This window comes from Thermobia domestica, chromosome 18 (genome assembly GCF_964235325.1).
Source record: "Thermobia domestica chromosome 18, izTheDome1.hap1.1, whole genome shotgun sequence".
Lineage (NCBI taxonomy): Eukaryota > Metazoa > Arthropoda > Insecta > Zygentoma > Lepismatidae > Thermobia > Thermobia domestica.
The window spans coordinates 143,861,992-143,984,458 of record NC_137471.1 but is presented as its reverse complement, the minus strand read 5'-3'; the positions used below and the strand labels follow the sequence as shown (position 1 = coordinate 143,984,458).

Genomic DNA, 122,467 nt, shown 5'->3' with positions numbered 1-122,467 from the left:
CTCAGTGTTAGAGCGCTTACCTTTGGTGAAGGAGATTCACTGTTCGAAGCTAAGCCAAGAAAGTTTGATGTGGACAATATGGTGTCCATGGTATTTCTGCAGCTACTCCCGTTTCCTTCCACAATTTCATTCTACCAGTTCTTCCATCGTCATTCACTTGCCTTAGTCGTCGTCTCCCTTAGCCTAAAGGACATAATTATGTTACATTAAACTGGAAGATTTCATTTCATTTCTATGACTCACCTACGTCATAACCCTCTTGTAGATATGTATCTCTGGTTTAGAGAACCTGTTACATAGATCTGAAGTCATTTAGTTGTATTTTATAATATTGTTAGAAATTTTAATTCACTTATTTTTAATAACTAATTTATATAGAATTGAGCCTGCACTAAATAAATTGCTTCTTTATGTCAATATTTAGAAGTAGTTAGAGAAATATAAATTAATAAATACTTTTTCTTTTTTAAGGACAAAAGATCGGAAAGAACCCGTACTAATTTTAGGTCAATTATGGCAAACATACTTAACATTTAGCTCGATTTCCTAAAGGGTTAAAACAAGAGATGCAAATTTTAAACTTAAACCACACACACTACTGTGTTGGGCCAGGGAGTAAACATTTGGAACCTAATTTTCATGTTCTTCGGCATTAATCTGATTTCATTATCTAAGTAATTAAAGTAGAAATTCCTTATTCGTAATCTGTGAAAAGCGTATCTGTTTAATCACTAGTTTAATTCGGAGGACTGTGTCTCATTTGAATTAATATTGGAAAACTATTTTTTCTGCCTATAGTTTTTCTCTTCTCCTTCATAGGTAAAATGTTGTTTAGTAGTATTGCTATATACAAGGTGGCCCAAAAGTAGGTATACAGTCCTGTACTGATCAGGTCAATGCATTTTATATAATTTCTTATTGTTATCCATAGTTTCTTTATTATTTGTTCTTAATGTCTTTTTACTTATATCTTAAGCTCGGAACAGCCGAAGCAAACAAACTTATGTGCTAGAATATTATACAACTTAATTAATACAGGGGAGTTTACCTACATTTGAGCCATTATGTACTAAACTGAAATTCTAAACTAATTAAGCAACTATAATAGTCTACATCTCGAGGTAGACCTCCCCTTGGAATTGGGTTATTAATTCGTCTCTAGAAATCATCATGTAACACAAACGCGTGAAGTGAAACTGAACATAATGAGCTAAATTATTGTCAAATTTTCTCACTGTTTTTTCTTTTATTTTCTTTCTTAAATCACATTTGAGCGAAAACGAGTATGAGGAGGGACATAATGTAAATGGAAAACAATGAATCTAACATCCCATCTTCTGCATTTAAACGAAACAAATTTGGTACGTTTTAACCATTTTCATAGCTCCCTATACCAAAGAAGTTATTCAAAATACTTAATTTAGTGTTATAATGTAATATATAGTTTTAATCGTCTGATTGGAAGATACTTATTAGCCATAGTAATCTGAATGTACAGAATAGAACGCGTGAATAGTTTCCATAAAAATATACAGTATTTACTTTTCGCGGCATTAATATCACCATGTTATTCTGAAAGAGCTTATAGTGCACTTTCAGATATATAGTGCACTTCTCATGTAGTTAGATGTTGAAGAGGGAGAGGCTAATCAAAGTATTGTATTGAATGAAAAGGATGATAGAGAGCTCGGTCTGTTGCTAGTGGTCCGAATTTGATCCTAGGCAGTGATATACAATTATAGTATGCGTGGTTATTTTCTGGATTCTTACATTTCACTTTTATTCATAATTTCTGAGAGTGAAAGGTATTAACTCTGAGACAGAAACGTAAAACATTTTCTCATATTTCAAAGAAAACTTGTAAGTAAATTTCTTCACATGAAATAATGGAGTGTCTTTTTAAGATTATAAACTGTACCATCAAAATGTCCTTTATTCACGAAATTTTGAAATTCCAGGGACGTATTTACATGTTACAATTTTATTGGACGATTCTTTCAAGTCACAATTGTGTGTATATTAGCAATTAGTGTGGCAAGTTTATGCGCAACCATGATTGAACAACAGTTTGGTAGCGTAAATATTTATGAATTAGACGATACCATGAATATATAGGAAAATGCAACTAGTGTCACGTATACTTTTGGTACTAAATCTTGTTACAAAACTGTTGCAAAGTAGTATTATTACACGTGTGTGTCTCGTCAGTCATAAAGTATTGAACCATAAATACCAGATATCTGACTCACCACCCTACACCTGTCTAATCAGACAACTTTCCCCTTATCCCAGTAAGCGAAGGGCGAAAGGTTACTTATATCCAGGGTCGGACTTAAGAGTTTTGGAACAGATTATCGGGACATAATTCGTTATTTGACATCCGAATATTATCCGTTATCCGAATATTATATATCATCTGGACATTTTCCTTTATCCGGATATTATTCTTTATCCATTATCCGAATATTATCTGTCATCCGAATATTGTCCGTAATTCGGATATTATCCGTTATCCGGATATTATCCGTTATCCTTCATCCGGATATTATCCGTTATCCGGATATTATCCGTTATCCGGATATTATCCGTCATCCGGATATTATCCGTTATCCGTCATCCGGATATTATCCGTTATCCGTCATCCGGTTATTATCCGTTATCCGGATATTATCCGATATCCGTCATCCGGATATCCATTACCCGGATATTATCCGTTATCCGGATTATCCGTTTCCACACAAACGGATACCGGATAATTTCTTATCCGGATATCCGTTATCCGGATATTTTGGCCATCCCTATTAAGAACTGGTAGAATGAAATTGTGGAAGGAAACGGGAGTAGCTGCACAAATACCATGGACACCATATTGTCCACATTAAACTTTCTTGGCGGAGCTTCGAACAGTGAATCTCCTTCACCAAAGGTAAGCGCTCTACCACTGAGCCACCGTGCCCCCCCCCCACGTGGCTCATTGGAATTTTATGCTAGAGGGAGGAGGAGAAAAAATCATTGATAAAAACTTTAAAAAAAAAAAAACAATATTAACCAACTTCAACAAAGCACTAAAAAGATAATAATAATAATGATCATAATAATAATAATAATAATAATAATAATAATAATAATAATAATAATAATAATAATAATAATAATAATAAAGCAATTAACAGCATAAAATAAGTATTTATCTTCATGTATTAAAAAATGAAGTCTGTGCTGTCTCAAACAAAATAACACCAAATCTAAAATTTCCTATAATACAGGGTTGCAAATAACCATTTGCCCGCGAGTGGTTCTTCGGTGCGGCCTAATTATCAATATCACTACTAAAATAACAGAGGTAAATAAATGATTTCTATTGTGCAATGTAAGGTAGTAGCTTTTTAGTTGGGCTAGTAAAATTTTGTGCTTATTTCCATCCCTGCTATAATATAAATGCAAAAAAGATAAAACAGAAGAAAGAAATAAACAAAAAGAAAAGAGATAGAAATTTTCAAGGGGAAACGAAAACTCTCACAGATATTAATTCATTGCATCAGCTACTTCTGAGCTGGTTAGAGCGAAAGTACTATATCTAAGGAAAAATTCCCCTGTCACATAAATTATTCATAGTAGCTTGTTTCGGTCGGAAATCGGACTTCGAGCTGACACGTTTGAGAAGAAAGATAGTTATCTTGAAGTGCCATGTGAAGTTCGAAAATTCGGTTGGTACTTACACTAATTTTCCAAAAACATAAGCTCCCATTGGGAATCGAAACTGGGTCTCCCATGCCAAACTCGCATACTCAGCTCTTAGAAGTTACCTATTGTTGTTGTAGGTATTCTTTGAATACAGTATAATAAACAATGACTTGTTTTAGTTTTCCTTGATTTTCTTTACCAACAGCACAGAGAAGCCATCGTATTAAGGTATAACTGTTGGAAATAATATGCATATACGCGTCCCGATTTCAGATTAAAAAGCAGAACTAAGAGAAAATAGAAGACTGCCCCGACTATATTGGGACATTTGGTAGCCTTAAGGTTGCATTATAGTTGAAACTGTGTTACGTCAATGTCTTATGTGGCTTCAGCAGCGAAAATATACGTTAGGCCTGAATATTGAAAAGCTCTGCAACTATGAGCAATCTCGAACCAAGAGATGTAACGGTATTATCAACCGGGCAGTCGGATTAACCAAGGATTATATCGCACTACAAGTGCAAAACTCTAACGAAGTAAGCGAAAAATTATCTATTATTATTATTATTATTATTATTATTATTATTATTATTATTATTATTATTATTATTATTATTATTATTATTATTATTATTATTATTGATTTTTCACTTATAATCAGTTTGTCAATTGACGCAGGTGATCTTAGGGACTGTCCCCTTGACAAAAAATTGCATCTCCTTGGAGAACTAAATTTTAATCTTTGGCAGGAATTACTTCTCCACTTTCAAGTGTTTTTTATTTTTTTTTTAATGATCATGAATATAGAAACATAAAAACAACTTTCACTTTGTCTAGCCAAATTAAAAAAAAAATCATTTTAGCTGTTTGTGAAACATCTCACTTCTGAACCTTCTTGTAATCATTAGAATCATACATTTTTGTTTCTTGAAATATGTACCTCTTTATGTAGAAAATACATTATTTTGCCATGAGCAAACTAGAAAGCCTTGAAGAAGGTGGAAAGAAAAAATAAATTGAAATATTTAAGTTTTACGTCACACGATTATGGCAGCTACGTTAAGGAGACGGTGATGAAAAGAAATGAATGCAATGGTGGAATGAAAAAGTAGGAGAACCCCGAGAGAACCCACGCACACGGTGTTTGTCTAGTACAAACCTCACTTGACGCTAGCTGGAATCGAATCAAGGGCCACATGCACCACAGGTGAACGCTCTACAACTGAGCCACCGTGGTTGTGGGAGGTGAAAAGGTCACCAAATGTTTAAATCTGCAATTCCTTTTAAAAAAATGTATGCCGTGTCTATCACAATATTCACTCAAACGCATGATGACCTAGTTTCACCTAGAAAGCGTCTGCATATTTGTAATAGTACTGACAATAATAATAATAATAATAATAATAATAATAATAATAATAATAATAATAATAATAATAATAATAATAATAATAATAATAAAAAGTAGATCCTATAGTTATTGTGTGCTGTGATGGCTAGGTATGTATACAGATTAAATTCATCCTTTCTGGAGAGAATTATTACCTCACGCACTGCTTATAATCGCTGACAACATGAAAATAAATTATCAAAAAAGAGAAAAAGAAAGAGGAAAAGTGTTTAAATTAAGGAATGTGGGAATCGTTCTTACAGGAGTCAACTATAAGAAAAGACTGGTAATTTTTAACCATAATAGACTTACGGATAATTGTAAAGGAATAATATCATTAGCAACGAAGTATCATATAATGCCCTCTAGCCAAGTGGTTAACTTGCGTGCGCATGGTTCCCTATTCGATTCTAGATTATATCCTCAGATTTTTCGGTGCAACCCTAGCATCGTGAAACAGTTGGAGAAAAATGAAATATTTGAGTTTTACGTCTCACGGTTATGCCGGCTAGGCTAAAGGAGACGGTGAAGATGAGAAATGAGTGAAATGGTGGAATGAAGGAAGCGGGAGGAAACGGGAGAACCCCGAGAAAACCCACGAGCACGGTCTTTGTCCACCACAAAGTCCGTACGGCGCGAACTGGGATCGAACCAGGGACCCCAAGCAACGGTCTACCACTGAACCACCGCACTCCCTAAGTGAAACAATTGGATATATATATGCTTCCACACATCTATGCCAATATGGATGTATATTTCATTTTCAACTGTTCATTGCTTTAATAAATCATAGGTCGTGAAATTTCAAGGCATTAATAGCTCCAATATTGTCAATTCAAAAATACAGTATTATTCATATTTCATTTTTGTTTATTTTTTTTTTGTTTTACTTATTATTTACAGTCTTTCTTTAGGACCTGTTACGTGTATTAAAATATTAATTGTGTGTATAGCAGAATACCTGGGCAACGAAGCTTTAGGTACTGATTAACAGCATACGTTGTATCGCTTATTATAATTCTTAATTTATCCCTTTGGTTTCGTGTTTAATTTCTCTTCGTGATTTTTTCCTTTTCTTTTTTTCCTTAAGAAGATTGTCGTTCTGGCATTCGCCCGAAAAGAAAAGGTTTTTCTCATTGATACAAAGTCAATTATGGGTGGTGAATGAAAATAGATATACTATCTAGCATGCCATATCACTCAATACTACACTACAGTTCCGTATCTAATGTACTGTAAATATTGTACAAGTCCCTACTTAGGCACTGCACAATTGGGTTTCAAGATAAGCAATGAGATACAAAAATATCAATATTACCTTCTCGCTAGTCTAGTGGTTAGTTCACTCGCCTTTGATGAGCTTGGTTGTGGATTCAATTTGCTATGGTTGAACATTGAACGCATTACGTTGATTTGAATTCCTGTAGGTTCACATCATACGGTATCAGCACTTGAAAGAGACGCTTGTTTTTTTCAATACTAAACTCAATTTTCTCTTAGTCTTTAATAAGGCTTTAGGCAGTAAAGTTGTGCTCTCATTTCGTTACTTGACAGAAGATAGTTTTGTTTCATCTCCTGAACCTGTTTGAGCACCTGGAGTAGTATATACGGTACATGTATTATCTTACCACTTTCCGTCGGAGGCTATTGAATTAATTTTTAACCATGTCCACGCTTCACTAGAAACCATGGCCATGAGCACAAAATAATTAAATTGTAAATAGTTCTGTGTAGCTATATTTGATTTACTGTGGCCTATAAGTCTACACGCATTGTGTTGTGTGTTTATCAGGATACAGTTTCATAAGTACTTTTTAAAATCGATTTATAGATATTATATGCATAAATGCTTCATATACATCTATATACAGTGAAACCTGTCTATGTTGGTCACCATCGGTTCCATCGAAAAGTGGCCAACTTACAAAAAACAAGCCTGATTGGTGTATTTTTAGAACAGGACTTCTAGTATTACTTGATTGTAAAATTTTAATAAGCAGTGGCACGACAGCTACTTATAAATTATGTAAATAGAGTAATCATAAAAATGTACAGTACTAGAAAATATTACTATAGTATGTTTAATATATGTGCATACCTTTCTCTACCTTTGATACATTGGATTATACGAATTGAAAACAAAATAATACAAACAACAATGAAATAGAATCGTATGTACGCAGTTTATTGAAATTGATATTATAGCACACTGAGTTATTCAGACTGAAAACAAGAAAAGCTAAGTTATAAATTGAGAAATTCATATGCAATTTATATGACTTCTTTTCAGTTGTTACTGAATGGTAGTTCATTCTAGACATATTTGCTTTATTCTTTTTGGCAGATATGCACATTCTAATATTGTAGTAATGAGCTAGAAGTGTTTCCCTCGGATCGAAAGAGGGAATTCATATCTGAGAAACTCCACTATCTTTTGACAAGCCAACAGGTACCAACAGTTGACAATATAGATGGTTAATTTTAACCTTGAGAATTTTCCGGCATTACTAAATCTCCCCACTGATGAGAGGAGCTGAGAGCTAATGGTTTTACCAAAACAGACAGGGTAAACAAATACGTAGAACCATTTCCTGAATTCCTGTACGTGATTTTTCTTAATCACATCTTCGTTCACCACCCCTTTATCAGGGTCGTCTTCTGGCCATTGACCTCCGAGAGCAAATCGCGCGAGTCCTTGCTTCTTTTCTCCAGTTACAAATACAGAACATCTGCCTCTCATATGGGAATTCGAAAGAGTTAAGAAAAATAACAAAACTGTATTTTGCGTGGCCAAGATACGAAGGTAAATTTATCATTATCATCATAGGATAAACATTGCTTCAGTGTGGCCAACTTCCAAGATAGACAGGTGGCCAACTTATAGAGTAGTAAGTAACAAATATCTTATGGGAAAATGCAGGTTCAAGACGAACTAGGCCAAGATAAGCATTTGGCCAACTTAGAGAGGTGTTCAAGTTGACAGGTTTCACTGTACATGAATTACTCGCTAATAGAAGGATGTAATTTACAATTAAGTAATATAGGCGATAGCTATTGGGACTGAATTCTAGGTTTCTGCCTCGATGGTAACCCGTAACTATGACTACAATAAACTTTTGAACATTACAACAAACCCAATTATTTAAATAAAAATAGGCTTCATCGCATAAAAATAAATAAATACGGATATTCTCCAGACTATAGGCTACGTTATAGACTTAATATTAAACTAAATTAAAATGCAATGTTATTAACCACAAACGCCCCTTGTGCCACCAGTGACCCACTTTATTTTTCACTATGTTACATTGGCTATATCATTCATTTAGCCAAAAGCCCGTTGTTCCACTTCAGGCACACTACCCGTTCTCTTGTTGTACGAATTTCGTTCAGTTTTCTTCTCAGGTTTTCGATGTAACACGGTATTGTTCAATGCAGTTGCTAACGAACAAAACTGGTCTTGGGCGTTTGTGGGTTAAATATCCTGTGCTTCTTTTTGTCATTTCCATACAATGATTGACACTTCCTCTTTGAAAGAAAGAAAAATAAACTTTATACTAAAGATAGAGTTTGGCTCAAAATATTGCTAGAAGCTTCAGGCACGTAGCCAAGGGAGGGTCCGGGGGTCCGGACCCCTCCCTTCGAGACCAAAAATAAAAAAAATAAAGAAGGATAAAACAAAATGAAATGACAGAAATAAGAATCAGCGTTAAAAATTAAAAAGAAAACTACAGGAAGCTTTTGCTTACTCTTTCTTATGAGGAGATTTGTATTACTTGCAATATGGTGGCGAGGTAAGCGAGGTATTCTGGAAGAGTCATAGAATTTGAAATTTCATGAAAAGTTATGGAATTCTCAGAATTCCTGCTACTAGTCAGGGAGATTTCAAGCTTTCGAAAGCATAAGTGCCGTTGTGTAATAGCGTGGACATTTTTAATCATAAGTTTTTGAAATCGCATCCTTGCAGTATCAAACATGTTATTTCAAGGACAATTTTCTGTTGCTCCTTTAACCTGTCATTTGGAACCGACAGTAGCTGACGGAATAATAAAAACAAAAAAAAACAAACAAAAAAAAAACAAAAAATATGTTGAAAGAAAGTTCTGTTAGCATTTGATTCAACAGAGAAAGGAACGCATATATTGTAAAACTAGTTGAATATACACATGCTTCACACAGGGGTTGTATTTGGAAGTCAACGCCTGTGGGAGTATCACCATTGATCTCAACGACCGCGAAAACTATGGATTTGATATTAATATCTGTCATTTTGGGCCATTTTTTTTTACATGTTTGGGTATTCACCCCCCGCTGACTCCCGGCCCGCATACTTGCAAGTTATCGCTAATGGAAATGTCACCATTGATTTCAGCGACCGCGAAAATATGAATTCGACACTAATAGTTAAAGTGGTAGAGCGTTGGCTTCGCATTCGGGAGGTCGTGGCTTCCAATCCCGCTGCCTACCATCCTGACTGAGGTTTTCCAGGGTTTCCCTCAGTCCTACCAGGCAAATGCCGGCATGGCACATACTAACCAAGCCCTGGCCGATACCTTCCCAAATGCTTTCCATTGTTAATGTTGTTGATATTCAATGTAAAATGGCCTCTGAGCTGTATCTGGTGATTGTTAAATAAATAAGTAAATAAATATCGGTCATTTTCTGCTACTTTTACATGTCCTGGTAAACACTCCCCTAAGACCCCCCCCCTGGTTTGAAATTCGACAGAAACGTTTAACTCTGGTCTGGAGCCTGGACCAAGGTAATCGTGACTAAGATTTGGTAACTCTCGGTCAATTTGTATGGTTCCCAAGCCAGTTCCGGTAAACGCCCCCCTGAGACCCCGCTGTTTCGAAATTAAAAAAAAAAAAAAAACGCTTCGTCTTAATCTGGGGCCTGGGCCAAGGCACTCCTTACCAAAATTTGGTAACTCTCGGTCCACTCGTCTGGTCCCCAGGCCGCACACAGACAGACACACAGACAAATACACAAACAAACTCTTTATTTTATTTACATTAGAAGATAGTTTACAAGGCAGTATTCAGTATGTACTTTTTATAATAATTGAGGTCATAACGAAAGGAAAATTGTTATATTTGAATAAACAGGAGAAGGACGTAAATATTCCAAAAGCTTTTTCAATACTTTTTTTTATTGTTTTGCTCGGAATTTCTTCATAGTTTCTTATTGAAAAACTTGTCAACATATCCTAATTTTATTGTCCTAACAAACCAATATATGTTGATACTAACGTAGTTTACATTGATCGAGGTACTGGGCTTTCAGAATTTCATGTCACTCCCCTCTCCCCCCAGCATTACGAAATCCTGGCTAAATGAACCAAGATATGCTCCAGTAAAATAGTTTAGAGTGATCAACCCCCTTTTGTGATGACCACAGTATTTCATGTTACGGACTCCCCCCCTTCACGAAACCTGGCTACGTGCCTGCAATATTGTCAGTAGCTACGTCTTCGACTAATATACAAGTACAGCATTATTTTCGTATTTTTTTCAACAGTTAACCAATTTAAAACCGTATTATAATTCAAAGTACTTATCATATTTCTATCGTAAACAAGAATATGTAGTTAACTTCTTAAATACTTCGTTCCGCAGGAACCCGTTCAGCGCGTGCAACAAGCAAAAACATGTTTGGCATCTCACAAATGAAAAAAGGAAAAAAAAAAAAAAAAAAAAAAAAAAAAAGCAGCACAGCAGTGCCTTGTCGCAGTCAGAGCTGAGAACATATTTTCGGTAGTCACTTACGCCAATAGACCTACAAGCGGTGTACAAGAGTTATACAGTTACAATATACGTTGTGCCACAGTAGCGCTACAGGCGGAATGTGCACGAACTACAAATGAATATGTTTGTTACAATTATCAGTCACCGTTGCAAACTTGTTAAATTTTACACATCCTTTTTTCTCCCACTTTTTGACCTTGACAAGCAGAAATACCAGGCTTTCCGAGTTCACAAGCATAAACCGAGTTCTGTGTGTGTACAGAATACGTTTTCAGTTCTTTGAAAGACTATGCGCGCGAAGAACAAGGGTGATGATCGGACAACTATAAGGCAGCCAGAAACACCCGGTTGCAATTTTAAATATAGAGCCTAGACAATGCCGTGAGGATTATATATATATATATATATATATATATATATATATATATATATATATATATATATATATATAAAATACGTATTTACGTTTGCATGGGCGCCCTTTTGGTGAACTCTTCCACCGTCCTTGTTGCTATCCCAGCACGGGCCTGTTGTTTAATGCATCATATAAGATATGAATAATTTAATTACGAGTCGATAATTTAATTTAATCACGATATCGTCAGGTATAGGAAAACGTTCATCAAATTGCAGAGAAGATGCTAGTGTCACTCTAGAATAAGTAATTTTTCACAGACAAATAAAGAAGAGAGAGGTAATTATGTTTGCCTCACTGGATTTCTGCAGCGAACATAATACTATATAAAATATGTAGGCCCTACCTTTGTGGCAGCTGTGGATCGGTGGTAGAGCGTTCACCTCTCGTGCTTGGGGTGACGGGTTTGATCCCAGCGCCCGTCAAGTGAAATTTGTGATGGACCAACACCGTGCCCGTGGGTTTCATCGGGGTTCTCCCGTTTCCTCCCACTTTCTTCATTCCACCATTTCATTCATTTCTCATCATCACCGTTCAAAGATTTCATTTCAGTTCAAAATATGTACAACGTTATTCAGAGTCGTTCTGATGCGTGATTAGAATCAAAGTAAAGAATTCGACTAACATATGTTTCCTGCAGTTGTCAAGCTTTTAGTATGACGTTAATGATACATAAAATTTCTTTTGAATAAGGCCCGTAATTTTTGTTAGCGCTTAACAATTTTTCAGGTAAAGAGTTGGCAATCCTTTTGATCAGTAAACACTTGGAACTACTGGCAACACTTTATATTCGTGCAGTGTTGCCAGACCTACTGATTTTGCAGGAGATCTCCTGCTTTTTCTACGTTCTACTGATCTACTGTGAAAGAAAATGAAAAGTGAACAATCTCGTGCTTTTCCCTTCGAGAAGTTACAGAAATATATTATTAATATTGAATTTTCATTTTTTTTCTTAGATAAAAAGAGGAAATTTCTCTATGTCCATACATAAAACTCTGTAGTGCAAATAGTTATAGAGTTTTGATGTATATAATATGAATACAAGGATACAACTGTACATCTTCTATATGCATGATGGTTGGCGATCATGTGTAAGATTTACGATTAAGTATTTTGTTTAGATTGGGACTTGGGTTGGAAACAGGGTAAAAGTGAGGGGTATGCTGGGGGACGTCGTTACCCCTCTTCTAAAAATATCTATAGCGTCCCCCCTTCCTAAAAAATTACAGTAAATAAACATAGGCAAGGAGGACGGCCTACGGCGTATCATGCGTCATTCTACTATTTCAGAACCACTTTTACCCCTGGTTGGAAGAGTAGCTTAGATCACTTCTCCACGATCGTCAGCTCTTATTTTGAAGTAATTAAAATTCAAATTTATGTTTTGTATGTATTGTTTCATTTTGAAATTAAAGTAACAATGAATTGTGGACCTCTTGTTTTGACCGCTGTCCACTTAATAATGGCAATTTTTGGTCCCCTTGTATTTACACTAAAATGCCGCAACTTTATGTGTCTACTGCTTGCTCCTGTGTTTTATGTTCGACTCTTCTGCTTTTCCAACTGATCGGTCTGGCAACACTGTAGGCATGTTGCGTCGAGGTAGTAACTTTTCTTCAGTGTTGCCAACGGCAGCGGTTTCCCGCTAAATCTAGTGGTTTTACGATCGTGTCTAGCGGTGAAAATTGGCTGGCAGCGGAGCAGCGGGAAACCTAGCTTTTTTAAGAAATATTTTCAACGTATTTCAAAACATGCTACTTTTTGATATAATGTATTACTGTTGTATTTTTCTTATCTAGGTATTGAACGAGTGTATTGCAGGTGCTTGCAAATTATCTGTGTATTATAGAATTGGATTGTGGGAATGTTGCTCTCGGGACGTAGTATGTGGCAACGTTGTCTTTTTTCGAAATCAACGGGACAATCCCGTTTAATCGACTCGTATGTTCATCCCTTTCGTTCATTCACTGGATATGATCGTTCCGAATTAAGCATTCGAGACTGCCTAATTTTGTTCGAATATGGACTCTGTTCCCGCTACCACTTCCCGTCAATTAATAGTTGTTAGTTGATAGTTCTGTGGTCGGTCGTTTCTTTTTTCGGTTTATGCGGACTTGTGATACTTTTAGTGTTTCTTCGCTATAATTACCATTGTGTAGTGTAACAATGGGACGAACAAAAGCAGGTTATTCTCAAAAATTTAGAAAAGATTGGCTAATTGATTCAAACTTGAAAAGACTGGCTGTTGGAAGTTGAGGAAGATCGTACGGTAGCTCGGTGCAAATACTGCAAGTGCAATTTGAAAGCAAAATTTTGTGATCTTATAGCACATAGAAAAACTAAAAAACACGTAAGTGCACCTGAACCTTTTAGTTCAAATAGACAAAAAAAAATCCCGGTGACAAACGTTTCTTTTGACACTGCTCGAGTCGAGGCAGGGTTGGTTTATTTACCTCGTGTCATTGTTCTATTAGAAGCATTGACCATCTTAGTGATTTGTGCAAACGCTATTTCCAAGTGAAAGAGGTACACTTACATCGTAGTAAGTGTAGTGCTATGATCAAGAATATTTTATCTCCATACTTTAAGGAGAACCTTCGGAAAGACATTGGTGACAGTGACTATAGCATTCTTCTTGATGAATCAACGTATCATTTACTATTCCGATGCACGTTCTACTGTCGTGTCTACTTATTTAGGAATGTGCAAGTTACAATCGGCTGATGCTAATTCAATTGTGAAGGTACTAAAAGTAGCTTTGAAAGATTTTGAGCTTGATTTGAAGAAACTACGCGGTTTAGGGACTGATAACGCTAATGTCATGGTGGGAGTTAACAATGGTGTGTAACAAATTGTAAAAAAAGAAAACAATTATCTCGTGTTAGTTTGTTATGTTTGTCATTCTGTGCAACTAGCTGTGTCCACGGCGGTCTTCGAATCACTCCCGAGGAATTTGGAATTTATGATTTCCGAAACTTATAATTGGTTTGATCGATCACCTATCCGGCAACAGATGTACACAGAATTGTATAGAGCTATAAATGAAGGGTCTAATCCACTTAAAATTGTACAGGTGTCCCATACTAGGTGGTTATCAATAGAGATAACAGTGAAATGGATTCTTGCGCAATGGCTGGAGTTAAAAACGCATTTTCAAATTGGGCGGAACAGTGAAAAGTGCTACACATCTGAATTGCTTTTCCAAATGTACAGTGATCCGAATAATGAAGTGTATTTTTTTATTTCTGAATTTTATCTTAGCAGAAACCCAACACGTAAATCAATCTTTTCAATCGAACTGTGTTGACTCAAGTAAGCTACTGCAAGACCTTGTCTTGCTTATTGAAGGACTGGCAAAAAGAATAGTTGTACCAAATTGTCCAGTTAATTTGTTAACTGAGAATATTAAAAACTATGTGAGTTCCAAACCTTATCTGGGTTATGATGTTGAGAAAAGAATAGAACAACTAAAAACGGCTGGTGAGCTTACGATTGAAAATGAAAGCACAATTAGGGAAAGATGTACGAACTTTATTGTTAAGCTGATATCACAGCTTCAACAGCGTTTACCTGCAAATGTTGAAATATTGAAAAATATTTCAATGTTCGCACCAGAAAACTGTTTGAAGGTGTAAAAGGATCCGATTATTCTTTTGGCGGAACTCATGGGCTTTCCTAAGGAAACCATAACAAAAATTGACTTTCAATGGCAAAAACTCACGCTAGTTGAGTGGAAAAGAACAGAAAATTCTACAGCGTTTTGGAGTGAAGTTCAAAAATATAAGGATGCAGCAGGAGAAAACCCTTTTCGTGAACTTTCTAATCTCTCTTGTGTCTCCTTGTTTTACCATGGTCAAATGCAGAAATAGAGAGAGCTTTTAGCCAGCTCAATCTCATGAAGACGAAACTTAGAAATCGAATGGAAAGAGAGATGGTTGACGCTATTCTTACTACTCGTACAGGGTTTAGACGACTCGGGAATTGCTGCCATGATTTCGATTTACCTATTTCCATATTACAAAACATTCATACTATGACAAGAGCAACGTTCTCCAATGTATAAGTTGAAGAAAACGAATCGGAGGATGAATTAGCTCCATTAATGAATTAGCTCCATTAATGAATTAGCGGTAAGTACTTCTGTGCTTTAATATTTTAGTGCATAGATTGGGATTAATTAAAAGCTTTTTCAGATGTAGCGGAATTTTTAGCTATATTTGTAGATCGCGATATTTTTTTGGTGGAATTCTGGCGGTTTCGGTTTTCAATTTAGAGGGATTTTGTGCAAACTCGTTGGCAACACTGCTTTTCTTGTCCTATACTTTTGCAATCTATACTTAGTATTTTATTATGTAAAACGCTTTTATTGACTTGTTATACCCTTTACACTTAATAACTGCCCAATAAACTTTTTTACCTGGAGCAAAAACTGGTGAAGAAGGAGAAAGCTCTATAGGATGAAAGACCCTTTGGCATGTATACTGCGTACGTATTTGGTATCGTTCCTACTCATTCTTATCTGCGATATACAAGTAGTTTTATGTGTCATAATAGTTTCTAATTATCTCTTACAACAATAGAATGTTGTAAAGTTTTTCACTCTGTAATGTACCAATATGCTCACGTAATTTTTGAATACTTCGTCCTATTTATCAGGAACACCTTTTTGTAATCGACTGAATTTTATACGAAGTAATACAGCAGTATTTTAGGTTTACAAGAGTAGATTTACTGATATAAAATCTATACAAGTGCTTTATGATGGATAAAATAAGTGAGTGCATATTAAATATGACTCTGTTCGGTGTCATTTTCAACGGCGGTGTATTAATGCATAGTGCACAAAAGCTGTATTTTATGTTTATATGTTGAGCTTTACTAGTATGAAACCATGACAAGTGCTTTCGAAACTCGTATCTTTGCAAAACCCACGTCTTATCACTATTCTCGCTTACACGTATACCCACCATTTCTGATGCGCTTCCTCTCTTCAGATGCACTGCGCGAAGGCTCACCACTTTCGCCCTGCACTGGCTCGGTTAGATAGCATTGGTGCTTTTTATTGGCCACCTAACGCAAGCTGGTTTGTGTTCTTATGCCATATATCTAGAACCCGTAACAATTAGAAAATAAATTGTAAATTTTTAACAATTACTTGTGGTTGCGCCCTTGAATTTTATTTATGCGAAGTAAATATTTTCATGTCACCTAGTGCTAATCTTTTAATGGACAATAAGAAGGTAATTAGTGAAATAACTATACTTTTTCAACAGTTACTTCGACTGGTGCTCAGAAAGAAAACCTTCAGAAATTTACTTCCTGATTGTTGCTAAAAGGTTTCCGCTTGCCACATGAAAATATCTCACGAGGCATAGATGAAATTTAAGACCACCTAAAGTAATTCTTGAAAATTCACAATTCTTTCACGACTTGCGTATAAATATGGCTTTCGGATGTGTGGCATGAAAGCTACAGTGATAGAAACCTAAACTAATCTTAGCTAAACTAGGTACCACATAAAAAGCGAAAGCTATCTAACCGAGTCAGGGCAGGGCGAAAAGAGAATACGGTGATGGTGAGTATACTTGTAAACAGGAATAGTAGAAAGAGGTGAGATTTTGCAATGATACAAGTTTAATAGCACTTCCGTGGTTTGATAATACTAACGCTCCATTTCTAAACATAAAATACATTTTCTATACACTATGCAGAAATATACCGTAGGTGGAAAATTGCATCTAATAATGTTATCTTTCGTATGTGCTCACTTATTTTATCGGTTGTAAAGCACTTGTAATACTTTTACACTAGTAAGCGTTCACTTGTATTTCTAAAATACGCTTGTACAATTTTGTATTTAATTATATCGCCTGCAACAATATGTTCTTTTTAAACATGTCTTTTCGTCCAAAGTAATGAGTTTCTACTGTAAATCTTTCAAAATGTGGTGCGCCAAAACTACATTAGCACTATTTATTTGAAATTAAGTAAAATATTATAAATTAAGTAAGTATAAATTAACTTACAAGCTGTCCCCCATTTTTATATATTCTGTCGTAAATAACGTTTGGTTTAATCAAGCTCTTCTAACTACCAACAGCGCGGAAGAATAATTGTCTCGGAAAACTTAGTAGGCATGTAGGTTCACGTATATCATAGTAAACCCGTAAGTACTCGCGCGGGATCCAATAACTTCCAAATTGATATTATTTTTTTACAATAATTTTTTTAAATAATAATAATGCATTGTACCATAACCCTGGACATGTTTTTAAAAAATTTGTTGCAATTAGACTTTTTATTCCTTTTGAGACCTTTTGTTATATTTCTTCATCTGGGCTGTTTTTTACAGTAAAACACTCAGTATTTTTTTTTTAGAAAAAAATAATTACATTTATGGAAAAATACTTGTTATTACTTTAATAATTTCAAGGGCTATCTTGTACTTCTTTTAGAAGTTGAATAAGTGCCACACTCTTCGTCTAGCTGGCTAAAAAATGCCGTTATCTCTGTTTTGTCCGTTGGTTTGCAGTCTCTTTTTCTTTTATAGACATCACGTATTTTAGCTATGAAAACATTAGTATTAGTCGTGAGTATATCTACAATTGGATCACTTATGGAAAGTTCAAAACACTCTTTTGGAGCTTTTGCTTGCTTTGCTGTGTTCACCGATCCCGGAAGTTGTCTTACAAGATTTACATTTCTTGGACGAATATTATTTACAGGACGAGTTTTCTTCCACCGTGTAAGTTTGTCAAGAAATTCATTTCTATTTCTGCAACTTAATACTATGTCTCCTCCGCCTTCTATTTCTGCAACTTAAGGCTATGTCTCCTCCGCCAAGCCCTTTAACAACAGCTTCAATTGTTGCATCCACGGTGGTACGAAAATTGTCATAACTATTTGATGAGACTCGCCTCCGGGTCAATATTCATTTCATTCACTATATTTTCAGTCACAATATCGCTAGCATTTAATTCCTCCTCCATTTGCATTTGTTTTGGCCCTTCATAGTTTGCAGTAGAATTATAGTTCTCATTAGTATGTGGGATTTCACTGTTTGTAGTAGATTTATCGTTCTCATTATCAGAAGCTTCACTTACACTTGCAACATAGTCCGATTCTTTGTCCTCGTCATCTAACTCAGAATTTGTATCATGATCAGAAGTACTTACATAGTCCTCTTCATCATTATCTAAATCAGATACTTCAACTTCAAATTCTTCATCACTCAAGTTATCAAAAAGATATTGCCTGATTCTACCTGCCCTTTGCTCTTCTGACTCCATTTTATATCGCTTAAATATTAACTAAAATATCCAAACGTTAGATTTAATCACAGTTAGATTTAAACGTTAGATTTTTCATGAAAATTAAACACATGTTAAAAGTGGTGTGAAAATAATACGGTTTTACTCGCGCGGGGATCTGCCTGCACCCCAAATGTATTGAAAACAGTTACATTAATAGTCGCGCTGGGTCTAGCTCGACCTCAGTTGTTGCTACATATTGACGTGACAGCTACCTCACGTGGCCATTTGAAGGTACTGACCCGCTCATCAGTTTAGCCAACCTACTCTGACTAGCAACACAAAATTTACATGCTTGGGGGTCTGTGAATACTTAAGCATTGATCAACTTAAAAAAACATTTTCTTCAAGTTCTCGTACTTTAAGTCACTGCGTAAGGCAATTTGGAAAGTTGTTATTGGCTAATCTTCCGTTAATGGCGACGCTGGATCACACACACATGAACCTATTTTCACCTTGATCCATGCACTAATAATTACACACACATTTATATTATGCCTGCAAACTCTTGAGCCCTGGAAATGATTACATTTTATTCTGTTATGTGCAATTCTTTTTTTCTTATCCTCCCTTGGTAATTAAGTCGAACCTTCTTGCATTAAAATTTATTTTCGAATGTCATTTCATAATTCGTGTAAATGAATTGTAGTGCTTCTTAAAGTTCTGAAACTGTGAATTGCTTACACGGACATAGAGTTTTGATTGAGAATTATTCCAATATTCTGCATTTCAAGCGATGCCACCTTCAGTACGGTAGGAGTTTACAGAATTTTCATTTATGGAATATTACAACTGTATTAGGTGCATAAATGTATATATATATATTACAATTATTTGTAGTATGTTCTTGCATTACAGTTATATATTTTAGAAAGTGCGAAAGCTACGCAAAGAAAATGTGGTATTTTCTCATGTCTATTATTCAAAATCAAGTATGCCTGAATGGAACAGAGATAATGTTAGGCCTCACTTGGAAATGGAAGTAATTTCTAAGTATATTTATTCTACCATTCTCCTTATTAAAACTCCAACATTGTATTTGTAATATATTTTTAACTTTACCTATGCATATTATAGTTTTGTTTTAACTTATCGTGTTTCGTACGGAGGTATTGGGAGATGGTAATAATGAAATGCATCGGTATATATCGGGCGACGAGTCCTCCTGGTGATCCGTATCCCACTCAAACTCGACTTTCGTGTAAAGTAAGTATAATTTTAGGTTTGATTTTTCAAATATTAATATTTGTAGCATTATGAATGTTTATAATCAAGGAAAGGATTCTGAAACACCCTATATATATATATATCCAATTCGATCATACTGCGGTGAAGGCAATTTTAGATTTGGTATGTAATTTCGGCATGGAAAGTCAATCAATGGAACTATTTTTGCGTCCTTGCTTTCTGAATTTCTACTAGCTGTTGACTTCGGTAATGATATTTATTAAGTTGCACTTAGCGTTCCAAGTCTTAGGTGGAACCGGATTTTCTTCCAGATGTTCAATTTTTTCTTTTGCATGTTGTAGAATATGTAATCAATACATCATTTAAATAGAATATTTTATAGAATATGTAAAAATAGCCTTACTAATATTCACAAATACCTTAATTAATATGGCTGCTGGTCGCTGGCATTCGATCTTCGATTTGTGTACATTTTTGCAATTGGTGAACCAATTTTTCATGTCTTAGTTGTTCTTAAACGGATTGTATACGAAAACGAAAAGTAGTTAAATATTTGGATATACTTAACGTTTTGACTGTAGTAGATTACTTTAAAAAACGCATCATTGCCTGACGTACATGACTGAAATCCATATTCAGAATCTACGTTTTTTGTTGTGTCCTTCGTCGTTTCTAAGTCTTATCAGCCGGTGGGACTTCCGTAGGTAGCTTATGTAATGCATAAACACACACACACACACACACACATATATATATATATATATATATATATATAATTTAATAGAGAGAGATACAGATATATAGAGTGTTAATAAACTAAACCGACAAGCTGAAACAAATAGATGATTCTTCACAACAAAACAAGAAGGAAAGTTCATATGCACATGTTGGCAGTGCATAGTTTCAGAGCTAATGCTGTGAAATAGTGGGAAAATGAACTTTAGGGTCGAATACCTCCAAAACTCTTAGCCATTGAGCTGAGGCGTCGTGTTATTGTCTTAGACTTGTAATGTACTCTATCCACTACTTTTTTTCTTTTCTTTTTTCAGGAAACTGCAATTTGATCTCAAATCCTTATTGCAACAATTTCTCCAAAATCCCCAAATATTACTAGTGCCTGTCTCCATTAGCACACAAGTCATGATTGTGGGTCATTAAACTGCAGACGTAATGATTTTGTTTAATTTTATACACTACATTCAGTCCTTGCGGTGGTTTTGCACCCACGCACAACATATGAACAATCCTTCACCACCTTGATTCTATTCAAAATATCGATGATCTGTCAAAGACTTCTTGTTACTTGGTGGGCATTGTTCCATATGTTATGAATGAGACCCAATCTTCCTAACGGAATATGCGGGACCCCCATTTTGTTGGGGGACTCCTTTGCGCCGCCACTGAACGGATCACAATCATGCATTTTTGGATAGAGCAAGTTACGAGTCTAACATGGACGCATGCAAATCGTGACAGCTAGATATTTATAAAATTTATGTTCTGACTAATTGTTGATCGCTAATAATCGCGGTGATAATCACTTGGTGAGGAAATGCTTTGTTTACCCACTATATAATATATATACCAAGCGGTGACCTGGTGAGGCTGTGCCGAGTTATACCCCAAAACCGCCGTAAAAAGGCAGAAAATGAAAAAAAAATGTTTAGGTAACGTAATAGCTACGGGAGGGGACACGTAACCAAGAATACAGCAGTAGTCATACAAGCACGGTTGCCATCCCAACACAAACTTATAGTTTTCAAATAGAACTTAAATCATTTTATGCCATTGAAGCAATTGGCAGAGAACGTGAAAGAAATAATTAAAAAGTGGGTTATCAATGTTGCCAAGTAAGAGAGATAGCTCTAAAGTAGAGAAATTATACGGTTCGTAAAATGAAACGAATAATTGTAGAAAAATGAGACTGTATAAGGAACAAATATACAGTAGGGAGTAGACCACAGCATTCACAGTATCCAGTGACTAACGGCTTGAACGCGTTATATCAATTGTGCGGCTAGAACGAGAATCGCATGTATTTTGCAATACTATCTATGGCTTATCTCATGCATGTATTTGTGGATTATGTTAAAATATGTTGCGTCAGTATATCACTTGTCACTTTAATGCGTTTGTTTGTGTTGTGTTTTGCTCACGTTTTGTATACCCTCGTCTTGCACCTGGCCCATTCCATCTCCATTCAGGCAGGAGGGGCCAGGTGACCATCTCCGATTTTTTTGAAAAAGTATCTTTGGTAGTCCTGTTGGAGATATTAAACCTGCAAAGAGGATTTTCCCAGAAAAAAAATTGTCTTCGAGTTATGGGCTAACGAAATTCGGACGAAAATCACTATTTATAATACAAAAGTGAAAGAGCATAATCTTGAATGACACGTAGTTCAGTAACTACTTGTGATAATTGGATGATTCTTTTTCTATTTAAAAGTGCTCAGATTACATTTGAGGTTCTGATATAAAAAGCACGTGTTACAGTCCAACAAGAGTATTTTGTAAACACCGGAAAACTTAGTAAAAAAGTAAAATGCAAGAATTTTGACATTTATTTTTCGTATGAAAGAATTAGAGAATAACCGTATTATTGTGACACAATATCATACTTCTTCTTGGATCCCTATAGATAATTTTGTTTCCCATCTACGATGGCACATGGGAAAGAAAATGTGAGTGAAAGTATGATAAAACGTAATTTTTGCCTGAAATTTAGGCGGATTTTCTCCATAAGGCCATTCTTTAAAAATCTGAAAACCTGCCCGAACGATCTTTCACTGTTCCCTATGCGAATTATGCAAACAGAAATAGAGATATTTGTGTATTAAATTTTTCGTAAATTTTTAAAATATTGTGTTGCACGGCGGCCGAGTATGCAACCACGCATAGTATTCCGCAACATGTACCTAGGTATGATGCAAGTGTTTTGCAGTGCATCAAACGCTCTGGAATAGCTCCCATTTGGCATTTAGACTGCATTGGAGATACACTGCATTGTGTGAAGTGTTGTATGTCAACGATATTACCCATTGCGCATGTCAATGCATCGTCTTGTTCGTGTTTCACAATAGATATACTATCTAATGTATATAGAAGTTAGTTAGCATTGCAAGTATGTTTTCACAATATAGCACCAAGAGAGTTAAGTGCAGTGATTATCTAAAAAGACACAATAAAATAATACCGTCTCCTTTAGCCTAACCGTCATAACCGTGGGACCTAAAACTCAAAATTTCATTTCTTTTCACAATAAAATAATATACAAAAGTAACACGAAAAATTTTACTGTTGTTGGTGATCTTGCAGAGTCATTACAAAATTATTTCGGATCACAAGTACAAGTAAACAGTGCTGATAACTTGTGCAAAAACTGTTTTATTTATTACAAGGCTCAGATCGAGAAACCAGCTGCTTCGGTTGAACCAAATAGTGCCAATATTATTACAGATCAAATGACTGCAGATGACGATTCACTGACTTCAGATCCAATCTACGTTCCAAGTAGTGCAGTGATTGGTACTTTAAATAGTAGCATAAGTGTACTTGATACGCAAGTGTCGCCCGTGAAAAAAACCATGGCAAGTGAAGGAAGAAAGAAGAGTCACGTACGTAAAACGAAAGTCAGAACTAGAAAATGTGTTTTCGACGGCAGTGTCTGGAAAATTACAAAATGCTTTAGGTGTGAGTGTACCGTGTTCCTCAGGAAGTTCGTCCGAGAGTTCAATAATTGTGAAATGTGGTTTTCCAACATCACTTGTGCAGTAGAGAAATCGCCCTATCGTGAAAGAGTACGACTTCTCAGTATCGTGCCTGAAACCTTTAGTAAACGCATGATCGTCGAACGCATCCCATCTGCGACAAAGTATCTAATAGATAAGTCACGCAAAGTGAAAAAAGAAAAGGGTATGTGGGCAACGCCAGATCCGTACCAAGGACACGCTTTACCGACCGCTTACCTCGAGACTGCGTTGTCATATTACGTAGATGATAGTAAAGACTGTTGTAGACAAAGTTCGAATCAAAAAGATGTTTCTGTATATGAAAACGGTGAAAAAGTAAAAAGAGTTAAACGTTTTATGACCCGCTCCATTAAAGAAGCCTTCAGATCGATGAATGAAGGTAATCCCGATATAAAGATATCTATTTCTAAATTTTACTCTTTACGTCCCAAGTGGGTTAAATGTCAGCCGGTGAAACAAACATGCACATGTTTTATTGTACCAATATAAATCTCATATGTACATTCCTGAGCAATCTTACTGAACGAAATATAGTAGATACAGATCTTGTGTCTCTGTGGCGATCCTACTGAAAATTGTTGGTTGCAAGAATGTGAGAATTGCCCAGGACTAAATGCAATTTCGGAACAAAGTTTAGAGAGACACGATACTGATGAAATCACGTATATACTATGGGATAGCGGAGATCTTGTGAAACAAACTGGAAACCTAAATAGATTTTTAAAGCATGTAAAGTACTGGATTTCAAAAAGAATAACTCATAGCTATATTGCAAAAATCCAGCGAGAAAGCATAGCGGAAATAAAAAGATCTACACTTTTTGAAACATCCTTTGTATTGCATTTCGATTTTGCCGAGAACTGGTCTGTTGTTTTACCAGATGAAATCCAAAGTTATTATTGGCACAATTCACAGATAGCTATATTTACGTGTGTAGTGTACTTCAATTGCAACACAAAAAGTTATGCGGTAGTGAGCAATGACTTGCAACATGATAGTGCCCATGCACTTTGTGCAATCAAACTGATACATCAAGATGTTAATGAAATCACCGACTCATGCAATGATTTGCTCATAATTTATATTTCAGATGGCGCGGCTTCTCATTTTAAAAACAGACTCCAGCTGTATGAGTTTGAAAAACATTTCCAAGACGATTCAATCAAGAAAAGATGGATCTTCTTGGCAACGGGACACGGAAAAAGTGCTTGTGATGGTATAGGTGGGCACTGCAAACATTACGCAACAACGTTAATTCTTCGAAATGACCGGATAAGAGCTATAAGGAATGCAGTATCGTTTGTCAACACCGTTTCGGAACTTATCAAAGGCACAGGACTCTTATTATTAAGTGCACGTACTATTCAAGACTTCAGAAATCAAAAATCACAAGAGTGGGCCAATGTTAAACCTGTGATTGGTATTCAGTCTAGTCATTTTTGGCAGGTCGACAGTACAGGCACATTCATGGCAAGAAGCATGAAACATGTACTTGAAAAAATACAAGTAGCTAACAGTTCCAAAAGAATATATTATACTATGAATGACCTTCAAATTGGAGATTTTGTTGCTTGCGTCTATGATAAGCAGTGGTGGGTGGGTCAAGTAGTTTCAGTTTCACAGGAATTTCGCGATATTACAGTGTCTTTTCTGATTCCTCGTAGACCAGCAACTTCCTTTAAATGACCAGCTGAAAACGATGAGTGTAACGTTAATTTGAAAGATGTTCTTCTAAAACTCACTCCGCCGTTTCCTACTTGTGCCTCAGCACGATATCACAAATTCTTTTCCAAAGAAGTGATGCTGGTACAAGACCTCTTTTCTTCAACATGACTTCCAGAGAGAGAAGCCAGAATGTAATAATTAACTATGCTATTGATTAATTCTTCATGTTATTTATACATATCACAAAATTGTTTAAATCGACCACTTTTTGTAACATGTTAAATTCCATAAATATATATTCTAGTGTACATTTATGTAAGAATATTGCATCATTGCACGTTTCGATTTACTTCTTCAAACGATGAAAATTAAAAAAGAAAAAGAACTACCACGCCAAGCGTGGTTGCATACCCGACCTCTGTGCAACACAATATTTTAAAAATTTGCGAAAAATTTAATACGTAAATATCTCCATTTCTGTTTGCATAATTCACATAGGGAACAATGAAAGATCGTTCAGGCAGATTTACAGATTTTCTAAGAATGGCCTTTTGGAGAAAATCCGTCCTAATTTCAGGCGAAAATGACGTTTTATCATGCTTTCACTCACGTTTTCTCACCCATGTGCCATTGTAGATGGGAAACAAAATTATCTATAGGGATCCCAGAAGGAGTATTATACTGTATCACAATAATACGGTTATTCTCTCATTCTTTCATATGGAAAATAAATGTCAAATTTCTTGCATTTTACTTTTTTACTAAGTTTTCCTGTGTTTACAAAATACTCTTGTTGGACTGTAATTCGAGCTTTTTATATCAGAACAACAAATATAATCTGAGCACTTCTAAATAAAAAAAGAATCATCCAATAATCACAAGTAGATATGAATTACGTGTCTTTCAAGATTTGCTCATCCAGTTTCTTATTAAAAATAGTGATTTTCGTCCGAATTTCATTAGCCCATAACTCGAAGACAATTTTTTTTCTGGGAAAAACCTCTTTGCAGGTTTCATATCTCCAACAGGGTTACCAAATATATATTTTTTTTTTCAAAAAAATCAGAGATGGTCACCTAGTTAATTTTGCATATACCTGCCTGAATTGAGATGGAACGGGCCACCTATCCCAATGTCATTAATCTTTTCGAATCTATTCTGACGTACTTTCTTGTCACAGATTTCTTACCTTTGGTGGTAAAGCTGTTCTGTATTCTTTTCAGGCAAAACGCCGTCTTCTCTTTGGTTTGGAGGCATGCAGGGTTTTATGCAGTGTTCCCAGCCCGAAACAGTTCGTTTTATTGATCTCGGTAACGGTTCGAAATATCGATTGCACAGAAACAGCGTTGAAATTGCTGCGCTACAAGAAGACTTGGTGTTCACACTTCCGCATTATGTCATTTGAAACTTCTTGTTTATACGCCTACTCTAACATCTGCCCTTTTTGGGGCCTGAATCCTCTATCAAGCCTATTAGTCACTGGATGCCGTGCATACTCTAGTTTACTCCATACTGTACATTTGTTCCTTTTGCAGTCTCGTTGTTGTTGCACATTTGCTTATTTTTCTGTACGGACCGCTTAATTTCTCAACTTTAGAGCCCCATATCTCCCTTATTTGGCAATACTGATAACGCGCCTTTTTACTTTTATCACTTTGTATGCCATTTGTTTTAATTCCATAAAATTTTATATGCTCTATTTGAAAACTATAACTTCGTGTGTGACAATGCTTGTGATTGCTTGTGTGACACTAATGCCGTATTCTTGGTCACGTGTACCACTTTCGTAGGTATTAGGTTACCTGCATACATTTTTCTTTTTCTGTCGTTTTCCGGCGTTCTCGGGGTATAACAAGGCACAACTTCAAGGCATGAATTATACATAGCGTGTAAACAAGGCATTTTCACGCGGAATGATTATTACCATGATGATTAAAGGTCCACAATTTGTCAGGTTACCAATTTTCATAAATATCTAGCTGTTATGGTTCGTATATGTCCCTTGTAAGACAATAACATGCCGCCTTAGCTCAATGGCTAATAGTTTTTAAGGCATTTGCCCCCCAAAGATCATTTTCCCACGGTTTTATACAGCCCTAGCTCTGAAACTATATACTTCCGAGCACAGGTCCGTATGAAATTTTCTTATTTTGATATGAGAAATTAGCTGTTTCAGGTTGTCGATCTAGTTCATTGACACCCTATATACATATAGTGTGTTTGTTTTTATATAACAATTCCAAGAAATATATTCTTACATTTTCTTTTTTTAAGCTGCTTTCTGACACAAAATTTCCATCAAATAGGAATAGCTGCTTTCTTATTTCCTAATTTAATTTCAACACAGTTCACCGGTGCTTATGCATTTTTAAATTTCTTTCTTTGATGATAGACCAAGTATGAGTTTGCCTAACCTGTGTACCACTACATCTTCAACTCCTTGAGCCAAAAGGCATATGCCTTGGAAATTCCTGTATGTTCAGTATATTTGTCTTCTCTTGGTTCTACCTTAATAAAGAATCGAAATAGCAAACCTATAAGGCTTGTTGTTTTGAATTGGACGACCCAAACCTTTTCTGCTGTATGATGCAATCACGAAGTGGTATGCGTTCTGAATTAATATGCAAAAAAAATCTGACATTTGTGTATACGAACAAGGAACGATCTTCCAAAAAAAAAAGTTGTCTTAACATACAGTCATAAATCCGATTGATCTTCAGAGAGATTTGGCTAAATGGTGTTAGACACAAAGTTTGATGTTATTCATTGTTCACGTGTTCAGACATTTATATATATATATATATATATATATATATATAGCGATCGGCTACTTCATAGTAAAGCCCTTTATATTTCTGCTCTTACCTACAATGTAGTCACAGATATTTCGTGACCGGAAAACCAAGATAATTTCTGTCGGATGCTGGTCCTCGAGAAAAGAGTAAACAGGAGAAACCTTAGATCTGTGGCTGTATTGACACGATTGGTACGACTCAAATGTGATTGGTTTCTTCTGCTTCTCATATTCACACATTCTGAGTGAAGCATGACTCGCTTTTTATAGAAATGAAATCCAATGTAGAACCTAGAATTACGGTTTTTCTGGGATGAAAATTTATATTATTATGAAGCAAAACATCAATAGGAAAACATTGTACTTTACAATTAGGCAAAAGTTGATATGTATCTTCTAACTTCTTTTTGCAAACATTTAGTAAACAAATGCATATTCTTGAGCAACATTTTAAATTGATTTTCTATTGAAGTGCTACTCTGAAATCAAACATGGAAACCAAGGGACAAATATACAAAAGTTACTCTCTTAAAAATCACTCAAATAGTAATAAGTAGAGAATAATCGATTGCCATGTAGTTAGATTTAAAGCGAATAACACTGACAGTGATAAGTAAAATCGGTCTTTATAGTTGCGGAACTTCATAGATACTCTAATGCTTTCTCTTTGATAAATGATTTTCTAAAGCATTCTCTGTACAAGAGTTCGATTCATGATAAGCGTATCATTTAGTCTACGTTAGACAGTTGGTTCACTTCTTGTGGTTGAAAATGAATTTTCGATTACATTACTTGCTTCAGAAGCGATTGAAGTTAAAAGCATACCTGTTTCAATATATCTTTAAAATATTAAAATATAACTATTTAGAAAGTTATTAATGTTATAAACAAACGAGAAACAGGTGGCTTTCCTTCCAGTCTTACTTAATATATGGGTCTGTTTCGGATTACATTCTTAAGTACGTATGTTAATTACTATGTAACCAAACGATTTTACATCGGTATCGGACTGAGAGCACTGTGATTCAGAAGTAGACTGCCTGTCTGCGGTAGAGGTTTGCCTGATCTTTTTGCCCGCCAACGTGAGTTTGTGTGTTTTTTTCCGTATTTTGCAGTATCCTCTCACATTTTCGTTCCATTAATTATTTCAAAATGTTATTCTACTAACTAATCCGTCCTCTTTAGCGTAAAAGTGAGTATCTTTGGTTAAAACAAAATTTTCATTTTATATTCAAGTGTTTGTTCTATCAGTTGTTTTTCAGTTCTTGAATGGCTTCAGTCCTTCGCGTGTGAAGTATTTCAAATTATGTAATTATGAGACATATTCTTGATATGTGAGTAAATAATTGTAGTTTCGACTACAATATTTGTATAAAATATGACAATTTAAAGAATGCTTATGTAGTAAAACATCTCAGAAGACTCAAAACCGAGAAATAATTTCCGACGGGAAAAATGATTGCGAAGCTGTTTTCAACAACATCGGCTATGCGACTTCCCTGCTGTAGAACTCTAGATCCGCTGCTTGGTCTTGGTCTAATATTTTTGGTGGAACGTTATTCTATTTCCAAGGCAACACAATTATTCACGAGTTGTCTCTTAATTTGGTATGTGCGGAAATATGACGAGTTAAGGCACCTAAAAATTTTGAGGTTGTTATATCACGTCCAACATACTGCTTAGGTTAACACATTCAAATTTCCAACTTTTTTTTTTTTGGTTCATTCCGGCTTACGAGAAAATCTCAATACTTAATTTAGTAATAAATTTTTCATCGTACCATACTTCGTTTCGTTCCTGTGTATATACTATTAAAGAATTTGATCTTTTAATTCTTCTCAACTTACGTATTTTCACAACATATCTCCGGAAATTTCTAGTTTTGTTAATACAACCTGCTCTATGGCCTATGAGTTTTTTTAAATATGTTTTCGTCGCAATATTGAGTGAAATAATCCTTCTGTGATTTCTTTAACAACTGTGATGTATCCAATATCGAATTTCTATAGCTAGTCTTTCAATTTCTGCTTTTAATTTTATTTTTATATATGTTCAAGAGTTAAAATTCTTATTGTTTAAAAAATTTCCGTACTCTATCTCAACCCCAAACCCCATGATAAGTATTAGACAATCACTGTTAAATATTGAATATTTGATACAGGCTATTTTACGTGAAACCAACTTTACTGGCAGTATTATTAAGCAGAAACAACCAGAACCTTAAGCATGTAGATGTTAAATGTCTTCTGGCGATGTATAGAAATATGTTGTTCTCGCTATTTATCTTCAAATAAGTACAAATCTTAATAGGTATTATTCTACAGTAAACCCTCGTTAACACGAATTCCAAGGGACTGAAAAATCAGGAGTTCGTGTTAAAAAAATTCGTGTTAACCGGGGACCCAAATTTTATTATTTGAATACATTTTCTCCATACATACGCACTACAATATACATACTACACATACCACTACAGTATATTATGTATGTCATAGAAAACACTAGAGATGGTATCGAGACGAAAGTGAGTAGTCTCGGTCTCGTCTCGGTTCCAAATTCGAGACGAGACCAAGACTATTCTCCGTCGTGGTACCATCCACAGAATTGTATCGAGACGAGACAGAGTTTTGGTCTCGTCTCGATTTTGAAAAGCACGGTTCGGTCTCAAATTCGAGTTAAAATCGAGATCGAGACTAGTTTCCGTCTCGGTACCATCCTCTGAAAAGTGAAAACACTACAGTAAGGTTATTATTTTCTCTTCGAAAATAAAAAAAAAAGAAGTTTCCACGCAGAAAATCCAGGTCAAGTTATAAAATTGACAACTCCGCTAGCAGGTTGGGTACCGCTAGTAACGGAACGGTATTTATAACTCCTGTCACCAGTTTGGAGTTACAAGGGAGAGAAGAGGTTTTGTCTCGAGCTGTCGCCAGCAGCTCGTCTTCCAAGCACCTGCATGTTCAGCGTTTGACGGAGGATAGAATCAACACCTCATAAGGGAGGAAAGATACCTGTTTCTGATTTTTCTCTTATTTACAAGACAATTTTCGTTTGTATAAATACTGTACGGCAAAAACTGATCTGGAGTAAAATCTGAAATAAGAAAAATGATCTTTAAAAAAAAGAAGGATTGAAAGTTCGTGTTAAATGAAAACCTTTACTGACTCAAGGGACAAAAAATTAGTTCGTAATTCGTGCTAACCGAAATTCGTGTTAACCGATAAAACTTCCTATAAGATAACATACAGCGATGCCAGGACCGAAATTTTGTTCGCCCTAACCGAGTGTTCGGCTTAAGCGAGTTCGTGTTAACGAGGTTATACTGTATTAAGTTAATAATATTTAAATATATATATGCTTATTCCGTAAGACAACTAATTGTGTATATTTTACCTTCAATTCATGATTCCGTTTTCTTTACATAGCATAGTATAGAAACACATGTATTAATCTTTTTTTTAGGTTTTTGAAGGGAAAGTAACGGTTTTTTCTGGAAACATCACATGACTTATACCCATCTACTAATTACGCAGTTTAAGATCATTGGATACATTGTGATCAAGTAATTGGGACAAATATTATGATGGAAAACGAACATAAAATTAAATGTGAATTAACTTCTTTGTTATCTGAAGTTGCCAACGAAGCTGAGAAGAACAAATCTCCTGATGAAAATCCAGGTGAAGAAAATTGTGTGAAATTCGGAAATAATGAAGAAACTAATTTCATTGTAATCCGGAAAGAGAATCTGATATTACCTGAATGTGCTACATCTTCCAGGACGACAGAACTATTTTCTGAGATCACACAACTAATTTCTGAAATAAAGTCGGAGTCTGAAATCAAAGATAATGATATAGATTTAAATGTTGTCGTCGATGAAGGGAAAATGGAAAGTTTAAGCACATCTGTAAAATTACCTTACTGTTTATTAGGTAACGTTGCAGAACATGGAGAAGATGAACCTGAACTTCAGAGGTAACATTTTTCTTCTTTAGTACTCTTTATGTTCTAGACCATTATCTAATAAACTGTTTTTTTCCGAAGAACTTCCTATAAAGGAGGTATTTCGGATGCAAGGCAGTACAGTCCACAATTTCCAAATTCAGGTTTTAGTAACTCAGAATACACTGGCTGTAGTGGGAGTAAATATACATTAATAATATTTATGTAGCACGTAAATATAAAGTCTGTATAGAAGCGCAGCTGCAGGTATAGAATGACATAATAGAATTATTTGTGTACCGATAACATTTTTTCCATTGCTTCTCATAATTATTAGTTCAACATTTAATAGAGGCGTGTGTTGCTTGTATATACGTTCGAGTCACGATGATCAACAAGTACTAATATTAAAATAACCATAGAAAGCCTCCGAAATAGCATAAATCGAAAATAATAAGAGTGAAATTGTAAAATAAAATTTTTAATATATAAAAGCTGGTCTTGAAAAATCTAAAGCAGTAAACAGGAAAAGAGGAATTAGCGAAACAGAGCAGCAAAAAAAAAAAAAAAAAAAAAAAAGTACCTTCAAATAGAAATGATAATTAAGTATAATAAGATATCTGATATCTTTAAATTGATGCTCGCAGGGCACTGATTATCTCAATCACAGGAACAAATATGAAATTGCATGAATGCCAAAAGTGTTTCCCGTAAACACTGGCTTATGGTAGGACGTACTAGTAAACGTTCTATATTTGTGAATATTGTGGGCATTCTACAATGAAGTGTCGCGTACTAAGGGGCAGGAAACAGTTTTCGTAATGTTGTGGAAATTGCCATATGTAATGGATTCTCATAAAAGTATTCTGCACGAGAAGTTGTTCCCTTAAGGGAAAAGGTTACAGAACTTTTAATTCTGTAATTGTGTATTTCGTATCTAGTGTAATTTAGACAATATTTACTACATATATAGAGCTTTTATTACAATATATATTATCTAGTACCTACTATAATATGTTATCTATTATTTAATATTATCTACTTTGTTTAGGATTTCTAATTCCCAATATTTATTCCAGTGCTCCCATGCATTTGAGTAATAATTATTTTCTCGTGCGAAACACGATAATTAACGATACATTTTGGCACATCTAATTTTGTTCTTTAAGTGATAAAAATCCTACCTCATGTTACAGGTCTTAATTCTAATTTAGGTGTTACGTTTGTATTGTATGAATGCACGTGCGTTGTATTCGAAGCACGGGTCAGTGCTTAAAAGTAAAACGTTTTGTTTTCTCCTCTCCTTTTATAATTCGATTTACATGTTGACAAAATTTTAACTGTCCACGGAAAGTGATTCAAAGATCCTTCATAATTCCTATTTCCTTTGTTTCTACATGATTAACTTCATATCTGGTACCAAAGTACCGGGATTGTCTTTTGTTCGCGTACATCATACATTTTGTTTCCTTATAGTTTTAGTGTTATTTTCGCATTTACTATATTTATAGCCGTCTTGTAGCAGGTAGTTTTCGTACAATGTAATCGCTATTCTAAAGAATTCAATGTTAGTGGTGTACAGATTGCAGTGCCTACTTTTACTTTTATCAAATTCATTTATAAACATAGAAATTATGAGGGAGTTCTATGAGCTACGCTTGTGGTGTATAACATTTTCTACATAATTCGCATTAGACTATCCCGATTGGAGTTACATATATTATATTTTAAAAATATCCTATGTATCAGCGAATGTAGAAGGAAGAGAGAGTTAATATTTTATAAGTTAGTAATACGATGATTGTGGTGTCTGTGACTTTTTGAACTTTCGAAATATACTGTCTTTATAGAGTTGGTGAAGTGTCCCTTAGCGCCCCTTATGAGATAAAATCGATTTTAGATACCGAGAATTCGTAAGTTTACTCATGGTGCTTGTCAGTAGAACGGTCAACAATTTGCTATCCGCCAGTTTCAACGTTGATAAAAATGTTGAAATTGAAAGAGGTTCATGTGATATATGAAACGGCTAGAATTTTAGGAGGGAACCAACTGTATAATCAGATTTTACAAAAGTGTAGTATCTTTGTGGTTATAATCACACAAAATTATCTCTATATGCAGGATCTCTTGCAGGTTTACTTTTGGCGACCACTCCAGTCAATTGTTCAAAAATTATAATTCTTTCCCTAATTTCGTTCTTATTCTTTCTTAAATGATTTGCAATTGGAAGCATAAAAGTATCCTACATGGCATAGCTAAAATTCAAGTGAGCCATCATAAGTAATTGTTGGAAAATTACAATTCTTTTACGGTTTGCGTATAGATACGAAGTCCGGATGTATGCATAAATAATTCAGTGCAAAAACAATTCAATCTGTGATAGTTGTCACTAAAACACGAATGCTATCTTAACCAGTGGTTGTAGGGTGAACGTGTAGGACCCGAGCCAAAAGTTGCATCCGTTTGAAGCAGGCGCGTCAGCGAAAGTGGTTGTACGCGTAAGGAAATGTGAAAAAACAAATAGGTTTTGCCAATTACAATTTTTAATAGCACTTGTCATGGCTTCATACTAGCAGCGCTCCACTTGTAAACATAAAATACAACTTCTGAATGCTGTGCGGTAATACGCTTCACTTAATTTATCCGTAGTAAAGCACTTGTAAGGATTTTACGCTAATAACCATACTCTTTTCAACATAAAATACAGGTATATTACTTTATGTGTAATTTTATCGCTTGCATAGATTTGTTCTTTATAAATATGTCTTTGCATGCAAAGTATTTAATTTTACCTGTAAATCTTGCAAAATGTGGTGCGCCAAAATTGCAGAAACCAAGGGGTGGTAATGAAACCAAGTCAACACGACTGCTCTCCCCAGGTGACCCAATCTGGACAGATACGTGTTAAATCGTTGGTGCGTTGAAAATGACAATGCAGCAAAAAATCTGAGATATACGTATTTTTCGTGCATTTGTCATCTCAGTTACCTTAACGGCAGACCATTACTGGGATATTCTGGGCGAACTTATTCTTCCAAGTAGCAGATTTCCCTTTTTTCACCATCATGAGGCGTCAACTCAATATCTACTGCAAATTTGACAATATTCCGATGCTAATTCTTTGTTTCTTTGATGGTCGACGTAGACAAGCGGAATGTGATGCCAGTCATTTAACCTATTACTATAGCACTTACCCCTGTGGTGTCAAATAAAATCAATTGTATATGGTGTGAGATACAGGATACGTGTGCACAAATCATACTTGAGTTATTTCTCTGTGTTCATAAAGCATGGAAGACACATCTGCATGCGTGTATAGCGCAACACGGCCTGCACATTGATCATATTTCGTATGAGATAATCTGAGAATGAATTTCATGTCATTATAATTGCATAGTTAGTAGAGTTAAATCTGATTATATCATTAAATTTCTTTAAAATTCTAGCCATGCTTCATATATCACATGAACGCTTCCAGTTTAAACTTTTTCAGCAATTTTCTAATTTTGTACAGCAAGATCCCTGCCGTTTACCTGACATGAACTACAAAGGTTTGCCCTCGGGCTGAAGTTGTCCTTATACTTACCAAGTCCGTCTATCTCTAATCGCATTTAAATAAGCCAGAGAGGATCACATTGTAGGTAGAAATCAATACATGAGCTGTGCTTTGTACATTAGAAATTTGAGAAATATAGTCGTCCTTAACAATGAACAACTTATTTAACTCGGGAAGTAAGTTAACAATGCAGACGATCGTTCATGGAAATGGAATCCCACAAAGAGTAGTACGAATACAGATCCTTGTCAAACAATATCGTTGCATTAGATTTATGTGAAATGAAGCACCGTTGGCTCAAAAGTCTTTTCCAATGAAATGTAATCGATAGAACATGTTTGCACTGCAAGTACGAGTTTAAAATTTGTCCGTCGGTTAAAATCAGCATCATGGATGGAATTAGTAGGTTGTAAGTTTAGACTGTTGGTTCAATTTCTAAACATAACTCCTAGGGCCATTAATGTTGCGCAGGGAGTCGCTCTAATTGAAAAGTTAAGACTAAAAGAAACACAACTTGATGAATTAATTCCGTTTCCTTGCTTCCATTCTAACAATTGAATGCCTTGATCATTCTAACAAGCTGTGGATCATCACTTAGTATTAATGTTCGTTAATTTCAGCCAATGCATTAAACTGTGTGCTTTTTCGGTTTGAATTCAGATACACAAAACCACCTTGAAAAAAAGAAATATACCGTTAGCGCTACAAACGAATATTTCTAGCTTGTACAACAATCGAGGAAGTGTGCAGGCAAAAAGCCGTCAGTGACTTTGTTAAAAGCCGGTCATCTAATTTCTTTCTAGCATTCAACAACACATGGAAAGAACGTTTGCTATTCAAATATTTTGCTTTCAATTTTTATGAAACAGATATAATACTCAACTACTCTTTTCTGAAATTTGGGTTATAAAGGTTTCCAAAAGTGAACAGAACACTGGTAAGAACGGAAGAATAAATTTAAGCATTTACTTTAGCTGCGTCGTCTAAACACGGAATTGTTAACCTGAATTTGGATCTCTTATCAGTATAATTAAGATTTTTGAGACCACTCGCTAAAGGTTGCGTTTATCAATAACTGGTAACAATGCTTCATCAATTCTTCTCTTTGCTAACATTTTCTCTCCTACACTTAATGAATTCATTGTGTTAACTTCCTGCTGATCAGGTTCCCTAGCAAACTAGTTTCAAGAATCAATAATAGCTTGCTAGATTTCCTTTTAGCTGCGAAAGAAATCAGCGCCTACCTTACTATAACGTTTTATGCTCTATGAGCAACTACTTTGGAATAAAGAAACAGTTTCATGTAAGTCGAGAACATTTCGATTCATATAAGAAACGGATGTGCAAGCCATATTAAATTTGAGCATCAGGAGTGCCATAGCATAAGAATACCCTAGCAGATTAGCTGAAAACATCGTACCAATTCAACATTATAGTGGGATAACTTCCTCCTAGTTGCTGTTAAGGAGGCCTCAGTGCAAAATTAATCCATATTTAATTTTTGACTGTGGAATGCTATTGCGTTACTAGGTGGTCCAAGTGTATTTATGTAATTTCAGAATCTGTAATTATTGAGTATTTACAGCAATAATTTATATTGTTTATATAATTTTCTAATAGATTTTACTTTATCGGCTGTTCAGTAAATATTTTACAAGTTAAAAACTGTTTTTTTAGTAATTTAACTTGAACTCTGAATATATTATTTACAAAACACGAAGCCTCTGTAGACGCAATAATTGTATTCTTTATTATTTATATATGCGTTGCGGGGTCTAGCTCATAGTAATTTTTTTTTTTGGGGGGGGGAGAGTTTGGCCTTCTTTACAGTTCGAAGCAATGAATGGCCCTCAGGTACAGTTCGAAGCATTGAAACTGTTACGAGAGTTTCAGTCTAAATTACTAACAAACTCTCGCGCCGTGTTTTTATGCATTCAGAAACACGTTTCGTTCGACTAGTTTCTCCTGGTGACTCTGATATTCATACCAACGCGTCTTTCTTTGTTTATGCCAGTCTGCGTAATATACTCTTTTCATTGAGACGGGAAATACAGGAACCATTGTTACAATCTTTATAGTTCTAAACGCGTCTCTGTCATTCGTTTGTTGTGAAATAGATTTTCAGTCTGAAAAATAAATGTCACGAAATGTTACGAGATCTTTATATACGCCTTTATACATATTTTTTTCCTTCTTCATAGACTGCTTATCACATGAAGCTAGGAGATGCTCCTTGTGAGATCTTTGGAAATTCTCAACCATGTTAGTAGGTTTTGTGTTTCCCAAAGTTTGTAATGTAAATGCAGAGCTCACTAACTACTGACAGAAATGAGAGTTATTCATTGTTTTCCCAGTAATTGCAAGCAAATATCCCAGGGACGTCATTTTGGGGAAGGCATGAAGGTGTAATTGCCGCCTGCCTTGAGTTTCATAAACGCATATTGTTTGATGAAATGTATAGTGACGCACCAATAAAGAAGTAAAGCTCTTATGTCGGCGTAGAATCTCTGACACCCCTCCGCCCCGCGTGCAATACCTCAAATGACGCTGCTTTTAAGAATAAACCTATATTGTCAACAGCGCATTGTCAGAGCACTTGCATTTGGTTTCAAGAGTCGAAGAATTGATTCCATGACATGCGAGTTAATAGGTGACGACACCAATAAAAGAGAGATAGATTCAAGTATGGAGACAGAGTTATTATTTATATATCCAAGTTTAGGATCGGGGCAAAATGATCGACAGCATCCGTAATATAACGAAGATTGTAAATTTGTGAACAGATGATCAAATGTTTCTGAACACTGAGGATCACATCAATGAGTTTTGGAATGAGGATGAAGTACTCTTTTTAGAGGATCAAATGTTTGCGACTTTCGTGAGCTCTTCTCAATTAAGAATTGAAAAATCATCAGCTTCCAAGACAATTTTTAAAGGACAAACAGCTATCGAGCAACGAGTTTACCTATTCAGCCACAGAGGATTCTACGGAGTCATACATACACTTTCACTTTAGTTACGTAGGGAAGCAAACATCATAGAATATTCCAAAACTCACTCAGTGGGTGAGCCGTTTCCATTGAACGTAGACCTCTTGTATCAACATAATAGACATTAATTATTTACTTTTTATGTCCTATATATTTGAAGAAGCCTATAACATCTAGGCTTCGCTTCAAATGCATGAGACATAAAATTTAAGTAGTAAATGCCTAACATACAGGAAAATAGAAATAAAAAATATATGTGTAATTACAACTAAGGAATAGATTAACAAAAATAAAGCTGAAGGATAAGTTTTCTAAAAATCATACTTGAATGAATTAACATAATATAAAAATCATGTTCTGTTTATGCACCGTTAAAGAAACAAAAAAAAAAAAAAAAAAAGAAAAAAGCGCTCATCTGGAGTGCCACTATTTATCTCTTCTAATTCGAAAACTATGAATTCGACAAAAATATCTTTCGTATTCTCTTCCTCTTTTACATTTCACACCTTCCCCCTTGGAGTGCCTTTAGTGTGCTAACCTCACATAGTATATTTTTCAGATGCTAATTTATACCTATACTAAATTCGTTTCATATTCCTCTACGACTCCATGTTGCATGATATGGTCCATTGTACCATTTTCTCTGAGTCGACCAATTCTAAACATACATAAATATATTGAAGTAGCAATGGACTATTGTGTTATTGCCGTAGTGCCGTCGTTGTTCAAAAATTCAAGATGATATGACGTAGGGAAGCGAGTTTAATTAAGCATGTAAGATTTAATATCAGAATTGGAAAATCACACTTAAAGAAAAGCACGTAATAGCAAGTCTCATATTTGAAAGTAATTTCGGCTTAAACTAGCTTCGACTACGTTTAGTCATAAAATTCAACTTCTGGAATACAGAATATGAGTTTAACTAAGAGAAATAAAATTCAAGTAGTCGGAATTCAAACCTAGGAAAATCCATGTAGGAGTCCCTTACAGTAAGCATTCGTCTAGCACATAATGACATAAGCGCGTTATTTTTCAAAGTTATAGGTTCACATATAAGTCACACTTTTATGCGCATTTCCGTTGCACTTTTTTAACGAAACGAAACATTTTTGTGTACAAAAGTCTAACATGTTTACAGTGATTTGTTTCATTTTCCACTAGAGCTTCGGAAAAGTTAGCACCAATTTATAAGACGGTTCTATGAAGAAAATCTCCATTGAAGCAATAGTAAGAAATTTTTTCTGCCTTGAGACGTGTTTCTGAACAAGAAGAAGTTCATTGTGCACATTGTAAGTAAGCTACAAGAGATCTACGCTCAGTGTAAAGGGTGTAGCAACCGAGCGAACATTTCGAATATTCCATTATATTATTTCTTCAGCGTAGCTAAACGGGAAGTTTATCAATGACTGCTTAGATTTGTCCGTGGCTGAATAGATAGTTATGGCTTGATAGCTAATGGGGTCGTGATTCGAAATTCGTCTCAAAACCTGAAGATATTTAGTTCTCGATTTCGCAAATCTTCCTCTTCCTTCGCAATTATCTATGGTGTAAAGAGCGTTCTCTTCCTTAATTCGACAACTGCTTTGTGTGGTCATTGAAGTTCCGACACTTTCCTTTTCCGTTTCACAAACTCAAAATATTCGTCATATTACGATTGCTGTCTGATCATTTTTACCCAATTCTAAACTTGCGTACGTAATTCATTCCTCTCTGTCTCTATATTTGAATCTCTCTCCGTGTGTCTCTCAATTTCGTACGCTACCAATTCGCATGGCTTGGGATCAAACATTGGACTGTTGAAACCAAATGTGAGTTCTCCAGAATGACGGAAAGTAATGTTTTTTTTCCCCTCGAAGAGTCATGTTTTTTTTTTCTCGGTTTACGGTCTCAATAAAAGAAAATTAATCTCAGTTGATTAGCAAAGAAAACGTTTCTTTGATTTTTAGAAAGTGCTATACAAAACACCGTATCATGAAATTATTCGTAGAAAGTATTCTTTGTTTAATGTATATGATATGTTGGATAACCTGCTCAACGACTATACTAAAATGAAACATTTGTAATATGAAATTGAAATAATTTACTTTTTTCATTGAAGGTTGTTGACGCAAATCCTCAATATTTGATATGATGTATACTTATTTTAAATAAATTCTTTATTAAATTTTATGTATTATTGCAGTTGGTCTCTTGAGAAGAGAGAAAAGCCGTCTATGTATTATGGAATACAAATCTAATAAACTTACTTCTTAGGAAAATATTTCCATCCTCTCACAGAGAATGTTTCCTTCAGGTTCTAGTGACAGCAAGCTAAAGACTGCATTTCCATAGTAGAATATATATTCCAGGAACGAGTTTGGAATATGGGCCTTCGATCTCATGAGTTTTTAATTCCTAATCGCTATAATTCCCTCTAATGGATATTGTTTTCCTTATTGAGAAAGATTCATCTCCCTATCGCATCTTATTTTGTAGTTAGAGGTATTCTTCCAAAATGTAAAATAATTGTATTTAATATTTTATAGGTCGCAAATCACTTGTTCATATAATTCTAATACGACACTGAATGAAAATTTCAACGGCCCAACATCTAGTGCAGTACATACGGATGTAAAACATACCCATAAAACTTACAGACACCATACTTGTCCTGAGTGCGGAAAAATGTTTAGGTTTAAGCGTCATTTAAATACTCACAAACTTACTCATACAAGTTTGGGGTCATATCAGTGCATTCAGTGTGGAACGGTGTTTACTATGAAATATCATTTAAATCGTCACATGCTTTGTCATACTGATAAAAGCACACATTCCTGCATTCAATGTGGAAAAGCGTTTAATAACAAAAGTGAATTAAGTCGGCACGTCCCTACTCATACGAGAATAAAAAGATATTCTTGCAATGAGTGTGGAATAGCTTATAGCCGTCAATGTGACTTGAGTAATCACATGCTTGCTCACACAGGTGACAAGCCAGTCAAAAGGTTATTTTCTTGCATGCAGTGTGGTAAAACGTTTGCTGAGAAACGTTATTTAGATAGACACAAGCTTACACATACAGGTGAAAAACCATATCAATGCGTTGAATGTGGAAAAGGTTTTTCTCAGAGCGGTAATTTAAAGACACACATGCTTGTCCATACGGGTGAAAAACCACATCATTGCATTGAGTGTGGAAGATCGTTTACTAATAAAAGGTCATTAACTTTGCATATGATTGATCATACAAGTGAAAAATCTTAACTTGATTCGTCTGGCAAAACTTCTACTGAGGAATGTAGCTTAACAATATGCATACTCATGTAGGTTGAAGCTCATCCTTTTATTTAGTATTGCAAATCATTAACAGAAGTTAGAGGCACGATGACACATGATTACTGATACAAATAGCGAGTTATGTTCTTGCGTTTAGGATATTTCAGTCATAAAAAAAGATTTTCAAAGTAGATGTTTACTCATGCTGGACTTTTCACATTTTTCGATTCTTTTAGAAACAGTATGCTCTGGAACTAAACTCCAAAAGGCAGTTTGGAGCTTGTGCCTTTGACTTAGTTAGTGGATGTATTACCGTTTACTTCTTTGTTTTTTTCTAAATAATGTATTCCTAGCGAGAAAAATTTATACTGCTAATGATAATGGTAAAGCTTTTTTCAGATAAGTAAAGATGAAACTCATATACATATTAGTCACGCATAGAAAATCTCATCTCTGCATTCAGTGTGATAAAATGTTTATTTTCGAAGTTACCTGAAATCTCACATGTTTTCTTATACTCAGAAATATTCATAGAAATAGATATTTCATATAGTGCAGCAATTATCTAAGAAATTAACTGCTTGATAAACCACGTAACCCATACAGACGACGCATTATAAATCTTTTTTTATCTTGGTATAAGGTATGTTCAAAATTTAGGTCGTAACTAAATATTCACTCCCACAAGCCGTGAAGACAATGTTTGCATCGAATGTGTCAAGCATTTACTGCAATTAGGCTCAAAAGCTACGTGATTGCTCTTACATATGAAAATCCATGTGCGTGCTTTCACCAATAAGAAAGTGTCGGAAAAGACAATCTGTACATTCTATATAATATGCGAGTGTTAAAATTACGGAGCACAAAGTTACCATGGAGACTGGAAATACGAATGCGGTACCTAGCTAGTGGGAGCCAACCCATATACACCAGTGAAACAAATTTGTCGCCACTTGCCTGTAATTTTTCAGTTTAGTGATAGATATTTGCACAAAGTAGATCTTTCATCAAAGTTCTATGATTTTACTGGTGGATTTAGACCAGATTTCTTGTTTTGCTATAATATATAGGAAAGAATTACTTAGAATTAAATACATTTACCGGCATGGAGAGGTTAGAAATATGACGCTTAAAGCGAATAATTGATCACGCACAGGACCTATTAACACATTCTGAACTTCTCCCTTCCCTGAAAGAAAATATAATCTTTCATTATTAAATTGCAAGGACTCAATACTCGTCATAATTGATTTTGCATTTAATCGCGACTTTAGAAAATTCAACTGTTGCATTCACGTTTATTTTTAGACCCCGCTTGCGTCGCCATTGTTTCGCCATCAGTTACATTTGATTCCTCAGACGGGGTTTTCTTTGGTAACTTTTAACCTGGTATTGCTATTTATCTCCGTTTTTGTGATATTGCAAACTGGCGCCTCGGAAGGTGATATTTCAAATGCACAGTATAAACGAAGCCGCGTTCACTGAATGTTATTATGAAATCTTTTCTTGTTTTTACCTGTAGATTGAACTCCCGAATTTTTTGTCATTGATGCACGTCGACTCTAATATACGTAGTTATTATACCTAAGTGACGCAAATAAATCAAAATCTGTGAAATTAAGAAGTTTATAAGCAAATAAAGAAAGGAAAGCTAAAAATACAAAACCAATAGCACGAATAGAAAACCATTTGTTTATTACACATTAAGAGGAAGCAGTAAAAAAAAAAGTAAGCTGAACGAGTTTCATACTGTAAAAGAGAATAGACTATAAAAGTTATAAAGTTGAACATGATCAAGAGAAGAAATTTCTGTAGTAATTGTAATTTTATAATTTGTTGCAACATAAATAAATTTCAGGATATCATTCACAATTCTTTGGAAATTAACTTGTAATATTCAATAAATCTCATAACCAAAATTGGAGAATGATGTATATTATTTAGTAAAAGTGTGGTAACCATCAAATTAAAATTTGTAGCCTAATTTAGACAATCATGAAAGTTAACAAGAGAACGAATGCTTGATACAATGACTTCTCTTGTGATTAAGAACTGTTTAATCTCGTAATAAGAAGAGATGCTTATCAATACAACTATGATAATTATTGGGAAATGTGACAAATTCGGAATGTCTTTCATTTTTTGAATTGAGATCTCAGTACAAAGAATGGAATTAAAATTTGCGAGAAATCGACGTTTCCCAGAGGTAGGTGATATCACTTATTTAACGAGTACAAAAAGTTATTAATTTTAAGCCCTATTTCGTATTACACAACCATATCTGCTTATACCTGTTGACGTTTCGTGCTAAGAAGTCAATTATTATTAGCATCCAAATGAATGTCTTTGTTTCGAATTTGTTGATGAATTTATTACTTCTGATGATGTTCCTGACTAATGTGAGACTGAAATCGTGAAACATCAGTGAATGGGCTTCAGTTTTCTAAGACGAAGTGGCACATCGGTAGGAGAAGAATCTTATGTGACAGACTAAGTGCAGTAATTAATTCCCATATGACATAATTGTACTGATGATAGAACCATCCTGTTTGTGGGTACCCTTTTCAAATGTATACTTGGCGACTATGCGACGAATGATAGTTCGCTCCATTTAACACCGAAGTTATAATATTTCATATACGATATTTGTACAAAATATATATTATTGAAATAATAGTAAATAATTCAGTGATCATTTTCTTACAAAGATCCGAACCTTTAAATTTTACAATGCTGAAGATATATATGCGGTTTTGTGTTCTTTTTATAAGAGGACAAAATAATTTAAGCAAGCGGGTAATCCGCAATTAACTTATATAGTGTCGTTGATCTTAGTAGTACGTGCGTTCTCCCAGTTACTTACTTAGTGTAGACGAGAATAGGCATGTTTGATGGAACATATGTGTTTATATATATTCACTAGAAGAGGAAATTCAAAGCTTTGTTGCTAGTGTTAGACTGGTATTAGATCTTGAAATGCTGTTGGTATTTTCGGAACCTGCATTTGACGCTGGGGCAAGAAGTCCTTACTCTAAAAAACGTTTATCAGTAGTGCATAATTACAGCAGTTTCGTATTGAATCGGTTTCAAGCATTTGATTATTCTTTATTTGTATTTAAGAGGGGCTCTCTGGTTCGACCCAGCTCGCACAAATCGTTCTACAACAAACCAGAAAAATTTTGGATTCTGTATAGGCAAACACTGTGTATGCTTGCTTCGTTAGTGTTTCCTCCCAGTTTCTCACTCCACTACTTCATTCCTTAGTTTAACAAGTCTTAAATGCGGTATGTTAAACTCATTTCGTTTCATTGTCTTCCTCGGAGGATAACTCTGGCGTGTTGTGACCCTACCTCAATCCTATCTTACGACAAAAGAAAAATGTTTTTTATCTAATATGTAAATTTTGCTCAACAAAATCGTGTTGTCGGGTTACTCCCGTTTGCTTCTAGTTTTGAACTCCACCAATTTACCCATTAACATTCGTTTATTGTGCAAACACTTTAGTCATCAGATATGTCTAGAATACACCTTGTTAAAATTAACTTAGCTTTTGCAGGAAGTACAACAATATCAAAAAGGCATAATTCTCAGACGTTAAAGCCATTTTATTTCAATTTCCGCTGCTGAGCTCATGTATATAGCAGAATATTGTTAAAATATTATGAAAGAATTAAATAAATATAGGTGCAACACTGTAAATTTTTTTTAGTAGAAAACAGTTGTCATTCATTCATTAGTAAGAAGCGGGTCTACTCTTGAAAACACGGCATGCGTCCTTTCGAAGGTAGTTCTTAAAATTGTTCTTAGAGAATAGAGAAACAGTCCCGGTGTTGAACTATATATAAAATCTTTACTAACCAACTATTATATGCTCTAATAATATATGGCCGCGTCCAAAAGTGCATAGTGCAACTTCGAGGATGCGCACTCGAATTATACAAATGGATTGTACACTAAATAGAGTACACTTCATCAAATTAGCATTTGATCTACACTTGCTTACACCGATTAATTGTGATATAGTATGGAAGAGTGTTAACAAAACAAGAGAGATTCTCACGTAATAGATAAAATAAACATGCTTTTATTTTTTTATGAAAGACTCTCCAGTTACATTAAATATATCGAACAAAATTAAATAATAAATTAAAATTAAATACCGATAAAACTGCAGTAATAAACTTTCATCACTCAAAATACAAATGTAAATAATCCAATCATATCTATTAAAAAAAAATAGGTAACGTTATAGAAACGAAATTTCTAGCACTCTGGGTAAGTGACACTAACGTGGCATAGACACGTATCTGTACTTCAAAAGAAACTTTGCAAAGTGCACTATGCCTTAAAAAGTGTGAAAACATTATTCAACATATCAGCATTAAAAATAATTTATCATAGCCAGTTTGAGAGTGTACTTATGTATGGAATAGTACACTGGAGAAACGCAGCAAAAAGTAAGACAATTTTTAAGATTCAAAAAAGGGTACTGAAAACAATGAAAGGTAGAAAATCAAGATTATCATGCAAAAGAATATTACGTGAGCTTGAAATTCTCCTACTGCCTTGCCTTTATATATTACGAACGGCAATCTTTCTAAGAAAATACCAAAAACGAAAGCGATCTTGCAATTCCCATTCATAATACAGCACTTTACCAGAAAGGTCCAAAATCTACAGGAAAACAAATTTATAACAGCTTACCCATCAACATAAGAAACTCACAATCTGTTTACCTTTTTAAACAAAGACTAACAAAGTACCTACAAGAGCACTGCTTTTATACTGTCACGGAATTTTATGAACATGCTCAAGCAAGAAACTTGTAGTTGTATGAATCAATAGGAAGGTATTTATTTTATTATTAGATGAGTAATCATACTTATTTATATATTATTATAATCAAATATTTTGAATGCGTGTTTCCTATATACTAAATGAAGATAGCATAATGTAAAGAAAAAACTACAGATTCTCGCACTATCAATAAAAACAGGTACATGAATAGATAAGGTGTAGTATTTTCATGTATATATATGTATCATGTTGTAAGACTAATGTGATGTATAAGGAACTATATTAGTAGTTTATTATATAGACAATAATAGGATTTGACATGTTCTATACCGCATATACAAATGTACAATACTGTGGTCTCCTGACAGCAAAATAAATAAATCAATTGACAATATGGTGTAACCATAGAATAAACTAAGAGTTTCTCTCACGTATGCCAAAAGCTTCAGCTTTGCCGTACAGGCGAATATTTGTCATTTTGTGTCTTTCACGCGCAGGTTAACAAGAGCTGAGCGTAAAGGCAATACCTATATATACACTGTGTATGTTGTCTTATGTGCACAAAGGGGCCGCGGTGGCTCAGTGGTAGAGCGTTCACCTCTGGTGCTTGGGGTCCCGGGTTCGATCCCAGCTCCCGCCAAGTGAACTTTGTGGTGGACAAACACCGTGTGCGTGGGTTTTCTCGGGGTTCTCCCGTTTCCTCCCACTTTCTTCATTCCACCATTTCATTCATTACTCATCATCACCGTCTCCTTTAGCCTAACCGGCATAACCGTGGGACGTAAAACTCAAAGATTTCATTTTTCTTATGTGCACAAAAATCTGGTAACAGCATAAAAACCACTAAACTATTGGCGATGTTCTATTATACTACGCATGCTTCCGCGAGGAAATATTTATTAATCGCACAAAAGAATAGTAGCACTAGTGGTTAGGACGCTGACGACACTCTTGGGAAGTAACTTCGGAATTTTATTGCAAGTGAAAGTAGCCAACTTGCAAGAGCGTTATGACACCGAAGGTATTGAGGGGAGCGCTATCTACAATAATGTGGCACAAAACTACTTTGAAAAATAGTTCATGTGGGGCATAATTGCTTCTTGCAAGGTAGATATACAACAATGACAAATTCTGAGTCTGAAAAGAGTAACATAAAATTATATAGTTAATACCTACCACACAGTTAAAAATAAGATCGATTATTAAAAAAATGAGGACGAAAAGATCTTCTGGGCCCGACGATATTCCTTATTTGCTTAAATTTTGTGTCTCAAATATTATACCGTTGACTGATATATGCAATTCCTCCCTTGCAACGGGAACATTTCCAGAAGATCTTAAACTTGCAAAAATAAGACCTATACACAAAAAAGATCAACTACTGACTCAGGAAATTATCGTCCTTTCTCTGTTCTATCTGTTTTCACCAAAATTTTAGAAAATGTTATGTATAACAGATTGGCGCCCTTTCTGGAAAAGAATACGTTCACGAAGAGCAAATTCTAGTTTAGGAAGTGCAAATCAATTAACAACGCTGTAGTTGCTTTTCTAAGCGATATGTATAAAGCGAGAGAGAGCAGAAATAAAATATACGGAATTTTTCTGGATCTCACAAAAGCCTTTGACCTTGTTAATCACAAACTTTTATTAAATAAATTACATAGTTACGGTATTAGAGGTCACGCTAATTTATGGTTCCAATTATATTTGACTAACCGCATGCAATTTGTGGAAATAGGTCGAACCAAGTCAGAGGTAAGGCTAATTAGGCACGGAGTTCCACAAGGATCAATATTAGATCCCATACTTTTCCTTATATACATTAACGATTTTCCCAATCATATAGTTCCAAACAAAAGCGTACATTTTGCGGATGATACAAACATTTTAGTTGAAATTCGAAATAACATTTGCTCCGAGGAATTCATATTTAAGAACACGACAGATAAAATTATAGAATGGATTAAAGCAAACCAACTTAACTTAAATACAGCGAAAACAAACTATAATGAATTTCAATGAAGGAAAAGTAAACTCTCTAAATATATATCAAATACGTATAGACGGGGAACTCATGAAGGTATCTGACACTTGTAAATTTTTAGGGTTAAAATTAGACTCTAAGTTAACATGGGATGAGCACGTGAATTATTTGTTGAGGAATCACGAGAATCTATCTTATACGTAATGTTAGTAACATTCTAATTACGGAAACATTGAAACAATTTATTTCGGATTGATCCAGTCAATTCTATCGTATGGAATCATTTTCTGCGGTAATACCTGTCATGCGAAGAAAGTATTTACAATTCAGAAGAATATATTACGAATGATGTTATCAGTTCCGTTTCATACACCAAGTAGACCACTGTTCCAGAAACTTAATATATTACCATTGCCATGTATATACATTCTCGAAACATCATCATTCATACATATGAATAAAAGAAACTTACAACTCAATTCGGACCTACACCAATACAACACAAGAACAACCAATCATATTCATATACAAAATTTTCGTCTAACAAGAACTCAAAATTCGTTACATCGCATAGGAATAAAACTTTATAATAAATTGCCAGATCGTGTGAAACGAAGCCCAAACTTCCAGTTTAAAAGACACCTCAAGTTACTGTTACTTAAATATCTTTTCTATAGTTTAGACGAATATCTTCAGTGTGATCTTTCTTTGTAATAGAAATAATAAGATTTATTTGAATTTTGAAATATATAAAACAAGATACAATTTATATTTTCTCTAAAATACACTTTAAGTTTTATTGTTACGTATATATTTTGTATTATTATTATATGTATTGCATTATTATATATTATTTTTCTAATAATAGTATTATTAATTGTAGCGTATCTCTAACTATTATTATTATTAATTGTAACTGAAACTATCTCTTGACGAAACCATGAACGCTAAGTTCTTACGGCGGAAAATGATATAAATAAATAATTGTCGTAGTTCTACTGTATTGCTTCAGTTACAGGTACATTGATTGGACTATTTCCAGCATATAGCGCTAATATTGAAGTTCCTTAGATGTTCTTCTTTCTGCAGATTCTTTGTGAATCTATATATTTTACCCGTCTATCTTCGAAATAGTTTCTCCATATTCTTAATTTATACCAAAAGTTAACACAGACAAAAACAACAAGGAAAGAAATGGCGGAGTTGAACAATACTAGGACCAAAATTTACAGGAAAAATCTACAATGTCGCTATGAAATACGAATTTATAAGGATCACATGTACTCAAGGTGAATAACACTAATTAAATTAATATGGAAAAATTTAAAAAATGTAAGAGATCTTATAAGCCCCCTTAAGGAGTTTTGTATCCTCGTCGCCAAAAGTGCCTTTACATCGCCGTGTCGGGTATGTGACAGCGCAGTGCTCCAAGGAAGGGATGGTTGTATAAGAATTTGTGATTAATTTTAAAGAGTTTTTATTTTGACTAGGGAATTAACATAGGTGAAAGGATTAAAGACACATATTTGAAGCATCAGTGCACTGTTATTGAAGCATCATTGCACGAAAAGTTTCCTATTCTCAGTTTTTCTATTTGTTGTTTTATATGTTAAGTTAAACACCACAATATATATCATTGATATCGCAGATCGTATTACTTTTTAAAATCGTGTTTGTAACCTACTGTCAAAACATTCATCTCCAGACATGATATAGAGAGAAGAGAAAGAGATACGACATCTGTAATATATATGTGATTCACTAAGTAACTGTAGAAATTAGTTAAAGGACACATAAGAGAACGAAAAGGAGGTCTAGAAGTCTGAACTTTTTAGAAACGTCCTAGATAGGTGAAAATATAGTTAAAGATTGCAAAAAGTACCATGTAATTTACCTTTCTTTTCTTATATTCTAGTATACTTTTTCTTTCACATCCAAACATCTCTATTCAGAATTACGAGATAAAGGTGAAGAGAGAAACATTTCCATTTCAAGAATTATATCAGGAAAAAAATCTTTTGACTTAGACAAGTTTCGAACTCGCAACCCTTGTATCCATGGGTCAGCGCTCCACCGATTGAGCTAACAACTTCTGTTGGAAAAGCCTGATTTCTACAACTACCGGTTGCTGAATGGTGTGTATTAACGAAGTTGGCCGAGATAATTGCTTCATATAGCTATTGCAATACTACTACTACTACTACTACTACTACTACTACTAATGATAATAATAATAATAAAGAAGAAGAAGAAGAACATAATTTAAAAAAGTCGTATATGTTAAAAGTTTGACGTGCAGAGTATGTCCTAATATGAGATTTTTATTAATTATATATAATACATGTAAGCGTGGTTTATTCGTGCGTGCTACTCAAACTGCGCAACTCACTACCGTAGTCCCATAAGGGTTGTACGCGTATGGTACAGTAGCCTTGCGTCCTCCAAACGTGAAGGTTTCGGTTTGAACCTATGCGTGTTCTAAGAGGAAGGAGGTGATTCAAAGAAAGAAAAGTGATTTAGAAATTATGCAAACGTAGAATATCTCACGAGGTGAGGTGATATATAGTTCAGCGTGTCTTTCAGCTACTACTCTATACAAGACATGCATCTTCGACTTAACGTGGAACCCGAACCACACAACTCCTGACGGGAATCGAAACCCGAATCACCTCTAGTTTTATCATGGGAGACACAGGAACATGTAAAAATAATCGAAAATGAACGATATTAATCTTAAATCCATAGCTTTCGAGGTCCTAAAAATTCCTCATTGAAAGATATGAGTGTCTATTCAATAGTTTTCGGGGTCGCTGAAGTGAATAATAATACTCCCGATACCATAAAACCCAAGACTTTATTCTTCGTTAGCAGCAAGTTTATTCAGTTGCTCCTGCTAGAAATGGATTCGTACTATTTCATTCCGATTCAAATACGTATTTTACTGGGAAAACTAATCTCAAATATATCTTTGAAATATAAACCCATTCTTTCCGTGCAACGCCGGGTATTTCAATTAGTAAATAAATAATTTAAGAAACAATGAGTATATTTAATGGAAATAGACATATGCATTTTTGAATGTTGTATATGAATTGCTAATTCATACTTTCTCTAGAAGAATATGGTGCATCCAGGATATATTCTGAAGTAATAGGGAGAAATATTGGAGGTATATTTTATTTATCTACTGTCGAAGTTAGTGTGGAAAAATTTCACAAAATTTATTTCAGAACTATCGAGACGAGACTGAGACCGCTATTTGTCGATTGAAAGGAGACTAATACTGTAAGTAGTCTCGTATTGTCTCGTTTTGATACCAGTCCTACTTCGGGGCTTGTTCTTTAGTAACTGGTTGCGTAGTGCACCTACATAAGACGTCGTATATTTAAATGTTTGAGAACTTACCCCACCTCCAGTTGACGGATCGTTTTATCAAAAACTACCAGACCGTTTATGTAATTTTGCGTTTAAGTACAGGTCCTATCCTTATGTCAATTATTTTCTTGCAACAGAGAATGAAAAATGTAACCGTTATAATATTGATCGCGCATAATCCTGTATAATAAAAAGCACTTTATAGAATGCCGGACTCCGTGGCGTAAATACAGTAGTTACTGCCTTGGTAAGTTCGTCACTGAATGCATTGCACGAGTACGTCCCACGGTTATGTCGGCTAGGCTAAAGGAGACGGTGATGTTGAGAAATGAATGAAATGGTGGAATGAAGAAAGTAGGAGGAAACGGAAGAACCCCGAGGAAATCAATGCATACGGTGTTTGTCCACCACAAAGTTCACTTGGCGGGAGCAGAATTTGAACCCGGGACCCCATGCACCAGAGGTGAACGCTCTACCACTGAAACACTACGGCCCCTCTCTAGTATCTTCAAATGTTTGTTTAGTCCAGCAGAAGGTCTATCAACTTCATCGTTCAAACGATTTCATAAACAGTGGTCATCAATAAATCAGGATGATTTACAAAGACAACTGACGACCTATTTGAGAGTCCAGTGGTGCACAGATGTTATGCACGAAATCCATTGATGCATAAACATATCTAATGTTAAAATATTTACCAAGTGCTCCTTAACCCAAGAAGCCTAAAGATGATTATAAGGAACTTTTGCGTTTATTTCTCATATTTCTTGGTGGATGCAACGACAATCAGTCATTTCGAGCTCGAGACCCACAATATCACGCTAGATGGATGGAGAAAGGCATTTAAGCATTGAATTTTTTAAAGTCTCAATTTAGGATGACTGTGCGATAAAGCAAAATTATCACATGTTTAGCGCTGTTTGTCAGCCTTGTTTATGTGAAAAAGTGGAATGAAGCTCCCCTTGTCAAGCAAACCCCTCTCAATGATTAACTTTATGTCAGTTCTGAAAACTTACCCAGAGGACTGCATTTCTAGTAGTGCATGTGCAGCATTTTCAAGATATCTCTAGTTTTTGTCTGAACTTTTATCAGGATTAGCATTTCTTTGATGAGAGAGTATCAGAAGAAACAAAGGAAAAGATGGTCTAAAGCCTGCAGCGGCCAGCATTACCAAACATTCCATTACGACTTAAGTTGACAAAGAAACCCGAATAACTTAATTTGGAGGATCTAGTAATGGCGAGAACACTCAATATTTGATGTCCTAATGGAAAAAGGCAAAGAGAAGTCTCAATCGTTTCTCAAACAAACACTTAACGCTGGCGAGATAATGCTTTTTTTTCAAGAATTTTGTGAATTATCAAAATAAATGGCTGTGGTGAATAATGTAGCTGAAAGAGGTATCAGTCTCATCAAAAGTATAATGAAGCCTTGACAAAAGACTAGGAACAGAAACAGTTTATTCTTCGATTGATCGAAAACCATCTTAAAAATATTTCCACTCTACTGAAGAAACCGTTTTTTAAATTGAGGATACAAATAGTGACATTTTTCTAAAAGTTTTGGCAACAAATCAGGGGTAAAACTGAGGGGGAATGGGGGACGCCTTTAGCCTCACTTCAAAAAATATACGTGGCATCTCCTACTTCCTAAAATATTACAATGGGCAAAAATAGGCACGCGGGACAGCGTGACCGAATGCGTCCCCATGCCTTTTCAGATCCACTTTTAATCCTATAATATCTAAAAAGCAAAAATGAAGCGACCTGTAAATGTGACTTAATTGTACTGAAATTTCGTTGGTTATTTGTATACATCATAAGGAATAAAATAAATCTTGTGGACAATCGGCTACTGTTCGTTTTATATTTTGGCTCACCCTAATGTGACATATTAAAGGAGAGTGCTTAAGATTGAAATTATTGTATAACAAAAGCCTCAGCTATGAAAATATTCTAATAAATTATCTTCTATCTTTCTGATAAAGAAAATAAAGTTGATACCAGATATAAATAACGAAAAAACATATGAATTTAAATGTAAAATTTGAGTCCAAAATACCCACTTATAAACAACTACTGAATTTTAGAAAATAAACACAGACCGCCTTATGCAGAGTCGTTTTGAGGTATGATTAACGTCATACTAAAAGCCTGACTACTACAGGAACCTTATGTTAGTCGAACTCTTTAGTATGACACTAATCAAGCATCAAAATGACTCTGCATACGGCCCATGTAAATTGAAGTTATGTGATTAACTTGGAGCTTCAAAAACCAACACCCAAAAACCGCCGTGTAAAGTCTAACTGATGCAATTTTTTTAATTGCATAACTACTTTCGGCTAGGCGAGGAGTCCGCCCCCAGACGCTTGCATTTGCTTTCTCCGACCTCTCACTTCTCATATCCCTAAGATCTCTGATCTTAAGTGGTTTCGAGATATTGCTATCTTATTGTAACAATTTCAACCCCCAGCTTTGTCTTCCTGCTGTTTTTCTTCTAACTGTAATATCAAAAAACGCTGAAATACGTCTTTAATCAAGATGTTTCTACTCTTAAGGGATTTCGGAATATGGCCATTCATTTTACCAATTACAATTTAAACCTTTTTTCTAAGGAAAAGTGAAAAAACACAGAAACATGTCTTTAATTGTTTTACATGCAAAAACTAAACACCAATTTTCATTCCCGGCGTTAGCTAATGTATTTCGAATTCCACGTTAATCAGTAGGTTCACGTTTCATATAGCTTTGCTGCTGAATGAGACGTTAAACTCAAAATCAACTCAACCGATTTTCATGTCAATAACCTTAACGATTTTCGAGTTATGACCATCCAATTATAACAATTCTAACATTACCCTATTTTCTTCCTTTTTAGGGCAAATATCATAAAAACGCTTACATACATATCCAATTATTTTAAATGGGATGTCCATATACCAAATTTCATGTCGTTAACAATCAGAGATTCCAAGGTATGGGCATTTTAAAATAATAATTGCCACACCTTTTTCTCCCTTTTCCCTTTAAATTTCCAAATATTCTTCTTTTAGTGGGACCTTACCTTACAAATCATATGCCCTTTCTAAACTTAAAGTTTCTAGCTTAAGCTGTTTGGCCTACGCGTTGATCAATCAGCCAGCCAGAACTTGTTATTTTATATAAAAAGATACATAATAAGCAAATTAATGACAAAAGTATTATTACAAAAGCAGTATAGCAAAGAACTCATATACTGTGTTAAGATATGTAGATATTCATTCATTTGGTAAAATTCATAAAACTAAGGGCACAAGCTTAGCGTACGCGCGTTTAGCGTGGGAGACCCAGGTTCGATTCCCGGTGGGAGCTCATGTGATTCGGATTCCACGTTAATCAGTAGGTCTACGTCTCATATAGCCTCGCTGCTGAACGGCACGTTAAACTCAAAATCAGCTCAGCTCTGCTAAGAGCATAAGCAGCGTGAACCTACGGGTTTCTGGGTCCAACGACAGATGACAAAAATTCACCCCTATTGCTTAACAATTGCTGTAAATCTCCCTGCTTTGGAAATGAACGGAACTTGACATTCTCTTCAACTTTTGTATTTCGTGTGTTCATTTTAAAGCCGTACACAGCGCATGAGAGCATTGCTAAAGTTTTACGCTCTACCACTGATCCGGAACTTAAGTTAAAATTTCGCTCAGAAATGATTTTTTTAAAAATCCATTTGTACCGCCCGTCTTTTCTTAGTATTCGCTCCACTCGCTGGACGAATGGACAAGAAAAGGCTACTTGCTTGCATGGGGGCCCGAAGAATGTTTTTAGGGTGGTCATCTCCCTCGTTACTATATTACGTTTGGTATTTTTATTTGTATTAAGAAAATCTTAAGAAATTATACATATACATTACTTGTCGTAAGACAGGTGGGGCCCGGCCCTTTCGTCACCTTTTAGGCGCCCATGCTTGCTTCAACTTTGATAATGTGTATTTCATTTACGGTGATCTTTCTCAACCATGAACTGTTGAGAAAGGAATGAAGAGTCTGTTATATTTGTATTTTGTGCATATGGTGGGATTGTGGAAAGAATACCACTGTCATTAGTCTTACGGTCATAGTACTTAATACAACATCTATTGGAAAGCTAAATTTACCTTTATTTTATCTCATAATCGTAAAATATCCCTTTTCCCTCTTTAAAAGATCTATCCGGTGCCGTGGAAATTTTCCTCAAACTAGCATCTCTTGTGAGTGTGGCATTGGAATCAATTGACGTACGAGTCCATTTCATTTGTAAAGGGGTGTTTTACAGCCAACCACTCGAAGATTCGACTTTAGTGTCCTTTTGATGTATTTTATCTGTATCTCAGTCTGTACAATATTTATTTGAACTATACGAGGAAAATTTTTCATCATAACATTTTTAAATAAATATTTACATTTAAAACAAAATTCATTTTTCTAATTTGGCGCCCTGTTCACCTGGCGCCTCCTGCGAACGCGTAGTTCGCAGGATTCAAGATCCGGCCCTGCAGTAACAATGGAATTCTGTATTACCGCCCGACTATCGTTGTTGTGAAAACATTCATCATGATATGACGTAGGAAAATGAGTTACATTAAGGTCTAAGATCTAATATCAAAGTTGAAACATTGCAAGTAAAACAAAAACATGTAATAGCAAAAAGTTTTGAAAATAATTTAAGTTTAAACTAGCTGCGATTACATTTAATTCAAAATTGAACTTCTGGAGCGCAACATATGAGCGTAGCTAAAAGGAAAAAGCAATAAGAACAGTCGGGATTTGAACCTAAGTCATACAAGTAGGAGTCCCTTATACTAACCATTCATCTACTATATTTTGTTTACTAAAAATATTTTCCATGCAGCAAAATGCCATTTCACACTGAAACATTAACAACATAAGAACAAAGTTTTCAAGAAAATTTGCCAAAGCTTATGTATTAAAAGTATCACGGTATTCGCCCTTTGGTACTGCACAATCACTAGTCAGGATGCCTCGTATCGAAATTTGAACCTGGAGACTCCCAATTACAAAGCGTCAACGCTAACCAGTAACCTACGTTCGCTCAGTAAATGTCATGAAATTACTTTTCTGTTATTATTTTTGGAAAACATTTATTATTATTTTCATGAAGCAAAGAGTGCATCTTCTACTTGGGTTGAGAACTATATCTACTATACTTCTAAGAGTCAAGTAATAGTTGATGTTCATTATTTCCGTCGATATTCTACGTCTACTAAGTTATTTCAATTTTTTATAAGTTTTTCCTTCCGGTTATGACAATGATTAGAAATGAAGGCTCCTCTTTTTATACAATTCTTGATAATTGTAACATTTTAGTATAAATTCTGAATTTTTGAAAATATTTAAATTAATTTGAATGAAGAGGATAATACTAAGAAACATGATTAGAAAAAAAAGAAACATTGTTGTTTAACGAATTGATAGAATCAAGCTTTTTCAAAACATAGGAAATACTGTATGGTATGGGATGATCATGGAAAAAGTAAAAATTGCCATCGAGGACACACTAACCAAACACTATACGCACATAAGTCAAGGTTGGTTAACTTGAAAATGAAATGAAATGAAATCTTTGAGTTATACGTCCCGCGGTTATGCCGGTTAGGCTAAAGGAGACAGTGATGATGAGTAATGAATGAAATGGTGGAATGAAGAAAGTGGGAGGAAACAGGAGTACCACGAGAAAACCCACGCACACGGTGTTTGTCCACCACAAAGTTCACTTGGCGGGGGCTGGGATCGAACCTGCGACCCTAAGCATCAGAGGTGAACGCTCTACCACTGATTCGTTAACTTGGTAGACGTATATGAGGAAATCACTAACAGAAAATAGCTGATAGCTTTACGCCTTACCATCTCAGCAACCTCGAAACTATGAACTCTACATTAACATCGGTTGTCGTTATCGATAATTTTATATGTTACTTCCTTCCAAGGTGTGCAAGGTGTCTTGTCCCTTATCCCAATGCATGAAAAGCAAATATTTTCGCAAACACAGCCAGGGGCAGGGACAGAGTAACACAGAACGCACACAACTCACTGTATAGCTTTAGGGCAAATACCTAAGGGCACAAGCAATAGGCAACTCTTACCAAGAGCAATGTTGCCAAACATAAGACAAGGAAAGCCCACGCTCAGCCTGTTCGATACAAAATCAATGAATCTTCGAACAAGATAACATTGTCGCGCTCTCAGAGTCAGGTTTTAATTGCATTTGTGTTGAAGTACGTTTTCTTTGGTTTTTAAACATCTGATGACTCTTACACACTGTTGTGTATGATATTTTCTATGTGGAATATTATTGTATATTTTGTACTGTACCCATTGTGTAAATAGAACTCTTCTGTATTTCTTACATTGACTTTGAAAACTTTAGCAATGCTCTCATGCGCTGTGTACGGCTTTAAAATGAACACACGAAATACAAAAGTTGAAGAGAATGTCAAGTTCCGTTCATTTCCAAAGCAGGGAGATTTACAGCAATTGTTAAGCAATAGGGGTGAATTTTTGTCATCTGTCGTTGGACCCAGAAACCCGTAGGTTCACGCTGCTTATGCTCTTAGCAGAGCTGAGCTGATTTTGAGTTTAACGTGCCGTTCAGCAGCGAGGCTATATGAGACGTAGACCTACTGATTAACGTGGAATCCGAATCACATGAGCTCCCACCGGGAATCGAACCTGGGTCTCCCACGCTAAACGCGCGTACGCTAAGCTTGTGCCCTTAGTTTTATGAATTTTACCAAATGAATGAATATCTACATATCTTAACACAGTATATGAGTTCTTTGCTATACTGCTTTTGTAATAATACTTTTGTCATTAATTTGCTTATTATGTATCTTTTTATATAAAATAACAAGTTCTGGCTGGCTGATTGATCAACGCGTAGGCCAAACAGCTTAAGCTAGAAACTTTAAGTTTAGAAAGGGCATATGATTTGTAAGGTAAGGTCCCACTAAAAGAAGAATATTTGGAAATTTAAAGGGAAAAGGGAGAAAAAGGTGTGGCAATTATTATTTTAAAATGCCCATACCTTGGAATCTCTGATTGTTAACGACATGAAATTTGGTATATGGACATCCCATTTAAAATAATTGGATATGTATGTAAGCGTTTTTATGATATTTGCCCTAAAAAGGAAGAAAATAGGGTAATGTTAGAATTGTTATAATTGGATGGTCATAACTCGAAAATCGTTAAGGTTATTGACATGAAAATCGGTTGAGTTGATTTTGAGTTTAACGTCTCATTCAGCAGCAAAGCTATATGAAACGTGAACCTACTGATTAACGTGGAATTCGAAATACATTAGCTAACGCCGGGAATGAAAATTGGTGTTTAGTTTTTGCATGTAAAACAATTAAAGACATGTTTCTGTGTTTTTTCACTTTTCCTTAGAAAAAAGGTTTAAATTGTAATTGGTAAAATGAATGGCCATATTCCGAAATCCCTTAAGAGTAGAAACATCTTGATTAAAGACGTATTTCAGCGTTTTTTGATATTACAGTTAGAAGAAAAACAGCAGGAAGACAAAGCTGGGGGTTGAAATTGTTACAATAAGATAGCAATATCTCGAAACCACTTAAGATCAGAGATCTTAGGGATATGAGAAGTGAGAGGTCGGAGAAAGCAAATGCAAGCGTCTGGGGGCGGACTCCTCGCCTAGCCGAAAGTAGTTATGCAATTAAAAAAATTGCATCAGTTAGACTTTACACGGCGGTTTTTGGGTGTTGGTTTTTGAAACTCCAAGTTAATCACATAACTTCAATTTACATGGGCCGTATGCAGAGTCATTTTGATGCTTGATTAGTGTCATACTAAAGAGTTCGACTAACATAAGGTTCCTGTAGTAGTCAGGCTTTTAGTATGACGTTAATCATACCTCAAAACGACTCTGCATAAGGCGGTCTGTGTTTATTTTCTAAAATTCAGTAGTTGTTTATAAGTGGGTATTTTGGACTCAAATTTTACATTTAAATTCATATGTTTTTTCGTTATTTATATCTGGTATCAACTTTATTTTCTTTATCAGAAAGATAGAAGATAATTTATTAGAATATTTTCATAGCTGAGGCTTTTGTTATACAATAATTTCAATCTTAAGCACTCTCCTTTAATATGTCACATTAGGGTGAGCCAAAATATAAAACGAACAGTAGCCGATTGTCCACAAGATTTATTTTATTCCTTATGATGTATACAAATAACCAACGAAATTTCAGTACAATTAAGTCACATTTACAGGTCGCTTCATTTTTGCTTTTTAGATATTATAGGATTAAAAGTGGATCTGAAAAGGCATGGGGACGCATTCGGTCACGCTGTCCCGCGTGCCTATTTTTGCCCATTGTAATATTTTAGGAAGTAGGAGATGCCACGTATATTTTTTGAAGTGAGGCTAAAGGCGTCCCCCATTCCCCCTCAGTTTTACCCCTGATTTGTTGCCAAAACTTTTAGAAAAATGTCACTATTTGTATCCTCAATTTAAAAAACGGTTTCTTCAGTAGAGTGGAAATATTTTTAAGATGGTTTTCGATCAATCGAAGAATAAACTGTTTCTGTTCCTAGTCTTTTGTCAAGGCTTCATTATACTTTTGATGAGACTGATACCTCTTTCAGCTACATTATTCACCACAGCCATTTATTTTGATAATTCACAAAATTCTTGAAAAAAAAGCATTATCTCGCCAGCGTTAAGTGTTTGTTTGAGAAACGATTGAGACTTCTCTTTGCCTTTTTCCATTAGGACATCAAATATTGAGTGTTCTCGCCATTACTAGATCCTCCAAATTAAGTTATTCGGGTTTCTTTGTCAACTTAAGTCGTAATGGAATGTTTGGTAATGCTGGCCGCTGCAGGCTTTAGACCATCTTTTCCTTTGTTTCTTCTGATACTCTCTCATCAAAGAAATGCTAATCCTGATAAAAGTTCAGACAAAAACTAGAGATATCTTGAAAATGCTGCACATGCACTACTAGAAATGCAGTCCTCTGGGTAAGTTTTCAGAACTGACATAAAGTTAATCATTGAGAGGGGTTTGCTTGACAAGGGGAGCTTCATTCCACTTTTTCACATAAACAAGGCTGACAAACAGCGCTAAACATGTGATAATTTTGCTTTATCGCACAGTCATCCTAAATTGAGACTTTAAAAAATTCAATGCTTAAATGCCTTTCTCCATCCATCTAGCGTGATATTGTGGGTCTCGAGCTCGAAATGACTGATTGTCGTTGCATCCACCAAGAAATATGAGAAATAAACGCAAAAGTTCCTTATAATCATCTTTAGGCTTCTTGGGTTAAGGAGCACTTGGTAAATATTTTAACATTAGATATGTTTATGCATCAATGGATTTCGTGCATAACATCTGTGCACCACTGGACTCTCAAATAGGTCGTCAGTTGTCTTTGTAAATCATCCTGATTTATTGATGACCACTGTTTATGAAATCGTTTGAACGATGAAGTTGATAGACCTTCTGCTGGACTAAACAAACATTTGAAGATACTAGAGAGGGGCCGTAGTGTTTCAGTGGTAGAGCGTTCACCTCTGGTGCATGGGGTCCCGGGTTCAAATTCTGCTCCCGCCAAGTGAACTTTGTGGTGGACAAACACCGTATGCATTGATTTCCTCGGGGTTCTTCCGTTTCCTCCTACTTTCTTCATTCCACCATTTCATTCATTTCTCAACATCACCGTCTCCTTTAGCCTAGCCGACATAACCGTGGGACGTACTCGTGCAATGCATTCAGTGACGAACTTACCAAGGCAGTAACTACTGTATTTACGCCACGGAGTCCGGCATTCTATAAAGTGCTTTTTATTATACAGGATTATGCGCGATCAATATTATAACGGTTACATTTTTCATTCTCTGTTGCAAGAAAATAATTGACATAAGGATAGGACCTGTACTTAAACGCAAAATTACATAAACGGTCTGGTAGTTTTAGATAAAACGATCCGTCAACTGGAGGTGGGGTAAGTTCTCAAACATTTAAATATACGACGTCTTATGTAGGTGCACTACGCAACCAGTTACTAAAGAACAAGCCCCGAAGTAGGACTGGTATCAAAACGAGACAATACGAGACTACTTACAGTATTAGTCTCCTTTCAATCGACAAATAGCGGTCTCAGTCTCGTCTCGATAGTTCTGAAATAAATTTTGTGAAATTTTTCCACACTAACTTCGACAGTAGATAAATAAAATATACCTCCAATATTTCTCCCTATTACTTCAGAATATATCCTGGATGCACCATATTCTTCTAGAGAAAGTATGAATTAGCAATTCATATACAACATTCAAAAATGCATATGTCTATTTCCATTAAATATACTCATTGTTTCTTAAATTATTTATTTACTAATTGAAATACCCGGCGTTGCACGGAAAGAATGGGTTTATATTTCAAAGATATATTTGAGATTAGTTTTCCCAGTAAAATACGTATTTGAATCGGAATGAAATAGTACGAATCCATTTCTAGCAGGAGCAACTGAATAAACTTGCTGCTAACGAAGAATAAAGTCTTGGGTTTCATGGTATCGGGAGTATTATTATTCACTTCAGCGACCCCGAAAACTATTGAATAGACACTCATATCTTTCAATGAGGAATTTTTAGGACCTCGAAAGCTATGGATTTAAGATTAATATCGTTCATTTTCGATTATTTTTACATGTTCCTGTGTCTCCCATGATAAAACTAGAGGTGATTCGGGTTTCGATTCCCGTCAGGAGTTGTGTGGTTCGGGTTCCACGTTAAGTCGAAGATGCATGTCTTGTTAAGAGTAGTAGCTGAAAGACACGCTGAACTATATATCACCTCACCTCGTGAGATATTCTACGTTTGCATAATTTCTAAACCACTTTTCTTTCTTTGAATCACCTCCTTCCTCTTAGAACACGCATAGGTTCAAACCGAAACCTTCTTCACGTTTGGAGGACGCAAGGCTACTGTACCATACGCGTACAACCCTTATGGGACTACGGTAGTGAGTTGCGCAGTTTGAGTAGCACGCACGAATAAACCACGCTTACATGTATTATATATAATTAATAAAAATCTCATATTAGGACATACTCTGCACGTCAAACTTTTAACATATACGACTTTTTTAAATTATGTTCTTCTTCTTCTTCTTTATTATTATTATTATCATTAGTAGTAGTAGTAGTAGTAGTAGTATTGCAATAGCTATATGAAGCAATTATCTCGGCCAACTTCGTTAATACACACCATTCAGCAACCGGTAGTTGTAGAATACAGTAGCCTTGCGTCCTCCAACCGTGAAGAATGTTTCGGTTTGAACCTATGGGTGTCCTAAAAGGAAGGAGATTTAAAGAAAGAAAAGTGATTTAGAAATTATGCAAACGTAGAATATCTCACGAGGTGAGGTGATATGTAGTTCAGCGTGTCTTTCAGCTACTATTCTATACAAGATGCATCTACGACTTAACGTGGAACCGGAACCACACAACAACTGACGGGAATCGAAACCCGTATCACCTCTAGTTCTATTATGGGAGACACAGGAATATGTAAAAATAATCGAAAATTAACGATACTAATGTTAAATCCATAGCTTTTGAGTACATGAATTATGTATGATACCCTCTATATCGTTCACATCAAAGTTTAGCATTATTGGCATGGATGTTTAATGGGAGGGTTGAAAATTAAAAATTCTTAATTGAAAGATATGAGTGTCTATTCAATAGCTTTCGGGGTCGCTGAAATGAATAATTACACTCCCGATACTATTAAAGCCCAAAGCTTTACTCTTTCGTTAGCAGGAACTTTATTCATTTACTTAACTCAGAACACCTTAAGGATATGAAACTCGATGCATATATTTCTAATTCAAAATTATTAGATATGTATTGTTGCTTAGACTTCTAAGGAGGGGAAGGGACAATGTATGCAATGATTTCCTTCAAATTCGAATAAAATACTGCCTCATTATATTGCGAAAACTTATTTCGAGTAGTGTCATTGCTAATAGTTTTCCGTATTTGTTTATATCCCTACTCATTTATAACAGTATCTAACTTTTCCTGTGACGATAGCAACACCTAAGCGAGCAGTCAGTAAAGTAAATGCCATTAAGATCTATATTTATAGCACAGTGGTGCAAATAAAGTTGAGCTCTTTGGAAATCTTTAGCATGGGAAGCGAATAAAGCCACCACATTGCAAAAGTAGCTATTTAATTCCTCTCCGAAAAAGATCACCCGCACATTTATTTTACAAATGGTGGTTTATAGCTATACTTAAGTTTGTTGAAATTGCTCCAGTGGGGTGAGACACTGAAACCATCCGTAATAAGGGGGAAAGGGACATGTAAAAGTAGTCAAATATGAACAATATTAGTATCGAAATCATAGTTTTCGTAGTCGCAGATGAATAGTGACGCTGTCGATGTTGCTTAAGTACAAGTTAAGCCTTGTTGGCATGGAGGTCAGAGTGGGAGGTAACGCAAAAAATAAATAAATAAATAAAATCAAAAACATCCTATATTTGTCGAATTAATATTTTTTGGTATCTCTGACATAAATAGTAATATTCTAGACGAAGTATATGACCAAGATCGACCCCATTCGCATGCGGTTTCAGAGGAGAGAACCGGTGAAGATTTCAGAACAGTTCCTTTGACTTAAGTTTCAGTACACTGAGAGTGAAGAGTGGTAATACACAAATACTGGTGTCACATCCGGACCTATCAGAGGTATGATTTCTGAGGAACTGTCGTTGCTCCAGGGAGGCATTACCCCTGATCAGTCCCTAAAATTCTTACTGCTTTACAGGGGCGTAGGCAGGAATTTATTTCAGTGATCGAAAGCATTTTTAGGGGTAAATTGTCCAGATGGTAATGTATACGTATAGTAAATTCGTTTGAAATCCCTCCAGGAGCCCATGTTGCATCGTACGTTCAACTGTACTTTTTCCGAGTCAAAACTTTCTCTCTCTCTCTCTCTCTCTATATATATATATATATATATATATATATACTAGCAGCGTTCACCCCGCTTCGCTGCGGTCACCCCGGAACGCAATAAACTTTGTTACTTAGATAATTTTTACTTTTTCGCTTTCAAGTGATATGATAAAAACCATAGAAGATTGCAGTAAATCTTAACATTATATCGCCTGTCATTTATGTTAACCCGCCCCGCTTCGCTGCGGTCATCCCGGTGCTGGCATATTGTAAAGTGTCTGTAAAAATAAGCAAATCAATTAAAAAATTTTAAACAGAAGATTCAAGCTATTTTCCGCTGTATATCGCCTGTCATTTATGTTAACCCGCCGAGTGACACGGTCATGCGGGTTGCATATAAATACGTTTATTTTTACCTATGATGAACTAATAACAAAGGATTTGTACGTTATGGACACTTGAATGGTCAATTATCTCAAGACACTGGTAATTAAAAATTAAAGTGATATGATAAAAACCATCTAGGGTCCAAATCCTAATAACCCCCCAAAAATGAAAGAAATTGGTTCAGCCGTATTAGCGTGATGAGCGGACAAAGGATTTTGTACGTTCTCTTTTATATATATATATATATATATATATATATATATATATATATATATATATAACAGTAACATGCTTGGGTGTAGACAACTCGTAAGTGTAAGCAAACAATATGTAAGCGCCCCGCCTATATAATAATAAAAGAATAGAATGCTGTAATGGACAAAAAATTCTTCAGATAATTGTTACAATTACAAATTTCTTCAATATATAATAATTCAGTCTTCCTGTGAGTATTAAAGGAAAATAGCGAAGTTAAACCTTATTAACTGTGGATGAATCATGACCAAAGTTCCAGTTTTAATAATTTATATCTTTTTTTTATTAAATAAGCACAGGAAACAACTAAAATATATACCTAAGATGTATTTTGACAAATACAGTTGAAACATAAAAGTCGAAATAGAATAAAACTAATGAGCTTCAAGTCTAACATTATCACAGGTTTGATTTTGACAAAGAGATATGCTATTACACTTCATTAAAAGCATATTTAAATAGTGTTTTCTAGTGATACAAATATGGTAATTAGCTTAATTTCTCGTTTTCGTTGTTACTGTAAAGTTCATGTTATAAAGACACTTTTCTGGCTTTCAATTTGGCAAAATCTCTTATTATTGCATCCATATCAATTTCATTCAGAATGCCATTTTCAATGGCCATCAAAGCTAGTCCATTTAATCGTTCTTGAGATATACTTGATTTCAAATAATTCTTTATTAATTTTAGTTAAACTAGTTCAATACACAACAAATGACAAAAGTGTGTCTTTATTGATATGTAATTTGTCCCCGATCAGTGGCAGAACTTGAAAATCAGGTTTCTCCGCAGAAAATCTTTTCAGGGCCCCTTAGGCCTTTGGAACAATTCAATTCTTTCATGTTTCTTTCCAACATAGACGTTCGAAATCAGGCAGTAACACAATGTAAACACAAGCAATGATACACCCAAGATTTTTCTTTGGAGTCCGAAGGTTTTTTCGGAATAGCCTACAAAATGCAAATAATTTTGTGTATTTGCCACCTGAAATTGTGCTAATTGGGGGATCCAGACTCTCAGACTACCTGTTCAATGTTTCGTCCACACATATTTTTAGGGGGCCTCTGCCCCCCGGGAGGAGATCAAAATAATACATCTATAATATAATAATACATAAAAAAGTACCAGCAGTGGCCCTCTGAATACTAAGTGTGTTCCCCCGGAAGATTTTTTCTGAATGGAACACTGCACCTATTAGGGATGCGTACAAGACAAGATTTGTGGTTGTCTCGTCTCCAAAATGTGCTGTAAAAGTGATGGCTCGACTCGAAAAATGTATATTTCTCTATTGGAAGAGCCATGTCTCGACTCGAATTTTGTCTGGAAAATCCTGTCTCGACTCGTCTCGTGCGCATCCGTAGCACCTATGTCGGTACATCCCTGAACACAAGTAACTAATAATCAAAACTCTACCTAACATTACAATTATTACTAATTTAAAATATCGCTCCATCTAAATTTAATACCAGAGAATGGATTAATAATTATTGATATCTGTCATAATAAAACGAAAATCTGTATACGCTGCTGTGATTGAAAGTGAGAGTACTGAAAAAAATACTTGTCATCCAAATGACCTTTCGTCGCTTTCGATTATGTCCTTTCAAGTTATATACTTATACGCCGCGTGAAAACTAATTGTATTCAAACAAATTTTGAAATACATAAAATTTAATTCAGACTCGTAATCGAAATGACCGTATCGTTCCATTTTAATTCAACAATTAAATTACTGCAATCAGGTAAAATAAATTTACAGCTTCAAAAGAATGTCGACCTGCAAATGCTTCGTTAACAGTGACTGATATTGACAACTCTCCACCTCAACATTTGTATGATTTTGTCCAGCACTCGAAAGAAACTTTTTAGAGCCTTCGGTTGCCTCTTATCTTCTTTCATGTTTCGTAGCTTTCTTTTCCGATAAAACGCTCACTTGGTCTTATATCGTTGGTCATTATTATTACATGAAAAACAAAGTACTATTAAAAAGTGAAAGCACACATCATTATAAATTAAAAATATAAAACAAAAACGACTTAGGATAGAAATGAAAATGTTGACGAATGAAAAATGGACTAATAGATATTAACAAAGTGAGCATTTAGCAGTGGACAGCGATTGTGAGTCATTAGGAACTTAAGTTAAAATTTCGCTCAGAAATGATTTTTTTAAAAATCCATTTGTACCGCCCGTCTTTTCTTAGTATTCGCTCCACTCCCTGGACGAATGGACAAGAAAAGGCTACTTGCTTGCATGGGGGCCCGAAGAATGTTTTTAGGGTGGTCATCTCCCTCGTTACTATATTACGTTTGGTATTTTTATTTGTATTAAGAAAATCTTAAGAAATTATACATATACATTACTTGTCGTAAGACAGGTGGGGCCCGGCCCTTTCGTCACCTTTTAGGCGCCCATGCTTGCTTCAACTTTGATAATGTGTATTTCATTTACGGTGATCTTTCTCAACCATCTGCGACTACGAAAACTATGATTTCGATACTAATATTGTTCATATTTGACTACTTTTACATGTCCCTTTCCCCCTTATTACGGATGGTTTCAGTGTCTCACCCCACTGGAGCAATTTCAACAAACTTAAGTATAGCTATAAACCACCATTTGTAAAATAAATGTGCGGGTGATCTTTTTCGGAGAGGAATTAAATAGCTACTTTTGCAATGTGGTGGCTTTATTCGCTTCCCATGCTAAAGATTTCCAAAGAGCTCAACTTTATTTGCACCACTGTGCTATAAATATAGATCTTAATGGCATTTACTTTACTGACTGCTCGCTTAGGTGTTGCTATCGTCACAGGAAAAGTTAGATACTGTTATAAATGAGTAGGGATATAAACAAATACGGAAAACTATTAGCAATGACACTACTCGAAATAAGTTTTCGCAATATAATGAGGCAGTATTTTATTCGAATTTGAAGGAAATCATTGCATACATTGTCCCTTCCCCTCCTTAGAAGTCTAAGCAACAATACATATCTAATAATTTTGAATTAGAAATATATGCATCGAGTTTCATATCCTTAAGGTGTTCTGAGTTAAGTAAATGAATAAAGTTCCTGCTAACGAAAGAGTAAAGCTTTGGGCTTTAATAGTATCGGGAGTGTAATTATTCATTTCAGCGACCCCGAAAGCTATTGAATAGACACTCATATCTTTCAATTAAGAATTTTTAATTTTCAACCCTCCCATTAAACATCCATGCCAATAATGCTAAACTTTGATGTGAACGATATAGAGGGTATCATACATAATTCATGTACTCAAAAGCTATGGATTTAACATTAGTATCGTTAATTTTCGATTATTTTTACATATTCCTGTGTCTCCCATAATAGAACTAGAGGTGATACGGGTTTCGATTCCCGTCAGTTGTTGTGTGGTTCGGGTTCCACGTTAAGTCGTAGATGCATCTTGTATAGAGTAGTAGCTGAAAGACACGCTGAACTACATATCACCTCACCTCGTGAGATATTCTACGTTTGCATAATTTCTAAATCACTTTTCTTTCTTTAAATCTCCTTCCTTTTAGGACACCCATAGGTTCAAACCGAAACATTCTTCACGGTTGGAGGACGCAAGGCTACTGTACCATACGCGTACAACCCTTATGGGACTACGGTAGTGAGTTGCGCAGTTTGAGTAGCACGCACGAATAAACCACGCTTACATGTATTATATATAATTAATAAAAATCTCATATTAGGACATACTCTGCACGTCAAACTTTTAACATATGCGACTTTTTAAATTATGTTCTTCTTCTTCTTCTTTATTATTATTATTATCATTAGTAGTAGTAGTAGTAGTAGTAGTATTGCAATAGCTATATGAAGCAATTATCTCGGCCAACTTCGTTAATACACACCATTCAGCAACCGGTAGTTGTAGAAATCAGGCTTTTCCAACAAAAGTTGTTAGCTCAATCGGTAGAGCGCTGACCCATGGACACAAGGGTTGCGATTTCGAATCTTGTCTAAGTCAAAAGATTTTTCTTTTCCTGATATAATTCTTGAAATGGAAATGTTTCTCTCTTCACCTTTATCTCGTAATTCTGAATAGAGATGTTTGGATGTGAAAGAAAAAGTATACTAGAATATAAGAAAAGAAAGGTAAATTACATGATACCTTTTGCAATTTTTAACTATATTTTCACCTATCTAGGACGTTTCTAAAAAGTTCAGACTTCTAGACCTCCTTTTCGTTCTCTTATGTGTCCTTTAACTAATTTCTACAGTCACTTAGTGAATTACATATACATATATTACAGATGTCGTATCTCTTTCTCTTCTCTCGACATCATGTCTGGATATGAATGTTTTGACAATAGGTTACAAACACGATTTTAAAAAATAATACGATCTGCGATATCAGTGATACATATTGTGGTGTTTAACTTAACATATAAAACAATAAATAGAAAAACTGAAAATAGGAAACTTTTCGTGCACTGATGCTTTAATAACAGTGCACTGATGCTTCAAATATGTGTCTTTATTCCTTTCACCTATGTTAATTCCCTAGTCAAAATAAAAACTCTTCAAAATTAATCACAAATTCTTACCCTTCCTTGGAGTACTGCGCTGTCACATACCCGTCACGGCGATGTAAAGGTACTTTTGGCGACGAGGATACAATGTACAGAGAAGAGGGGGGTACATTTGAATATCTGTTGTCGAACATTCGTTTTTGCTTCCATATCGCTCAGTAAATTTCCTTATAGAACTGTAGCAAAAGCTAAATATAATATACATTATATTTGCCACAAAATAGATTACTTTGTTTGATCTTGTCATTCTATGCAAGGGCACAGGGGGTGTCGTTCAAATGTACCCCCTTGGGGGTAGATTGAAACAAGCATGGGGTAGATTTGAACATACATGGGGCAGTTTTGAACAAACCATTATCTTACTACAATAATCGTTATTTTCAGGATGAATTCATTCACGAACAACAAGGCTAATGTAACAAAGCAGCATTTACGGTTTAAGGCACAAGAATTAACCAATCGCGTATGGCAAGGAAATAATAATAATAATTGGTGAAACATATATGCAGGCTCGTATTTGTATATTGTGCACCTCTGAGCTCTAAACAATTTGCCTTTCCCTTCGGAAACATCTGAATTGAGTTGAATTCATAGTTTTTGGGGTCGCTGAGATGAATAGTGACAGCTTTAATCCAATTCAATTTCAAAGTCATACTCAACTCCCGAATGAGGCGGGCGACAGTTTAAAAGTAATCGAAAACGACAGATATTAGTGTTGAATTCATTGTTTTCGAGGTCACTGAGTTGAACGGCCGAGGTCATGATGTTCAAGTTCATCCTCACCCAGGGCCGTGCTGGGATACTAATGAGGGCGGTGGACAAGTCTACTAAAAGGGCGCCAAACGGGAATATATATATATATATATATATATATATATATATATATATATATATATATATATATATATATGGTTAATTCCATTTGTGACTTACACGACAACACGCCAGAGGACAGTAAATATTATGTATTAGAAAAGTTATAAGATATTTTCATGGGCAAGTTTTAGGTTATAATAAAGGACAATAAGCCCTATATTCATTTTCATTTGCACCATTTAAATAGATAAACAAAATGGCTGAAACAAGTCTATAAATATATACGTGACTTACACGACAGCAGGAGACATCGTGTTTTGAATAACGGTTAACTATATGAAAATTCTGTTCTTCTATTGCTACAAGGAAACTAAAACTTTTTACATATATTAAGTAGATACCAAGCTACTGGAACAAAAGAAAATTATTATATTTTCTGTATTTATTTTAAAATATATGCCACAAATATAACGTGACGTACACGACATAAATTTGTGACTTACACGACAAGTCTAACATCATCACTTCGTTTAATTACACTTTCAAAATCTAATGGAGGATAGAGTACCACTAATGATTTAGAGAGATAAAAGGAAGTTAACAGACAAAACAAGAAGTTAAATAGTTCTTTTATTCGAGCAAAATTTGTCAAATTCTAATTTATGTCTGTGACCGACGTCTGTTAATGCAACACAGGCCTTATCTTTCTGTTGCGGCCAATAAAATTATTTATCTTGATGGTAATGGCGAAGAAATGTTACATACAGTTCTTCTGATTCTTTTCTCCACATCTAACAAATATTTAATAGTTCTTCTTCCGGCGAAGGGTAATAATACCCTGTCTCCAGTAGAGTATTTTCATCACTTCGTCGCTGCTTTTATTCCCTTCACATGCGCCAATGAACTGTTCTGAAATGAAATAAAACTTCCTTCGTGGTGAAGAAGTATCTTAGATGAGAGAACATTCAATAGTATACGCTAAAACACTATGAAAATAGTGCTAGTTTCGTATTTTTGAAATATTACATATTTCTTATGATATTTCCATTGGCGCATCAGCTGAAAAATTTTTGAACTAATACTCTTTACTACAGTATATTACATTATGTTCGGACATAACTTGCGTGCGCGCTCAATAAATTCTGAAGCAGATTGAAGATCAATTTATCTTTGAGGGCGTTTGCCATAGTTCGTAGCCGAAAAATGCCAAGACATTTCAACTTTCTGTAATGTTATTGAACAAAGTGAATAATGTTGTGCACCATCATCCGACTGATAATTCACATTGTTGATCGGAAAACCGGGATGGCGTTCTTCAAAATCTTCCGTAAATGTAGAATTGAAACAAGCAACTGCAAACATATCTTGATGCATACAATCAGATATAATTACGCACGAATCATGTTCTGTGGTCATTTTCTTCAGGAAAATATATTAGAAAAATATTGCAGTTTACATAGTACAACTGTCTGATATCAAGTGAGCGGTTTGTATCTCTTCTTGGTACATAAAACAGTAATTTCCACTAAAACCCATTTGATGCAATATCATTCTTTTCAACTTCTCTATCTATTTCCGCTTCCACTCAGCTTCTGAACTAGGCATATCTGAAAATTCAATAGAAAAGACGAGTGTTAAGTATCTAACATGTCCTAATTTCATAATCTTAAAGTAAACTTCGTTGTGACTTACATATTTTCGTTTGAATAAGCGTGTTTTCTACCAAAGAAGCGTGACAGAGTAGTAGCGTGCTAGATTTGGCTCGGTAGGTTGCGGGTTTAAAACATAGCTGGCAATCCTGACTGAGATGGTCCTCATTCACACCAGGCAAATGCCGAGATGATATCCTTTCAATAGATCTGAACGAATCCTTTCCCACATGCCCACCTCCGTCCTATACCGGCCTGAGCTTTAAATGCATAAAGGCAATAAATACCAATTTACAAGCACGTTTCCAAAACAACGAAAGAGTACGAGAAAACCAATAATAGTATTAAAAGTAGCTGAAGCTGAAAACTTCGGAACCACATATGCCAGGATTGTTCCAAAGACGTAGATGCTTTCTGTCACGTTTTTCAAAACTTCTTTCTAGATCACATTGATTCATATTGTTTAACTTTTAATTCATTTGTTACATTTATAATCCAATCTAGTACACTTTACACCCATACTACATAATATTGCTTTTATCCTCCTTATCTTTCATTCTCTTACACTAAACAAGGAACCTAATACATTCATTGAGTTATCAATCCATTGTTTATACGTTTTACTGCAGTTAGCTACTATTGGCAATTTGGTAACATTGCAACAAAATGTGACTTACACGACACGTATAATGTGAATTACACGACAGGGAAAGAAATGTGACTTACACGACATATTATATTTTGTATTTACAAGAGTTATACATATTATTTCGGAACTTTCTGCACGGCCTTTGATTACCGTCTGTCCAAATGAAGAAAATTTAAAATTACAGCTTTTTTGTTTAATTATGTATATAAATACATAAACTTATTTATGTTTTCTTGTGACTTACACGACAGCCTACTTGAATAAATCAATTATTATAATTTTCTTGCTATTATTAAATTATGTGCAAAACAATGACACTGATGTAAACACAAACATTATCTTAATAAATACCATACGTGATCTTCACTTACCTACAGGAATTAGCAGGAAAAAACTTTGCGTTAAAGTCCAAATGTAGGTACGATATCCTGCGACATGAGGTCATATTTTACCTCCTGCAGGGCCATCTACAAATCAACGTTGGTATCATCTTGTTCATGTATGAAAAATTCAACATTCTTAAAAATGAATTTTAATACTTACCTGGGCCAAAGTGAAACTTCAAATTTTCCCTTCGTAGGGTCAGTTACCGCGGAATTGACCATATATATATATATATATAGAGAGAGAGAGAGAGAGAGAGAGAGAGACTTTGAAAGAAAGTGTGGGTGACATTTTAGATCAAAATCACCACCAAATTTGTTTTAGTATTAACGTAAATAGCTAACCTCGAATCGAAATCCTGTTTACTACAGAAAAACTTTTTAGTTCCTGTAATAACATTCCTGTCAAATAAAAAGAAGCTAAATGTATCAACAACTTAATATAGCACGCCTATGGACGCAGGAGGTTCATTGCCGCGTTTACAAAAGCTCTCCATTGATTTCTGTCCTTAGCCAACTGAACCTAGTTTTTACTTTATATTTCAATCTCTGCGAGAACCATTTTAATATTGTCCTCCCATCTGCGCCTCGGTCTTCCTAACGGTCATTTTCCTATTTGGATTTCCAATTACAACTTCGAAAGCGTTTCTAATTTCTTCCATTCTGGCTACATAACCTGACCATTTGAGCCTCCTAAACTTGATGACCCTAGCAATGTTTGGTAAACGGTATAAAATTATGCAGTTCTTCCTTATGAAGTTTCCCCCTTTCCCCATTCCCATTCCTTTTGGAGTTCGAATATTGGTTTAAGAATCTTGTTTTCAAATACTTTCAGTCTGAGATTTTCCCTCAGTCAGTGAGCATGTTTCGCAACCATACAGCACAACAGGTAAGATTATCGTTTTATATTTTGGGCTACAAATTCCTCAACAGAACTAGCAACAACAAAAATTTTTTAACTGAATAATAGCACTTAATCCCTGCTTTCAGTTGACATGAAAATTTTTAGTGATTATGGTTTGGGTCTGTTAATAGTGATCCTAGATATTTGAAAGTATCCACTTTGTCTAAAGAAAATATTATTTGGTATTTTAACGCATCCATAAAATACACTATTACGATCCCGATCAACTTCCATTTATTTAGTTTTCTCTGCATTTACTTTTAAGCCTATATCCCTGCTAGCGTTAGTTAAGGTTTCTGCATTCCTTTCTATTATTCTATCATTCCCTATTAAATTTACATCATCAGCATACGCCATAACCTGTCAAATACAATTCACCTCTAGGACCTGATTGCTGTCTTTGATTTTCCTTATAGTGTTCTCCAGAACAAAGTTAAATAATAATGATGACAAGGCATCTTATTGTTTCAGGTCATTCCTAACGTGAAAGCTTGTGAACAAGAATTTCTCTACTCGAACCTTACTTTGGGATTCATTTAAACATATCTTAATTAATCTACCTTTTTCCGTATTGCAAATTATGTAAGCATATTGTACAATGTTTCCCTTCTACCAGAGTCTAAAGTCAATAATTGATGTGCCAGGATGGTGTATTCTCTCATTTCTTTTCAAGTATTAGTCGAATGGTAAATATCTGGTCGATAGTTTATAGATTTTACCTAAATCCATTCTGATAATCTACAATAATTTCTCCAATAATCTGCGTATGGAGTCAATCTTGCTAATACAATGTTTAAGAGGATTTATTGGATGTTGACAGAAGAGAAATGCCTCGATAATTATTAAATCTGTTTTGTTGCTTTTCTTCTGAACTGGAACAATAATTGATTTTCTTCGCTCTTGTGGTAATTCCTCCTTGTTCCAGATAAGGAGAATGAGTTTGTGTATCTTGCTATACAATTTTTCCTCTCTAGCTAAAATTAAGTCAATAAGAATTTCGTCTACACACGGAGATATGTGTTTATTATTTTTTCTTAAATAGCGATTTCTGTTTCTGTCTGGTTAGGTTCTGGAATATGCGGTTATACTGCATGCATTTCACTTTCTCCACGCGTATTAGTTTTTGGCTATGTGTTAAGCAAATCGTCAAAGAAATTTGTCCATCTATTTAAGATGCTATCTGTATCAGTGAGAACTGTTCCTTTAGGTTTCTTTAATATATAACCACGAAGTTGATAGCCTTTCTTAAGTTCGTTGATGCATTTATACATCTCAATGTTTTTATTGATGCATCCGATTTTTTTTTTGTTTTTAATATTATCTTCAAGTTAATTAATTTTAACTTTCAAAAGTCGCGTTTCTTTGTTCAAAAAAGTTTTAGAAGTTTTCTGCCAGATGACAATGAAATTTTACGTAGTTATTTCGTTCGGATTTTGTAGCCAACGCTGTTTCTTCTATTTTCTCTTTTCTGCTACTTTAGTAGATTCCTGGTTGAACCATGGTTTGTTCCTACGTATTTCTGCGTGCCCGAATATTTCTTCTGCTGAAATTTTAATGTTATCTCTAATTTCAACCACGCATCTTGAACACTAGTGCACTCCGCAGTTTCTAAAACCGAAATCTATTCGACACTTCAATCTGGCTCCCCTCTCACCTGACTCTCCTCTATTATTATTATTAATAATAATAATAATAATAATAATAATAATATATTGAATATTTCCTTTATTCAACGATAGTCTCTCTCTTACTATCACAATCAACTCCTCTGAACGACCGAACATCAGTTGTGCGAGACTGTTCTTTTCTGTCTATTAAACATGATCAGTTTGAATATGTGTTGTTCCATCTGATGAAGTCCAAGTATATTTATGAATTTCGCGATGTTGGAATTTTGTAATCTTCACGATAAGGTTTCTGGATATTGCACAGTTCACGAGTCTAACGCCGTTGTCACAACCTTCCTTATGAAAACATTTATTCCCTATAATCGGTTTGAAAATACCCTCTCGTAAAAACCTTCGTATTGAAACCTCCTAACAGAATTTTCATATGGTATTGGAGGAGGTGATCAAGTACCCGTTCTATTCTTTCGTAAAAACTGTATTTTTTTTATCGCCGTCCTTATTTTCTGTTGAGACATGTGCATTTAAAACAATATTACACCACCGACCCTTAAGAGAAGTAAAAGAAAATCTATCATTAACAAATTCAACCTATGTAACTGCTGATATTACATATTCGTTTCTGAACGGAAAGCCCTGTTTCTAGTTGGTAATTTTTAATTGTTCCTCGTAAAAGAACGTAAAATTTCCCGATTTAACTCCTTCATTTCTTCTCATCTAACTTCCTGATATCCCACTAGGTTTAACGTCTATTTCTAAACTCATTTTTTTTACAAATTTTAACGAGTCTGTCCTATTGAGACTTCTTATATTCCATGTTCAAAATCTCATGTCGATTTTACTTTCCTGAGTTCGTGCCAAGTTATCAGTTCTGATCCGAGGATTCTGCGAACTTATCTGAACAATCATTTTTTTTTACAGGATAAGGTTGTTAGCCTCACACCAAATTCTCAAGCTGGATTATCACCCCTTGTCTGTCCGCGACTGCTTACTCAGTATATTCGCAGCTAACCTCTATATCCTAGACGCCTCCTTCTCGATTCACAACCTGAGGACGCGCATTGCCGTGGTGATAGGAAGACCACATTTTACGGAAATTAATACAGCTATATTTCAGAAATACAACAGGTACTGATTATCCGAACACTGCTTTAAAACACACAGTAACAATTAATATGCTCGGATATATGGGTGCATATTAAGACTGTGAAAGCTTCGATGCCGTAAAACTCGTAAATTAGAGACTAGTGTTAGTGTAGTATTACATAAATGCATCGTACGTTTGACTATCCGAATCATTCTTGATGTATCAAATTATTTCGTTTTATAGCTATATAACTTTATAATATTTTTGTAAGTGATTACACTCTTTACCTGTTCTCTGCCAATAGCACCTGTATGAATTCATAATACAAAACAGAAATAGACGAGAATAAAATAAAAAACAATAATGTGATATTTAGCAGGGCATCCTAAGTAAAGGGCGCCTTGTATTCTTCACAGGTTCTGTACTACCAGTCAGTATTTGAATTTATTAAACAAAGCTGGTATACAGGATAACTAAAACCACTTATCTATAAAGTGATGTTTCGTAGGGCGCCTTATGCAAAGGGCGCACTACATCTTTCACGGGTTCTTTACCAATAAAACTGTAAGAATTTATTACTAAAATCTTGTACCTTTATTTATACTGTGATATTTCAGAGGGCGCACCGGGACACGTCCCGGTGTCCCGGTGGGCCAGCACGGGCCTGTCCTCACCCCTTGGGGTGGGAGTAGGAGAGGATGACTTTTTTAAATTAGCTAGCTAATTAGTAACTACTGTAATTAGAGCGAATTAAACATTTTCTCGCTCTTGGGCGGGACTCTGAGTGTGGTAGTGTTAAATATAACGTTATTGTGAATCTTTTTTTAAAAAAAATCCAAAATTTTGCCGCCTCCTAAATTGTGACGTCTTGTGCTCGAGTACAAAATAGCACTTACCTAATTACGGGCCTACATATATGCCGTATATTATACGTTACACACACACACACACACACACACAAAGGCTATGTGGACTACATATCTATAGGCGTAGGTGTGATCTGAAGAAAACTTTAAAAAAAATATGACCATCGTAGCATATCTGTGAAAATATGATTATGATTCACTTTTTAATTTAGCTCGTCATACCGGATAGGCTTAATGGAGAACCTATTACTACTAGCAATCTAAGACATTACATTTTTTTCACTAATAACCGGGTACTGGACATGAAATTTATTCTACCCTAAAATTCTGGAAATCAACATGAAATGTCAGAATTTTTGCAGTACGCTTTGTCTCTCCAGTTGTGGGATTAGAAAGTCTACACACAATATCAGCAGTTGGCACTGAACATTTTTCTTCCTTGTCTGAGAATACAAACATGTTGCTGATACTTATAAGTTTCAGAAAAGTATAGGCAGAACAATGTTCAAATGTGCCCCCTAATTTTTGTTCAAAACTGCCCCAACCGGCATAACCAAGCAGAATTTGGTAATACCCAGATAGTACAAACTATTGTGAAATACAAAGGGCAACATTAGATAAGTAAATTAATGTACTTGCTTCTGGAATGAATGGCAGATAATATCAAAACACAGGCTTCTGGCAAAAATCTTACAAAATTTCAGAAAAATTCGAACTTTCCACCCCACAAATGTAACAAAGTACTGCTGTTCATCAACAGTTACACTAAAATGGCAGATAACAGTTGACCGTCACGCAACGCACCACCAAAATTTTGAAACCACCAGATATGCTTTTATTTCTAGCTTGTTATCTTAAATGTTCAAAGGTACCCTCTGTTTAAATGTACCCCTTCTCCCCCACACTTCAACATTTGCGTGCACTTCACTATGCTTTTGGCGCCCTACAACTCTTTGGAAATACACCCGCTGGCTCTCCTACATGCTTCCCACTTCGAGAATGGTTACACAGTAACGAAAGAAATTCCGTCATCCAAATAAAAACATAAACTACTAGTAACATAATAAGAATTTCTGATAATTAAGAACGGTTTTATGAAAAAATACAGTATGTAATGCAATGGTTTTCATTGTTTAACTATACGGAATGAAGTATTTGTTCATAATCGTTTCATAATGGGTAGAGTAATATTATATGAATTAAGAAGAAGAAAAATCTTTACTTTGGTCATTTTATTCAATGACTCTTTCATTGAACTGATTTGCAAGGAAGAGAGGAAATAATCTAAAATTGTTTTTTGACGCTTCATTATTTCTCGAGCAATGACACTACGACTTCGAAACACTTAATGCTCCTACGAATCCGACAACAATACTTCTTTACAAGCTCATCCGAGATAGTTATGAATCAGTAGCTTAACATTCATTAGAACGGGGAAGCGGATCTAGATACAAACACTTATTAAGCTTCTGTGAAGGTAGTTATTTCCGTCAGTACATTTTCTCTTAAAGCTAGATTTATCATTCTTATAATGAAATCGTATTGGATTGTCTTAATCTATGTAATCAAACACATACACAACTTAACTAAAAACTACCGGTACTCTATATTGAAATTTCTACTTAATACAAATATGTTTGTAGATGAAACTAGATCATCATCCTTTGACTAAATCTGGTGACACGGGTTCTTTTCCAGTAACTGCAGACTCAAACATTTGGTGACGTTTCCACCCCCTTCGAGTTTCCTTGCATACTTCGGACCCACCTCCGCCCCCCTCTTGCGGAGGAAACCATCCACTTCCTTGGGGAAAGAAGTCAATGTTTACGTGTTACTTGCCACGGTGTTACTTGCCACTATTGGAATTCCGTGTTACTTGCCACGGTTACCTTATCGCATATTTATCTGTCTATGACAGCGTGTCCGTTGCCACGCACTTGCATCTAGATTTTATGTTGCGGGGGTAGGAGTAATTTCCCAAGCAATTTTCAAAGCAAGGCAATCACCTGAAACACAAGAAACAAAGCAAATTTCTGATTTAAGAAATAGGAACCTTGTTGCATTTATGCGTGTCACAAAACTCGCACGAAATACAAGAAACAAAACAAGATTCTGATGAATGGAGTATTCTTGCAAATCTACACAAACAATTGAAGTTCTTCAGTAATTCGAGTGCTCATTTTTGCCGCCTGAAAGCATGGAAGAAACGTAATGACTTATATATTACATCAGATTCGATCCATACATTCGGTGGTTCCAATAGTAACTTTGTCACTTGCGCGTCGCACGTCATAATGATTATGATTATAAACATTAATTATTTACAAAACCTAACAGCATGTCCTTTTTCTTCTTAACCAACTATTCTAAATTTTGTACATAACTCAAACTTCTGATACATTTTTTTTTTAAGTCACAGCCTCTTCTCAGATTCTCGAGAATTCGTTGTATTCTCTCGCCAAGCTTTATGGAAGATACTTTCCTTCTCTTTTGCGGTATACCTTGCACTTGGTGTCTCGTAAAGGCATGGAAATTAAATTTAGCGTCTTCTTTCAGCATCTTTACCAAAGTAAGTATGTGCGGCGAACGTTTAGATATTGTTGCGTTCAATTTATGGTTCCACCCTTCCAGAGGCGTCATTTAGAGGAGGCAGGAGGGGGCAATTGCCCGCCCCAAGAGAGTGAGGAATACATATACTTTAATGTATTGTCTACTAATATACTAGTACAAAACGTGAAAATCTTATGCCGGTGCTGCTCTTGCCCCCCTCAAGCGAAGTCTGAAATGACGCCCCTGCACACTTCCACTACGTTGTTGGTTCTGTGTCTCTCGGCACTGCAGTTCCAAGTACTTCTTCTAATGGCAGGATTTTCTAGCCACTGTCCGACAAAATAATCATTAAACGCTTCAATCTTGGTTCCAGGTGGGCAGTCCTCCATAATAAGTAGCCAGCTATCATCAATATACTCTAGGGGTATTAGGGCCAATGCAGCACACATCCGGATATGTCGACGCACCTCCTCGTTGTTAATGTAGTCTTCTACAAGGCCTAGACTTTGCACTTTTCTCCACGTGCTCTGGGTGAAGTGGAAGTTACAACCTGATATTTCAGCGTGTGGGAATGGAGCGTGAAGTGCATTCATTGCTGCAGTTTCAAAATCTAATTTGCACACTTTTGGTACTTCTCTCCAATCCAAACTTTAAGAAAAGAGAACAGTTGATTGTGGGTGACCTCCATTTTATCTGGCAGCAAAGCATACAGAACAGGTACGTGACCAGATCCAATCCCTGATTTATCAGTACAGCCATTTCCTCTTGGAAGATCATAAACACAGGCGTTAGGATTTCTTCCCGTGCCCTCTCGCTAGGCGCTTTCGTATCTGGCAAGCCGCCACGTCCGGAATGCATGTGTGGTCATGCTGCACTGTAGCAATTTCACCTACTGTCCTAACTGAACCCGGACACGTAGATTTCTTTCTGTTCACACACAGCTGAAAAATGAGACCACAATAAGAAGCACGGAAATACTGACCTCTAAAAATATTTAAATTTACATTTAAACATAACATTTAAAAGCAATAACAGTAGAAAGAGTCTACGGAGGTTGCATACCAATAATAAAGGCACGAAAAAAAACTCGCAACTGGAGTTACATTGTCAATTTGCAGATTTTTGTGTGCGTTGTGTACTAATTTTTATTTAATAATATATTTCACTTTTGATTACAGTGGTGTAGCGAGCCCCCTTCCGCCCCCCGCAAAGTAAAGAGAAGGGACCCTGGTTGTAAAGTCTATGGTTATGACGACAATGATAAAAATACCTTTCGGCCAAGCCTACAGGCGGATTTAATCAAGTGTATCAAAGTATCAAATACCTTTAATAACCATCAATAAGAAGTTCAAACGATCAAAAAGCAACTCAATAGACACTGCCATAATTTTAAAATAAAACGAACAATTAATATCAAGTTCTTCTGTTACTAAATTTGAACTTGTTTAAAATAGCCGAGAAAATGCGAACAATACTAAAACTACAAACTAACTAACTCTATGGCCTATGGAACCCGGGGGTTCAATGCCGCGTTCACAAAAGATCTGCACTGACTTCTATCCTTAGCTAACTGCATCCAGTTTCTACTTTGTATTCCAATCTCTGCGAGATCTATCTTAATATTGTCCTCCCATCTACGCCTAAGTCTTCCTAATGGTCGTTTTCCGATTGGTTTTCCAGTCAAAACTTTGAAAGCGTTTCTACTTTCTTCCATCCTAGCTACATGACCCGCCCACCTAAGTCTCCTAGACTTGATGACCCTAACAATGTTGGGTAAACCATATAAATTATGTAGTTCCTCGTTATGTAGTTTCCGCCATTCTCCATTCCCACAATACTAAACAGCCAATTTAGTTGTCTAAAATAATCGAAGTATTCGGGAACTATAAGTGCGATTCGCAGAACATGTGTATAAAATACAACCTGACAAACTGACGTCCAGGAGTTGAAAAAGGCCGGCATGCAAGAAGTGAAAGACGGTGAACTGTAAAAAGAGAAAACACACTAAAATAATATTATATATGCATATCCATGTTGTCTATTCAATGTTCTTTCTCTGCAAGTCGTACTGGAATCCTTCGTGCAGTAAAAGGGGTTTGCCCTTTGACGTAGTTGAAAACTCCATTATGCTCACAAAAAAATTAATTCACACTAGGTAATCACAAAAGTAATGTTACATTTCAGCACAAACCTTAGCTTTTAGGCCTACCGCTCACTGGCGACCAAACAGTTGCGCAACTATCTTGTCGCTGTCGCCTACAGTCAGCAACTTCACTGCGACAAAACTTTGTTTCTATTTTTTTTGCCACATCCTCACTCACTGGCGACGGCGACAGAAAAGTTGCCGGGCATTTGATATCGCAATTTGGCGGAATTGGACAGTACGATGGACTGCGAAGAATGTGCTATTGTTTGTGCGCTAATGTTGAATTTAAGAAGGAAGAAAAGAAGAAAAAAAGAAATACTGGGTACATCCTATATATACAGTGAGAGATTGCTGAAGGAAAACGTTTACACGCTTTATTGTGATTTACGCAATTATCCCTCGAAGTTCTTTAGCCACTGTAGAATGAATGTGATTACCTTTGATGTTTTCTCTAGTAGCACCAGCAATAACTAAGATAAACACAAACTTCAGACTAGCTGTACCACCTGAAGAAAAGCTAATAGTGACATTAAGTAAGCATGTACTATGTGTGTATTAGATTGATTTACCTGTAAAATAATAGTTAATAATAATCAGACCGCCTAATGATATTGGTCCATTTCGTTGTACTGTGATATCAGATTCAAAATCTAATAGGTTTCGGTGGTAAAGCGTTCACTTCTGGTGCATAGGATCTCTGGTTCGATCACAGCTCTCGCTAAGTGGGGTTTTCCCATTTCCTCCCACTTTCTTCATCTTGCCATTTCATTCATTCTCATCGTCGCCGTCTCCTTTAGCCTACCCGGCATAACCGTGGAACAAAACTCCAAGGTTTCATTTTATTTTCATTTCAAAATGTAATAGACTCCCGTGTAAATACCTGTTATGTTTTTCTTGGCTGGGAAGCTCATTTCAGCTTCTTACAATAGCGGAACACTTTCTTCTACAATTTCTTCTTTCAATTCATATCTGAATATTCTTAAAAACTTTTTTTTATATAACGCTGGGTGTTTCTCTATTTCCTCAATTTTTCATTGTCTTTACCACTAATTAAAGATATACATGTATTAGCTTCTATTGCGAACACTTCTTTTCGTACTCTACACACGGAGCGAACTGTTATGTGAAAAAACTTATAGAAAACATCTATTTTTCTCTCTCTCTCTCTCTGCTTGGATGTACCTCGGCAACTTTTCTGTCGCCGTCGCCGCAGTGTGTGGACTCCCATAAGACTCAATGCATTTTTAGATGTTGCCCAACTGTTTCGTCGCCAAGCTGTTGCCTTAGGCCTACCACTCACTGGCAACATTTTGTCGGGCAGCTATCTTGTTGCTCTGGCTAAATGCATTGAGTCTTATGGGAGTCCACTCGCTGAGACGACGGCGACAAAAAAGTTGCCGAGGTGTTGCTAAGCAGGGTGACAGCAGAGCAACAGCTCGGCGACGGAACAATTGCGCAACATCTAAAAATGCATTGAATCTTATGGGAGTCCGCTCACTGAGGCGACAACAACAGAAAAGTTGCCGAGATATCTCCAAGTAGAAAGGTAAAAAATAAATATTTTCTACAAGTTTTTTCACATAACAGTTCGTTCCCTGTGTAGCGCGTGAAAAGAAGTGTTCGCAATGGAAACTAACACATTCTTTGATTAGTGACTAGCATGTCTTTAATTAGTGATAAAGACTATGAAAAATTATTGAGGGAATAGAGAAACGCCTTATTAAAGAAGAAATATATATAAAGAAGAAATTGTCGAAGGAAGTGTGTTTCGCTGTTATAAGAAAGTAGAATGAGTTTTCCAGCCAAGATAAAACAACACAGGGAAATTACTCTCACTCAAGGTCAACTCTAGATGCAGGTGCGTGGCAACGGACACGCTGTCATAGATAGATAAATATGCGATAAGGTAACCGTGGCAAGTAACACGAAATTCCAATAGTGGCAACTAACACCGTGGCAAGTAACACGCAACGGAAGTCAATGGCCTCGGCTGTATTGCCAATTTGTCATTCAGTCGTTTGTTCTAGACGAGTGAAGATCGTAGGTTACTTAGAATGGCTAAAGTGCACAGCGAAACCCGCGAAATAATTCAATGTGGCAACCTGTCTGCATCCAACTATTGAAGGATCTTGGTCACAGCAACTTGTCCCTCCCCCTTTCGAGTGAGATACGGAAAAACACACATCGGCATAACACCAGTAGGGACACACTTGAAATATCTATATCTATATCTATATCTATCTATCTATCTATCTATCTATATATATATATATATATATATATATATATATATATATATATATATATGCTGGTTTGGGGCAACTCCGACAGGCTAAGGATATTTCACAAAATAAATGCATAATGAAGCAGCTAATGTAAAATTCAAAATATATATTTTGAAGTTAGTTTAATGAAGAGCATAGTACAACACACTCATCCAAATTCAACATTCATAAGTACATGAATTCTGCGTTTGATGACAGATGTACGAAGTGTCTAAATTTCCCCATTTACTTGGGGAACATCGACATTTACTTGGGGAACTCCGACAAAAAATATAACACCCAGTTAACCCATTTAATGTAATCTAAAATACTTTTAGCGGACAGTACGTTAGCGTCTGTAGTAACGTATAATAGATTTACGCTAATAATATACGGAAATGGCAATAACACTGCAAGACATTGTCAATTATTCGAAAACCACAGCGAAGTGCTACATAGTAACATTACAATGAAACACAAAAGTAATATTGGACAAAGATACCTTTATTGATTAATGATTCTAAGCATCTGAAAGTCTTAATTAGTATCAGAACAAACAGAACACACAAAGAAAGGATCAGTACCACCAACCACACACAGATCGTGATACCAAGTTTTACATTGGGTGCACTGTACCCAATCTCCACAATCAGGACTGTCATTATACTTGCGTTTGCAAATAGGACAATAACATGATTTGTACATAGAGCAACCGCGAGTTGTTGTGGATCTCTTAATTGTAGCAGAAAAAACCCTCTTACCACGTGTCTTGTGTTCCAAAAGGCGTTTCTTAGTCTTGAGTGCACCCATGTACATAGGAGATATTAGAACTATTCCTCTCTGCTGATACTTACGGCTATTCCTTTGTCTTGTAGACGCAGAAGATCCAGATGGTTTCTGCGGCATTTGTGCAAAGTCATGAAAAGTAACATGGGTGTCTGATGTTGTCCTGTAGGTGTGGATGTTGTTTCTGTCCGAGTAATTTCAACTGTCTGCGAATTGATGAAACGGCTGCAAGTTGACTGATCATGTGTATGTAAATTTGAGGTTGAATGATCATCCTTTTTTTCTTCAGATTACGTACTGGCACTGGATGAATGAATTTAGGATGGAAGGATTGCGTGATCTGTAATTTTGGATGGATCAAAGGGAAATATCCCTGTTGACCGAAATCCACTGATATCTGTAGATGTAGATGCCGCTTTAATTCATGCTTGATTAAAGGTATGACCAAATCGTGCCTTCGACAATATCTTCCTAAGATTTGCTCGTAGAAACAACCTGCAAGCTTCATTGTAATATTGTTTTAGCGGTTTGAAAAATGAAATGTCAAGAGATTGCAACACATGTGTAGAATGGGGTGGTAAGCACGATATGTTAATACCTAATTTTAAAAGTGTATTCCAAAAAGTTTAGATCCTTAGAATGTGATGCGTGTCCATCGAGAATAAGTAAAATTGGACCTTCGTGTTTGTATGTTGCGAGACGATCAAGGTGTTTTAAAAACACGCCCCCTATAAGCACATCCGAAAGGCCATTCCAGCTTTTACAGCGTCCACAGCTGCGCTAATAGTTTCTACAATCCAGCTACATTTTAAGCTTTTTCGCACGTAATTGTGCACCAAATTTAATCTGAAAAGTACAGCATAAATTCTCATAAGTCTCTTTATTAAATGTATTGTGTAGTATATTGGATAGATAAAATAAAACTGACAGTCAGTTCATGTCGAAGTTCCTCAAATTTTGGATGTCGGAGTTACCCAACACTGTACAGTTTCATTTATCACCTTTTATCTATATATGGCAACACTGTGCACGATCCCTAAACACATGTGCATGCAGGCTAATGACAGCCGACCACCATACACCATGTATTATTGTAAATTTTTATGTACCCTTGTGCTCAGGTCTTAATCATGAAACGTATAATCTTACATCCCTATTATATTTTAATGTATTCACACTCACCTCTATGTCAATTTTACTTTGTTCTGTCCTTTTCCTCCAAGCAACCAGGTCAAAAGCACTACGTCAACTTCTGCACACTACTACAATCTCAACACGATTGGCGCGTGCTCTTTATTTGTTTACCATTCTGAGTTACAGTGTTGCTAACTACCAAATGTCGAAGTTCCCCAACTGTCGGAGTTGCCCCAAACTACCTTATATATATATAATTAACAAGTACAAAACCTTTGAGATGTGAGATGTTTCATAAATTTTCACTCAAGCAATATTTAGGTTAGCTACACAAAGTAAGAATTGTTCCCTTTTTCTATCTTCATGTCCATTCAAAAATATTCCAGAGGGGGAAAAGTTATCCCTGCCAGGGATAAAATTTTTCTTCTCCAGGGGGAAAGATTTTTGTCAGGGGAGGAAATCCCTGGCATCTCCCCGCCAATTCACACCCTGGTTTAGATTAATTGAGCTACTTCCACCTCCATTACGCCTCCCTCCGTTACGAAATCCTGGCTAAACGAACCAATATATATTCCAGTAAAATAGTTTAGAATGATCGAGTCCCTGGCATGACGACCTAAGTATTTCATGTCACGGACCCTCACCCTTCACGAAATCCTGGGTACATACCTGCTTGGTGGTACAAAAATCTACCAAAAAATAAGGAACTTTCTAAGCTAGAATTCGAATTTAAAGATGTCACATTACTGGTGATCGAACTGGTCAAAATTATGAAATGACCCTACTTTGTTAATTTGAATGGTACATTTTTTGATGGTACAAAAATGTAAGGAAATTGGACAAAATTCTGAGCTAATTAGAATTCGAATTTGAAGATGTCGCACTACAGGTAATCGAAGTGGCCAATTTTTGAAATGACCCTCCCTCGTTTATTTTAATGGTACAAAATGTTTTGTTGGTGGTACATGAATGCACAAAAATTGAACAAAATTTTAAGCTGGTTAAAACTCGAATTTAAGGATGTTACACTACAGGTGATCTATCTGCCCAAATTTTGAAATCACCCTCTGTCATTTATTTGAATGGCATAAAAGTGATTCTTGGTTGGACAAAAATGAACAAAAATTGGACAAAATTCTGAGCTAGTTAGAATTCGATTTTGAAGATGTCGCACTATGAGAGATAGAAGTGGCCGAAATTTTGAAATTGACCTCCCTCGTTTATTTGAATAGCACAATTTTTTTCCTGGGTAGACAAAAATTCGGACAGTTCTGAGATAGTCAAAATTGAAATTTGATGATGTCGCACTAAAGGTGATGGAAGAGGCCAAATTTTGAAATGGGTCTCCTTCGTTTATTTGAATGGCACAATTTATTCCTGGGTGGACAAAAATTCGGACAAAGTTCTGAGATAATCAAAATTGAAATTTGATGATGTCGCACTACAGGTGATAGAAGTGGCCAAATTTTGAAATGGCTCTCCCACGTTTATTTGAATGGCACTTTTTTTGATGGAGAGAAATGAACATAAATTGGACAAAATTCTGAGCTAGTGAAAATTCAAATTTGAAGATGTCACACTACACGTAATCTTAGTGGCTGAAATTTTGAAATAGCCTCCTTTGTTAATTTGAATGGTACAGTTTTCTTCTTGGGTGGACAAAATTCTGAGCTAGTTAATATTCAAATTTGAAGATGTTGCACTACAGATGATCAAAGTGGTCGAAATTTTGAAATGACTTTTCTTTGTTAATTGGAATCAGGGGCGGATGCAGGACGGACTTATGGGGAGAGGTTGTAATACTGCTACTTAGAGCTACTTTTAAGAGTTCCAAACTCTGGGATGGGTTTTATTTATATATAGAATAAGGAAGTTTCCTCTTCTGGGGGAGGGGAGCGATCGCCTCCCTGGATCCACCCCTGATTTGAATGGTACATTTGTTTTCTTGGGTGAACAAAAATGGACAAAAATTAGACAAAGATGTCGCACTACAACTAAATAGGCACGAAAAATCTTCTAGAAGTTATCTTCTGAAACAGTGGTTTGAAGTTGAGAGTCGTTAACAATTCAAAGTGTATGCTAAACAAGTAATATTTTCAAAGTAAGCTTGTTTTCAGAAGAGGACATTTCTATTTTGTTCGGCAGCTAAAGCTCAAACTTAGCAGTGCTCTATTGTGTGGCCTTCTTATATATTTATAGCAGTTTAATGTCTGGTAAAGAGTTTATACAACTATGAAACAACTCAGATATGGCTTTTTTTTTCATATTCGACAGTTCATTCATCCTCAAGAAACTATTAAAAATGTATTTCGGGAAGGAACGAACATTTTGAAAATGAGCCCTAAATTAATTAAAATATTTCCTTTACAAAATCTAAAACCTGTCGCAGCAATTACTTTCTGAGATAAGGAGATAAGTAAGTTCAGCTTTAAGGAGTTTAAGAGAATATTTCAGTATAAGCTTGTATTGCTTTGATACGCACCTCGGTCTCTCGAAACGAACTTTTCTACTAAGTCTTTTGTTATGCTTTCGGTAACTTTGCCTACTTTCCATTCATACTCCAGAATCGCTCATATCACTTTATTCCAATTAAAATATCAATATTATACATTGTAAATTATTGCTGTTTGAAACGGACACTGTTACGCTAGCAGAAAATATTCTAGGATTTACACATAATTGGATACAGCAATCATTTCAAGTGGATTTATTTTCTTTGAAACAAGAACATAACGTTTTTGAATACCGGTTCTTAATACAGTAGAAACTACCTTCAACAGGCTCATTTTAAACGGAAATTGATTTTAAACTGAAATGTTTCACGGTCCCATGATTTTAAGGTAAAAAATGTGTTAAATTCTCTTGATTAAGCGGAACCTGTGTTGTGAACAACGGATGTTAAAATATACTTTTAAACGGAAATTTTCAAGTTTCGGAGTGCAGCGTTTATAAAAATTTTAGACATTCTGTGAGAGGTTAGGTATATGAACTACGTTGTCTGTAAAGGTCTTCGTTTTCTTGCTACTCTACTTAGTCCAAAGCTGTGTAAAGCCCAAGATACCGTTCGACTTTTTCAACGAACTGCAAAATACATAGTAATTTCCAAATACCAATACTTCGTTCTCTAGCTGGTCTAGGGAAATGGAACAAGAAGCATAATATACACAATAGATCAAAAGGGAGCCAAAAGTAGAGGGAAGAGTGCTGAAAAGGACATAACATCTACTTTCTGTCTTGGCCTTTGAAACAGAATATATATATATATATATATATATATATATATATATATATATATATATATATATATATATATTATTCACTGTAGGTTTTATGTATATCAATTCGTAACATAAATAAATATTGTAATTGAATACGGTAGGCCTGTGTACATTTTATTTTATCTCACTATGTCCATTATATGTATGTACCTTATTTATTTTTTAGCATTAATCTATTTTCGATAGCTTTAAAACCTTTGACGGAGATTTTTACGAGTCCTTCTCTATTTCGGTAGGCAGATTTTACTATATGCTTATGCTAGAAATGTTTATTTACTTCTGTGAGTATATTTATTCTTCATTGACAGATACTTGGCGCATTCTTTTTCATTTGTATATATATATATATATATATATATATATATATATATATATATATATATATATATATATATATATATATATATATTATTATTATTATTATTTCACGTATTGACTGTGAGCTGTTTGAACCTGAAGAAAACAAATGTATTCAAAAAGCCGTAAAAGCTTGCTGAGATCAAAACATTAAAAGCAAACTTGCGTTTATCAATAATTTCAAAGATTAGAAGAGCGATGATTACGACTCCGTAGTGGATTTAAAGTGTTTGATTCAATAACGACACAGACATCACCACGACCAATCGCACAAGTATTTCTTCGAAACGCATAGTCAATAGACGCGAAAATTCCTGGCATAAATGTATTGTCCAATGTAAGTAAAGTGTTCCTGGGAAAAATGACGCACGAATTTTAGATTTATCGGCAAATAACATTACTTGTTTCAAATACTGTCCCTTAACGACCCGTGACACGGAAGGAATATTTTCCATGTACAGTAATCTTTTAAGAGATAAATGCAGGTTTTTGCCAAAAAAACACCGAAAACTTCATAGTTATGTATTGTAGCATGAATGCATCATAATTTTACACTGAGTGTATGTAGTTCAAGTAATACAACATTTTTTTCTAAAGATAATAAAATATCTCATATAACTTGAACTTTTGATTGGTGCATATTTACATTTTTTAGTGCATATTTTCGTGATGTTTAGCGCATATTTTCGTGGTTTAGCGCATATTTTGTCACTTTTTAGTGCATATCGATCCGAAGTCTAATTATGACATTTTAAAGTGCAATTATTATCGGTAAACGCAGTCTAATATGGGAAACGTTGATAAATTTGTCTGGCATCGTTCTAATTAACAATCTGTCTCCCAAAGAATGTGAGGCAGCCATCCGTGTCAATCCAAAGCACTTAAGATATAATCTGTTTTTAAATATCGAAAACTTGCAACAATAATGTCCAAACAGATATAGGAATGTGAACGAGGAAATCTTGCAGTAACTTTCTAATCATGCATAATATTCTTTAACCAGCAAGTGTTAAACAAAACAATGAAGTACACACAGCGGGAAAAGCATGTGGGAAGTATCCAGCGTGGTTGGTAAGCACGGACAATCAATTCGAAGTGGAAGACAGGTAAAAGTATGTCGAAAACAGTCATCAGGAAATAAAGAGAGAGAGGAAGGAAAACCATGTGCAAAGTATCCAGAGAGGTTAGTAAACGAAAAGTCTTATAATCTATTCCAAGACTTCTTCACGAAGAGAGAAAGGTGAAGAACAGGGAAACTAATTAGCAGTTTAAACTCAGAAGGGTGGCGTCATGAGGAAGTTATGCCTCGCTACGTCACTCGGTTACTTATTGGCTCTCCCACTTTCTCTCTCTGCAGCGGTCAAAATGTATTATTTGTTTACCAAGCAATTACAACTGACAAGTTCACCGAGGAAGAAGATCCGCACCAGCTCACCATATCTTAGTTTTCAACAACGAATATTATAAATAATAGGTAAGAACAAATTATTAACAACGTTACCAAAGGAAACGATTCAATAAATAAGCTTTGTATGATATGCATACAATTCAGTTAAAGAAATAAAAAATATGGACTAAAAAATTATTTTTCACCTTACAATTAGTAATGGGTAAATTCCCGGGAAGATTCCCAAAAATGGGAAATTATGTGCAATCACAAAGAAAATTGCATTCTATTACCATATTATGATGTCAAAGACAAATTCGTTTTTATAACACAGTATGTTATTCCTGTTGTCCCCAGAGGAGTCTTTAAAATGTGTATTCTGAATGATGTTATTTTATTAATATTCTATTAAATTTAGAGAGTACGCATAAATGGATATTTATTTACAATATATCCTATGGAAGTAAATATGTTTCAAAAATGGTATAGTAAGTCCACATACTTTTAAACCGCTAAAAAGTTTAAATTTGCATGTAAGTGGCTTTTCTAAACTTGACTCTACTACTGATATTATAAACATATTAAATTTTTAAATGTTATAAACAATTTTGTCAACATTTGCGCATAAATATCTATGTTCACAATATTTGCAAGATACTTTATCTTTTTAATTTTGCATGTAACATTGCCACATACGACCTTTCTTCCTGCCCATTTCTCGAAATTTCATGCGTTAATTCACATGTAAGAGAAGCTCAAGTACCTCTTCAGAAATTCAAGTCAGAGAGAGGAGACAGACCGACGTCTATTACTAACGGTGGTTCAGGGTTTATTAAAACAGTTTGTAAAAAAAAAAAAAAAAAAATAACTGCATCACTTAGATTTATGGCAATAAATTTTCTTATTTGGGTCATATAAATTGTATGATACAGCATAACATATTTAAAATTTAACCAGCATGTTACTGGATGTTTATTGTAACTACTAAATTAGTTCAAACACATTTTGTCTACAACCATTCAGAATATTAATGTAAAATGAAGTATCCCTACAACACACATAACCATATTACAAAAATATTTTGAAGAAACTAATTTAAAAAATATCTTATAAGGTAACATTTAGCAAGAAAAAGATTTTTTTCTTGATTTCCAAGCGACTGAATAACACAATATCATCATTTTTAATACTGTCCTTAATTTAGTATTTTGTATGGCCTCCTTTAGCCTTCCTGACAGCCTGAATTATTCTGGGCATACTGCGAACAAGATTACGGCATGTTAACATGTCTAAATGATGGTACCAAGTATGTACAATTGCTACCATTCGCTGGTTCTTTTTTCCAAAACACCTTTTCCGCAGTTTCTTGTTTATAATATGCCACAGGTTTTCGACAGGATTTAAATCTGGTGAATTAGGAGGAAACCAGATTCTCTCTATATCCATCTCCTTAAACCAATTATTGACTGAACGAGATCGATGGCATGAGGTTGCCATTCTGAAAGTAGAATTTGTTCAAATTTGCCACTGTAAAATAAGTTCTAGCTGTTGGAATTAATTTATGATCAAAAATTTGTATGCACTTTTCGCTGTTAACTGCACCATTACAAATTTTAATTTTTCCAATTCTTCTCGATGTTAAGCAACCCCACAACATAACACTTGCCGAGAACTTCTGTGTCTCAGATATAAAATTATCATTTAATTCCTTCCCCCTACGCATCAAAAGCTTCACTCCAGCATCGTTTCCAACAATATTAAACTTCTTTTCGTCCGAAAAAATCACTCGATCCCAGTCTTCCTCTGTCCATTCCCCGCACCTTTGCACAAAAATGTTCCTTGCATCCTTGTGTTTCTTTGTCAGTTGCGGTTTTCTTCGCGGCTTTTTCTTGTCAAATCCAAAAGACTTTAGTCTAAACACTACTGTTGAATGGCTCACTCTAATACCTAACTCCATTTCCATTTGTGTAGCCAGTTGAAGTGAACTCATGCTTCTTTTCTGCAACGCTACTGACTTCAATTTTCGATCAACCCTCGCAGATGTTTTCTTCTTCCTTCCACACCTGTTTCTAAGCGAACAGTGTCCAAATTCTAGCTGTTTCTTAATGATTCTTGACACTGTAGACTGATGAACGTTAACCTTTCTACCAATTTCTTTTTGACTTACCCCTTTCTTGTGTAGGGCCAATATTTGTACTACCTTGCGAAGTGAAGTGTCTTTGAAGCTCATGATTCGTCAAATCAATGACAATCTATTCGCATTAAATACACTGTTTATATATTTATAAACTTCAGAACACTATAAAAGCAAACACTGCAACACCAATCAGGCAAACAATCACGCGATAAGAACAATGTGCATTATTTTATCAATCTCCACCCGAGCTGCATATGCAGTTCTTCAATGACACTAGTCAACAACAGACCCACCTGGTGACAAAAAGGGGAAATAAATAACAACAAAACAAAAGACTGTGTAAGAGAACCACACGAGATTTGTTTTTATGAAAATCTATGAATGCATATCACTACTAAAAATAACTACTGTTATTCTTTAGATGTCCTGCCATACTTTTAGCAAGTGATGCAGTTATTTTTTTTACAAACTGTAGTACTTCATCTCTATTTCTACATAATTCTTTATTACTTTACAAAATGTTTCCTTTTCATCATTTGTAAATTAGTACCTTGCTAATTTCGGCTATTGTATAGCATTGGGGGAGCACTTTTGCACCTACTTTTTTGCGATAATCTATTCTGATGCGGTTGTTTTATGGTTTCATACGTTAAATTACGTTACCAATATTGAATTCAGACAGCATTGCAGAGCGAGCGTTAGCGACTGAAGGCGGGTTAGGGCCCGCATAGCATGTTGTTTTATATCTTCGTTACCAACAATTCACTTTCTTTTCTCACATAAGTCACTCTTACTTACCTTTACGGTTTGTACAAATCTCCTACTGCCCTAAAAAAAAGTGTCCGATACTTTCTTGACTACTTGAACACCACTATCAACTCATTTCTTCCTTAAGTCATCCTACTTTTTGCTAGTTTTCGTCCCCCAATTCTAAAGAATTATCTTACTTGTTAACGCAAATGTAAATGGAACCTAAAAAACCATATTATCTGTTATATAAAGTACAGCCAAAGAATTTTAAATTTTTAACCTCCAAATTCTTTAAACCCTACAAGTAAGTCATAAGATATTAAAATAAAGTGATTAGTCATATGGTTCTTATGATTTGGAAGATAAAGGAAACAAATGGAAATATATTCCTTCCCGTAATTATTGGCCAGGGAAAAAACACGGGAATATTCCCATTTCTTTTGTGACGCTGAATCCAAAAATATGGTTACATTGCTCTTTATTGAAGGAATTGAGAAGGCTATTTTGGATTAATATGCATTATAAAAGACATTTTCTCTGTCTTGACTTGCTACAAGCTAGCAACAGAAACAGGAAATACGTAAAACTTTCTGAAAGTGACTAATGTTGCTTTTGCTGCGCAATTTTGTAGGAAGTTTACTTGTCGAAGATTACTCATAGTCATCCTACAGGATACATAATCATGATTTTGGCAACGTGACACCGCATTAATATGTTGAAATTGGTTATATAGATATGAATCTATAGATAAGTCTAGAGATCACGCTATTTAATTCTTCCGGCTGTGACAGTACACGTATGTACATGTGTGTCACGCCACGTATTTTGGGTGCGGCAGTCTCTAAGAGCCAATCAAAATGCAAAAGAGCAATAAGTTTCCATATTTGTGGAGATGATAAAACGGATGTACTGACGGATGTAAGGCTTGGGTGTGACCCTCGAGAATAATATAAAAGAACCTCAAGGTCTCAAACGGTTGATTGAGAAGTTGAGAAGTTCAGAAGTTCCGGTGCAGAGGTGCAGAGGTTCGAGACGTCGGTTGTGACCAGACAGAATCATCGTCAAAGTTTCTAAGAGTTACAAGAATACTACCATAAGGTATGTATAATCTCTTGTTGCATCATAAAATTCTAGTTTAGAGATGTCATGCGGTACTTCAAAATGAATTGTGTACCTACCATAAAACTTTCAAGGTTAAGAACTGTTGTCACATACTTGTATTTCATCTTCCGTTTCTTCTAACTTAAATATTTCAATCTCTAGCCTGTCAATCAATATATATATAAGTTAAGGTATCAATCTATCAAATGAACCATCAGATATTCCATTACTTTTGTTGAATCACTAAATCAAATGTTGTTATATATTACCTTTTTAGCTATGTAATAAACTTACTTTTTATAAATAATGTTGTTATTCCCCTAGATTAAACCACTTTTCCCATGAAAATCATGGTGTAATTCAAGTATATTTCTTTGTGACATCCGCTACAGAATTAGCGTGAGCAGATCTCTATATTATGGTGGAATAAAACGAGCTAAAAAATTAAAAAGAGTCTGCACATCGTCACAAATGGGGGCTCGTCCAAAGCCTTTTCTTCCTTTTTCATTTTTCGGGACGAAAAATTTTGTAGTGCTGCTATGACATCCTTCTTTTTTTTCTGTTTTTGTTTTATGTTTTGTTTTGGTATATTGTTCATAGTGCATTATAATTTAAGTAAATTATGTGAATTGTAATTTTACCAATGTATTATTGTGGATTATAATGGCAATTAGTGATTGATTATATTACTCATAGTGAAATACCCCCTTATATTTTTTTTCTTTCCTTCGATTAGAGAAAACGAAAATTTTAATTAATAATTCAAAATGTCTTTCCATTGGTTCCCATTTTTCAAACCTAAGAAATCTCCGCCGAAGTTTCATGCTTGGTATATTACAAAATCGGGAGAGGCAAATTGCAAATATTGTAGGAAATCTCTTGGTCAGGAAACTGCGCTCACGAAGACTTTGCGTTCCGAGTTATGTCCCATGGCAAAAGAAGCAACCGATTTGCCAGTGCAGCAGGCTAGTTTGCCAGTAGGTAGTTCGCCTACTTCTCTTGAACCTCGGATAAATCATCCACAGCAGTATAGTTTACCAGATCCTGTGGATAGGCAACCGATAACGAAATCGCAGCGTTATAAGGAAAATTTAGCTAAGTTTGAAGAAACTTGTAATAAAATGCCATCCTTGACTCCTTTAGACAGTACGCAATATAAACCAGTGGTCGCGAAACGGTCAATTTTTCTTAAGCCAGAACAACTGACTAACCCTTCTAATGAAGAAGCAGTTAGTTCTTCCGAAGAATCCCCTGGTATTATGACGAGTGATTTTGAGTTTGATCCTAGGTTTGCGTCAACACCTTTAAAGACAGAAGAACAGCAGCAAGTAATTGCTTCCGAAGCGGGTGAGGATGAAGTTTATTTTCCATTTGATATACCGCCTTATGTGGGCGAACCCTTGAAAGGTGAACTCCTAGAAACTTCACCACCTGAATCATGTAAACCTGATTCCGATGACGAATTTAAAGAACTGGCAAAGAAGGAGCTATATCAGGAAAAGACTGCACATGACGTACTAACACCAAGTCCTTTCTCATATGAATCAAGTGAAGAATTCAAAGATTTTGCAATATCCCCCACTGCCGATAATGCACTTGCACTATTGTTATATGAGAATATTAGGCAAGAAATATTAGATAATCACGATATGAAGACTCCCTCAGAGGATTCATTACAATTGGACGAGAATAAATCTATAAAAGTTAATTCACCCTCTCCGAAAGAATCCCAAGTAGAAAATAGGCAAAACCTTAATGAAACAATTGTACAGGAAGAAACTGATAATCAAGTAGCCAATGTCCCGGTATTTAAATTGCCAAAATTTAAAGGAAACCCTAAGGAATCGGTTACTAAATTCCTTGATGAATATCAGACCATAGCCCGTGCCTTAAACTGGGATGACCGGGAGCAGCATATATATTTAGTGGCCTGTCTTGAAAATTCAGCTCTGGATTGGTTTTTATGTCATAAAGATGCCATCCAACAGTTACAATTTCGGGAATTAAAGCAAATGATTTCTCGAGTATTTCCTGATGATTTGTATAAAGGTCAGCTTGAACAAAAGTTGAAGAGAAAACGACTTCCTCCTCGTTTTCCACCTGATAACTTCGCGTATACTTTAATACGGGATTGGAAATTCGTGAGACCTGAAATTGGAGAAAGAGAGTCATTACGCCTACTATATAAGGCATTGCCTTCTAACTATGTCCAAGCTTTAGTCTTAAAAGAAGTATCGACCATAGATCAAGCTATCCATGTGCTGCGGTTATTGTACTTAGCTGACATTTATACTGAATCTCATCGGGAAATGAAGAAAAAATGTAGAGAATTAAGACCGCATCATGTAAAACCTTATATGGGTGCTAAAAGTAATTCGTTTGTTAAAAGAATGTGGACGTATAAGCATGAAATCGGGAGAGATGGTAGGCCAATTGAAGTGAAAAGAGCTCGAACGAAATTGTGTGATCACAGATTGCCACGATACGAATTCGAATTTTTAATAAAAAAGTAGATGCATTATTAGACAGTGGTTCGCAAGTCTCTGTTTTGACTGAAGAAATGATCCCTCAAAATTTTCCAATTGCTAAGCGAATGCGTGCCACTATTCGTTTGCGCACATTAGGGGATAAGTTAACTGAACCACTCCCAGTGGTTCGGTTAAGTTTCCAAGTTGGAACTTATGGTCGAAGATCGCGTTGTTTATGGTTAAATGTGGCATTAGTTAAACAGTCTCAATTAGACGAGAAAATGGTTCTAGGAATAGATTTCATTCAGCGTTACACGTACGGTATAGGGTTACAGTCTATAACTATTAATGGCAATCAAAGACATCCCAACATGAAGTTTTATGTTCAGTATTTGCCAAGCCGCAAGGAACAAACAGTATTAAATCTGTCACATGTTCAGTTTTACAACAAAAATGGTAACTCTAGGACGAATAGCTCAACATCAGTATCACCTACGAACATTGACGTGCCTCAAAGTAGTTTAGAACTTCATGAGTCAATCTCCCTTTCTGAAGACGCACATTGTGATTCCCAACCTGAGAACGAATGTCCTATATTGAAAATCAACTGTATTGAGCAGCAAACATCTCGTAATTTGAACACAACTGCCGAGCGCATGCAAATACCTGCTGCTGGGAAAGTTGGTTTAGTGCAAGTTAAGCCATGTTATCCTATAACTGGAGATCATTATGTTGAACCGAATGATGTTTTACATCGAACTTACTCATGATTAATACCACCTACAATGTATGTAGAAGAAAATGGGTATGCTAAACTGCCTGTGTTTAATTTGAGTAAGCGGGACGTCACTATTCCAGATGCTCAAATCATAGGACATTTGGAGAAATGTATTCCTACACCAGAGATAAGAGTGAACACGGTTAAAGCCAGCCCACTCTCCGCTGAGAAAGTCGAAAATTCGAAATCTAAATTACAACACGATGTTGGCAAAGAAATTGACATTTCCCCTGACCTTTCGTCTGAAGATCGAGAAAGGGTAGTAGATCTATTGAATGAATTTCAAGATATTATTGCGTGGACAATAAATGATATAACTGTAACACACGAATATGCGCATAGCATAGAATTAATTTCAAACATTCCTGTATCTTCACCACCCTACAGAGAGACATTAGAGACAAAAAGAGCCATGAAAGAAGAGATTGACAATTTGCTTAAACAAAACATCATCTCTAGCTGTCGGTCTTCATACGCATCACCAGTTATTTTAGTTAAGAAGAGAGATAATTCTAAGAAACTCATAGTGGACTATAGAAAATTGAACTCCGTCATATCTCCTGACAGTTACGCTCTTCCATCACTCAACAACCTAATAGACTTATTCACAAATATTCAATTCATAAGTTCAATAGACCTCAGATCTGGTTTTCTACAAATTCCCTTAAAGGAAGAGGATAAGTTGAAAACTGCATTCATTTGTAGTGCCGGTTTGTTTAATTTTAATGTGGTCCCAAAAGGTCTCTCCACTTCCTCCGTAGCATTTCAAAGAATGAGCGACAAAGTGTTTGCAGGGTTAAAATTTAATATTATGGCATGCTTCGTGGATGACTTGATTGTCTTTGGAAATTCTATAGACGATAAGTTAGATAGACTTCGGAAAGTATTCACTCGTTTGCGAGAAGCCAATCTAAAATTAAATCCCTCAAAATCTCACTTTATGTATGCTGAACTACCAATCTTAGGATTCGTCGTAGGACGCGAAGGGGTTAAGATAGATCCTAAACGAGTCGAGGCTATCACTAACTTTCCCGAACCAAAAACAGTTCGTGATGTACGCAGTTTCGTTGGATTGGCTAGTTATAATCGAAGATTTATTAAAAACTTCTCAGTTATCGCAAAGCCCTTAATAGATTTGACTAAGCCTGATGTAATCTTTCAATTTGGAGATAAAGAACGCCAAGCCTTTAATATCTCAAAGGAGAAGCTCGTTACTGCCCCAGTATTAGCCATCTTTGATCCTGAAGCAGATGCTACCGAATTGTATGTAGATGCTTGTGAATACGGAATTGGCGCCGTATTAATGCAAATCAAAATGGAGAGAAGAAACCGATTGCTTATTATAGCAGAAAAATCTCAGACCATGAAGCTAAGTCCTTAACGATCCCAGAAAAAGAGACCATGGCTTTGGTACAAGCCGTGTTACACTTCCATGAATATCTAATAAGAGTGCCTCACTTCACTGCATTTACTGATAGTTGTTGTGTTTGCTATTTAAGGAACATGAAAAATCTAAAAGGAAAATATCTTCTTTGGTTAATCAGGTTGCAATCTTATAACTTCTCGATTAAAGCGATAAGAGGTAACCCCTCTAATCGACATTCGGACTGCATGTCCAGATATCCAACGCAAACCCTAAGTGAGGAAGAGAATGCAAATCGCGAAGAAGGACTTTGTATAAATACAATGAAGATTGACGCGACTGATGTAATTAAGGCACAGAAAGAAGACGAATATTTTGGTAGAATTCGTGAATTAGTAAAGTCTGATCCTACTAATAATGAGGCTCGTCCGTATGTATTAGTAGATGAGGTGTTATATCGTAAGTCTAATAATGATTTAAAATAATGTGTTCCTCGAAGTCTGGTTCCTGAGGTGCTATATGCTACACATACATCATGTCTAGACGGCGGACATCTTGGAGAGAGCAAAGTGTTTTCTCGTGTCAATGAGCGATTTTATTGGCCTCGAATGGGATTCGATATCAAACAGTATATTAAGACATGTCGCTAATGTCAAGAACGTAAAGACTCAACCACTACACCATTAGGGTTGCATGAACCAATTAAAGCACTAGCTCCTTTCCATACCTTAACTTTGGAAGTATTTGGCCCACTGCCCCCCTCTAATGGTTATAAGTATGTCATCACCGCTGTCGATATGTTTTCAAATTATGTAGTGGCACGACCATTAAGAACAATAACAGCCAAGAATGTTGCAAAGTTTTTATTGGAGGATATTATTTGTTATTTTGGTCCACCCCGCCATATATTGTCAGACCTTGGTTCTAAATTCCACATACAAGTAACTAGCGAAATTATGACTGTACTCGGTATACATCAAAAGTTTAGTATTAATTACCATCATAGAATAAATTCACGAATGGAGAAATATGATCAAGCTTTGGTAAACTATTTGAAGAAATATATGTCTACTTCCCAGAAAGATTGGTCTCTATTTGTTAGAACTGCTTGTTACTCTTATAATACTATAAAACACAAACACCATCCTTGTTCTCCTTTTGAATTGGTGTTTGGTAGAAAGGCTGAATTAGGACTCGAACTCGAGACTCCATGTCGAACCCCGTATGGAAAACTCGTGAAAAAGAATCTTGATCGTATAAAGAAAATTAGCACAAAGGCCTTAACTAGTCAGCAGTAAAAACAAAAAGCCAAAATTGATAAGCGTAGGAAAGCACATACGTAAAAAAAAATCATTAGACCTCATTACAAATTTGGTAACTAAGCCGGGGTTATTTCCTAAATGTATGCAACGTGCATCATTAAGAAAGTTAACGTCGAACGAACGAAGTTATATTGTCCAAGTTCTCTAGTTTCAACCTGATCGAATTGTTCGATGATTTCATAGTTTTAAAAAAAGGTTAAGTTATCGCGATAGGCGTAGGAACTTCTAACGTGAAATTCAATGTTGATGCAGACTTTCTGAAAGAAATGTTATATTAATACCTAAATAAATTATTAAGTAAGTAAATGGGTACCCAATTAAATATTTATATGTATAGAAGGAATAAATAGAGAAAAGAGTAGTTTAGAGAAGTACAAAATGGTTTTAAAATCCATATATGGTCGGAAACCCTGCTACAAAAAAGAGAGAGAGAGAGAGAAAGAGAGAAAAGAGAATAAGAAGAAAATATATAAATATATACAACTAAGGAAACTTGATTCCTTGCGTAGGTATTATATTCCTGGTGTTGACAGCAGACCAAAGACAGAGACAGACAGACAAAACAAAAAAAAAACACCAAGTGAAAAGAAAAGAGAGAAATAGAGAAATGGAAAATAAAAATTAATTATTTGTTAAAAGTAATACTTCCGTTAGAAGGATTGAAAATCGCATTAATGAGAGAGAATAAGAATTAAAAATAGGATACGCCTTCGTATTTTATAGGTCCAGATAGGCTTTTGCCTTCGCAGATAGGCTTGGTGAACCATTGCCTTATTGGCAAGACGAAATAAAACACCTTATGAACGCTTTCGAATTAGGTATGCAGTTCTAAGAGCATGTAACAAACTAGAGTTAATTATGAGTACACATTACATATTAAAAATGGTTTGAACCCCGTGTATTGGAAGTTATTTTACTCGTGAGCCAGGTCGTGTGTAAATGAAGTAGAGAAACTACTTAATTGTATGAATCTGCTAAGGTTCAAGCAGGTTTACGTGCCCTCTCTGATGCTCCCTTGGAGCTCCATAATGTGGAATGTAGTCAACCAAAGTTAAAATCAATCGACAGAGTGTATTGATAAATCGTGGAGAACAATGATACTATAATAATAAGGGTCGTGGTAAAAGAGGTTATTATAATAATAGAGGTCAGCCGCATAATAGAGGGACGACATTCTAGAAGACGTCTTAATAGGGAGAGACAGAACAATAATGTAGGTAGAACTTAAAATGTAGAAATTCCTAATAATGCCCAAATCTCAAATGCGTGTTGGTACCCCCTCCCCTCACTTTCAAGAATTCGACAAATTTGAATTTTGTAAATAAAATTCACGCAGGACATATCTTTACAAGGAATTCGATCCACCAGATAACCTCCATAATCTGATAAACAAGGCACACGAAAACAAAACAACACAAAACATATATTATATTCATTTAGAATATATGAAGAAGCATGAATAAGTTCATAAGTTAGGTTAAGTTGCCTTCGATTACGGGATATTACTCCCCGCCACCAATCTATAATAGAATCTGGAATGTATGATTCGAGAGTACTATTCAAAAGACATCCGTGCACAAAAGCTAGTGCAATGCGAATGTTTAATTCAATTATGATTAATTCAAGTGGCAACAGTATAGTCTTCACTATATATATAGTAGGCTTGCTGTAAATAAATGTATGTATATGTCAATATACATTTACTATACGTAAATCATTGTAATCATTTAGCCTGTGCACCTACTGTGCAGACTCAACTCGACAATGTGTTATTTGTAGACACCCGTTGTTAGAGTATAGAACTATATATTGGAATTAATATGTTAATGTTATCTGTTACAACGGTAAATATTAATTGCTTGTAAATTAGAAACGCACTTCCTTATTATACCATATGTCACTATCTCAACTATGCGAGATTAGCTAAGTTGTTCTCTCTCTTTTCTATTTTATGCGACAGGAAATAAGATTTTTTTGCGTACTTATTCGCTTTAAGTGTTCTTATGTTCTTCAAAAGTAAATGAAGTCAGTATAAATTCAATAAAGGAATAGAATATTATGTATATAATATTATTGCATGGCATTGTATGTACCCTTATTAGTTTTCGTTAGCTTAGTATAAGTTGTTCCTTAGTTACATTAGGAACTCTCATTTTTATGATATGTGCAAATATAGGTTATAAATTTCATATACACTGACTACCTATCTTATTCAAGTAGTAGCCTACTACCTTTATAAGCAGATGCAATTCATTATTAGTATTCTATTAGTAATCAATTCCATAATTCTATTAGTATTATTTTACTCTAAAACATTATATAATGAAGCAGTGAGAACGTAGTTGTCATTTGAAAACAAAAACAAAGACAAGAAAAGAACACGAGCGACAACAATCTTAATTTTGTATAATCATGTTTTGCTTCCTTTTACAGATAAAAGTCTCTATTAATTGCCATTGGTCGTAAGTAATTACGTCTTGTTTTGTTTGTATTATTGCAATGCAACATTATAGTATATTCTATATAAAGTATTATAGTTACATACATTATTGTATTACAAATATTGCAGATGGATGACGATTCACAATTCACCGTTTGCGTAAGCACTATAGGTAGCCCCGAAATACCTGTGTACCCCCTCTTTATTTTTTTCATTGGTATGAATGTAGGTATAGTACTCTGTTACGAAGCTAGGACGACTTCTTTCCCCTTTACTTTTTTTCCGGTCTATTTCCGGCCTGATCCTGCAACGTTCTGTACCCTTTTTAAAGGTCTCTCTCCAATCAAGTATATGTTTTGTTATGTATTTCATATTTATTAAATAAAATAATGTTATATACTTCATATTTGTTAAATCAAATATTGTTTCTTTTCTCAATGATCTTACTTCATAACAGTATTATCTGCTATTATGTAATAATGTTCTCTTGCATAGTTTCTGCATTCCGGAAGTAAGTTATCTACTTCTTTACCCACTTGTTATCAGCACACACTCTCAGGACAACAATCTTTATCTATAATTTGTATGCAATGAAGTGCGTTACTTTAAAAGGAAGAAGGTTCTAAGATATAAAAATCACCACCATTACTAATTGAGATGAATCCTCTACTATTGGAATTAGGTCAAGTTGAATGGCAACAGCCTTACTCAGAAAGTTTTCATGCAATAATAATAATAATAATAATAATAATAATAATAATAATAATAATAATAATAATAATAATAATAATAATAAAAGGGTAACTAAATTGTACCGTACATTAAAACAAATGAATAGTCATGAGCATTCTATAATCTGGAAACAATAAGATTAATAATTAATTAACATCCATTAATAGCCATAGTTCATTCATCATTGCTAATTACAAGGCAGTAGTCACTATAAATACCTTTTATTTTCTCAAGAGTGCATATTATGAAAACGTATTCATTTTCAGACCATTTATACTCATGGTTTGGATTGGTCCTATTCTGATGGGATCTCTATTTCAGCAGTAAAGGAACTGCTTTCCACCTTACTTACACCAAATAGCAAATTATACTGCAAGAAAAATTATAACATTAAATAAATTCTAAAGTTATTTAATCAAAGCTGAAAATTTAAAGAATTTAGGATGCTCTCGGATAGGAAGCCTTCCGTTCTCGAGTGAGCACGGAATTGCCTTTGATATTGTGTTACAAAATGGAGGCTGATCCTTGTTCGCCCACTGCTCCATTTCGAACTCTGTTTAGACGTTTATCTTTAATCATGACCTTTAAATGGTTATCTAATTGTCACCATTAAATTAGCTAAATATATTATTGTTCCACCAGCTAATAAGGAATATGTGCTCCACAGTAGCCTCTCCCAAGAAGGCTTCTGCGTACGAGTGCTCTTACTCTGACCGCTTTAGGTTGGATGAAGCGTCAGTCCTAAGAGTGATTTCCATCTCCTAGACAGCTTGACTCTTACCTGTGCTGACTACCTGAATATGTGTTATTGAGTTATGCACCTTACTACTCCTTATTAATGTACTATTATAAACGTTATATTGCTTTGATTACAGATGAGCTTTGGTTACAGATGATTATGTAGTTATGGTGATATTATTAGTACATAATTATATGTGTTGCGCAAGTTATGTTTCAGGCTAATGTTGATTATCTTTGTATTATTGATTAATATTGATTTACTGTTGTTTTATCATTAGAAGTGTAGAAGTAACGTTATATAATTGCTAGATTTATTTGAATATGTATATGTAATAGTTATTTAGTTAAATTGTTAGATTATTATATATTTTGCACATTGTCGATATATATGTGTTGACTTCGTTCACATATTTTATATAAGAACACTATGTTCAGTAACTTATAGGCTAACTTATTAATTAGTATATTACTCATATATCCCAATAGTATATTATTTATGGATACAGTTAGCACACATATAGATATAACTCCCTTGAGTGCGCTATTAATTATGAAAAAAAAACTAAAATAAAATAAAACAAAAACACTCAACATAACCTTGCACATGAAACATGCATAAAACCTTTGCGTTGCATCTGTTATATAACTGATAATAAACTATATTGTAATAATAAGAAAAGTGAAAAGGAAATCAAGCAAGTTATGTCAATACTACATATTACACTCCTACATGCATTACATGTCATTACTCATGCTACATTCCCTCTAATTACTAATGCTACATATTCTCCAAACTCCATGCATTCAAGTCTTGTTCCAATGTGTAGGTGTTAATTGGTGAAATTCTTCAGTCCTCTCACATCCACTTGCTGAGAGCATGCGAGGTGAATAAACAACATTCCCCCAGGGACACTCCTGCCTAACGGAGTTTAATTAAAATCACGCTAGAGTCAGGGTTGCCCTTAACGGAAGTTATTAGTAAACAACATAGTGCCATCAACCCCTTTGCAGACAATCAGGGTCCATCCACACACCAGGCAGGGCGTTACATCATGCAAACATCTATGGTATAGTTTAACTTTCTGCTACCGGCGTCCCCGAATAATTGGCGTAAATTGTCCTAAATTGTTCCGGAAGTATTTGAGCGGTCAGTGAGTGTGTCCTCTTAAATGTCATTGAATGTTGATGAGTGCCTTTTTCCTCTTCAACGTGCATTCTAACCTTATATTCTAAGTTCTTACTCATTAGTGTTCTTATCTTAATAATTATGGTGGACAACACCGTGTGTTTTCTCGAGATTTTCCCGTTTCTTCCCACATCCTTCATTTCATCATTTTCATTCATTACTCATCGCCACCGTCTCCATTAGCCTAACAGGCATAATCATGGGACGTAATTCAAGAAATTTACTATCTAATAAAATTTCATTATCTAATATTATTTTCATTATCTAATAAATTTTATCGCACTACTTTATATGGTACAACATGGTATTTAACAAAAGAAAATAAAGTAATTTCGTAATAATCTAGTTCCTTTCTATACAGATAAAAGCTTGTTTTGCCACAAGTTGTAAGTACAATCAAGTTATTTAAAATGTATTCTTATTTCTAGCCGACGACAGACCCCTATTATCTCTTAATACAAATTATATTATTAAAAGACACAGGTAGACTCTTGATTAGGTAAAATAGACAAATAACACCATAAATAATTAATCATATGAACAGGGGTTTGCCTAATATCAATTATGTGGATTCCTTTTATCTATTTACTATTTTAAGAGAAATATATATATATATATATATATATATATATATATATATATATATATAATATATATATATATATATATATATATATATATATATATATAAAGAGAAAGTCTATGCAAACATTTGCATGCAAACATTTTATACTCTTCAACTTCACTATTACTTAATCTTATCATTACGTAAAATTGGAAGCCCGGAAGACTTTATCATCACAAAATTCCAACGACTCGCTATCAGCAGAACAAGGACACACATATGAATGAACAGACAAATGCATTATTATGCGGTTACGCATGCACTTTAGATTATACTACCAACGTTTTCATACTCATAAAAAAAAAACAAACAAGGGGTGAATAAGAATATAAAATAACACCTATACTACATATCCATTCTATTAATTGTGTTGTGCTGTTACAGAAGTTATCATTAAGTATTAATGTATTAAAAATCGTTAATGGTGATTAATATTTATTGTTATGTATTAATGATTTGGATTTGTTAATTAGAGTTTATTTAGTTATTATTTAGAGCTAATAAGATTATGAATTAACATATTTTAAATTGTCTTTTCATGAGTAACTCTTGACAAAGGCTCGAGAGGCACCTCGTTCAAAATTAACAGCCAGCACTGGAAGGGGATACTTCTAAAATTGATTAATTCTTCAGACATTTGGAACAGCTATTGGACGAACAAGTGAATGTCTGTGATCTTTACAAGGATAGTTCACCCTTCGAAAATAGTATTCCTGGAGCACCTGCAGTATCACTAATGTATTATTAGTGGTAGTCTATATGATGTTTGGTAGGACTAAGGAAAGACACTCGAAAATGCCTATTTACTTACCTGGTTAACGAAATTTTCCTTTTCTTGTTCTTACTTTAATACTTTCGTTTTTATACTAATTCTACAACATTTTTTTACACTTCATCGTTCACTTCACTAAATAACTGCACTAAATTGCACTAAATACACTGTACACTGTACACCACCTACGTGGCATACCTTCTGAATCCTTAATATCGAATATTGAAGAACAATATTACACTTCGATACGAATCAACGCCCGAACAACGCCCGAACGGATTTCCACTAATAAATTTCAGCCACCAATCGAATAACAGAAAACATATTTTCAACCCATATTAGGCGTTATGGGTTCGCTTGCTAACATTAGTAAGAATTAAAACGTTCCATCCCCACATTTTTTCACTAGTATATCGATATCGCACATAAACAGCTTGAAGGATATAATTGTAGAATTATGTAATACCCTATCTTGGTTTAAAACTCATACTTACAGATGGAAATATTGCTGCAACTTTCTTCGTTGCATTCACACAAGTTCCTGTAATAGCATTTTAATGCGTAACAGGAAACCCGTATCAAGTATTGTGGTTGTCCACGGCGTAGCTTATAATACTTGTTATCTAATATTTCCTTTGATGTAACTCGTCTATGCATGCAATTATATTTTTTTTATTCTATGTATCTGTTCAACTGTCGTGATGTTAGTGTAATAGCCCCCTAGAAACGTTGATTCCAGATTGATTCCATGTTGATTCCAAATTATATTAGGGATACGATTTAGTTCCTGAATACAAGTACTCTGAGGTTCGATTCCCCCTCGTCACAGATCGACAAACTAAAATCCTCTCTCCTCGCTCCATTGGCTACTTAAAGTAAGTAATAGGAGAAAGGGGAGACAATTTCTCCTTAATCGAAAGGTTACAAAAACGACTGTTGCCCCTGCTCCTCCTAAATCTAAGGTTGCAAATAACCGCCTATGGCAATATACTTTGATGCCGGCAAGAAATTAATAATATGTAAATGATTAAACTTCTTTAATTGGCTCAATTCGGTATACCTAATAAAACTCGCCCATGACCAGGCGGAAGTAAAAACCACTAAGTGTGAAGGTCCCAAATCTAAGTATTGGTTCGATTCTCCGAAGTTCCCGAAAAACAACAAAGGATCCTTTTCATTCCTCGCTCCTTTGAATACACCTGTAAACTTTTTAAAACGCAAAAAAGAAAAAAGGTGAAAGGAAAGAGAGGATTGTTCATTATTTTGGAAGATTACTTAAAACGAAACAGGGTTCCAATAAATTCATGACATGTAGACTCAAGGCAATTTCTACGAGTCAACTCAATGTTGAACTATTATTCGTTGTTTGTCACGCTTAAAATAATATAACCTATAGTAAATTAAAATTCAAGATCACAATATCAACAGTTTGACGGTAGTTCTTCCTTGAATCTACATGAACTTAAATATTCGAAATTCATTATAATAAATTAACAAATCAATGGTAGTCGATAATAGTAATTCAATCTTTGTTGATATCTCGAATCCTTATGTAACCATTCTCTATTTAAACCCCATTAATAGTTGACGTTACTAATTACTCATTACTAATTACTTGGGGTGACTAAATTGTAATCATTCATTTATCTTTGTAAACAACGAAACAAGGCTGTCTTGCTATGTAATTGTCTTGTTATTGGCATATCTTCTTTTCCATTCATCTTAGGTGCCAATCTCTTCATCAATGGTTTATGTTCTCTTATTTCATTCAATCACTTCATAAGCACAATATTGAAATTAAAATATGTGTATAATGTAATGAAATAATGCAAACTGTTGTGCTCCTGAGTATATTACATTGTTACTAATTATAACAATACTATTTCTTACTTACTTGTGTAGTGTTAAATTTCTAATGGGACCCTATTTCGTTGAATATGAGATGGTACACACCTCACTAGATTGTAGTATTTAACGTACGTAACCGTATATTAATACTTACTTTTATTAAAGTTCAGAATTTGCCATTAGTGAATCTACTGTACTGAAACTGAAACTGAATTGAATCTAAGATAGTGTGCTGAACATTACAAAATCACCGTTAGAATGATAAACCGAACGGTTCTCTGTTATTGTCCAGTAGTCTAATTCACTCTCTGTCATTACTTTATTCTCTGTCCTTTTTGCATATATTACAATTCCAATAAAATGTGGATGTTTGTCGTTAAGGTTTTTATGCAAGATTTTTTAAATAATGAATCTTTAGAACTGAGAACTGTTAGTTGTTAATGAACATTATGTAGGTTGTTCTTCTGTTGCATTCTTGCAATCGTAGCATTTATGATAATTGAGAAAATTGACTTTTTCTCTTAATGTAGCATGTTCAATATGTCATTGACTTTTCAACTTTAGTGTAATATTTCATTCAAGTGACTTCTTGCAAATTTTAGCACATTGAAATGTTGTTCATCTTTAACTTTGTTATAGTACATTAGTTATATCATGTGTCAAACTAAATTATTCTTGTTAGTAGAAGTTACTCATTCATAATCTTCTGTATCTCCATTTAGCTGAGTTATGTGAAGGAACATAGACACCATTTTGTTATAAACGTTCTCTGTATTATTGTTAAGAAAAGATGAAATGCGACTATGCTGACAACAGACTCATAAGTATACATAACCCATGCTTTCTTCACTTTGCGAAAACTTTTTTTCAATATATTTTTTTTACGAGGGGCACTCGGAAAGTAAATACCCATGTTCCAGCTTTAACCTCGCTTCTTGATGATTTTCGAGGTCGAAAATTATGAAGCAGTGAGAATGTGACGCTGAATCCAAAAATATGGTTACATTGCTCTTTATTGAAGGAATTGAGAAGGCTATTTTGGATTAATATGCATTATAAAAGACATTTTCTCTGTCTTGACTTGCTACAAGCTAGCAACAGAAACAGGAAATACGTAAAACTTTCTGAAAGTGACTAATGTTGCTTTTGCTGCGCAATTTTGTAGGAAGTTTACTTGTCGAAGATTACTCATAGTCATCCTACAGGATACATAATCATGATTTTGGCAACGTAACACCGCATTAATATGTTGAAATTGGTTATATAGATATGAATCTATAGATAAGTCTAGAGATCACGCTATTTAATTCTTCCGGCTGTGACAGTACACGTATGTACATGTGTGTCACGCCACGTATTTTGGATGCGGCAGTCTCTAAGAGCCAATCAAAATGCAAAAGAGCAATAAGTTTCCATATTCGTGGAGATGATAAAACGGATGTACTGACGGATGTAAGGCTTGGGTGTGACCCTCGAGAATAATATAAAAGAACCTCAAGGTCTCAAACGGTTGATTGAGAAGTTGAGAAGTTCAGAAGTTTCGGTGCAGAGGTTCGAGACGTCGGTTGTGACCAGACAGAATCATCGTTAAAGTTTCTAAGAGTTACAAGAATACTACCATAAGGTATGTATAATCTCTTGTTGCATCATAAAATTCAAGTTTAGAGATGTCATGCGGTACTTCAAAATGAATTGTGTACCTACCATAAAACTTTCAATTTTAAGAACTGTTGTCACATACTTGTATTTCATCTTCCGTTTCTTCTAACTTAAATATTTCAATCTCTAGCCTGTCAATCAATATATATATAAGTTAAGGTATCAATCTATCAAATGAACTATCAGATATTCCATTACTTTTGTTGAATCACTAAATCAAATGTTGTTATATATTACCTTTTTAGCTATGTAATAAACTTACTTTTTATAAATAATGTTGTCATTCCCCTAGATTAAACCACTTTTCCCATGAAAATCATGGTGTAATTCAAGTATATTTCTTTGTGACATCCGCTACAGAATTAGCGTGAGCAGATCTCTATATTATGGTGGAATAAAACGAGCTAAAAAATTAAAAAGAGTCTGCACATCGTCACACTTTTTGAAATTCCCACCGGGTATAATCCCACTGCCTATCACTATCTATTAGGCGCCAGTTACGAAAGATTTTACAAGAACCAGTCTTTTTGAAATTCAATTAAGGGGTAGTTTTTTCTCCCCTATTCTTTTACGGTAGTGATTTTGATGATAAAAAAGTTATCTAGTTGCATTACGAAACATAGCAGAGCGAGCGAAAGGGGTTAGAAGTCCCGCAAGCTTTTATACATATATATATATTTCATTATTAAAATGGCATTGACCCGCAGTGCTAGTTCTGGAGTCATGGAACCATAGGCATGCCCACAATTTTTTTCGGGGGGGGGGCAGTACCTTTCACTGAATATCGTGGGCGAAATTTAAAGAAAGGCTGATGTCATTGCACCCCACCCCCCTTAATTTTCAAAATGTCAGATAATATGAATTAAAGTGCCGCAGTTTAGGATAGATAAATGCTATCAATGGTGATAACAAGTTCTATCCCAGTGACACAAAAAATCCTATTTATGGTACTGTTGACAATATTTATTCCCACACAACAATGAAATATTTTCAAAACATTTATAAAACGGACCATCATTTTCCTTTAGAAAATGTATCCTACTTCCCTTAAGGAAATATATTCCATATGTTGTTGAAAACATTTTCCAAATAATACTGAAAATGTTCTCTGAATACACTCAAAAACGTTGTAGGAATATTTTATACGCCGTTAAATAAGTTTTCCAAAAAATGTTTCCTGTACGATTTCCAAACATTACTGAAAATGTATTTTAAATATTTTATACAATGTTAACGGGATGATTTTTAAGATGTTTCGCATGGAATATTTACAAATTATTTACCAATAGCAGAAAATAATTTATCAAGAATGAAGAATAATTTTTCTGACTGTAAACATGCATCTTTACAACGTATTGGATACATTAGTTAAAATATCTTCTGAAGATTTCTAATTGATTTTAACAAAGATTAATGTTCTATAAAATAATAATTTTAAAATATTTTCCATACATGACAAAAATTATTTAGACAATATTTTCCTCCATATGACAAAAAATATTTAGCGAATATTTTTTGTACATCACAGAAATTATTTAGAGAATTTTTTCTGTACATGATTGTACCCGGAGCCCGTAGGCCAACTCGGTTACTGTTGCAGATATGAAAAGAAGATATACAAGGATATTTTTAAATTCCGGCAACAGCTTTGTTTTTATATTAGTATCCCGCCCAATAGTAACGAAAATACAACCCTGTCACTGTTGGATAACACTGAATGAAAGAAAGTGTGGTTTGAAATTCTTTGGACCAAAGAGAACGGAAAGAAAGACACAATGGAAAGATATAATACTGAACTCTATTTCGTGTCTTTCGTATCTAATCCCTCCTCCAACCCCGTGGTTTCTACACTACTGGCGTGGATATTGAAGTTTATCCTTCATTGTGTCTCCTTTCGGTCTAGGATGTTTCGGTGTAGGGCGTTTCGGTGTAGGATGTTTTGGTGTAGGACGTTTTGGTGTACGGATGTTTCGGTGTACGGACGTTACGGTGTTCGGGCGTTTCGGTGTAAGGACGCTTGGCTGTAAAGGACGTTTTGGTGTATAGCCTAATATTTGATTGCATGAATCATGTGCTTGTAATGAACAGTCATGAACTTTCATACTGTAGCTACTCTGCAATAGTGTAAACTGATTAACATTATTATTGAGTCAATTAGAGGATGATAATACAACAAAAATGCATTTGTAATAATAATTTCGATTCAAAGTTGTTTGCAGTAGAGATGCAAAAAAGCCGGCATTTTTGAATCGATGGTTTTTTTCACATAAAAAGCCGGCTTTTTTGAAAAAAAACGAGAATTTTGGAAGTTTTGGCTTTTTTCATTTTCATGATTATTCTATCTAAATAGCTTTCTTATAGTGTATTCTATAGTTAGATAAGAATTCCATGACCTAAATGCAATATTTCGCTCTAAAATTGACTATCAAGATGGATGGAGCACATGATTTACGAATTAAAGCTAACATGAAGAATGTAGTATTTGAGGGCAATTTTAGAGGCTATTTAACTTTATTTTAACTTTTGAGTTATCGACATTTTTCTCTCGGGATCATTTCAGTTTGTCATCCGTGTTTCATTTCTAAGAGCTTAGTTTTACATTTAGAATAATGACTGGATTTTCCCGATGGTTAAAGCGGGAGTTCCCCTATTTAAGAGATTTACTGACCGGACTTCTTTAAGCTTATGTGACATCTTCCAGCATAACCCTGTTGTTGCATAATAACACCAAGGCGAAACAAACTTATTTCTGTCAATATGTAATATAAATACATAAAGCAAAATATCTAAACCAAAAAACACTGGTTTAAACCAAAAAACCTGGTTTAAAAATACTAGTTTAAACCAAAAAAACCTGGTTTAAACCAAAAAACCTAGTTTAACCCCCCCCCGAAAAAACGGGTTTTTGGCATTTTCAAAAACAACCATGGTTCTTACCAACCCTACTTACTTTTGTATGTATTAGGTTAAAAAAAAAACTCTTTATTATATACATTAGTTAATCCTTTGGAATTCATAATGTAAATATGTTGAGAAGTAAAACTCTTTGAATTATCTTTTCGAAATTCATGGTTTATTTTTAAAGTTTTATATTATTATCGGCATCAACCACTAATTAAATGACTTTTTGTGTTATAAAGAAGCGAAACAAAATCTGGTTTATCAATTTAAAGCAGAATTTTGAAAAAGACCAAAATTTCCCAAGCAAAAAGCAAAGCAGAAAAAAACGAGTTTTTTTTTTCAAAAAAGCCGGTTTTTCTCCGAGCCCTTGCATATCTAGTTTAGAGGCGACTTTTATAGAACAATAATAATCCAATCTAATTCAAAACTCAAATTTAATTCTAATTTACTGCAAAACCTTCAACATCATTTCTGAATACAAATAAATATATTGCACAAAGTTCCTGAGACATAGTAATAATATTTACAAACTGAATAATACTTGAAAGGAATTTTGTTGAAGAAATTAAAACTACATAGAATCAGTTTACATAGAATCATCTAACTCAGAATCTAAAATTGTATGCAATTCCTTTTAAAAATGTAATTACATCATCAGATTTGTAATTTTCACAAACGTTGCTCAGTCTCTTCGTAACGTAGGCGTATCTTTTGTTTATTCTGACTTCATATCCACCAGTTATTTGTTTCATTCGAACAACACTAAGAGATTGCTCTCTTTGCAAAGCATCTAGGAACTTCCATAACGAAGGATGTGCAGCTGCTACATTCAACTCGAATCCCCGATGCCAAGCTTCTATTCCTCTTGTTCGTTCTGGATACTTCCATCACAGCTGCAAAATGTTGATTCGACATGTGTATGGGATATCTGAAAATACATTCATATATAATATTACTAAACATGCCCATTGTAGGAACTTACTATACATATAAATAGGAAAATAATATTCCGTTGCATATTCAAAGACATACTTTAGTGTACTTTTTCAAAGAGTATATACTGATTGTGCGATTTTAATTTACCTAGGTCTCACTGTCTTATAACTGGATCATAATAATGAAGCGAGTTATTCCAAGAACCGTCATCTCCCTACTACTTTCTATACATCCGTACGTATTTAACCTTATTAATAGATTTTCTGTAGCTATTTTTATGTATATTTGGACTCACTTCGTCTTTTTACAGAAATTTTCTTTCTTTTCTTTTTTGTAGGAAAAGGGGATGAACAAAGCAAGATGTTGACAGGAAAATGAACACACACAAATTGCGATGTGACTGCAGCCAATGCAAATGCTCACATTCGTAAACCCTAGGTGTATATTTTGAAAGGCGTATTTTGAGAAAATCCCTACACGTCTGATAGCTTTTGAATAAACGATTCTACGTCCGTAACTCATTTGTTTCATTAAGCGTATCATTCCTTGCTACACAGATGCTAGATAACTACCATTCAAACGTAATCTTCAGCTATTAATGATTAATTAGGCTCATGTTTCAGAAAAGGCAGTTCTTATTTTCTAGTTGAATCATGTTCCATTCTTATTTTGTTTCTATTCCTTGAAGAGAAATTTACAGCTGAACAACTATAAGTTAGTTGTTATTACAAGTGTCACGGTACGCCAAAATTCTGGAAGATTTTAAGATCTAAATTTATTCAATCTCATTAATTGGCTTGAAAAGGAAATAGTAAAATGTTTGTTTATGATTTAACTTGTTGTAATTAGGTTGCAGACATATTATAACATCATATTGCGTATTGCTGATGGTTGTTGTTTTCTTCAAGTAATAGACACGAGTCTGCAGTGTCATAAGAACAGAAACAAATACGAAACAAGTAAATGTAAAACGTTGTAGAAATTTATGTCAACATGTACACATTATCAAAATTAGGTAAAAGTGTGAATTTCGCAGACATAAGCTGTCTGGAGAATTTGGTCAATGAGAGAAAATGCAGAAATTGTGATTCAGCACAATTTCGGCTCAGAGATGTAAGAGCTTCAGAATTTGTAACGAAAGAACAAATTCGTCATCATGAATACGAAGATAAAAAGCTAATGTTTGACTGAATTAGGGTCAGTCTTGGAGGAGTCTCAAGGATCAGTGGCTGAGGGTCAGTCTCAGGAGATCGAGTTGTGCGCTAGTCTCCAAGGATTATTCTCAGTAGAATCGCTATTGGGAATCAGCTGTTAACAACAACATTGCCAGTGGACATCCATCCACTGTGGGGAACCTAGAAGACGAACTCCGTAGCCAGAAGTTCGAATCCAGTTCATCGAGGTATGTTATAATACATCTCTGATATTCTAACGTTGACCAATTCACCAACAGATTTATGAAATGTGATTTAATAGTTTTACCTAATAACTTACATCACAACATCCTATTAAATTCTACTTTAAAAGATAACTTAATAAATGAATACTCTAAAGTCTATCAGTCTCAGTTATGATTGATTCAATCACCTTTCGCATGTTGTTCTATAAAAACCCTACGCAGTAGGTTGGTGGAGATAGTAGTTTTAATGTATTCCTATCTACTCCAGATAGTAGGTAGAAGCAACTAATACTGTGTCATTTATATTGTACATCCCTGCATATTAGGCACGACATACAGTATTATGTTGTCATGGTGGAGTATGCTGTGAGGGGTATGCTGCGTAGCGTTCTCAGTACAGTGCGAGTTAAAAATAGGTCATTGGTTCAATCCCAGATACAGTATAAAGAGTAATAACATGCGTTAGGTTTGATTATTTTCAAAAGTCAAGGCTAAAACTGTCATATACATGCGATAGCTTAATGAGTAATAGTAATAGTTAGATTAGACCCACACCACCCACCCATACTGATATTTTGTAAGAATTAGAATAAATTACAACAATGTTGTCATTACTTAATAACCATAAAGAACATTATCCAGTCATGCAGGATAACGGCGAACCGGCAACAATGTTTTCGGATAGTCGGTACTACAGATTAGATATTGGAGTACTACGAAGTTTTAATGAATACGGTCCGACTTATTCTTCAGAAAAAGAAGAAGTAGTTAGAGAGAAAAGACAAGTATGGAAAAAACAGAAATGGTACATGGTAACTTTTCAACAAAAAGATTATGACGTAAATAAGCTGGTGGAATTAGGATACCGCAGGCATTTTATGTCAGTAGTATCAGGAGTGGTGGAGGTGTCATTGAGTCTAAAGAACGCAACGTTCTTTGCTTTAAAATTAGATGGCTTATCGTATAAGATATGCGCAATTTTTAGGGAATGTGTGGACCAAACAAGGTTAACACTTGGTTAAAACGATTTAGGAACACGTTCGAATGTTCTGACGCAATTCAGATTGCGGACATAGTCGGGACTTTTGGATCGTTGGAAAAAAAGTCAAAGATCATAATATCAAGAGAAAACATATTATTAGATATAGCAGCATTCGCAAATTTCTTCCTAGAGAGAAATAAGAGGCGATACGGTAAATGTTAAATTTAGGACAAATGTAGATGTACGAGTTATGAGAATGTATATAGAATTATTAGTTAGATTTGTAAGATTTATATTATGGGATAAGGTTATATATATAAGTAATTAAGTAAGATTATAGTCATAGTAATTATAATTAGTTTTAAGGATAGGTTAGTCATTAGTAAGAATAATTATTTAGGTTACAGGGTTAAGGATTTGCATATTATTGTTATTTTTTGTAGTAAGATTTAAATAGGTGTAAGTATTAGTAATTAAAAATGAATTTAAAAAGAAGTAAATACTAGAATTTAATTTAATAAATAAAGATGTCTTTACGACATAATAAACGATACATTATTAAAGTAATAAGGATTTAAAGTTTTAAGTATGATTAAATAACGAGATAATAAAGAAGAAAATAGTTATGACTAAGAAGCTATCTGAAAAAAAAGAGGATAATAATGAATAAGAGGAGAGAAAGGCAAGATAGAATGAAAAAAAATGATTGATGAAATGTTTAGTGATTACGTTTTAAATGTAGTAAATATATTCACCATAATTAGGAAACTTCTTGATAGGGAAATCTAGGTAGGTTAGAAATCACATTTTCGTGATGTTGAATTGGGAGTGCACCAAACCTCTCACGAAAATTTTTATTTAAAAATGAACACATAAGTCTTCGGCGACATTAAGGCGGTACAGAGAGGAAATAGATACCCACTTGTCGTTTCGCAAAGCAGTGAAATTTTTTTGTCTGTGTGAATCTCACCTATTTAGCTAAGTATCTAGAAAGATCAAAATTTTGAATTTTTTTAATTAGATTTTAGGCATAGTAATAATTTAAATGTTAAGGAAATAAATGTTTAAGAAAAATAGGAATAGAGAAAATAAGGCTTGCTATCTAGCTTTTAAGGTAGAATAGTTAAGTTCTAGGATAAGGAAAGGTAGAAAAAGACTAATCACAAGCATTTAATTCAGGAATGAGAAAATGAGAAAATGAGAGATGGAAAGATCTGGAAAGAGGAAAAGAGAGGAGGAAAATAGATAAAGATAATAGAGAAATAGATAGCTAATTTAATAGAAAAATAGATTAATAGATATTTCATTACGGATATGACAGTCAAGATTTTGATTAATCTTGAAGAATTTTTATTATAACAGGAAGTGACAATTATTAATTATTATTATTATTATTATATTATTAAACTTATGATTATATTTTATTAATGTTAATAAGGAAAAAGAAGCTAGCTAAATAAATAAGTAAATGAGTAAGCAAGATTATATATATACTAGTTGAAATATAGAGAGCTCTAGCTATAGCTATAAGGAATAAAGTAAGCTTACTATAAGATATATTTTAGGGGAAACAGGACTTTGCTATATGCAGTCTGCTAAGAAACCCTTAATAGATACAGAACATAAAGAGACGAGTTAAAGAATCATGTTTATTAAACTGATCGGAGGTATCGTTTCAAAGCTTAGGCCATTTGGCAAATAAATGAATTAATTAAGTATTATTTAGCATTATTAACATTACATTATTATTAAGATTATTATTATATTATATTATTAATTATTATTATATTATTGATTAAACCCGAAAGTGACAACAGCTTGGATAGTTTTTATGTTTCAAGGCCAGCGACTAAAGACGTTTAAGTTAATAACTGAGAATAGACGATTATGGAGTACAATATATGTACTATTGATTATCGATACAACATCTAGATATATCAACTTTTATTAATTTTATACCCGATTTTGACAAACTAAATAGATAAATACATAATAAAATATTTTTGAGTATGGAGAAGAATGGAGATTTAAATTAAATATTTTTTTAAATAAATAAATAAATAATAGTAACAAAAGTTAAATAAATAAATGAAGTAACTGTATACAAAATGGTATTTATAGATGTCTTGCGAGTAGGGCCGCAAGTAATCATCCAAAGCCTATTCCCAGATTCATGGAAATATGAGTCTGCATCAGTAAAAATCCCGAATCTATAAATATGTTTTGTGTACAGTGAATTGTAATAAAATGAGTGATTTAATAATAAGAATAATTAAGAAAATAGGTTACGGGAAAGATAAATAATAATAGGAATAAAAATATTTTTTAAATAAGACATGTGTAGTATTATAAATAAAGTTTAAACTTAATAAGTAATATCAACTAATAGAAATAATAAAATTAGGGTACTTACCATTAAAAAGTAGAGGTGATGTATATAAGAGTAAAGGATGTGAAAAAAAATGTATAACACTGTCACACACGTAAAGTTTTCACACATCACATATTTGAAAAATGCACATTTAATTTAAAATATATATATATATATATATATATATATATATATATATATATATATATATATATATATATATATATATATTCAGAATCACATTTGTGAATTGGTTAATTCAGATATCGAGGTAATATTATTTCATGCAGTAAAACTTTAAGAGTGAATGGACAAAGAGTGGACGTGGATCGTTATGTGTTGGAAGGACGTTTTACACGTAGAACGGATACACAATCTGGTCAAGGTTAAACGGAAGTCAGAGAAGGAGAAGAAGAAAGATGAAGTTTTGCTAAGATCATCACTTTAACATAAAAGCGTTGACGCAGAGTTGACATTAAGTTGCCAACTATGTTGATCAATTTGGGTCAAGTTTGCTGAAACAATAATGCTGTTTTGTGTGGTGTTTTAGTGTTTTGGTGAATGCTAGATAAAAATTATAGTGAAAGTGCATAAAAATATACTATTGTGTGTGTGTATGTATAAATTAAAGATAAATATATCAGTTTCAATTTCCCTAAGAAAGGACTTAGGTTGGAAACATTCGTTAGTGTGTTGAAGACAGACAAGTTTCAAGTAGTTCTGAGTTACTGCAACAGATGGCAGATAAATGCAGTATACTGTTATCAAACAGATTTGGATTCATAAGTAGAAAAGAATTAATTGAACTTTTGAAAAAAAGAAAATCCGTGAGAATTATTAGTCATTAATTTGTGTTTGTTTAATCTCAACAGTATAATTTTGGCTTTCAATTTTTTAAAAGAATTATATTTGTAATTTTCACATGAATTAATAATTTTGAAATTTTTATATACAGTGAGTTCTCCGAAAGCCGATCTTTTTCAAAGATCTAGTCGTCATCGGAGATGCCTCAGTTTAAAGTGGGGGCGTGTCACGGTACGCCAAAATTCTGGAAGATTTTAAGATCTAAATTTATTCAATCTCATTAATTGGCTTCAAAAGGAAATAGTAAAATGTTTGTTTATGATTTAACTTGTTGTAATTAGGTTGCAGACATATTATAACATCATATTGCGTATTGCTGATGGTTGTTGTTTTCTTCAAGTAATAGACACGAGTCTGTAGTGTCATAAGAACAGAAACAAATACGAAACAAGTAAATGTAAAACGTTGTAGAAATTTATGTCAACATGTACACATTATCAAAATTAGGTAAAAGTGTGAATTTCGCAGACATAAGCTGTCTGGAGAATTTGGTCAATGAGAGAAAATGCAGAAATTGTGATTCAGCACAATTTCGGCTCAGAGATGTAAGAGTCTCAGAATTTGTAACGAAAGAACAAATTCGTCATCATGAATACGAAGATAAAAAGCTAATGTTTGACTGAATTAGGGTCAGTCTTGGAGGAGTCTCAAGGATCAGTGGCTGAGGGTCAGTCTCAGGAGATCGAGTTGTGCGCTAGTCTCCAAGGATTATTCTCAGTAGAATCGCTATTGGGAATCAGCTGTTAACAACAACATTGCCAGTGGACATCCATCCACTGTGGGGAACCTAGAAGACGAACTCCGTAGCCAGAAGTTCGAATCCAGTTCATCGAGGTATGTTATAATACATCTCTGATATTCTAACGTTGACCAATTCACCAACAGATTTATGAAATGTGATTTAATAGTTTTACCTAATAACTTACATCACAACATCCTATTAAATTCTACTTTAAAAGATAACTTAATAAATGAATACTCTAAAGTCTATCAGTCTCAGTTATGATTGATTCAATCACCTTTCGCATGTTGTTCTATAAAAACCCTACGCAGTAGGTTGGTGGAGATAGTAGTTTTAATGTATTCCTATCTACTCCAGATAGTAGGTAGAAGCAACTAATACTGTGTCATTTATATTGTACATCCCTGCATATTAGGCACAACATACAGTATTAAGTTGACACAAGTAAT

At 34.8% G+C, this 122,467-nt stretch overlaps 1 protein-coding gene across 7 annotated transcripts; it reads left to right on the top strand.

Annotated features, from left to right (window-relative positions):
* The first annotated feature begins 12,817 nt into the window (after positions 1-12,817).
* LOC145675807 (uncharacterized) lies at positions 12,818-116,134 on the top strand. Of its 7 annotated transcripts, none has more exons than XM_081746513.1 (3): positions 12,818-12,838; positions 31,401-31,916; positions 40,955-43,603. In XM_081746513.1, exons 2-3 carry the CDS (start codon positions 31,519-31,521, stop codon positions 41,670-41,672), a joined length of 1,116 nt encoding a protein of 371 aa, XP_081602639.1. In that variant the 5' UTR covers positions 12,818-12,838; positions 31,401-31,518; the 3' UTR covers positions 41,673-43,603. The 7 variants fall into 7 exon arrangements, with proteins under 7 accessions (XP_081602639.1, XP_081602643.1, XP_081602637.1 ...); XM_081746517.1 differs by lacking the exons at positions 12,818-12,838; positions 40,955-43,603 and adding exons at positions 15,527-15,721; positions 115,998-116,134; XM_081746511.1 differs by lacking the exon at positions 12,818-12,838 and adding an exon at positions 15,527-15,732.
* Positions 116,135-122,467: the final 6,333 nt, after the last annotated feature.

What these genes read in the sequence shown, in the direction of transcription:
- LOC145675807 (XM_081746513.1), top strand. Translation starts at nt 31,519, where the DNA reads ATGATGGAAAACGAACATAAAATTAAATGTGAATTAACTTCTTTGTTA. An exon ending in GATGAACCTGAACTTCAGAG is followed by an intron (nt 31,917 to 40,954) that starts GTAACATTTTTC and finishes AATATTTTATAG; the next exon opens with GTCGCAAATCACTTGTTCAT.